Source organism: Hemiscyllium ocellatum, chromosome 17, assembly GCF_020745735.1.
Source record: "Hemiscyllium ocellatum isolate sHemOce1 chromosome 17, sHemOce1.pat.X.cur, whole genome shotgun sequence".
NCBI classification, from domain to species: domain Eukaryota; kingdom Metazoa; phylum Chordata; class Chondrichthyes; order Orectolobiformes; family Hemiscylliidae; genus Hemiscyllium; species Hemiscyllium ocellatum.
In genome coordinates this window covers 30,076,736-30,191,851 of record NC_083417.1, presented here as the reverse complement: position 1 = coordinate 30,191,851, position 115,116 = coordinate 30,076,736, and the positions used below count along the sequence as shown (strand labels likewise).

Below are 115,116 nucleotides of genomic sequence, written 5' to 3'. Positions count from 1 at the left end.
AACCTCATCAGTGACCCTCCAGATGAAGCACTAGTAGCATGGCCTGCTTTCTATTTATGCATTTAGGTTTGCTTGGGTTGGTTTCCTCTTTTTCTCGGGTGGTAAATTGGATCCAATGTGTTTGTTGATAGCATTCATGTTGGAATGCCATGCTTTTAGGAATTCTCGTGCGTGTCTCTGTTTGGCTCGTCCTAGGATGGATGTATTGTCCCAGTTGAAGTGGTGTCCTTCCTCATCTGTGTGTAAGGATACAAGCGAGAGTGGGTTATGTATTTTTTGTATCTAGTTGATGTTCATGTATCCTGGTGGCTTGCAAGGTATTTTGTAAATGACATCAGTTTTGTTTGTTGTCTGCATAGGGTCTTTCAAGTTCATTAGCTGCTGTTTTAGTGTGTTTGGTGAGTTTGCGGGCTACCGTGATGCCAAGAGGTCGGAATGGTCTGGCAATCATTTCCGAGATGTCTTTGTAGGGGAGACGTCCTGAAACCTTAGCCAGTGTTTTGTCTGCTTATTAGGTTTGTTGCTGAGAATGTACCCATTCTTTTTGAATATACTGTACAGGTCATTTTCCATGACTGCGTGATTCCTCAGTGTTGCAGTGTGTGGTAGCTCATTGAAATGATGTTCTAATGCAGCTTTGTTTGTGGGTGTTGGGATGATTGTTGCTATCGCTCAGTATTTGGTCAGTATATGTTGTTTTCCCGTAGATGCTGGTTTGAAGTTCCCCATTGGCAGTTCGCTCTACTGTTGTTGTTGTTGTTGTCCTCTTTAGTGAATTTTATCCCAGTAAGGGTATTATTGATAATCTTGAAGGTTTCCTCTAATTTGTTTCGTTTAGTGATAACAAAGGTATCATCCACTTAACGGACCCAAAGTTTGCCCACAGAGGGCAGTTAAGAGTCAATGATATTGATGTGGGTCTGGAATTACATATAAGCCAGACCAAGCAACGATGTCAGATTTCCTTCCTGAAAGGGCATTAGTGTATCATTTTGTTTTTCCCCAACAATTGTCAATGATTGTATAATCACCTGGATCTAATTCCAGATTTTTTTTTTTCATTTTAAATTCAAATTCTATCATGTTATTACAGGATTTGAGCTCAAATCTTCAACTGTATCTACATTTCTGGATTAATAGTACAGCAATAATATCAGCAGCCCATCACCCCCGAGTCTCTTAGTCACAAACACTGATGAAGGTTTTCACAACAGGTATGATGACCGCACTGATGAGGAAGGTGAGTTTGTAGTGGAAATAGGTGGTTTTGGTGATGGAAAGATATAAGCATCTAAGCCCTGTTCTACATTTAGATTATTTGGAAAATTCATCCAAGCTCCAATATCAAAAGATTGATTTAGAAACTGATTTGTAAATGGAAAGAAGCATTTTTATTTAAATATTTGACACTGAGATGTCAAATACTCTTTTACAACAACAATATAGGTACAAATTTAACAATTGAAAATGGAGAACATAACTTATCAGTCTTTTTTTCAACTTCCATTGCCTTTGTTGTTAAGTCTTTTTTACAATCATCTTCAGCAATTTCTCTCAGGTTGGGTGAGTGTGTAATATTGAATGTGACTTAGTTGCAATAGAAGATTGTTCCAAGTAAATTAAAGGCAAAAATGCCAGACCATTATTAAAGCTTCCTTGTAACTATACTGAAATAAACTTAACAGAGTATTAGATAGCAAATGAATCACTTCAAGTTTTTTAAGATTAGTAAGCATCTGACAAATACATCATAGCTAAAGGGTAGGCAATCTCTCGAGTTTCAGTCCTTTTCGGTGCAACAGACAATAGGTGCAGGAGTAGGCCATTCTGCCCTTCGAGCTTGCACCACCATTCATTATGATCATGGCTGATCATCCTCAATCAGTATCCTGTTCCTGCCTTATCTCCATAACCCTTGATTCCACTATCCTTGAGAGCTCTATCCAACTCTTTCTTAAACGAATCCAAAGACTGGGCCTCCACTGCCTTCTGGGGCAGAGCATTCCACACAGCCACCACTCTCTGGATGAAGAAGTTTCTCCTCATCTCTGTCCTAAATGGCCTACCCCTTATTTCAAAGCTGTGTCCTCTGGTTCAGGACTCACCCATCAGCGGAAACATGTTTCCTGCCTCCAGAGTGTCCAATCCTTTAATAATTTTATACGTCTCAATCAGGTCCCCTCTCAGTCTTCTAAACTCAAGGGTATACAAGCCCAGTCGCTCCAATCCTTCAACATAAGATAGTCCTGCCATTCCAGGAATTGACCTCGTGAACCTACGCTACACTCCCTCAATAGCCAGAATGTCTTTCCTCAAATTTGGAGACCAGAACTGCACACAATATTCCAGGTGCGGTCTCACCAGGGCCCTGTACAGCTGCAGAAGAATCTCTTTACTCCTATACTCAATCCCTCTTGTTATGAAGGCCAGCATGCTATTAGCTTTCTTCACTACCTGCTGTACCTGCATGCTTGCCTTCATTGACTGGTGTACAAGAACAACCAGATCTCTTTGTACTGCCCCTTTACCTAACTTGACTCCATTTAAGTAGTAATCTGCCTTCCTGTTCTTGCCACCAAAGTGGATAACCATACATTTATTCACATTAAACTGCATCTGCAATGCATTTGTCCATTCACCTAACCTGTCCAGGTCACCCTTTAATCTCCTAACATCCTCCTCACATTTCACCCTGCCACCCAGCTTTGTATCATCAGCAAATTTGCTAATGTTACTATTAATACCATCTTCTATATCATTAATATATATTGTAAAAAGCTGCGGTCCCAGCACTGATCCCTGCGGTACCCGACTGGTCACCGCCTGCCATTCCGAAAGGGAGCCGTTTATCACTACTCTTTGTTTCCTGTCAGGCAACCAATTTTCAATCCAAGTCAGTACTTTGCCCCCAATACCATGCGCCTTAATTTTGCTCACTAACCTCCTATGTGGGACTTTATCAAAGGCTTTCTGAAAGTCCAGGTACACTACATCCACTGGATCTCCCTTGTCCATCTTCAGCGTTACATCCTCAAAAAATTCCAGAAGATTAGTCAAGCATGATTTCTCCTTCATAAATCCATGCTGACTCTGACCTATCCTGTTACTGCAATCCAAATGTGTCGTACTTTCATCCTTTATAATTGACTCCAGTATCTTTCCCATCACTGAGGTCAGGCTAACTGGTCTATAATTTCCTGCTTTCTCTCTCGCTCCTTTCTTAAAAGTGGTACAACATTAGCCACCCTCCAATCCGCAGGAACTGATCCTGAATCTATCGAACTCTGGAAAATAATCACCAACGCATCCACGATTTCTCGAGCCACCTCCTTCGGTACCCTGGGATGTGGACCATCAGGCCCCGGGGACTTAACAGCCTTCACACCTAACAGTCTCTCCAACACCAATTCCTGGCAAATATAAATTCCCTTCAGTTTAGGTCCTTCAGCCACTGTTACCTCTGAGAGATTGCTTGTGTCTTCTCCAGTGAACACAGATCTGAAGTACCAATTCAATTCTTCTGCCATTTCTTTGTTCCCTGTAATATTCCCTGTTCCCAATTTTAGTCTTAACCATTTTTTTTCCCTTTCACATACCTAAAATAGCTCTTATTATCCTCCTTTATATTTTTGGCCAGTTTACCTTCGTATCTCATCTCATGTTTTCTCTGCGTATTTCCTTCTTAGTAATCCTCTGTTGTTCTTTAAAAGCTTCCCATTCCTCCATTTTCCCACTCATCTTTGCTATGTTATACTTTTTCTCTTTTGACTTTATATGTTTCTTAACTTCCCTCATCAGCCACCCACCCATGCCTCCTCATAGGATCTTTCTTCCTTTTTGGAATGAACTGATCCTGCATCTTCTGCATTATACCCAGAAATATCCACCATTGTTCCTCCACTGTCATCCCTGCTAAGGTATTGCACCATTGAACTTTGGCCAGCTCCTCCCTCAATATTCTATAGTTCCCTTTATTCAACTGAAATATTGTCACTAGCAATTGTACCCTCTCCCTTTCAAATTGCAGATTGAAGCTTATTGTATTATGGTCACTACCTCCTAATGGCTCCTTCACTTCGAGGTCCCTGACCAATTCTGGTTCGTTGCACAATACCAGATCCAGAATTGCCTTCTCCCTGGTAGGCTCCAGCACCAGCTGTTCTAAGAATCCATCTCGGAGGCACTCCACAAAGTCTCTTTCTTGAGGTCCAATACCTTCCTGATTCTCCCAGTCTACCTTCATGTTGAAATCCCCCATAACAACTGTAGTAACATCTTTGCGACAGGCCAACTTCAGCTCCTTATTCAACTTACACCCTACATCCATACTACTGTTTGGGAGCCTGTAGTTAACTCCCAAGAGTGTCTTTCTACCCTTGGAATTTCTCAGCTCTATCCATACTAACTCTACATCCCCTGATTCTAGCCCCCCCCCACGCAAGGGACTGAATATCATCCCTTACCAACAGGACCAACTCACCCCCTCAGCCCGTCAGTCTGTCCTTACGATAGCACGTGTAGCCTTGAATATTCATTTCCCAGGCCCTGTCCACTTGAAGCCACATCTCAGTTATCCCCACAATATCGTAGTTGCCAATCTCCAAAAGAGCCTCAAGCTCATCCATCTTATTTCTAATAATTCGTGCATTCATATATAGTATTTTTAATTTGTTACTGCCCTCACCCTTCCTATCAACCCCTATTTCACTCAACCTTACAGCATGATCCCGTTTTGAGTTTTCTGCCTCATTGATACAGTTGTCTTTCTTGACTTCCCTTGTTCTAACTTTCCCTTCAATTTCCTTCTTAAACATCCAGTTTGTACCCACCCCCGGTATTTAATTTAAACGCGGTATTACAAATGGATGACAGATTTTCCTAATCTACTCAGTCCAGGCCCCTTTTGCTTTTGAATACCTCTCCAAAGAGAACCGTCGGGACTTTTCCAAACCAACTTGTTAAACTGGATTCCTCATCCCTGGAATCATTGTCTTGTGAATATTTCCTGCAATTTTTCTCATGTATTCGTGTCTTCACTGAAATAAATACTTAAGACTAACTGAAGTGTTTTACTCAGATTTAACTTGTATGCTGTGCCCTTCTCAGTAAAGCCTGGGATACAGCTTGCTTTGTCAACCACCTTGTCTTTGTTCTCCAATCTGCTCCTTTCAGTAGTTCACTTACACCTTCAGCTGGGATTGCAATGAGCCGGAACACAGTGGCAGGAGCACGTTGTTCCACCCGGACCGAGTGGATTGCGGGACACGGAGAGGGCGGGGGGACCTTATTGGATGATGCCGATGTTACTGTGACTTCCGATGTCGAAGAGAGAAACTTCGCAGAAGGGAGGATAGAGAGGAGAGGGTGCCTCCTCCTGGCCGTGCACTGTACTAAAGCTGATAGCCGGGGCCCCCCAGGCCATGGCGCTCGCCCTCAGGCTGCAGCTGAGCGGCTGCCAGCGGCTCTTGGGCCGGGCCCGGGCTCGGGCTCTGTGTCTGTGGCCGGCTCGACGTGCCTCCTGCTACCGGGTGAGATGTGGGAGACCTGGCGGGGTGTGCTCTCCGAGTCTGTGTCCCAAAGGCGCTTCAATAGAATCATTTAAACCGTTTTATCACGGGGGAGCAGGGGTCACCCAACTTTTTTAAAGACGCACATTGACCTTGGCACCGGCTGGGGGTTTGCTGCTGATCAATTTCAGGAGTTGCGGGATGATTTAAAGCAGAGGAAAATCAGACATAAAAGATTTATTTTAGAGTTATTGCAGATGGTTAATGTGCCACATGCTGGTGACTCTTAGACTGGACTCCCCTAAAACTGTTTCACTGAGACTCAGGCTGAGTATTCCATGAGCTGTTTTAGAAATACAGAACAAAATGTGTCCTTAAAGGCAACACAGTGCGCCGTAGACCTAGTCTCTCCAACAAGGGGGAGCATCCACCGGATGGATAGTGCAACTGGGCGAGCACAGTTGCATCAGAAGGGGAGGCGTTGGAATCGGTGTCAATAATGTTGAAATCTCCAGAAAGGACAAAACAAAAGGGAGGCAAGACAGAAGTTCAGTTGGTGTAGTTTATATGGCTTTAGCAAAGCTTTTGACAAGGTCCCATGTGGGAGACTGATTGAGAAAGTACACAGAATTGAGGGAATCCTGGCAAGTTGAAAACTGACTTGGTAATAGGATACATAGGCGAATGTTTGACTGGACACTGGTATACCTCAAGGATCGATATCAGGATCATTATTGTTTGTTATATACATTACTGATGAAAATATGGATGAATGTTAAACAATTTTGCTGACGATGCCAAGATTTGTAGAATAGTTAATAGCAAAGAAGATGGTTGTAGGTTACAGGAAGATCGAGGTGGGTTGGTAGATAGGCAGACCAGAGGCAGATGGTATTTAACCCTGGAGTATGCAAGGTGATCTATTTTGGAAGAAGAAAACAGATGAGGGTGTATGTAATGAATGACAGGACACTGGGTAGCTTAGAGGAACAGTGGGATCTAGGGGTAATTGTTCACAGATTCCTGAAGTCAGCAGAGCATGTGAGTAGTACGGTTAAGAACCCATATGGGGCATTTTCATCAGTCATGGCCTAGAGTATAAGAGCAAGGAATTAATGTAAGAATTGTACAGAGCATTAGCTAAGCACAGCTGGAGTAATGTATGCAATTCTAGTCGCCTCACTACAGAAAAGATGTGATAGCACTAGAGGGGACACGGGGATGTTCATCAGGATGTTGCCTGAAATGGAAAAATTAACTTATAAGGAGAGACTAGAAAGACTTGGATTGTTTTCTGTGAAGCAGAGAAGTCAGGAGGACATGGTTGAGGTGTAAAAGATTGATGCGTATGCACTGGGTGAATAGAGAGCAGCTATTGCCCTTGGTTGAGGGATTAATCACAAGAGGACATAGTTTTAGGGTAAGGCGCAGGAGATTCAGAGGGGATTTGTGAAAACCTTTTTTCACTCAGGGTGATGAGAAACTGAAAATACACTGCCTGGGAAGGTAGTGGAGGCCAGAAACACTATAACCTTTCAAAAAAAAATGAATGAGCTCTTCAACTGTTACAGTATTCTAGGATATTGGACAAGTGCAAGGGATATGGATTAGTGCACTATTGGAGTAGTTTGAAGGGCTGAAGGGCCTTTTCTGCACTGAATGAATCTAAGAACCTAAACCTTGGTCAAAGGTTGGTATTAAGGGAGAAAGAAAGGTAGAGAAATGAAAAGATTTAGGAAGGAAATTCCAGAAGTTGGAATTTGGGTTATGGCAGCTACTATCGTGGCTACCAGAATTAAAATCTGGGCTGAGCTAGAGACCAGAATTAGAGGAATGGAGTGCAGACATAAGTTTCTGGAATAGGAAAAATTACAGGAATAGGACCAAGGTGGGATTAGCAATCAAGGAAGATTGTTTTAAGGTCAACGTTTTGCTGGACTGCAATCCACTGGAGAGAGTTCAGGGGCGAAATGGCCTACTCCAGTACTGATAAGTGGAGAAGGATTTGGCAAAAGTTAGTAAGATTTTGGATGAATTTCGAGTTTACCAATGGGTAAAGATGAAAGGCTAAACCAGAGAACAGTGGAACAACCTACAATTAATAAAGGCATTGATAATAAAGGAGGTAGAGTAGGGCATTGTGACAGATCAAGAAGCAGTGACCCCAACGATGGAGAGTTCAGTGACTTGAAGGCTCCGCTCAACATCAAATGAAATGACAGAGGTCTGTGTAGTCTAATGTTGCCTCAGATAGTGGCAAGGTAAACATTTGAGACGGTGCCTAAATACAGTGGCTGTAGTCTTCTGGAAATCTAGTTGGACTACTGAATCTCAGACAAAGCAGCATGACAAATCAGAAGCAGTGAGAACTTATTAAGGGACAACACAGGTATGTGATAGAAAGGGTGCAAGAATAATTAATTTGGACAGTGCAGAGGCAGTGATTTTGGGAATATGATAAGCCAGTTGCATGTGATCTTCTCCAGAAGTGAGCATATGATTTAGGAACTGGAGTAGACCATTTGGCATCTCAAGCCTGCTCTGCTAGTTGATAAGTTCATGACTGATCTGATTTCTGGATTCAGCTTCAATTTCCCCTCTAACCTCTTACCTCCCTTGTCAAGAGTCCATCCAACTCTGTCTTGAAGATATTCAACGAGCTTTCCTCCACTGGGTTGCACAGAACGATGGCCCTCTGAGGAAAAAGAATTTCCATATCTCTATCATAAATTGGAGACCACTTCTTTTTAAACTACAGTACTCTGTAGTCCTAGTCTCCCCAACAAGGGGAATATCATTGGATGGATAGTGAAACTGGTTGAGTTCAGTTGGTGGACAGTGGCATGGCAATCATGTCAATCTGTAGAAAGACTAAAAATAAGAAGAGAGGGTTTACTATGTGGTTGAGGTGGGAACCTGATTGAAGGGTATCAGAAATAGTTTTGGCAAAGTGAACATTGACATCTTAATAGAGAACTTTTATATCGTAGTAGATTGCCAGGACAGAGTTGTTGTTTTAGCGAGGGTACTAGTTACAGTAAATTTGAAGAATAGGGGACAGTGCCTTATGAGAGGGTACCATTCTCAATAACAGCTAATGTGGGAACCAGGAAAGCGTGGTCAGCAGTTTGATGGGAACAGATTAAAGAAGTAGAGATACGTTCCTGGGTATTACGAACTGAAGGGGACTTAGGGGATGACAATGAAAATTTTAACAGATCATTTTAAACTTGCCTGTTAGCTATGATTATACTGGAAAATGTGTTTGAAGTCTTAATAGTTTGTGAAATTTATTATCAATGGACTGTTAATCCAGGGATTTAGGTAACGTTCTAGAACAGCACAGTGGCTAGCACTGCTGCCTTACAGTGCCAGGGTCTTGGTTTAATTCCAGCCTTGAGTAACTGTCTGTGTGGAGTTTGCATTTTCTTCCCTTGTCTACATGCATTCCTTTGAGGTGTTCAGATTTTCTCCCACAGTTCACACGTACAGTTTAGGTGGATTAGTGTCCATGGATGTACTGATTAGGTGGGCTAACCATGGTTTAAAAAAACCCAGAAACACATTGCTATATCTCTGCTGACAATGAAAATTTGTTGTGTACAAGTTAGCTGCTGTATTTTCCACCTTGCAATGGTGACTTTGCCATTTTGATGGTTGTAAAGTTGTTTGGGTCATCCAGCAATCATACTGGGTATTTATATAAATGCAAATTCTTGATTTATTTTTCAGACCCAATCTGCATTTGGGTACAGGATGTCTTCTGTAAGACTGAAGCTTAATAGATACAAGTTGCTATGAATTGTGGTTGATTTTACTGGAACTGAATCTTTTTCTATTTGAATAAAACTAGAAAATATGAGCAGGATTAGGCCCTTCAGCGTTTCAAGCCTGTTCTGCCATACAATGTGATCAAGTCTGATCATCTGCCTCAGTGGTCTGTCTCTGCTTTCCCCCATACCCTTTGATCCTTTTAGCTCTATCTAACTCTTTTTTTTGCTTTGAGCATTATTTTTTTACCATTATCTCTCAAAAAGCTAACGATGGAGTACAAATGAAATATGGTTTGTTGAAATATTGTCACAAGTTATAGTTTTATTCTAAAATAGTTTCAAGTTTTGCTTCAATTGAAGCAAGTTTTGGGATAGTACAGTGTCTTAGTGGTTAACATTGCTGCCTCACAGCGCCAGGGACCCAGGTTTGATTCTAGCCTTGAGTGAATGTGTGGAGTTTGCACATTGTATGCGTGGGTTCCTCTGGCTGCTCTGTTTTCCACCCATAATGTAAACATGTGCAGGTTAGGTGGATTGGCAATGCTAATCCACCCATACTGTCCAGGAATGCGCAGGCTAGGTAGATTAGCCATGGCAAATACAGGGTTACAGGGATGAGGTAGGTCTGGATGGGATGCTCTTTGGAGGGTTGGTGTTGACTCAATGGGTCAAATGGCCTGCTTCTATACTATAGGAATTCTATGATAGTAAATAACTTTGCTAGAAAACTACCATATTTTGATGTTAGTGCTGAGAAGTCTCAGTCCTGGGTTTAATTGCTTTTGTCTTTAGCCCCAGTATATCAGAAGATGTATTGACAGAAGTTCAGGACACCAGGAAAATATGTTGGCTTTTAGATTGCACACTTCGAAAGAACCAACAGGTAATGTAAAATAATCCATTCTTATTTATACCATAGCCAAACTGGTAATTTACAACAGTTATTTTTTTAATCCCTGCATTTAGTTTCTTTATTTCAGAGCAAATTTGGCAGCTTTACAGTCTAATCTAATGTGGGGCGGCACAGTGGCTCAGTAGTTAGCACTGCTGCCTCACAGGGACCCAGGTTCAATTTCAGCCTTGGGCTGTGTGGAATTTGCACATTCTCCCCGTATCTGTACTGGTTTCCTTCAGGTGCTCTGGTTTTCTCCCACAGTCCAAAGATGTACAGGTTAGGTCGATTGGATATGGTAAACTGCCCACACAGGTAGTTCTGCTATTATACAGTAGTTTTCTTCTTTGTGACCCCATGCTGTACAAAATCCGCGCAATATAAAAACATTTTAAATGTTGACAATGTAATCACATTATAGCCAACACACTCTTTAAAAGTTTGCGTTTTAGGGAAAATGTTCCCTATTCATCCAATCACGTTACAACGAATTTGTATTAACAATTTATGTATTATAGCAGAATTACCTGTGGTGGCCAGGTTAGGTAGATTAGGTATGGGAAATGCAGGGTTATAGGGATAGGCTAGGGGGGGATGAGTCTGGGTGGGGTGCTCTTTGGAGGGCTATGTGGACTTATTGGGCCAAATGGCCTGCTTCCACATTGTAGGGATTCTCTGATTCTGTAGGAGAAAGTGAGCATTGCAGATGCTGGAGACCAGAGTTGAAAAGTATGATGCTGGAAAAGCGCAGCAGGCCAGGCAGCATCCGAAGAGCAGGAAAATCGATGTTTCAGGCATAAGCCCTTCTTCAGAATGAGGCTGGTGTGCCAAGCGGGCTGAGATAAAATGTGGTGGTGTGGGAGAGGATTTGGGGGAGGGGCGCTGGGAATACGATAGGTGGAAGGAAGTGAGAGTGAGGGTGATAGGCCGGAGAGGTCAGGAAGAAGATTGCAGGTCAAGGGGGCGGTGCTGAATCCAGGGGTTGGGACTGATATAAGGTGGGGGGGTGGGGAAATGAGGAAGCTGGAGAAATCTACATTCATCCCGTGTGGTTGGAGGGTACCTAGGCAGAAGATGAGGCACTCTTCCTCAGGTGTCATGTGGCCAAGGTCTGGCGATGGAGGAGGCCAAGGACCTGCATGTCCTTGGTGGAGTGGGAGTGGGAGCGGGAGTTAAAGTGTTCAGCCGCGGGGCGGTTGGGTTGGTTGGTGCGGATGTCCCAGAGGTGTTCCCTGAAACGTTCCACAAGTAGGCGGCCTGTCTTCCCCACATCGAGGAGACCACATCCGTTGCAGCGGATACAGTAAATGATGTGTGTGGAGGTGCAGGTGAATTTGCAACGGAGATGAAAGGATCTACTGGGGCCTTGGAGGGAGGTGAGGGGGGAGGTGTGGGTGCAAGTTTTGCTACTTCTTGTACGGGAAGGTGCTGGGAGTGGAGGTTGGGTTGGTGGGGGGTGTGGACCTGACGAGGGAGTTGCGGAGGGAGTGGTCTCTCCAGAACGCTGATAGGGGTGGGGAGGGAAATATATCCCTGGTGGTGGGGTCTGTTTGGAGGTGGCAGAAATGATGGAGGATGATGCGATATATCCGGAGGTTGGTGGGGTGGAAGGTGAGGACCAATGGGGTTCTGTCCAGGTGGCATTCCGGGGCGGGGTTCAAGGGCGGAGGTGCGGGAAATGGAGAAGATACGGTGGAGAGCATCATCAACCATGTTGGAGGGGAAATTTGTGGTCTTTGAAGAAGGAAGCCATTTGGGCTGTTCGGTAGTGGAATGAGTCCACCAGGGAGTCTGAGACGATCCAGTTAAATTTGAGGTCGGGGTGGAAGCTGTTAGTAAAGTGGATGAACTGTTCAACCTCCTCGTGGGAGCACACGATAGCGCCAATACAGTCATCGATGTCGTGGAGGAAAAGGTGGGGGGGAGTGCCAGTGTAGCTGCAGAAGATGGACTGTTCCACATATCCGACGAAGAGGCAGGCATAGCTGGGGCCCATGCGGGTGCCCATGGCAACTCCTTTGGTCTGGAGGATGTGGGAGGATTGGAAGGAGAAGTTGTTAAGAGTGAGGACCAGTTCAGTCAGTCGAAGGAGGGTGTCATTGGAAGGGTACTGGTTGTGTCGGCGGGAGAGGAAGAAGCGGAGGGCTTGGAGGCCTTCGTGATGTTAGGGCTTACACTGCTGAAGCTAGATGCCAACTCGCGGACACCTCCTCCTACTGCCCCCTTGACCATGACCCCACCTCCCACTACCAAACCGTCGTCATCTAGACCATCCATAACCTCATCACCTCAGGGGATCTCCCATCCACCGCCTCTAACCTCATAGTCCCACAACCCCGCACCGCCCGTTTCTAACTCCTGTCCAAAATCCACAAACCTGACTGCCCCGGCCAACCCATTGTCTCAGCCTGCTTCTGCCCTACCGAACTCATCTCTGCATACCTTGATACTGTCCTGTTCCCCCTTAGTCCAAGAACTCCCCACCTACGTTCGGGACACCACCCACGCCCTCCGCCTCCTCCATGATTTTCGCTTCCCCGGCCCCCAACGCCTTATTTTTACGATGGACATCCAGTCCCTATACACTTCCATCTGCCATCACGAAGGCCTCCAAGCCCTCCGCTTCTTCCTCTCCCGCTGACCCAACCAGTACCCTTCTACTGACACCTTCCTTCGACTGACTGAACTGGTCCTCGCTCTTAACAAGTAAAAAGTGAGGTCTGCAGATGCTGGAGATCAGAGCTGAAAATGTGTTGCTGGTTAAAGCACAGCAGGTTAGGCAGCATCCAAGGAACAGGACCAATTCCACTACTGAACAGCCCAAATGGCCTCCTCCTTCAAAGACCGCAATTTGCCCTCCAACGTGATCGACGATGCTCTCCACCGCATCTCCTCCACTTCCCGCACCTCTGCCCTTGAACCCCACCCCTCCAATCGTCACCAGGACAGAACCCTACTGGTCCTCACCATCCACCCCACAACCTCCGGATACATCGTATCATCCTCCGTCATTTCCGCCACCTCCAAACAGACCCCACCACCAGGAATATATTTCCCTCCCCTCCGTATCAGCGTTCCGAAAAGACCACTCCCTCCGTGACTCCCTCGTCTGGTCCACAACCTCCATCAACCCAACCTCCACTCCTGGCACCTTCCCCTGCAACCGCAAGAAGTGCAAAACTTGCGCCCTCACCTCTCTCCAAGGCCCCAATAGACCCTTCCATCTCCATCGCAAATTCACCTGTACTTCCACACACATCATTTACTGTGTCAGCTGCATCCGATGTGGTCTCCTCTACATTGGGGAGACAGGCCGCCTATTTGCGGAACGTTTTAGGGAGTACCTCTGGGACACCCGCACCAACCAACTCAACTGCCCCGTGGCTGCACACTTTAACTCCCGCTCCCACTCCGCCAAGGACACGCAGGTCCTTGGCCTCCTCCATCGCCCGACCCTGGGATGAATATAGATTTCTCCAGCTTCCTCATTTCCCCTCCCCCCACCTTATCCCAGTCCCAACCCCCAGATTCAGCACCGCCCTCTTGACCTGCAATCTTCTTCCCGATTTCTCTGCCCCCACCCCCTCTCCGGCCTATCACCCTCACCCTCACCTCCTTCCACCTATCGTATTCCCAGCGCCCCCCCCCCCCCAAATTCCCACCACCCCACCTTTTATCTCAGCCCACTTGGCACACCAGCCTCATTCCTGAAGAAGGGCTTATGCCTGAAACGTCGATTCTCCTGCTCCTCGGATGCTGCCTGACCTGCTGCGATTTTCCAGCAACACACTTCTCTGATTCTGTGTCATATTTTCTGTAAAATTAATGACAACAATAGAATTGCAGCAGATTGCTGCTTCCTTCCCTATCAGGTAAGGGAATTTGACCAACCTACAAATGCCCAAAATATTCCCATGAAACTTACTGTGCTGGTTAAGACGTTATGTAAAATGGCAAACAAAGAATTGCATCTGAATATTTTGAGTATTCATTTGCTGATTTTTTTTACGCCATGCTGTTTTAACATCAAAATTAATTACAAAAGGTCAGTCTATTAACTTTCTTAGAATATTAATGGTTGAAGATTCTACAGATATCCAAAGAAACTTATCAATTTACTCTCTTGTGGAGTTGGTGTGCAGTGTCAAATGTAACAATGGCATTAACATTGAACTATAGAAATTGGACCAGATTGTAAACATGTGACATCCTATTAATACCTTTGCCATTGCTCTGAATCCTACATGATCTTTTTCTTCAGCATGTAAGTTGTTTTATTTTATCTTGCTAGGTATTTGAAATTATTTCAGTAATTAATATCTTCAGAGATAATGAAGAGATGTCATTTCAATTTATTTAATTCTTCCTTCAGGATTTGAGAAGTATTTTCCCAAAAATAAAACTGCAACGGGACCAAAAGCCAGTGACATTAAAGGTAAAGCACTCTTTAACCTCTGAAATTAATTTCTTGATTGAATAAATCACCTCCCTGTATTTGTGCCTGTAACATCTGTACTGTTACGTTACTGTTATTTGTAATTTTTTTTTAAACGCGTTACTTTTAAGTTTCATTCTGCGGTGTAGTTCTAGCTGTACTCATAGTTGCCTTCTTGGGATATCTAAGATGGACAAAGTGGATTGTTAAGCTCTCGAGGACAGTTTAGTGCCAAATACATTGGTGAAAACCAGCATCGTGTATGTGTCAGACTGGAAAAAGCAATAGATTTTCTTTGCTAAATGATGCTAATAACCAATTAGGTTTTTTTTATATGAGAGCTGCAGAGCTTTGTAATGACTCTTACTGATACCAGTTTTTAAAAAAAAATTGTATTTGTTTTTAATTACCATGAAATCATGTCCTCTGGATTACTAATTTAAAAATATAGCATTCCTAATTATGCTAGTATTACTTAATTGGTGTTAGTTTGTCTGGCTATGAGCTGCCCTCCCCCTTAGATATTACTTTTACCCATAGTGTTACATCATTTTGATGATGTTTTGTGTGGGTAACTATGACCTGTACCATCTGGAAGGAAAAGAGCAGGCATCTGGGAACATCTCTGCCTGCAAGTACCACTTTGTCATTCATCATTCTGACTTGGAGGTATAAAGCTGATCTTTCATCATCACTGCATTAATACTCTGGCACTCCCTGCCTAACAGAATCATAGGAGAACATTTGCCACATGGACTGCAGTGTTTCAAGGTCACCTTCTCATTGGCAGTTTGGGATAGGTAATAAATTGTGGGTGTTAGCAATGCCTATATCCAATGAATAAATATAGATATAAATGCCTCTGAATAAAAGATCAAAAGATATCTCAATATTGTGGTACCTTTGTCTGCAGCAAAGCCAAAGGAGTCTGGAGGAGGTAAAGGAGGTGAACCAAGAGGCAGTGGTAAGAAAAGTGGGAAGAAAGAGGAATCTGCTTGGTGGAATCGGTTACAAAAGGTTTGTTTTTGGTAAAGTTCATTCACCTCTTGCTGGTGAATAGACGCAGTTAATTAGATCAAACTAATACTTTATGTTTAAGTTATTGATTATGTGAAAGTAAATCTTATCCAGTATTCTGTAATTGAAACAAATACCAGAAGTGTAGAGAAAAAAATCTACTAAACTAGATCTATATATATGTAGAAAATTAAGTTACTATTGAAGGATTTGATACTATTTAATATTTCTAAATTAAACAGTTGTTTTAATTAACAGTCCTAAAGTTCCATTGTGAACCTGACTCAAATATTACTTTTAGCTTTGAATCTGAATTTTTAGCATTTGAATACATGAATAGTTCTAAGATAATTGTGAGAGTAGGTTTTTTTTTAATAAGCATGACAAACTTGTTACGCTGCTAATACATGGCGGTTGATTCTCAAGGGATTCTTTGAGGAACAATTATACACAATGTTATAACTTCATTAGTTGAATACGTATGTGGGTTTCAGTGTAACCTGATATTTATCTAGGAATTCAAACTTTTTTCCAACTAATAGTTTTAATAATGTCACAACTGTGAAACTTCACACTAGAAAATTGATTTGTGATTTGATTATCAGTTGTTTCCATGCCTAATCATTTTTAGAAACTCCATGGTTGATGAAAGCACTTTTATGTGATGTCTTCTGTGTCCTTTTCATTAATTTTAGGGAGACTTTCCATGGGATGATAAGGAATTTCGATATTTGGTTGTGGGAGTAACTGGACTTCTCTCTGGATTCATGTATTTTTACTACCGAAATCCTGGCAGGGAAATTACTTGGAAAGATTTTGTAAATTATTATCTTGCACGTGGTGTGGTAAGTCATTTTAAAATGTGCCTCCCTTTGGATGAAGCATTGAGTCATACAGCATGGAAGCAGACTGTTCAGTCCAACTCATCCATGCCGAACAAGTTTCCCTACTTGCCTGCACTTGGCCCATGTCCCACTAAACCTTTCCTATTTATGTACCTATCCAGTTGTCTTTTAAATGTTGTAAGTGTACCTGCATCTACCATTTTATCTGGAAGTTCATTCCACATGTGAACTCCCCTCTGCGTGAATGTGACAGTTTGGAAGTAAATGTGTGGCATACCGTCAGAGTCCATTATTAACCATGCGGTAAGGCATTCATCTATACTGGGGAGGAAAACCCTCAATTCAAACCTTTGTTGCAGACAAGTTGGATGATTTCACTTCACGTGATTCCTGCTCCTACTTATTGCCAGAAAGTAGAAATTAGGTAAGCTTGTCTTTACTGGTCAGTGCATTGAATATAGGAAGTGGGATGTCATGTTGCGGCTGTACAGACATTGATTAAGCCACTTTTAGAATAATGCATTCAGTTCTGTTCTCCTTGTTATTGGAAGGATGTTGTGAAACTTGAAAGGATTCAGAAAAGATTTACATGGATGTTGGCAGGGCTGAAGGTTCGAGCTGTAGGAAGAGGCTGAATAAGCTGGTGGTATTTTCTCTGGAGCATTGGAGGCTGAGGGTTGACTTTATAGAGGGTTAATAAAATTGTGAAATAGTATGGATAGAGAGAATAATCAATGTCTTTTCCCCAGGGGTGGGGGAGTTAGGTTTACGGTGAGAGGGGAAGGATTTAAAAGGGACCTAAAGAGCAACTTTTTCATCCAGAGGGTGGTGCACGTTTGGAATGAGCTGCCAGAGCAAGTGGTGGAAGCTTGTACAATGACAACATTTAAAAGGCATCTGAATGGCTATATGAATAGGAAGAGTTTAGAGGGATATAGGCCAAATGCTGGCAAATGGGACTAGATTAATTTAGGATATTTGGTCAGCATGGACAAGTTGGGCCGAAGGTTCTGTTTCCATGCTGTACGGCTCTATGACTCTATGATTATAAGGCTCACGTGTGATATTTATCATTGTACTGAAAGCTGATACTTGCATTTAGCTATTTTTGGTACTTGAGGCTCCACTTTGAGTTGTGGTGCACTTTGTCTCTGCCAATTTGCTTAAGTTGAACTTGATGGCACTTTACACAAATCAGGTTCTGGCTCACATCAGAAAATTTAAAATGAATGTCTACTTTGTAGAGTTGCTAAAGTAAACTCTTGCCCCACCAACTAGCAATACCTTTTAAAATGTAGTGAATTTTCAATTAAAGCAGTCCCTGGTGCTCGTCAGTTGTAGAGGAAGTGAAATAGCACTTTATTCTAACCAAGCATCAGTCACTTGTTCCACACTTCTGCAGGCAGCCTATTGGTTGATACTGCTGATAATCTGTGTGCTAGACTGGATGGTGGAAACAAAAGATTTGACTGTGCTGGTAATCGTACCCGCCATTGATGTGCTGTCCCTATGGTGCAGGTTGGGTGCCAGCGTTCTTGCAGCAGATGGAGCAGATCTGCAAGCAGCTGATGCGGAGCCAGCTCACTGCATTCGTTGACAGGTAGGTGTGCCAGGCCAGTGGAAAACAGTGACACATCAAGTTTTTAGAGCACAGAAGGAGGCAATTCAATTTATTTCACCTGTATTCTCTCCGAAAGAACTATCTGTCCCATTATCCTCCCTTTCTTTGTACCATTGTAAATAGAATCATGAAACTTTTGGTTTTGGCTGGTAACAAGGTGGACGCAGCTAGACCTGTCCTGATACTCTCTCATCTCTTTGGCATGTCTTCTTACATCAAGTGGCACTTGGAAATATTATGACTGGAATGCTTTCAAAGTATCCCTGGCATTAGTGTGAGAATAATGTGTTATAAAGGTTTGTTCCAATTGGATGCAATATTGCATCTTCAGTGAAATAAGTTTTATATTATGGCTGATGCTTAACAGAGCCCATTAAGAAGCACTGTGTTTTTCAGGATTCTGGAAGGTGTTACAATACAGCAAGTTTCTTAATAATATTGAAAATGATCCTGCTGCTCTGTTTAGATAAATCCTTTTATTGACCTGGTTCAGAAAAGTGGGAGATGAGACTTGCTTGAAAAAAATCACATTCAAAATGTTATACCTATTGAAATAAAAATACACCAAAGATTAACTGAAAAATACTTTCATACAATCAAAGTTGGCCCAAAAATACAAAATGTATAATTAAAATAAATAACAAACTTATTTCTTTCTGTTCCTTTAAATAAGTTTTCTTAGACATCTTGTTAAAAGTGGGACTGAACTCCTGTTCCATGCATCACTACATTACATACTTCATTGGGCTTCCTAAAGACCTCCATTGAAACGTGGGATGCTTAAATAATTAGCTCAAAGTGCAAAATAAGTGGAATTAAATATTTTGATTGTGTTTCTCCAACGTGGAACTAGGCCAGGGCATGCACACTGGATCAATGCAGAAAAGAAACAAACATTTTACAAATGCCACAAGTTAATATTACTTAAACAAGGAGCAAATAAATGTGTCTCAAAGATACTTGTCAATTTCTTCTCAATATTTTATATGATGTTCTGCATTTAGGGGACATAGCTTTAAATTAGGGGACATAGCTTTAAATTAAGGGGTGGTAGGTATAGGACAGATGTTAGGGGTAGATTCTTCATACAGCGGGTTGTGAGTTCATGGAATGCCCTGCCCGTATCAGTGGTGAACTCTCCTTCTTTATGGTCATTTAAGCGGGCATTGGATAGGCATTTGGAAGTTATTGGGCTAGTATAGGTTAGGTAGGATTCGGTCGGCGCAACATCGAGGGCCGAAGGGCCTGTACTGCGCTGTATCCTTCTATGTTCTATGTTCTATGTCTATTTTCCATGTATGAATGGAACCTTTCCTCCTCACTCCACACACGTAAAATGTCAAATCAGTTGTTGCTAAAACCAAGATAGAGTGACTACATCACATGAAGTGAAATATGACGCATGGATAGTTGCTTCTTTTTGCATATTGGCTGATTCTGCAGATTATTGTCATTGTGAGTGCTGCCATTGAATTTACTATATTCATTTATCCCTTTTGGTGTATTTTTAAAAAGATCAACATAATATTTCATTATTACTATTGTTTATTACATCCCAATATTGTTTATCTTGTAACTGCTGTATTCATTTTTCATGAACTCTATGTGAGAAATTAGTTAATTGATGTATGATGCAGAGAATTCATAGTGCAACTGAGTGTTCTGTTAAAATTTGTTTTCATTCACTTTTTGGATATCCTCATCCCATGCAATGTCTGCACTTATTGCTCATCCTTAAAACTTTAGCACTTTTCCAGCAACACATTTTTAGCTTACTAAACTGTCAGCTTCCGTTCCATTTAACCGAACTTCAGCTCTATGATTTTAGTCAGGACTGACTGAAGGGAAGAAGTTATTACCACCTTTGTGCTTCAGCAATATAACATCATTTTTGAAGATATTTCTTTGTTGAAGATGACATTTGCTGAGTTTCGTTTCTGATGGTTCATAGAAACTTAGGGATTTGCATTTTTAAATTTGAAAGCTACAAACTGGTCATTGTTGTATAAGGAAAACTTACAAAATTATAACAGCTCTCTGGAATGTTATAATGTCATTTCATAACTATTGACAAAATGCATCTTTCACTGTTCCTGACATAGGAGTCTCTTCACTATTTACTTGTCATTTCAGGTTGATCGCCTAGAGGTTGTCAACAAGCAGTTTGTGCGGGTGATTTTCACTCCAGGAACTACAACTGATGTTGTAAGTAGGAAGGAACCTACACGGTTCATTTTTGATGCTTGAATCTTTGCCAGAATCATAAACATGAAACATTAATTCTTCTTTTCTCAACAGATGTAGCTTGACTATTGGGAATTTTGTGTTTTCATTTAACTTTAATAATGAGGGTAGCCAGCAGAGGGCACTTATGTCCAACATTCAATCTGCTCAGCAGCAGTCCTAATTGAGGTTGTAACAATCTGGGTTAAAGTCTCATTTTTGCAGCGATTGCTATGCAATGTAGTTATAAAGTGCGAAAACATTTTGCAATTCTTCAGAAGAATGCAATGAATGAAGTTTCATTTGGACTTGTAATGTTTTTGAAGCCTCATTAAATGAGATGTATGTATTTTCAAGCAGTCGATATTTTTTTCCGAAATGCCATGACTATTGCATTCTGAATTTCCAGGAGATCATCTGATGATTGCCTCCTTTTGATCCCCCACCCTAAAACTTACTATTTGCTGCTCCAAGCAAGCAGCTGGGGAAGCATGCTGAGCTTTAAAATTGTTTCTTATTTAAATTCTGTCAATCAAGGTGTAGAATACTACTACAAAGGAAGGCTTTGAGTACTGAATGTCTTGTATTTCTGGTAGAACATTTCGCTATTGCATGCCTTAAAGCAAGAGTGAAAAAGTTTGTTTTCCCCCATTTTCGTAGCTTCTGAAATAAGCAGAGTGCGCTCAGTCATTCGCTGCAGTGTATTGTCTTTTAGGAATTATGTTGATGATGTCTGATCAGATTTCATACAAAACAATGCTTGTGAACTTAGGTCTCAGGTCAAAGGACAATATGTAAAAAATAATTCCATTTGTATCCCAAACTCCCATGTCTGTTTAACTGTTGAATTTTTCTAGAATAAAACATTGATGTGTATTTCAACATGCAAATATTTATTGAGTTTACTTAGAGGAAAAAAAATTGCTCTATTGTCACACATTGTCATATGCATTTTCATAAGATTGTCAAAAATAGGAGCAGAAGTAGACCATTGGGCCCTGTTGAGTCTGCTCTGAGGTCATGGCTGATTTGATGCTCCTCAACTCTATTTTCTTGCTTTTCCCCACAACCTTTCATTCCCTTATTGATCAAAAATCTGTCTGTTTCGATCTGGAATATACTTAACAACCCAGCCTCTACAGCCCTCTGCAGTAAAGAATTACACAGATTCACTAATATTTTGAGAGAACTAAATCCTCCTTGTCTCTGTCCTAACTGGGTGATCTTTTGCTCTGAGACTGTCCTTTGTTTTGTCTTGGTTATAGTTTAGAACCAAACTCTCCATGTCCCCTCTAAAGCCTCATCCGAATCAAATATATTTCCATAAGGTCACAATATCAATGAGTACAAGCCCAACCTACTCCATGTCACCTTTTTAGGAAATCCCTGCATAACTGGGATCAATTTAGTGAACCTGTGCCTCCAGTGTCAATATATATTTCCATAGTTTGGAGGAACCAAAGCTGTTCACAGTATTCTAGGTGTGGTGATTTCCCTATTTTGATATTTTATTCCCTTTGAAATATAGGCCAACATTCCATTTGCCTTCCTAATTAAACGTTGGGCCTGTTTGCAAACTTTTTGCGATTTATGTATGAGGACTTCTAAATCCCTCTCATATTTAAAGAATATTTAGCACCTTTATTCCTCCTGCCAAAGTGCATAACTTCATATTGCCCCACATTATATTCCAAGTGCCAAGTAAGTACCCACTCACTTCATCTGACTATATCCCTTTGTAAACTCCTCACTGCTTGCCTTCCTATCTATTTTTGTGTTTTCCGTAAACTTTGCAATAGTGCATTCACTTCTGTTGTCCATGTAATTCATGCATATGGTAAATAATTGTTGCCTTAGCACTGATCCTTGTGGCACTCCACTAGTGTCCCTATGGAGGAATAATCTGTTTATTTAAACAATTTGTGCAAACTTAATAAGAATTTAGAATTAAATTTTCAATTTAGTTTATTGTTGTCCCAGAGAAAAAAATACTAATTTTATCAAATTTGTGACTCAATGATATGAACTAACTATATGAATACAGCATACTGGATAGATTACTAATTTGGGTATTCTATCCTTTGCCCACTTAGAGCTATGTATGGTTTAATATTGGAAGTGTGGATACATTTGAGCGTAATTTGGAAAATGTGCAACAAGAGATGGGGATTGAACCAGCAAATCGTGCAGCTGTAGTGTACAATACTGAGAGTGATGGGTAAGTAAGAAGCCAAATATGTCGTTGTTTATTTCAAAATAAAAATATGCACTATGAATTTTGGTTTATGTAAATGTGTATATATAGTGTCTTAACATCCCTGTGCTGGGTGTTTGCATTGAGGTTATAGGAACAGTGCTGTCTTATAGGAATTGCTAATCTTACTGACACCAAATCTTGATTGCCACTGCAAGAGGTGGTTATTAAAATATGTACGGCAGTAAGGTCTCTCTGATTGCATGTTATTTATTCTTTTCAAAGCAAAATGGTGGACGGGAAAGGATCGTGGCTGAGAGAGATCGTGGCTCTTGGTTTTGAGGTCTTTTCCAGCGCTCAGCTGGGTTTAGTCACTTCCTTGAGGCGGTACTTGCTGCTTTGTTTTACATGTTGTTACATTGTTTTTGGAACTTTGTACAATAGATCACAAATAAAGATCCCTTAAAAGGGAGGAAGGAGAGTGAGTTTCGGGAGAATGACAACGTGGTAAGGTTGGAGTCTGAGAAATTGCATAAATATCAGAGATCCGTTTTTATGAAGCAGCGAACAGTGTAGTTTCACAGCTGTCAGACTGAGAAATTGCATAAGAGCTCTGGAGATGGGATTTCACTAAAACATGCAGTGAAGTTTCACGGCTGATATGGGAAGTCTAATAGCCAGCTTTCCTGGATTGTTGCAGAGGTTTCATTGATGTAGAAAAAGAAAATCATGGCTTGAAATCGCAGAAGAGGACAACCTTTGGTTTTTGAGCCTACTTTGGAAATAGAACCATTAGATTCCAGGTTGGAATACAGACAGTCTCTAACCACACACCTTCAAAACATTGAGCTGAGATGCCACTTTTTTTTATAAAACCTTTAGTTATCTCGGGACTGTCACTTGAAAGAAGTTCTGGGATTAACAAACTAATGAATCGAAACCCGCAACCCATTTTAAGCAATTAAGATTTAACAGCAATTTAGGTTTGTTCAATGCATCGTATCAGTTGTATGACACTTTGATCTTTTACTCTAAATTCTGTGTCCTATGCTACAAGCTATCTGATGATGGATTAGCGCTCTGAAAGCTTGTACTTCCAAAAAAATCCTGTTGGACTATAACCTGGTGTTGTGTGATTTTTAAACCCTTAGGTAAAGGGTGAGTTGATGACGGGACACTGACTTCTGTGCAGTTATTTCAGGTACTAAAATAGATTAGGTACAAAAATAGAGAAATAAAGACAAAAGCTAATATTTCTACATCACAGAGCTTCATAGTAAAACTTAGGAAGATATAGAAATAAAGTTAAAAGATAAACACTACAGTCCTTCTATGGTCTGCAGTCTCTGCACACTGTGGGCATTCCACATGTGGTCTTATTTCTCCCTGCACTATTGAGCTCAAGATCTGTGACCGGCTGACCACACCAGACCCCAGTCCGACACGGCTGGACATCACACTCAGTGCTAACCACAGGCAGTCTTGCCCATTGCAGCCCTGTGACTACCAGCTGTCCTTCTGGCTCCAGCCCTGTGACCGCCGGCCGTCCTGTCGGCTCCAGCCCTGTGACTGCCGGACATCCTGCAGGCTCCAGCCCTGTGACCGCCGGCCGTCCTGCCGGCTCCAGCCCTGTGACTGCCGGACATCCTGCTGGCTCCAGCCCTGTGACTACCAGCCGTCCTGCCGGCCCCAGCCCTGTGACCGCCTGCCGGCTCCGGCCCTGTGACCGCCGGCCGCCCTGCCGGCTCCGGCCCTGTGACCGCCGGCCGCCCTGCCGGCTCCGGCCCTGTGACCGCCGGCCGCCCTGCCGGCTCCGGCCCTGTGACTGCCTCATTCCAACTTGACTGCTGGCCCTCCTGCTCGACTCCGCACCGTCCCTGCGACTGCTGGGTAAGGAACCGTAATAAATGGAAACATTAAGAAAACGTAGAAAGAAAGACCAGCAAAGCAGACGAATTAGACAAGCTCTGGGCTCCTGGGCTGAGGAGCCTGCACATTGCACTGCTACTCTGTCACCATCTTGAAAAGTTTAAATTTAACACTTGACCACGCCAGGCTTTCATTTTTTGCATATTTCCAATTATATGCATTTCCCCAGGCCTTTAACATCCTTAACTGTTTGCAAGTTTTCTTTTCTTTAATAACCTTGATTTTTCATTGCATTTTATTCATTTTCCTGTCCACTTCTCAATTTTAATTTCAGAGAAAGGAGTTTGCAGCCGAAATGCTGCCTTGTTTTTTCCTTCGGTCTTGTTGTATGTTTCCAGAAATTTTTTTGTGTATTGGCAGGTTTGTACGGTAGCAAGGCTTGATGTAATCATTTTAACTAAAATCTTTTTGATTGTTAAACTGTTTTTAATTTTCATGCAGTTCGTTCATGCTAAGCATATTCCCCACGCTGTTACTCATCGGCTTTTTGCTCTATACACTGCGACGAGGTTCGATGGCAGCAGGCCGTGGGGGGCGAGGTGGTGGACTCTTCAGTGTGGGAGAAACAACAGCAAAAATGCTGAAAGATGAGATTGATGTCAAATTCAAGGATGTTGCAGGATGTGAAGAAGCTAAATTAGAAATCATGGAATTTGTTAACTTTCTGAAAAACCCGAAGCAATATCAGGATTTGGGGGCCAAGATCCCAAAGGTATGGAAACTATGTTGATAATCTGAAGAATGTTTGAAGCAACAGAAAAAAAGTGTAACATCTTAATTGCAGGAATGTTCAAATTATGGTGCTTTGCATGAGGAAGGTCACAAAATCGTAAACAAATAGTGCTGGCAAACCTTTCTGTTTCAACATACGAATCAATGGTTGTCTGACAATAACTGTGCCTTGGAGGATGTCATTAGAATATCTCTGCCTTTGAGATGGACAATGCAACACTTCCGAAGTATTTAATTGATTCTGAAACACTTTGGAATGTCCTAAGGTCCATGAGAACTGCAATCTAAAAACCAAGTTTGTTTGATTGTTACATTATAAATTTTGTGTTTTTGAAAGGTCATTGTCATGCAGGGCATTAATTCATAAAGGAAATCAATTTAATCATTCTGTTTAGTTGCTATGTTTTTACTTGCAGGTTATTGAAACAGTGCTGTGTACAAATATAAATTAAACCATTTCAAACTATAAGCAAGTTAGAAAATAGATGGTATCCATGTCCAATTTATATTGCAACATCTGCAAAGGAAGATAAAGCATTACATCTCTTATTTTTATGCAGCAGAGTTTGAAACAATGTTGTATTGTCGATTCTCAATGTGCCTAATATTTGTAGTAATGATCCCTCAATGCTTACAGGGTGCTATTCTGTCTGGACCACCAGGAACTGGAAAAACCCTGTTGGCTAAAGCAACAGCTGGGGAAGCTAATGTTCCTTTTATAACTGTGAATGGATCTGAATTCCTGGAGATGTTTGTTGGTGTTGGACCAGCCAGGGTAAGAAAGGAAATTGCTATATGCCACCGAATTGAGTGTTATTTTTAAGCATTATCATCTTCCACTTTGGTAATCAACTCTGGACCAGCAATGGTAGTGGACCTCATAATGGGGCATTTGATTTAACTGTTAAAAATATTGAACAATTCTTACTTTGCAATTTGAATAATTTACTTGATGCAATTTTTTGTAGAACTGTGTTTTTTTAAAATTCCTAATTCTGCACTTTTGTTCATTCCCAAAACAATCAAGTAAGATATAATTTTTTTAAAGATGTAAAATGACTGTCATTGTCTTGTCACAGTTCTGAAGTCTTTATATTTGACACTAGCAAAAAAAGAAAAGGTTGCGAATACACTATCATTTTACAGATATTCTAAAGGAAGTGAATTTTATCTGCGGCACCCATTTTCTCATAGTGTGTTTCTGTCTGACTTGATTTTCTTGTTCAAGTGATTCTTTTTCAGCTCAACAATCATTTTGTTTTGCATATGTTCTATACAGTATCCTTCCTCAAATATGAGATGAGCAACCTCTGTTTACTAAGACTTTTAATTGCATTGTAATGTCAGTAGGAGAAGAATTTCTGATGTAGCTTAGTTCATTATTCACATGTGACCCTAGGGAAAAGCTGACCAAAAAAATCATGCTGGGATGCCTTTGCTTGATCTGCACCTGAACTATGCTGGATTCTACATTGATTCATTGTGTTTTCGTCGTCTTGGGCCTGAAAAAAAACACAAGCTGAATCAGATTATTTAAATAGAATGGTCCGTAGCAGAGCGGCCCTGGCAGAGCTCAAACTGTGCAGGTTATTGCAAAGCAAGTGCATGATCGGACTCTTGACAATCCATTCCATAACATGATAAGCAAGAGTAGTCTGATGGCGTGGTAATTGACCAGGTTGGATTTGCCCTTTTATTTTGTGTACATATAATACTGGGCAACTTTCACATTGTCAGGTAGATGTCAGTGTAATAGTATATTGTAACAGCTTGACTAGGGATGTGGCAAGTTTTGGAGCACAGGTCTTGGTACTATTGCTAGAACATTGTCAGGGCCCATAGCCTTTGCAGTATTCATTGCCTTCAGTCATTTCTTGATATCATGTGGAGTAAATGGAATTTTCTGTATTGCTGGAGACTTTGTAGAAGAGTCTACTCATAGTGGTCAGTGCAGGTTGGAATTGAACTACACCATGCTGTCTTGACTGTTTGTTTAGAAGTTCCTGACAGATAGCCATCAAGCAGCATTTACAGCCGACGTTTGTTCTCTACAGCAGACTTAGAATGCAAAGTTAGTTCTTGTAATTAGCTGGTTCCTTGGCATCGCATTCTTCTGCCCCTTCTCCTGATTGTTGTAAAGAAACACTCTGTTCAGATCTCTGTTATGAATGTGAGATGTCCATTTCAAACTGGAATTAGCTGGGTTGTGGTTGAATGCCTTGATATTTTCTGGTGGTGAGATGGCCACATCAACGGCAGGACAAGTCCTTCAGACTCAACAGTTACTAGTTCTGTTGTAACCCCACCTATGACCTTTGCCTCTATCGGATGGGGTGGGGGTGCAGTTATTTGTGGATTGACAGTGGCCTGTCCTTGTCTGCTTCCTGTTTTGGTGCATGTGTGTCTCACACGAACAAAGATACTGTGTTAGTGTGTGCAAATGAGGTGTATGTCCATCAGGGTAGAAGAGTATGGATGACTTATGAAAGGTAACGCTGGTGTAAGGAAGTAATTGTGAGGCCAGTAGTTAATGCAGGAAATGAAGTGCATAGCAGTGATTTTAAAGGATTGATTGAAATGGTTCTTTGGGAGCAGGTTTTCTGTGTATAATCTTTAAGGAGAACGTGATCAAAGTAAGAACTGGAATCTTGTTTTAGAAGCCCTTATCTGCACAATGAGTTTCTTTCTTTGAACTCAAGACCTGGCTGTGATAATGATGCTTGCATTAACCCACTATTTTGTTCCCATTCTGAAGAATAGTGCATTGATGACTGCATTGGAACCACTTCGTGCTCCCGCGAGGAGGTTGAGCAATTCATCAACTTCACCAACACATTCCACCCTGACCTTAAATTTACCTGGACCATCTCTGACACCTCCCTCCCCTTCCTGGACCTCTCCATCTCCATTAATGACGACCGACTCCCACAGCTACCTGGATTACACCTCTTCCCACCCTATTTCTTGCAAAAATGCCATCCAGATTAGATTAGATTAGATTACTTACAGTGTGGAAACAGGCCCTTCGGCTCAACAAGTCCACACCGACCCGCCGAAGCGCAACCCACCCAGACCTATACCCCTACATTTACCTCTACCCCTAACACTACGGGAAATTTTATCATGGCCAATTCACCTAACCAGTATTCCCAATTGCTCCGCCTCCACCGTATCTGCTCCCAGGAGGGCTAGTTTCACCATAGAACACACCAGATGGCCTCCTTCTTTAGAGACCGCAAATTCCCTTCCCACGTGGTTAAAGATGCCCCCCAATGCATCTCGTCCACATCATGCACCTCCGCCCTCAGACCCCACCCCTCCAACCGTAACAAGGACAGAACTCCCCTGGTACTCACCTTCCACCCTACAAACCTTCGCATAAACCAAATCATCCGCCGACATTTCAGCCACCTCCAAGAAGACCCCACCACCAGCGGTATATTTCCCTCCCCACCCCTTTCTGCCTTCTGCAAAGACCGTTCCTTCCGTGACTACCTGGTCAGATCCACGCCCCCCCTACAACCCATCCTCCCATCCTGGCTTTCCCCTGCCACCGCAGGAACTGTAAAACCTGTGCCCACACCTCCTCCCTCATCTCTCTCCAAGGTCCTAAAGGAGCCTTCCACATCGATCAAAGTTTTACCTGCACATCCACTACTATCATTTATTGTATCTGTTGCTCCCGATGCGGTCTCCTCTACATTGGGGAGACTGGGCGCCTCCTAGCAGAACGCTTTAGGGAACATCTCCGAGACACCCGCACCAATCAACCACACCGCCCCGTAGCCCAACACTTGAACACCCCCTCCCACTCTGCCGAGGACATGGAGATCCTGGGCCTCCTTCACCGCCGCTCCCTCACCACCAGACGCCTGGAGGAAGAATGCCTCATCTTCCGCCTCGGAACACTTCAACCCCAGGGCATCAATGTGGACTTCAACAGCTTCCTCATTTCCCCTTCCCCCCCCCACCTCACCTGAGTTCCAAACTTCCAGCTCAGCACTGTCCACATGACTTGTCCGACCTGCCTAGCTCCTTTTCCACCTCTCCACTCCACCCTCTCCTCCCTGACCTATCACCATCATCCCCTTCCCCACTCACCTATTGTACTCTAATCTACTTTCTCCCCACCCCTACCCTCCTCTAGCTTATCTCTCCATGCTTCAGGCTCACTGCCTTTATTCCTGATGAAGGGCTTTTGCCTGAAACGTCGATTTCGCTGCTCGTTGGATGCTGCCTGAACTGCTGTGCTCTTCCAGCACCACTAATCCAGAATCTGGTTTCCAGCATCTGCAGTCATTGTTTTTACCATATTAGACATTGTATTTACCAGCACAGGTGCTGTTAAACCTGAGTTTTTCCAAGACCTTTTATTTTATTTCAGATCCCTGGCATCTACAGTTCTTTTGTTTTTATTTCTGCTAATAATCTCCCATCTGACCGCCAGAGGAGTGCTAAACTTTTAGGTGTTTATTCCTGCATTATCCTGGCCTTGCTTGGAATTTAGTCAAAATGCAATTCCTGTTTAATAAGTGCGGTCTGCTTTCAGTGCTGCTGGGGACTCCTAACTTTTTGTCTTCTACTCCATCCCACACAATAGGAGAGCTGCTAATAAACAGTGAGACACTAGCAGCTTACCAATTTTAGTTACATGAGGTATGAATGCAGTATGGTCCCTGCCTTGTGTGTATGGAATTAACCATGTGAAGCAATAAGGCTGCAAATTTCCCAGCTAAATACTACCAGTTTTGTAACCATAAAGTTTTAGCTATGCACCTTTCATGTGAAGTATTCTTAAATTCATATCACCTAACAAAGCTATAATATTACATCCTGGTAACTCAACATGTAAGACTGTAGACTGTCTTAAGCTGAAACACTTTACATTGTTTTGAATATCAGTGAGTACTCAATTTGTAACGGTTTTCTCCCACCTGTCTCATACACAACCTCTTGCTTTCAGGTTTTGCAGTTTAAGGCCACCTACATTTTGATTCCTGTCTTCATTTCTAGTGTATATTATGCTGTTATCTGAGTAGCTCTGAGATAGGCTTTGTTGGATATTAAAGAGTTAATGTTTCTATTTTAAACAGAGCATATTACGAAAACAAGAATTGGAACTCCTGCTAATAGTTGAGTGGTTATTTCCTGTTTCAGGTGAGGGACATGTTTGCCATGGCACGGAAAAATGCTCCATGCATTCTTTTCATTGATGAGATTGATGCTGTTGGAAGGAAGCGGGGTAGGGGAAACTTTGGTGGACAGAGTGAGCAGGAGAACACCCTAAATCAGCTACTGGTCGAGATGGATGGTATGTGATGAGGATAAGTGTTGACATGACTGCTACTTGGATAGCACAAAAATTCGTTTGACTTTAACTAAGAATTTAATACCAAGCATGCATATTCTGCCTATAAAAGGATTTTATGTAAAATGCACTGACTTCCTATAATACTTTTCTGTACAGTTAAATACACTCTTCTCTCCTACCCCTGGCACCACAGTCCTTAGATAAATGAAGGACATGAAGCTAGTTTTTATTGATAAACTTACTTTGTACTGAACTTGCCCAAAATGTTCACAAGTGCAATCACCAATTGCAGTATCAAACAAGTAAAGTACTGAATTAATTTGTGGGATGAAGGGAAAGTCCAAACCTCCTATGACTAAAACCCAAGACTCCAGTGCTACAAGCTACCTAATTTCAACCTAGATTATGAGAGTAAAATTTCTGGGACTGCACAAACTGACCATTAAAGCTTCTATAAATATGTGAAGAGAAAAAGATTGGTAAAGACAAATATAGGACACTTACAGTTGGAGGTTGGGGAATTATAATGGAGAACAAAGAAATAGCAAAATATTTGAATGCATACTTTTGGTCCTATCTTCACAAAAGAGGGCACAAATGCCACCCAGAAATGTTAAGAAACAATGGGCCAAGGGCAATTGCACAATTGAACAAAAAAATAGTGATGGGGAGAATAATGGGGTTAAAGTCTGACAAATCCCCAGGTCCTAATAATCTACAACCCAGAGTACTAAAGGAAGTGGCCCTGGAATTATTAGATACATTGGTGGTCATCTTCCAGAATTCTATAGGTTCTAGAGCAGTTTCTACAAATTGCAAGGTGGTAGATCCAACCCCCCTGTATAAAATAAGAGGGAAAAAGAACACAAAGATTTACAGACTAGTTAGCCTGTTATGGAGTCTCTTATGAAATATGTGAAAAACAGAGCATTTGGAAAGCATTAATGTGATTGGACAAAACCAGTATAGGTTATGTAAGGCAAATCACACTTAACAAATCTAGTAAATTTTTTTGAGTATGCAGCTAAGGAAATAGTTAAGAGAGGACCAATGGATGTGTATTTGGATTTTCAGAAGATTTTTAATAAGGCCCCTCTGAAGAGGTTGGTGAGCAAAATTAAAGCATGCGATGCGGGTAATATATTGACATGAATTGAGAATCAGTTGGCAAACTGGACAGATTGTGGGAGTAAATAGGCCTTTCTTTCCAAAGAGCAGGCAGTGACTCATTATGTACAGCAAGGATTGGTGCCTGGACCCCAGGTATTCATGACATATAAATTACAAGGATGAGGGAATCAGTTGCAACATTTCCAACATTTGCTGATTATATCAAACTAGACAGAATTGTGAGGAGGAGGCTTCAAAGTGACTCAACAGGTTGAGTGGGCAAGCAATACATAGTGGTTAAATGGGAAATTACACACTTCAGTATGAAAAACAGACAGTATTGTTTAAATAATGGTGCATTAGGATATACATAGGTATCTTGTTGTCTTTGTACACAAGTCAATGAAAATAGGCAGCAAGCAATTAATTAAAAGAGGATTTGTATTCTGAATATTGCGTACAGTTTTGGTGATCTTCCAAAGAAAGGATGGAGGGAGTGCAGCAGATACCACGCGGTGCTGGGAACAATGTATGAGGAAAGATTGATTTGACTGAGCGATTACTTACTAGAGTTTAGAAGGATGAGAGGAAATCTGAGTGCATTGTTTAAAATTCTAACAGAGCCAGTCAGGATAAATGCAGGGAGGATGTTTTCCCTGATTGGAGAGTCTAGAACCAGAGGTCACAATCTCAGGATACAGGGTAGGGCCTTTAGCATTGAAATGGGGACACCAGTTTTTCACTCAGGGTGGTCAGCCTGTCAAATTCTCTATCACTGATCACTGTGGAGGCCACGTTGCTGAATACGTTACAAAATACAAAGAGAAATAAAAACCAAACAAAAATAAAGAAAATTACAGTACAGGAACAGGCCCTTCTGCCCTCCAATCCTGCACTGATCCAGATCCTTCCCCTAAACCTGTTGCCAATTTTCTAAAGAAGTTGCCTGTTTTCTGAAGAAAGATACAGAGTAAATTTTTAGATTTTAAAGACATCAAAGGATTGGTGGAGAAAGTGGAAAGATGGGATTGAGATAGATGATTAGCTATGATCGTGTTGAAAGACAGAGCTAAATGGCCTATTCCTGCACCTTGTTTCCTTGATTCCAACCTACTACATAATGCTTATTATCTCATCTCATAACCTTTAAAAATGTATGGTCAATTAGGTACATAGCGAACATAATAAATCAAAACAGGTTATAGTTTTCAGCATTGAATGTATCTTCAAATTAGCTATAAAAAAATCGAAAATGCTGTCTTTGGGCCAAGGGTAGAACTTCAGTTTCAAATGATTGTGGATCCCAATTTAAAAATTGAAGCATATAATGTGGGCTGATACTTCAATCCCAGTATTGAAGCAGTGCTGAATTATCAGAGCTGCTCACTTTCAGGTGAGATATTATAGTCAGGCCTTACCTATTTAGGTGAATGCAAAAGAACCCACAGTACTATTTGGAAAAGAGCTGGTGGCTTCATTCCAGTGCCATGATCAACATTTAACTATCAACCAATATTTGAAAATAGTAAATGTAATCTGGTCATTTCATTCTTATTGTTGTGAAAACCAGTCCAAATTGACTTCTGCATTTCCTATGCTACAACAGTGACAACACTTCAAAAGTATTTTATTGGCTACAAACCACTTTAAGGTGTCCTGAGGTTGTGAAAAGAGCTATATTAATGAATTTTCTTCAGTTTTAATATATTTTTACCTATTTGTTATAAATTTGATACCATCTGATGTGGATTTCCCATCACATTTTTTGTAACGCCCTCCCCCCTTTTTAATTTGCAGCAAGCCGTGCAGAAGGAAAATGGCAATGTGATTTGATTTTTTTTTAAAGAGTTGCTTTTAAATCCCGTAATTAAAAGAAACACCACTAATACAGTGCACTGCATAATCTCTTTGTTGCTTAACAAACAGAATATCCTTGAATTCACTCTTCACTGTGCTATGAAATCCCATGAATGTATTTGTATTATGTGTGACCTTACAATTGCTGTTGCATTTCTATTTGTAAATTTTGGAGAGTGTTTAATACTGTTAAAAGCCAATAATTTTTAATCTTCATGATCATTTTCATTAACAGAATGTCAGTAACCTTGCATAGCTACAAATCATTAGCCATGGCAATCGAATTTAATAAGATCAGTCAGACTGAAGTAAACCTATCCATGTAAAAATAAATAAAATTAATTCATAAATTCAGGATATTCACACATGCACTGTCTTTACAATACATTAGCCACATGTCATTAGTTTAGAATTAGGATTGACGAGTTGCATTAATAGCTAGTAAATTCAACTAAGTAATGGACATGTGATTCCAATATAGTACATGCATGTATGTTTTAATTATTATGCGCATTTGTTTCTAAATTCTGGAAAATAGAAACAGACTGCTAGTGTGTTTCATCAATTTTTGTACTTGTATTTCTTTGACACCTATTGGTCATTGTGAGGATAGTGTCTAACATTGACATCAAGGTAGCATCTGCAAAACAATCTGAAAGAAGAGTTATCATTGTGGCCATCTACCTATCAAATTACTTCTGTAGACCAGCAATACAGAGCAAATCCAAGCAATAGTGAATATCAGAGCAACAGGCAAGAAAAGTTCAATCACATCCTGGATAGAGGGCAGGATGGTGTGGACCCACCTTGAAAATAAATAGAACTATCACAAGAAAACGTGATTGTAGATGGTTTCTGTGAATAGTTCATTTATAGAGTTGGCTGCAGCAGTGGAGACTCTGATGAAAGGCATTTGAAAATGGGCAAAAGTTGGCTTTCATAATGAATGGGCAAATTCATTTTACCTTTGTGGAGAATTAAAATAAGCCACTTTGCCTCTTGTATACAAAGTTGACAACTGAGAATAATTTTGAGGAAACGTTTTGAGCCTGTGCACTCTAGATTTAACAGTAAATTTCCAAACAAATTGCATGGTTATGTTACTTATTTTCTCTATCGATATTAACACCATGTTTTATATTTACACTTACTTGATCATGCTTTTACCTAACATCTTAATTTTTATTCTTGTTTTAGGATTCAACACAAGCACCAATGTTGTTGTTCTGGCAGGAACAAATCGACCTGATATCCTTGATCCAGCATTGATGAGACCAGGTCGATTTGATAGACAAATTTATATTGGTAGGTTGACAGCTAATGATTTAGGCAGCTGACAAAGTACATTACTTACTATGCCAGCTCTTAGCATATGGATAAGATCAAATTATTGGTGGTAGGCTTTCTTGCTACAGAAGCTGAGTAGCTGAGCTGATTTGAAATTCCTAATTTGGCATGATTTAAACAGCATTTGAACCATCATGGTACTGTTAAGAAAGCACTGCTCCTTTGCTGCAAACCACTTACTGTTTGTATGTATACTTTAAACAGGTGCAGTTTCAATATATAATGTAGTGTTTCTGTATCCAGATTTCAATGTAATTAGCCAAATTTGTGCAAAAGAATTGTAAAACTGCATTACATCCAAAAGCAATGCATTTGTACTTTCTGTGATCTTCTACTCTGGTTCAAGATTCAATTTGCTGGAATCTGGCCCTTCCCAAAAAAATGGCGATTTTCAGGTTAAAATTGCAAGCATTTTCTGTTTCCAGTAGGCTCTTCAGATTTTATCTTATTAAAAATCTTTTCATGTTGAAACAGTCTTGTTTTATTAAGAAATTGGCTAGTGCACACCAAATAGGCTATTAAATGTTGTGGAGTTTTCTCAGTCATTGTTGTTCATAGGGGAATTCAAATTAAAAATGCTTACTTTTGGATTAACTCGTTTTTATTTATATTAACAAAACTGTACAAATTTACCATTTAAATATAGCAATGAGTATCTTGGAGAAAAAAAAAACCATCATAGAAGGTTTTGTTTATGATTATTTGAGCAATTTCCCAATTCTGTTCAAAACATAATCATTACCCCACAATGTTCAGTATTGTTCATCTAATTTTTTAAAAAACAAATTGCTTCCATGTGCAACACAATTGATTTTATATTTGCAGTTTGAGTTTTTAAACTAATGGGGTAGGTCAGTGTTGCCAGTTATTAGCCTATGGTACAAGAAAGGAATTAGGAAACCCAAAATATGAACTAAGTGTCTATAACAAAGTATTATACGGCATCAAGAGATCTTCCATAAATTAAGACTGATGTTGGTTTTTATGTCCCAGGACTATTAAAAAGAAGTGTTTTATTTTAAATTGCTCAGTGTTGCCTTGTTTGGAATAAACCAGATGTCAGTAGATAGTTTACGAACATCTTAAGTTCTGAAATAATGATAAATTCCAAAGAAGAGTGATGCTGGATTCAAAACCTTAATTCTGTTTGTTTCTTCTCAGGCATGCTGAGTTATTCAAGCACTTCAGTATTATTTCAGTTTCCAACTTCCACAGTATTTTGCTTTTAATCTTGGTTCTGTTTTTCCACATCAAGAATATAATTTTCCCTTGGTGTTTTCAAATAGATGTAGTTGTCGAACGTTGCATAGCTGTTTCACAGCAGCTATAATGTAAAAGAAATGATGATGTGATTATTTCAGTATTACTGCAGATGAAGTGGATAGCATTCATGCCATAAATAGTTTCATTTAAATTTGTATCACAGTTAGGATCCTTGCCATAGCCTCTTTTAAATTAAACAATTGAAGTTATTATAACTAAAATGCATATTTTTGTCCATTCCAAAAATAACAATGTTTTACCGGACCTAATCAGTGTTTTGAATATATTAGAATATAATTAATCACTGGGAACTCAGCCAGTTTTGTAATTTGTCTAAAGTTTGCTGGATTTGTTTTGACTTGCAGGTCCACCTGATATCAAAGGACGAGCATCAATTTTCAAAGTTCATCTTAGCCCGTTGAAGATGAACTCTAGTATCAGTAAGGAAACATTGGCACGTAAACTAGCTGCACTTACTCCTGGGTTCACTGGTGAGTCTTCAAAAAGGAGAGAGTACTTAATTATACTGTCAGTCTTCTGTGGTTTAGAACTTGTTACCAAATTTATAACCAAGCCTTATGTATTTATTCCCCAGATATTCATGAGATGAAAGAAAAGGTTGAATGAGTATTGCAGTTCAGACCAGTGCAACAGTTTGAAAGCGAACTTTGTCACAGTAAAGATATTGACTCATACCATTATATAGACAGACTTAGTGATTTGTGGGTTTGCATGTTGTAACGTAATTCAGGTTGTTGGGTTTAAATCCATGTCAGAATGATACAATGCAAATCTCCCATGTGGATAGCTATCGGATACATGTGTAGTTGACAGTTATGTAGTTCTGTGGGTTGATTGGTTTCCTTCTGGGTTGTATTGACTCCGTAACACGGATATGAAGCTGTGTTTTGCAAGGAGAGATCTCACATTAAGATTGGACCTTTGCAGAACTAGTTTTAGTGTGCATTTCATTCTTGGTCGACCTATGGTTAGGGAGTTTAATACTGAAGATTGGTAGAAAAAGGCAATTTTACTCCCTAATGTTGAAACCCACAGCATGCACAAAAATCGAGACTTTATAACTCATATTCAACACATACAACATACTTTTTTTTCCAGGTGCTGATATTGCCAATGTCTGTAATGAAGCTGCTCTGATTGCTGCTCGTCATTTAAGTGAATCAATCCATGTGAAGCACTTTGAACAGGCAATAGAACGTGTGATTGGAGGTGAGATTGACTTGGAATGTGCCTGCTGTACATTTAGCCCACAGTCCAAAGATGTGCTGGTTAGGTGGATTGGCCATGCTAAATTGCCCATTGTATCCAGGGATATGCAGGCTAGATGGATTAGCCATGGGAAATGCAAGGTTACAGGGATCGAGTAAGAGGATGGATCTGAGTGTCATGCTGTTCAGAGAGTCGGTGTGGACTTGATGGGTCGAATGGCATGCTTCCATGCTGTAGGGACACTATGATGATTTTCCTACCTTTTTATCTTTGACATCAAATGGTAAATGCATCATTGAGATGGTCACTGGTGATGGCTGCTTCACTAGTTACAGGTTTAAGTGAGCTATGTTCTTTGAAAGGCTACTAAGAGCCACCACTGCTGGTGAAAACGTTCTGTTTATTCCATATTTGTGTAACTTTTGGTAAAACTACAAATAGATCTTTTAAATTCTTGATTCTCTGCTGCTCTCAACTCTTTTGGTGCTTGTGAGAAATCAGCCAAACTTAAATCTTTGCAAAAGTAGTCATCTTTTTTTTAAACCCATAGGAAAATATGAGGGTAAGAACAAAGTGTGCTTTTAGGAAAATTTGAAAACTAACCACAATAATTAGGAAAGCCAGTCTTGCATTTCTTTGTGTCTGTTTCACTCGTACAGTGATTGCTGAACAGAAAGTATTTCCTCCAAATAAGCTTGGTTAGGTTTGGTAGATTGGCATCAAAATGTACAGTACGGAAATTGTCCACCCAGTCTCTGCAAGTATTTATTCTTCAGACAAGTGTATTCTCATTAATTCAATTTCCCTTTGTTCAGCCTTTAAATATATCTATTGTAGAATGATCACTTAAATTGATCTTTTTTGACATATGCAGAACATTCAATCATGTCAGCAATTAACATTATAATATGATGGACAAAATGATTTAGTATCTTCTATCAAAGCCAAAGTTTGTTCGTTCTTAATGTTGCAGCTTGGGGATATCAGATGGTGAGAGTTTACAGTTGTTATGTTGAGTGTTAAATGCACCTGAACAGATTGCTATCTTTAATACATGTAACATTTGCCTTCCTTAAAGAATTGCAGAATAGCATGTTTCTTTCTTTTGAATCTAATTATGGTTTTAAGTTATTGTTTTCAGAGGTTCTGTTTACCTTCTATCTGCATGATGCAAGTGTTTCCTTTATATTGTAGGTTCAGTGTCCTCAGTGAACAACCTTAATTCAGCTGCAAAATCAGAAATAGAGAGCAATGATTATAATTAGCAATGCGAGAGTTTGTAATACAATGCAATATTATATTCCAGCAATGTCGACAAGTACTATCTATCTGTCCCAAACCTCTGAATATGACAAAATGAAACTGGCAAAGGCCATGTTCTTCACTATAAGCGATGCCATGGAATGGTGGTTTGCAAGCAAACCTGTTGTAATCTTACAAATTCCTATGATTGTTGTGGTTCTGTTCGCCGAGCTGGGAATTTGTATTGCAGATGTTTCGTCCCCTGTCTAGGTGACATCCTCAGTGTTTGGGAGCCTCCTGTGAAGCACTTCTGTGATGTTTCCTCCGGCATTTATAGTGGTTTGTCTCTACTGCTTCCAGTTGTCAGTTCCAGCTGTCCGCTGCAGTGGCCGGTATATTGGGTCCAGGTCGATGTGTTAGTTGATAGAATCTGTGGATAAGTGCCATGTCTCTACGAATTCCCTGGCTGTTCTCTGTTTGGTTTGTCCTATAATAGTAGTGTTGTCCCAGTCGAACTCATGTTGCTTGTCATCTCCGTGTGTGGCTACTAAGGATAGCTGGTCGTGTCGTTTCGTGGCTAGTTGGTGAACACCAACGACACGACCAGCTATCCTTTGTAGCCACACACGGAGATGACAAGCAACATGAGTTCGACTGGGACAACACTACTATTATAGGACAAGCCAAACAGAGAACAGCCAGGGAATTCATAGAATCTGTGGATAAGTGCCATGCCTCTATCAACAAACACATCAACTTGGACCCAATATACTGGCCACTGCAGTGGACAGCTGGAACTGATAACTGGAAGCAGCAGAGACAAACCACTATAAATGCCGAAGGAAACATCACAGAAGCGCTTCACAGGAGGCTCCCAAGCACTGAGGATGTCACCTAGACAGGGGACGAAACGTCTGCAACACAAATTCCTAGCTCGTCGAACAGGACCACAACAATGAGCACCCGAGCTACAAATCTTCTCACAAACTTTGAATTCCTATGATTGCTTCCATTTTATTGTGCTTAATGTAACTTTAATTTTGCCTCTCTTCTGAGGCTTAATGAGGAGTTTAGTCCTGGTAATCTTTATATTGTCTCACTGTTTCATGTACTTAAATAGCAGGCACGGTGTTTGCAATAATATCTCCCAATTATGTCGTAATGTGGAGGTGCCAGTTTAGGACTAGGGTGGACAAAGTCAGAATCACACAACACCAGAAATGATAAGCTTTTGGAGCACCTCTTCAGGTGAAGTGTAAAAGAGAGCATGTTTCTATCCAAGTTCAAAGGTAGCAGCAGATTAAATCTGAGAAGCCAGTGTGTGCAGAAGTACAGCCCTGAACCTCAGTCGATAACAGTAGCTGGAGGATGTCGGTAATAGTAGGTTAAAATTACTTACCTTAAAAATGATGCAGTTAGATGCAAAGTCATGTGACAGTAATCAGTGCATATTCTAATCCAGTGTGCAGGGTAATCCCAATGACGGGATGTTGCAGTCAAGTGCAGGCAGATTTCCATCTGTGGAAAAGCGTACTGCTCAAACCCAAATCAAGTTAGGTCATATGATAGGCAATGTGCTGTGCAAAGACAGCTTTAAATATTTGAATGGAATTTGTATACTGCATTAAAATTATTGAGGAACGGGATTTTAAGCAGTAAAAGAGATGATATTGGCAGGGTGGAGGATAGGTGCTGATGGGTACTTAGTGTTAGAATTAAATAACATAGTCAGTTTATGACGTATATTGTCCCTTTGTAGTTAGAAAAGTTTTCTGAATTGTGATTTTTATCCTTTTATACTTCTGTATATATGATGAATGTATCATTCTAATTGAACAATTTCAATCTGTATGTCAACAACTTGTATTTGTATAATTTAATCACCTATTCTGTTTTACTCTAACTGTCTCTTAAAACCAAGGCCATTCACTGATCACGTCATTGTATACCATAGCAGTCAGAGTGACATAGAGTCATAGAGCTTACAGCATGGAAACATACCCTTTGGTGCAATGCGTCCATATATCCTAAATTAATCTAGTCCCATTTGCCAGCATTAGACCTTATAGCCCTCTAAACCCTTCCTGTTCATATATCCATAAAGCTGGTATGTTGAAATAAATCTGTCTTTTCTTGAATGTCAGAGATTTGAAACTTTAATAGCTTAAAATTTTATCATTCTGTGATTAATTAAATATCCAGTTCATTCATCATTACACAGTATTTGAAAATTGCAGTAGAGCAGTAGGGGAGAGGGTACACTAAGCATCTAAACTGTGACGGTACTATGACTTTAAGAGGTATATTTGACCTTTTTTTTTAAAAAGCAAAGAAAGTTTAAGACAGAGATGCTGAGCATTCTGCTCAAAGCCAATAGAGTAAGCAGCTTCTGAGGCCTTGGGTGTTTTTTAAAACTTGGAAGAATAGAAGCAGCTAGGGTGGGGTCAAGCACCCACAGAACCAGGATTTTCAGTTTTAGCTTTCAGCATTTGCTGGGTTCTTAAAGCTCTGTGTACAGCTAAAAACTGGGGTTTATTCCCCTCTGTGTACAGCTAAAAACTGGGGTTCTCTTCCTGCTGCTAGAATTGCATATAAGACAGTCTATTTTACTGAGTTTGCCAAGGGTGTATTTATCAGAAGTTACTACATTGGAACGGTTAATTTTTAGTAGTTAATATACCTAGTATTTAGTTAAGCATTTCGTTAGAGTTACAGTTAAGCTAATTCTTTTATTTTTATTTTGTGTTTTAAATGTAGTATGAAAATAAAGTGTGTTTTGCTTAAAGTCGATAGTTTGACCAATTGAATATCATCTAGAATGCAATGCCTTACACTTACCTTTAACTTAAGAAAACATTAGAGTGTGGACTGTCGTCTTAATATATTTTGAGGGGGTTTGGTCTGGTCCATAACAAAACTAAAATTTCCCTGAACAATCTATCCATTTAAAACTGCAGCTTTCTTTTGTTGATCACTTTTTGTTCTTTGTTCCATTTTAGGATTAGAGAAAAAAACACAGGTCTTGCAACCTGATGAGAAGAAGGTTGTTGCTTACCATGAGGCAGGACATGCTGTCGTTGGATGGTTCTTGGAACATGCAGACCCTCTACTTAAAGTAAAAAAAATCACTGTTTCTGTTTTGAAGAAAAGTATGAATGAATATTTTGACATCAAGTAGGATATAAGAACTCAGTATCACAGGACAGTCGAGTGATAATTTGTGCGAATGAATGGAAGTTTTCTGGTTTTACACTTTGATTCTTCGAATCTAAAAGTTGTTACTCCCAATTCGGTTGCTTAATGAACATATTAAACGAGAAGCAAAAAACAGAGAACTGCAAATCTGAACCAAAAACAGAAAGTGCTGAAGAAACTCAGCAGGTCTGGCAGCATCTCTGAAGAAAGGTTTTGAAGAAGGGTCTCTGGACCTGAAATTGACTGTTTTCTCTCCACAGATGCTACCAGACCAGCTGAGTTTCTTCAGCAGTTTGTGTTTTTTAACTAAATGGGAAAGCTCGGTTCTTTCAAAGAAGGTGAAAGAATTTGTGGAGCAAGATATTATAAAAACAAGTGATGATTTGAGTGGGAATTCAATGGTACTGTTTTTGCTATATGTTTATTAAATATGAGCACATGAATTAAGAGCAGGAGTGGGCTATTCAGCCCCTCAAGCCTGCTGTGCTGTTCATTAAGATTATAGCTAACCTGACAAACTTCAGTCCACATTCTTGCCTACCCCTGAAAAGCTTTTACCCTTTTGGTGAACAAGAATCTGTTTATCTCTGCCTTTAAGCTACTCAGGGACACTGCTTCTATCACCCTTTAAAGAAGAGAGTTCTGAAAGAAAATGTTCCACCTAATCTCTGTTTAAGTAGGCTACCTCTCATTTGTAACCAGTGACCTATTTAGTAGAAGCTAAATCGCTATCTTGTATCACAACAACCCAAAAAGATGACAAAAGGGTAGTTGTATGATTTTTCATTTGTAGGAAGAGATTTACCATTATCTTAATGGCAAAATAAAAATGTATGGACTCATAAGATTATCAAGGAATAACATCCATTGCAATGTATATTAAAAACCATTAAACAGTTTAATTTCTGAATTATATGATCTTCTCATTCTATCAAATTCAGATTGTGATTGCACCAACCTTATTTCTAATTACCAAGTTAGAAAAATAGAGAACAATTTATTTCATTTATTTTTGATGGGTTTTTTTTTTATTACCAATAAAATTTTCAAATATATACAGCTCAAGTTTTAATTGTGAAGCTAAAGATATGGAAACCTTCTAAATGAAAAGCATTTGGAAGTAGATCATTCCTGCATGTATTGAAAGTTTGTGATCACTCTGCATGACATAATTGTAGGTCAGATTTAAAGAAGTATTATTTTATCTTGAAAATTTTCAATCCTTTAAGATCTAATGCTTAATTTATTTCTGCAGGTTTCTATTATACCTCGTGGGAAAGGTCTTGGCTATGCACAATACTTGCCTAAAGAGCAGTACCTTTACACAAAAGAACAGCTTTTTGATCGCATGTGCATGATGCTTGGTGGCCGAGTGGCTGAGCAGATATTTTTTGAACGCATCACAACAGGTGCTCAGGACGATCTGAAAAAAATCACACAGAGTGCTTATGCCCAGGTAAACCTCCTTTCATACCTCATTATCATCTCAATTGTTTTGATTCCCTGTTTGACCTGTGATTCATTTTGGGGCTCGACAAATAGAGTTTCTTCGGTTTCAAATAAGCCACTTGGAAAAGGAGGGTGCCCTCCTTGTATTTTTATTCCTGGGAGAAGCAAAGTTGTGCGTTGTTCATTTACATTACATTCTTTCATCCTAGTGGAATGGGGCCAATTGCAAAATTTTTTGGAGACCTATTATCACTAATAATGCTTTAATATGTGTTTGTTATTTTTGTAACATTATTTTCATCACTGAACTTAGCCATGGTTATAGATGTTAGATGTTACAGTTAAAGAGTATTTTTAATGCAGTGGCAAATGCTATCCAACTTGCCTTCCTTGGTGATGGAATTAGTGTTTTTATTCTTCCATAGGATGCGGCTGTCACTGGCAACTATCTTGTCAAACTCCTCCGATTTGCTCATTCTAGACTCACCTCTGGTGACAAATTCACTGAGCTCATAGCTTTCTTCAGCTCCAAGAAAGTGATCATGCAGCAACCTGCTTTGGCTTTCCCTTTACACCTAAGTTAGTCCTTCCTGTCTTCCATTCTCTGTAATTCTTTGAACGTTTGCCTTTTTCCTCATTTCTCCTCTTTGTCTTGCATTCTCTTTCACTACTCTACACACGCATGCCCCTTTCACACTGATATCCTAATTGCCCAATATCCTTTCTTGTATTGCTACTATTGCTAATTATTGTAAGAGGTCCTCTTTCTTTAGATACAGTCTCATACTTTTAAAAATAAGGTTCAGCAATTCAGAGATCTTGGTCCTCACTAACACCTCTCCCATTTCATAGAAACAAATAAAATAGTAGCAGGAGTAGGCCATTTGACCCATTGAGCTTCTCCACGATTCAACATGATAATGGCTGGTCCTTCCTCTCAATGTCATGTTCCTGCTCTCTCCCCATAACCATTGACACTTTATAACCTCTGGAAATCTAACTCCACTTGTCACCACCTTCCACCACAAAACTTATTGATTCAGTCCTAGTCTCTTCTTTTCAGTCTGCTAATTAATTCTTAGTCCATGCTAATATATTGCCAACAGTCCCGTGTGCATTGATTTTGCTCATTAAGTTCTTGGGTGGGACTTTATTAAAAGCTTTACTATTTAAAAAAAATCTAAATCACCACATCCACCAGGCATCCCTCATTTATTCTGCTAGTTACATCCAGCAGTAAGTTTCTCAAACAGATTTTCACTGTTGTGAATCCATTCTCACTTTGCATAATTCCATTCATATTTTCTAAGTGTCCTGTTATCGCAACCTTTATGATAGACTTGAACATATTCCCTATCATTGATGTCAGGATTAATTGATCTGTAATAGACAATAGGTGCAGGAGTAGGCCATTCTGCCCTTCAAGCCTGTACCACCATTCATTATGATCATGGCTGATCATCCTCAATCAGTATCCTGTTCCTGCCTTATCCCCATAACCCTTGATTCCACTATCCTTGAGAGCTCTATCCAACTCTGCCTTCTGGGGCAGAGCGTTCCACACAGCCACCACTCTCTGGGTGAAGAAGTTTCTCCTCATCTCTGTCCTAAATGGCCTACCCCTTATTTTTGAGCTGTGTCCTCTGGTTCGGGACTCACCCATCAGCAGAAACATGTTGCCTCCAGAGTGTCCAATCCTTTAATAATTTTATACGTCTCAATCAGATCCCCTAAACTCAAGGGTATACAAAGCCCAATCGCTCCAATCCTTCAACATAAATAAGTCCCGCCATTCCAGGAATTGACCTCGTGAGCCTACGCTGCACTCCCTCAATAGCTAGAATGTCTTTCCTCAAATTTGGAGACCAGAACTGCACACAGTACTCCAGGTGTGGTCTCACCAGGGCCCTGTACAGCTGCAGAAGAACCCCTTTACTCCTAAACTCAATCCCTCCTGTTATGAAGGCCAGCATGCTATTTTTTCTTCACTGCTTGCTGTACCTGCATGCTTACCTTCATTGGCTGGTGTACAAGAACACCCAGATCTCTTTGTACTGCCCCTTTGCCTAACTTGACTCCATTTAGGTAGTAATCTCCTTCCTGTTCTTGCCACCAAAGTGGATAACCATACATTTATCCACATTAAACAGCATCTGCCATGCATCTGTCCACTCACCTAACCTGTCCAGGTCACCCTGTAATCTCCTAACATCCTCCTCACATTTCACCCTACCACCCAGCTTTGTATCATCAGCAAATTTGCTAATGTTACTATTAATACCATCTTCTATATCATTAATATACATTGTAAAAAGCTGCAGTCGCAGCACTGATCCCTGCGGTACCCCACTGGTCACCGCCTGCCATTCCGAAAGGGAGTCGTTTATCACTGCTCTTTGTTTCCTGTCAGGCAACTAATTTTCAATCCAAGTCAGTACTTTGCCCCCAGTACCATGCGCCCTAATTTTGCTCACTAACCTCCTATGTGGGACTTTATCAAAGGCTTGTCTATCTTCAGAGTTACATCCTCAAAAAATTCCAGAAGATTAGTCAAGCATGATTTCCCCTTCATAAATCCATGCTGACTCTGATCTATCCAGTTACTGCTATCCAGATGTATTGTAATTTCATCCTTTATAATTGACTCCAGCATTGTTCCCACCACTGAGGTCAGACTAACCGGCCTATAATTTCCTACTTTCTCTCTCGCTCCTTTCTTAAAAAGTGGTAAAAAATGGTAAACCCTTGCTTCCTACACCAGTTCCCCAACCACACGTTCAAGTCCATTATCTCCCTGTTTCTGGCCTCACCAGCCCGAGGAACTGGAAGCAAACCGGAGATAACCACCCTGGACGTCCTGCTTTTCAGCCGCCTTCCTAGTTCTCTGAAGTCCCGCTGTAGTATGTTCCTCCTCTTCTTCCTGACGTCATTCGTGCCAACATGTATCACCACCTCTGGCTCTTCACCTTTGCCCTTGAGGATTTCCTGCACTCTGTCAGCGATGTCCTTAACCCTGGCACAAGGAAGGCAACACACCATCCTTAAATCCTGCCTGTTGCCACAGAAACCCCGTTCAGTTCCTCTCACTATGGAGTCCCCTATCACCACGGCTCTGTGCGATGTCTGCCTCCACGCCACCTTTTGATTGACAGACCTGGCCGCCTCGCAGACTGGCAGTGTCATCTGCCTGTACTGTGTTTCCAAAAGATTCAACTTGTCCCTGACAGGTACTTCCCCCGGGGTCTCTTGCACCTGTCTCCTCTCTGCCTTCCTCATCGTCTTCTCTCTATTGCTCTCTTCTGGTATGGTCGATGTAATCACCTCGCTGAAGGTCCTGTCCAGAAAGATCTCGTTCTCTCGGATGAGCCTAAGGTCCTCGACTTCTTTCTTCAGTGCTGTGATATGCTCTGTCAGTAGCTGAGCGTGCACCTACTTTCCACAGATATACGAGCCAGATACACCAGAGTCGTTGACCTCCCGCATAATGCACGTAGCACACTGAACCAGCTGGGCAGTCATGTCTTCACCCTCTTCAACTGTGCCGTAGTCACTTCAATCAACCTCCTTGTCGAAGACTCCTGAGCTAAAGACTCTTTCTTCTCTCAACGGGAACTTCCCTGGACTCTCTTTTTGGGGCAAGTCTGTGGACTTTAAAGTTAGGTTAGAGGAGGCCCTACTTTGTAGGACCGGGGGTCTAGAACACACCCACTCAATAACATATCCACTTTTTCCTCTTTTTTTAAATATTGAAGTTACATTTGCCACCCTCCAATCTCCCAAGACTATTCCAGATCTGCAAAACTTTAGAAGATGATAGCCAATGCATCCTCAATTTCCATGGCTACCTCTTGTCATCTCCTGGGATATGACTGATCAGACACAAAGATATTATCAGCTTTCATTGAATCATAGAGTCATACAGCAAAGAAACAGACCCTTTAGTCTAGCCAGTTGATACCGAACGTAATCTCAACTAAACTATTCTCACCTGCCTGGTCCTTGCCCTCATCCCTCCTAACCTTTCCCATTCATGTATCTATCAAAATTTCTTTTAAACATTGTAATTGTACCCACATCCACACTTTCTCAGAAAGTTCATTTCACATGCAAACCGCTTCTGTGTAAAAATATTTGCCCCCTTGTAGTTTTTTAAATCTCTCTCCTCTCACCTCAAAAATATGCCCGCGGGAGATTCAATATGGCAGCAGTCTGAACAGTCTGCTGTGTTGGGCTCTGTGCCATACCCCAAGCAAGGTGGGCTCCTACCCACCCGCGCCAAAACCCCATGAAAAAAATCGAGGGAGCACCGGAACCAATTACTGCCATGCTGACAAAGCATGAGCAGGATACCCGGGCATTGGATCAGTGTGTAGAAGTGGTGGAACAGGAGGTCATGCCCTCTGAGGCCACGAAGGAGAGATCTGAGGGGCGGATCCAAACCTTGGGAGGCCAGGTTCAGGCCCTGCAGGAACAAGTGGATGACTTCGAAAATCTATGTCGGAAAAAAAAATCTCGGGATCTTGGGCTTACTGGGGCGTGAAGATTTTCTTGAGAGGTGGCTTCCGGAGTTGCTGGGGCCGGAGATTGAGTCGAGCCAGGTGAATGTGGAGTGAGCCCACTGCATTGCGATGAGCAGGTCAGGGCTGCCCCAGCGCCCCACCTGGTCCTAGTGCGACTCCAGCGTTACAAGAGAAAGCAATTAGTAATAGAAACAGCCAGAAGATTGGGAGGAGATCCACAAGCTTTGGCTTATTAAGGTTCAAAGATAATGTTTTTTTCATGGCTTTAATGGGGCCATAATTAAGAAAAGGAAGACTTTTGATGATGTAAAGAAAAAATTAAGAGATTTAAACATTCAATATTCTCTGAGGTACCCAGCAATGCTACATTTCAATTACAACTTCGACTCAGCAGAAAAAGTAAAAGAATTTTTGAACTTGCTGAAATGATAGACTTTGGCCGAGGTGGAAGGAGGAAAAGATGCGTGTGGACAATGGTATAATATAACCTTCTCGCTTTGTTCTTTTCCCTTTTGGGGTCTGGGGCCTAATAGGCTTGGTATTGTGTAAAATCCGGTATGTTTGATGTTATATCTGTTTGGTGGTTATTAGTTATTCTATTGTTCTGTTTTGCTGGGTGAGAAGTGGTTACTACTTTGATGTAAAGATGTGTCAGGTTGAGATGTGGGGGTGGGGGTGGGGTGGGCGTGGGTGTCCATTCTTAACTTGCAGGTGTGTAAATAATGTTTTTTTTTCATTCCTTGGGTTTGGAGTGTGATTTGAACTGAAAGGTGTGAGGAAGGTTGTGAGGTTGGCAGTGAATGTCCCCACTGAGCAAGGTGGGAGATCGCTGGAGATTTGCGTTTTTTGTGTTTATTTGTTCAAGTTAGGAGTAGAGGTTAGTTTTTTTAGTTTTAGTAGTTTTGGTAGTGTTTATAGGAATAGTCTTCAGATTTGATAAAGTCTGCTTTTTCCCCACTCATCACACATTGAATGGGCTTCTTCCTCTCGGGGGACCGCGGGCTGTAGTGTACGGTCATGGCTAATGATCTGTTCAGGTGGTGCACCCCATTAAAAGGAAAATGGTGCTTTCAAATCTGAGGAAGGAAAGAATTGACATCACGCTGTTGCAAGAGACACATTTGACTGATGGGGACCATCTGAAGTTACAGCAGGGGAGGGATACGATAGGTTATTCTTTTCCTCTTTTAACTCCAGAAGCAGAGGAGTGGCCATAGCGGTACAACGGAACCTCCCATTTCAGGTGACCGATCAAATCAAGAATTAGTATGGACGGTTTGTCATTCTCAAGGCGCTGATACACTGAGAAGACTATGGCATCCTGAACATTTACTGTTCCCTGGCACATCCTCTCAAATTTTTAGTTGATGCCTCCATCCAAATGGGAGGGACTTTACCTTTTATTCCAACTCACACAAGTGCCAGACAAGAATTTATGTTCTTTGTTCCGTCAGTTTGTTTGAACTTGGCATTGGTCTGCAGGATTGGGAGCATAACTTTCGGACCATGCAGCAGTATATTTGGTTGTTAAGATCAAAGGTAGTGGAGTGGGCATGCGGCACTAGCGCATGGATCCGTTTCGAAGGATGACAACTTTGTACAGTAAATCACAAGAGAGTCCAGGGCTTTTTGGGACATAATCAGGGTATGGCCAGTAAATCCATCAGTGCTCTGGGACACCACCAAAGCATTCTTAAGGGGTATGATTATTTCATACTCAACAATGAGAAGGAGACAGAGGGGAGAGCAGCAGCGGATGCTTGAGGCCCGGCTGAAAGCAGCTGAATCGGTATATTATACCAGATCAACAATGGTCAAATTGCAATGGGTCATGGCTCTCCGGGCTGCTCTGGACTCAGTGTCAACCCAAATGGCTAAGAGAGGGTCTCCTTTGCAAATTAAAGGCTGTTTGAATATGGGATAAGCCAGGTTGATACCTAGCTTACCTGACTAGGAGAAAAAGTGCTCCACAGTCCATTGTGTCTACTGGGGAGAGAACTGGCAATGTCACTCGTGAACTGAGGAAGATCAATGTCAGATTCCGGGAGCTCTATGCAGAATTATACCGGGCGGAGTGCTGTGTGGATGGAAAGCGAGAATGCAATCCTTTGTTCAAAACTTAGACATCCCTGGTATAAACGCAGATGGAGGCCTCTCTTTTAAAGGCATGTCTGACAGTACAGGAGGCACAAGAGGTGGTAAGGCAGCTCCAGGGTAGCAAGGCACCCGGTCCACACAGGTTCCCATGTGAATTTTGCAAGAAGTTTGTGCACATGTTAGCTGAAGATGTATAGTCATTCCCATAGCCAGGACTGCCTTCCGCCCTCTCTTAGGGAGGCTAATATCTCCCTTATTTTGAAGAAAGGGAAAGACCCTGAGGGTTGCTCATCGTATAGACCCATCTTGTTGTTGAATATGGATTTTAAAATTCTATCAAAGGTGTTGTTGGCTCTGAGGTTGGAGAAGTGCTGCCCATTATTATAAAAGAGGACCAGGCTGGTTTATCAAGGACCGGACCTCCTCCAACAATATCAGGTGGGTACTGAACATAGTGCAAATATGTCAGCAGAGACTGGGTTTGGTGGTCTCCCTGGATTCAGAAAAGGCTTTTGAAGAAGTGAAATGGTCATATCTCTTTGCTGTTTTAGATCATTTTGGTCTGGGAGGGGCCTTTGCCAGGTGGGTGACAGTATTACATAAAGACACCAAGGTGGCGATTATCACGAATGGGGTTAAAGCGAGCAATTTTGGTGTGGGGAGGGGCAACCTGCAGGGATGTCCCCTGTCACCGCTACTGTTTACCTTGGTACTTGAACCACTGGCGGAGGCCATCCGAAAGGGCCCTGAAATAATTGCACCACAGGTGGGAGTTGAAGAACACAGAATTCTCTCTGTGCGGATGATGTCCTTCTGTTTTTGGCTAACCCCAAAAAATCCATACCCCCACTAATACAAAAAATGATACTATTGGTAGCTTTTTGGGATATGGGATAAATTTCACAAAATTGAAAATCATGCCCTTGGGGGGGATTGATGAAAGTACCAAAGCTGGAGGACCTTTTAGATGGTCATAGACAGGTTTTCTCTATTTCAGACTTTTTATTACCCCTTACTTGCAGCAGCTGTGTGGAGCTAACTTTGTGCAGCTGTTTGAGAGAATAAAGCAGGACTTGCAGCAATGGGAGGGACTACCCATATCACGGATAGGCAATATAGCCTTGATTAAAATGAATGGTTCTTCCTCGGTTGTTATATCCTATGAGGGTGCTCCTGTTGTTAATACCCAAACAGGTGCTGCACAGGTTTGCGGGATAGCTTGGATGATTTATTTGGTGCCATAGGCGCCCCCCCTAATTAAATTTACCAAGTTGCAACTTCCACAGGATATAGGGGGCGAACCTCTCAGATCTGAAGAGATGCCAAATAGGCACCCTGTTATCATATGTAAGCGGATGGGTGTGCAATGACTCTGTCGATACAGCTTGATGTAGAGGCCTCGCAGGCAAGATGTCCCCTCATAAATTTACTGTTCATGGATGAGATGAGATCTGTTCAACACCTGTGAGAGTTTGATTATCATAAATATGGTAAAAGCATGGGGGATGATACAGCAGGGTGAGGGTAACTTGCTTAAGACTTTGCAGTTCACCCCGTTAGTGGGAGCCCCAGGATTTAGACCAGGGTCAATGGACTTTGGCTTCACAGCATGGGAGGGTAAAGGAATCTCCTGTGCGGGAGATTTATTTCGAGGGAGAGATCTTGATGTCTTTCAGTGAATTAGGTCAGAAATACGGAATCCCTAATAGAGACTTTTTCAGATATTTCCAGATTAGGAATTATGTACAGAAGAAGACCATGCTCTTGACCCAGTCCAACAAATCGGATTTAGAATGAAGAGTGCTCTGATGTGGGGGTGCTCTCTGATAGTACCAAGGCAGAGAGGGAATGCCTTGGGCAATATGGAATCAGGAGTTAGGGGAAGAAATCTCATCAGAAACGTGAGGATATATGGGGGAATGTAAAGAAAATTTTTATATGTAAAAGGTACAAGTGATGCAGTTGAAGATCCTCCATAGAACCCATATGGTGCCAGAGTAAAGTCTAAGAAAGAATCTTATCCAAAATGTGCCAAATGTAAAAACCATAATGGCAACTGTACACATTGCTTTTGGTCCTGTTACAAGATCCGTGGATACTGGGTGGAGAGGGAGGGGGCATGCATAGTGAATGACCTAAAGAGGATCCTGGGAATGGAAGTTACAGAGGATCCGGTGTCCCTCCTTTTGGGACTACCGAATCTTCCCTCTTTGGGTGAGCACAGAAGAGGTTATTCAGTATTCTTATACACTGTACAAGGAAGAACATCTTAATGCATTCAATATCTAAAAAGCCTCCAGGTCTTGACAGACAGACTTGTGATGGAGCACGTCCCTCAAGATTACCTGATAAGGACCGAAGGGTCTGTTTCCATGCTGTACATCTCTATGACTCTAAGTATGGTGCACCATGGAACAGAGCAATTTTTAAAGACGTGATGGCCCTTTCTAAATTGCACGGACTGAGTGATACTGAGTAGGGCTTTTATATATGGTGGTTTGGGTCCGCCGGGGGTGGGGTCTGGAAAATACGGGTATTATAACTGTTGCTCCTGTGGACAGGAGCCTTGATGGAGTTGTGGTGAGTGGAGTAATGGAATATAGTACAATGTAGTGTAATTTACTGGATTGTAATTTAATTTAATGTTATTTAATTTGAGTTTATGCGAATTTGGTTTAAGTAAACATGAGGTAGCTGTACCTTGAAGAATAGTCGGCAGTTCATTGTCAATGTTACTGTAGTGTAATATAATACGATATTATTTCTACTTTTCTGTACTTTTGTACTTTATAAAAGAAACCAAAAAAGCTAAAAAAGAGTGAAACATGTTTTCAATAAATATATACATTAAAAATGCCCCCAGTCGTGAAATCCCCCATCCTAGGGGAAAAGCTAACTACAATTAACTACCATTAATTTCTCCAGCACTATTTGATTTTTGATGATTTCCTTCAATTCCTCTTTCAGAACTTTCTCCAATATTTTCATGAAATGTATTTTTCTTTCCGCCTTGTATCAGTTTTGTCTCTCAAAGTGGCATAGAGTCATAGAGATGTACAGCATGGAAACAGACCCTTCGGTCCAACCCATCCATGCTGACCAAATATCCCAACCTAAACTAGTCCCACCTGCGAGCACCTGGCCCATATCCCTCCAAACCTTTCCTATTCATATACCAATCCAGATGCCTTTTAAATGTTGCAATTGTGCTAGCCTCCACCACTTCCTCTGGCAGCTCATTCCATACATGTACCACCCTCTCTGTGCTGTTTGAAAAAGTTGCCCCGTAGGTCCCTTTTGTATCTTTCCTCTGTCAGGCTAAACCTATGCTCTCTAGTTCTGGACTCCCCCACCACAGGGTAAAGACTTTGTCTATTTATCCTATCCTCATGATTTTATAAATCACTATAAGGTCACCCCCTCAGCCTCCGATGCTCCAGGGAAAAGAGCCCCAGTGTATTCAACCTCTCCCTATCGCTCAAATCCTCCAACCCTGTCCACATTCTTGTAAATCTTTTCTGAACCCTTTCAAGTTTCACAACATCTTACCGATGGGAAGGAGACCAGAACTGCAATGACTTTTTTGGTTGAATCTTCTGAATTAGTTATGACCACTTACACATTACAGATTTAGCCCTGAAAAAAGTTTTGCATTTTATGTGGCAATAATCCTTTACTTCCTTTATTCCCCACGACCTGTGCAGTCAACCATATAATCCTCCCCTAAAATCTTTCTTCTATTATCAGCTTCTTGAGACTTCTCTTGTTTGAATTCCAGTTAGACAAAGCATTTCCGAAATGGCATTTTTGGCCAACTAACACAGCCACTGCAAGGATCTTCTATGTCAACTCTTCACTATTGAGCTGGAACCAGTAACAATGGAAATTTATCTTTCTGTACCTGTATCTTTACCTTTCAGTAATCTTATCTGCATGCATGACTGCATATTCCTCATTTGAGCTTATAGTACTCAGTTGGCCTCTTTGCAAGATGCTTGACCCAAATGAAATCTTGTGTTATCTACAATATTAAGAAGATCAAAACTACATATTCACACCCCATACCTTCAAACTTTGCTCCATCATCTGCTTTCCTAAAACTGAGATCATTGTATATCAGTCTGTGTTTTGTTATGTATCCATTGGTATGGATGTTTAAATTAAATACTTTTGAAGGAGTAGGAGTTCTTGAATCTTCAAACAGTTTAGTTATCTCAGGAGGCTATCATCAAGTGATCAATGCTGATGCACAATGATACAAAAAAACAAGAAAGTCCTTCCCTAACGTGTGTATGCTTAGCTTTAGCAGTTATGCTATTAATTATTTGAAGAATGTGTAACTTGTTAAACAATCCAGTAAGTGATGAATTTTTACTGTGGAATTTACTCTTCATAATTATGCGTTATCATCAAGTTTCATGACGCTGTTGTCAGAGCTCTGCACCTAATCAGCTGGTTCAGCAAAAGTTGAAAATTAAGCTTTGTCACATCTGCTCCACCTGACTCAGCAACTTATTTGGTACTGTTCCTATCTGGGAGCTCTGATCTATTTATGAATCTTTTTTTCCCTTCCAGATTGTTCAATTTGGTATGAGTACAAAACTCGGGCAAGTGTCCTTTGACCTTCCACGACAAGGTGATACAGTTGTTGAAAAGCCGTACAGTGAGAACACAGCACAGATTATTGATGAAGAGGTTCGGGCTCTTATTGGTACAGCAAACCAGAGAACCTTGGAATTATTGAAGGAGAAGCAACTGGAAGTTGAAAAGGTAATCGTTTGCATTGTTACTAGAGCAGGAATTATGTACTATCAAATTTTCTTCCTCCACACTATTATTCGTCATGTTTCAGTTTCCTTTATTCACCAGCTGGCAATCCATTCTGGTTTCTCTTGAGATGTTACTGTATTCCAAAAAATTCTATAGGAATAGCATCCTGCCATTTCCTGACTAATTCTACTAAGGCCCCCTCAGTCAGCAGAGGGAAAGCTCTCTACTGATCAAAGTCATACTGGAAGTCAATCCAAGATGCTTTGTAGAAGTTGATCAGTGTCATATCTTGGTCCAGCCATCTTTAGCTGCTATGTCAATGACCTTCCTTCCATCATAAGATCAAAAGTGGGGATGGTTGCTGATGAATGCACAAGGTTCAGCATCATTCAGACTCCTCAGATATTGAAATGATCCATGTCTAGGCAGGCTTTGGCAAAAAACTGGTAGTAACCTTCATGCATACAAGTGTCAGGAATTAGCCGTCTCCTTCAAGAGAGATCTAGCCATCATCCCTTGACAGTAAATGGCATTAGCATAACTGAATCCTCCATTGTCATCATCCTGGGCTCTACTATAAAAACTGAACTGGATTAGCCAGAAAGATACTGTGGCCATACGAGCAGGTCAGTAGCATAGTAAATTATCTCTTGACTCCCCAAAGCCTGTCCGTCATCTGCAAGTGGCAAGTTGTGGAATATTCACTTGTCTAGATGACAACAAGATGATAACAGCATCCTTGAAGTTTGACACCATCCAGGGCAATGCAGCCTGCTTGATTGGCACCATATTCATAAACAGTCTAATACCAACAGGCAGCAGTGACAGTGTGGACCATCTGTAAAATACATGGCAGAAATCCACCAAGTCACCTTAGGGCAATTCCTTTTGAATGGGAACACATTCAGGTGAAATTTCCTGTCCAAGCTATACTGCTGTTCTTCCAGTGTTATGGTATCAAAGTCCAGGTATTTCCTCCCTAACACTATTGTGGATGTGCTAACAGCAAATAAACTGCAAAAATTCAAAAGGTAGCTGACCACCATAAGATCGACTAGGATTGGGCAATAAATGCTATCCAATCCATAGCTCACATCCCATTATAAATAAGCAAGTATACTCTGTGCTTAACCTGTAAAATCTTCACAGTCGGTTCTATTACACCTTTCAAGATTTCTAATATTTTTCATTCCTGCACTCGTTACTAATGGTTATGTTTTCATATTTCAGTACTAATTTATGTTCATCTATAAAAAAATCAGACTTTATATATTTAAGCTGGCAGCAGCTACTGAGAAGGGCCTCTGATTGAGGCCAATTTAATGGATTGATGCTGTAATTTTCTAGATTCCAATATAATTTTTCCTTGTGATTTGTAACCTTTGTTAGAGAACTGAACAGAGGAGTGAATTTAATGCTCAAAAGAAAGTCCTTGCATTTTTCAATGTTCAATTCTTCAGTTTGTAGTCTGAATTGTCAAGTTCAAAATGCACAGAACCATAATTCCCTCTTGCACATAAGATCTTGAAGATATTTTTTAATCATGTTTGTTGTTTTCCCCTACAGGGGGATATCTGTCTTCAAATAAACCATTCACAGGGTATCGGGAGAACTACAGAACATGAACATATTTTCTGACACTAAATTTTATAAACTTGCAGAATTCCCAGAGTTCTGAAGCAACAAAACAAATCCAAGTTTTGCAAAATAATGGGCTTTATTGACAATACCAGCTGATGGCAACAAAACAGCAATTTGGAATCAGAAGCTTTTCTGCAAATATTCTTGCCTTCCAGGTGTGAAACATTACTTTTAATCTCACTAATTTGAGATCTCTAATTATCTTGTTTGTCTCTTTCTTTTATCAGGTAGCTGAACGATTACTAGAGAAGGAAGTGCTTGATAAAAGTGACATGATTGATCTTTTGGGTCCTCGGCCATTTTCAGAAAAATCCACTTATGAAGAATTTGTTGAAGGCACTGGCAGCTTTGAAGAGGACACCACTTTACCTGAAGGTCTGAAGGACTGGAACCAGGAGAGGGAGGAGAGTAATGAGGAACTGCCATGCAAACAGCTAGCATGAAATGTGTTAAGTAACTTGTATTTTATGTCAACTGGAGAGCTTAGTGGTAACCAAATTGAAAGGTTTGCTTTGCTAGGATAAAATTTAAAATGCCTGCACTGTAATTTGGAACAGTTCTCCCATAAGGTGGTCCTTGATAACTGTAGGCAATTGAAACAGCTCATAAAATCATACCTTTCATTAACCCAGGTGATGGTCACATTTTGTGGCTGAATTGAAAACAGTTTGGACTGAGCCTGCAGGAATTCAGAAACTGGGCTGACTCTGGTAAATGCATTGTCTCCTTGGCTGGAAGAAGCATTCAGTCTATTTATTGGCACATGATGGAACAAAAATAAATCTAAATAAGAGTTCAAAGGTTCCTTTAATAAATGAACCAAATTTATAACATGGTTATTTCAAGAAGACTTGAATTTCATGCAAATATATGACAATACTTGGATATGCGTGTGCACATTTGTCATTAGTATTGTGATTATTGATCTTTGTAACTTTTGATTTTCCTCATTTTTACTATCTACAGCAATTAGTTTTGCTGCTTGAAAATCTAAACCTGAAACGTGAACCCATTTCATTTTTAATTATATGCACAGACCTAAACTAGTGTAGAATGACAATATATTTGAAAAAAATCACCAACCCCACAAAATGTATTTCTATCCCCTGAAAGTCCATTTCAAACTACCAAGTCTTACTGAGGTCTTTTATGCAGTTATTAAATAGATGTAATATTTAAACACTCAAGAATAATACTGTGTCTGCTGGATCGTTAACTTCTTCACACTGATCATGTTTCATAAATTATTGATCTCTTTGAATCATGAATACTAATGTATTAAACATCTAAATTAGGAATTCTGTGATGCATTGTAGCTGGTCACTCCCATAAACAATCAGTGTGTTGTGCTTCAGACACACATATACTGTGCAATATTTATCATATTGTTGTCATTTACATCCAATTGTGACCTGAACTGGGTATTGTGCTTTCACACTTGCCTTATTTTTTCCTTGAACTTTTCAATGCTTAATTGGGAAACACTTAATGAAACAAGGCCATATTTGAATTGTTAGTTGCTTTATTTAATGGGCAGCAAGTGAACATACAGATAACAAGTACCATGTATTATTTCCTAGCTACTTCTCTCCCCAAAAAGTAGGAGGAATAGCAAACAATATTGTTGATTGTTTTCTTCTTTCATTACTTTTCCTTCAAGGCAACCTCTCCTGCAAACAACAATGATCTTTTGCAGCTGCTGGCCCTGGGCTTACAGCTTGCATTTTTTTGTCTCCTTTTTTTTATCCTGGCTAGCCATATAAATTTCATGTCTCCAGAGGGGTGGTGAGGAGGAGGAGCAGGTGTAGGTTGGTGGCGAAGACGAGAGATGTACAGCTGAGTTTCTCGTCATGGTAGGCCTGTGAATTAAATTAACTGTTACTTTGTGTTTTGAGCTTTGCGGCTTCTGCTATTTTTAAGAACAGGAAGGCTTTCCTGGAATTGCCTGGGACCAAGCAACTAGCTGTAAATGTTGGTGAACTTTGCACAGCAGCTCATCTAGCTTCCAAGCCTGCAGCATTTGACTTCCTTTAAACCTGTTTAATTGTTTTGTTTCAAAATGCAACTTTTAAACATAGCACAATCATAAAATTCCTTCAAGTAAGAAGCAATGGGAAAAAGACTTGAAAGATGCTTTGTTAACCTGACTGATCTCTAATGCAGAATGCTTTTGATAAAGATTTAAATCATCTCTAAGTATTAGATTACAAGTTCCTACTTAAGTGTGATTGATTCTATTTTATAATATGCGCTAATAAAGTTAATCTTTTCTCTATTCAATAGTCTCTTCCAAATTTCTGGAAAATTTCTTGATATCCAAAGCTTTCAGTAATTGATTTTTTGTTTATTTCTTCAGTAAGGTCTAGTATTGTCACTAACCTTAGAGTAATAATATTATCTTGAGATGAAGTTCATTGTTCTTTAGCTTCATTATTTCTTCAATCTCTGTCAACTCTTCTGGATGGGGTTGGTCATTTCAGACATTCATTGAATTCTATTTGCATTGCTGCAGATGTCGGATAACATTTATGATGGATTTTCCCATAGCCTATGTCACTTTAATTTCACAACAAGATCAAGGTGAAAAGTAGATATGTGGGGAAGAGAAATAGCTATTGCGTGTCACTGTATTTCTGAAGTGTCCTTATAATCTTGCAAAATTGTTTCGAAACAGGAAAATTTGAACATTACCACGCCTAAATTTCAATTTGTAGTGTCATGTCTTTCACTTACTAAGTCCACGAGCAGTAAACTGTTCATCTTGTGTTGGTTACATTATCACCGCTCTGAATTTGTCTTTTCGAAGTCCACCTTAGGTTTTCCTTGCCTGTTAGGTTACGTACACCAGTTAAGGTTTGGAAAAAAATCGAAAGAGCTGCAGATGCTGTAAGTCAGAAACAAAAGCAGAAATTTCTGGAAAAGGTCAGCAAGTCTAGCAGCATCTGTGGAGAGAAATCGAAGTTACTGTTTTGTTTCGAGTGAGCCTTCCTCAGTTCCGAGGAAGGATCACTCAACCCGAAACCTGAGGTTTCCCAGAAATTTCTATGTTTAAGTTAGTTAAAGCTTGAATATTGCTGTTCACTTGAGACACTCCTGACACATGGTGATTAGGAGTATTCTGTATAGTTTAACATTTTTATCATTTAAATTAATTGCAGAATCATGCTGTCAGAATGTAATTGGTTTGGTCATACTGAATTCAATGATTATAATTACTGTGTGTTGTCATTTGACATTATTTGGTGAATATAACTATATACTGCTCATCATATTGCCACAGCAAGAGGTTTAACTAGTCATATCTTTTGTATAGAGAGAATTTATTCTGAACAATCATTTTAAATTCTGTATATTCATATGTATTTTTCACAATTTGACTTTTTACGCTTATATTTCAGCGCTGTATTTAATTGCTGGATATGGATTTTTGTAATTATTATGCCTTATCAAATGTTACATTGGCCACAATATTTCCTGTTTTTAGCAATGAAATATTTTGTGGCTGATGTGTTCAAGTATTTACGTAGTAACTTATCTGTAGTAAATCTTTAATAAATTCTAACATCTGAGAGTTTAAAATTGGAAAATCAATAACAAGATGTATTATTCAAAACTAAAACTCTGAAGTATTGCCCTGATAAGTGAATGTCTACATTACAGTCATATGTCTTGAAAGTTAATATAGTTTTATGAAGAAGGTAGTCTCCACACGTCACAACTGATGAATCTTTCCTTCAAGCAAGATTTTGTGCAATTAGTAACAAACATGTCTGTATCAATTTTTGTTATACAGGGTGCCAAGATGTGGCTGATGCTTGCAGTATGTTCAGCATCACTATTGTACTGATATTGCAAAAGGAGTGGCTTGGCACTGCTCCTTCATGACCTGATACTTGCCCGTACATTTGTCCATGCTTCTGCACTGAATAAATGATAACATCTCCAGCGGAAAATGCTCAGGAAAATAAACTGACCAATTTCTTTTTGCTTACCTTTTTATTTTTCTACAGGGTAATCTAGTAAATCCAACTGTCCATGATGTGACTGGTTCAGAAAAAAAATAATGTATGTTAAGATATGCCAGTGTTCAGTGTCACCGCCCATGGGCTATGTTTTGATTATCTGTAAACTGCTTCACTGGTAGCGTTGGAGTGAGTACCAAAGCTGATAAAGGGAATAAGGTCTGAAGTAAAAGCAAAAAATATAGTTTGGAACATTATTGATTCCCAAAGCAGTTTTTTTAAAAAAAAGCACAAGTACAGCATCAATATTACAAGTATCTTCACATGAGTTTTACCAAACACACTGTTTAAATTGAGGCATGTAAGGATACAAGAAAAGATTGGTCACAGAGATGGGTTTTAAAGAGTGTTATACTAGAGGATCAAAGGGGAGAAGAGAATTCAGGCTTCATGGCCCAGGAAGCTGAAAGCACAGTCACAAGCGAACAGATTAAATGTGCAAGGAAGAATTGAAGAAGCACAGGATGTTCAATGCAAAGGGTATGGATTGATTCAGTTAAATGAAAACATAATTTTTCATTCAATTCATAAATTTAAGCCTTTAAAAAAATATACCCAGTAGGATGTTCCAGAAGGATATGAAAACTGACAGTTGCAGTGAAATTACAGATTCACAAATCTCTAACTAATTAATATATAGTTAGTTACATATTAAATACAGCAGGCATAAAGATGTTTGGGAAAGAGACTAATTTATTAAAATAGCTTGTCTAAATTTTCCTGTTAAGTGCCTGTGCACATGTTCACAACACATACTGCCCATGAAAAGTTTCTAAGCTGTAATTGTACATTCCTTATAAAGAGGTGATGGTAACATTACTGGTAAGGTTTGTAATTAATGTTTACCTAGACAGGTTCTATTAAAAATGCGGGCATTGAAATTTATACTGCAAAGATAAAAGTACAGAATGTAAAACTTTAAAATGAGGAGTGAACTATACACCAGTGTGCCTTGTCCAATTGCCATTAGTTTTAAAACTGCTGCCCCTGAAGGCTCCCATGCACAGTGCCCTGGGCAATCAACTGTAACAGGAAATTACTCATTAAGAAAAGGTTTTATAAATAATTCAGGATTTCAACATCATCAGGGAAGCAGAAAGTGCTAACTCAGAATGGCTAATTGGAATTGGCAAGTGTCTGACTCACCGTGCTCGTGACTCATTGCAATTCCATTACTTACCTTGTGAAAGTAGCTGTAATTTGCCCATACAAATCAGGGAAGCAAGTCTTGATTGTGCTTGGTTAACCTCTTGGTAAAATTTGAACTGGCAACAACACGTATGTATTATCTATAAATAAATACACATAATGTAATTAACTTATTTTAAATGCAGCTTGTTCTTCCCTCGTGACTCAACCAGTATAGAGCAGTCATCAAGGTATGGAGAAAATGAGGGCTGAAGATGCTGGAGATCAGAGACGAAAAATTTGACATTGGAAAAGCACAGGTCAGGCAGCATCTGAGAAACAGGAGAATACACGTTTTGGGCATCAGCCTTCATCAGGAATATAGGGGGCAAGTGTGCTGCGAGATAAATAGGAGAGGGGTGGTGGAGGGGGGTGGGTAAGGTAGCTGGGAAGGCGAGAGATAGATGCAGGTGGGGGGTGATAGTGATAGGTACAGCAGAGGGTAAACGGATAGATGGGAAGGAAGATGGACAGGTTGGACAGTTCAAGAGGGTAATGCTGAGTTGGATCTGGGATGGGAAAGCATTGTCTTTGGAACTTTTAACAGGTACTGATGATGTTGATCCTGAATGCCTGGCCATTTAGAGTACTGGTTGATATATTTTAAAGATTGACTAGTTGTCTACATATTAATGTATCCCTGTTGAATTGGTGCCCTGTTACCTGATCCAGTTTTTCTAGTGGAAATTGGTCGATTTAATGGTAGCACTGGGAATTTAGCTTTTCCCTTCTGTTTGGAAAATGTGTTTGACAAATTTTATTAATTACCCAATTATACCTATGTGGTTGTTATTTTTATACAATAAACTTAATTAGTAGTAAAATAAAAGTGAGGATTTTTGACAACTAAACATTCTGGTTATCAGCATGTTCATTCTAGTCATGTTCAATTTCTTCTTGAGAATCATAACTCACTGCACCAACCAGCTTAAGTCTACCTTTCCTAGAATTTTAAGCAATGAAACTTTGCCTCTTGTCACCTTTTCATTAGTCATTTAAACTGAGAACATGGCATCAGCTGATCATTATTTCAGAATCTATTCTATTTTTTCAACACTATATCTTCTCCATGTATCTTGGTCCTTACTCATTAGTTTCTTGATAAACAAAGAAGTTTAAGTTATAACAGCTGATTGTTAGCTGATAGCAGTATTTAAACCTTGTTCCATGTTTTGATTATTTTTGCATTTTAATTATTGTCACGTGGGAGACAATATAATGAACAAACCATGTATGGAGCATACTAACTCTACATACATTATCTGGTTATAAATGTGGTAAGTTAGGAATATTGGTGCTTTTATATGTGAAGGTTACCAGGCAAAGTAACATGAATAATGAAATGACACATTTTAAACAAGAAACCTTCCATTTTATTTTTTTACATTCACTTGTTGAATGGTAAATATTTTAAACTGATATGCTACGTAATAGTAACATTTTAAAGAATCTAACAAAATGATTAGTACTTGAGGCTTATTTGTGAATCTGAAGAAAGTAATTTAATATTTGCAAATAAAAATGTTTAGAGTTTCCTTAACTAAGGCAGTTCACCAGATAGCAAATCTGTTCATGACATATTTACTGAGTGCTATTGTATACCTTAGACTAAAATAATCTACTTCATTTGATACGCCACCTAAATCTAACTATAAGATTTAAATTATATCTTCTATGTGAAGGGGAAACTAGTATCCTTTTAGAGTATGTAAGAGCTACTTTTTTATTTTAAATCCTAATTAGGATAACTTGAAGTTGGCATCCATCTTATTCAGTTTAGTTGCTAGTTTCGAGTAGTGCAATGTTTTGGTTTGCAGGTAATGACTATTGTACAACAGAAATGAAAACTTGCAAAATGAATTTCTTTGTTCAAACATGTGAATCACATGGAATCCAAGCTTGTCATTTAGCTTAACTCAACCTTTTTCTCTTTGAGTATGTTGTTTTTGCAAATCCAGACTTGGAGCACAATTCATTGAAAACTATAAATATTTCATAATAAATTCAGTGTGGAAAAGGAAAACCAACAATGTTATTTATGGTGGTTTTATGTTATATAACAATCATAATTTCAGTGCTAATAAAACTTCAGTAGGACTTATCGGGATCCACTTTGTTTGGTTCGGAAATTCTGCTCAAAGATGTTCCCTGGAAAATATACAGAATATCTCTTTTTTTTTTCTTGGTGTTTTATTCCAAGCATAACAGACATTCATCGGTACTTTCCTTTTAGTGGAAGCCTTCTTTCAATATTGTCATGGGCAAGACATTCCATACTTATTTACATTTTTACTGGTATAATTTTCCTGTTGTGCATTCATTACCTATACACACACACACACATTAATTTTGCTGTGAAGAGCATATAGCAGTCTGTCAACATTTTTTTTATCTAAGCCTGAAATGAAGTGAAATGGACAATTTATCAGATTTTTATCACTATAGTAGCTAATTAAAAACAAATGCTCCTAGTTAGACAAGGATTGAATGCTACTGCCTGCAAATCTATAAAACCACACTAATTCTTTTCTGTTGCAAGGTGGATTTTCTCAGAACTTATAAATCTGTCTGACTGAATTACTTGAAATAAAAAGGTTACAGCAATGGCCCATGCATGGTACCAAAAGCATAAAAACGGGCAATGGTTGATACTTTAATCTTCAACGCTTTGGTGACTTGGAGTAAAAATCCTTTACTGACACCTTAGATATCATGTAATTCACTGCAGGTACAATTGGTGTAAATCTACTTAATTTAGCGACAAACTGAAGAATGTTTGAGGAGGAGAAGAGTAATGATGCAGCAGAACTATTCAGCACTGCACATTTTGCTGAAGCAAGGTCCATTCTAGTCCTTAGTGTTTTTTGTGTGTTTCAATTGTGTGAAAATGATCTGACATCTCCAATGGAACATCTGGATCACTTGGGTGCTTCCTGTCCTTGCTCTGCTCACTCTTGGCTCTTGTCCATGAAGGAGATTTTAAATGTGTTCCACATGAGATGATTGGATACATCAATGGTTGGCTCAGTTCTGCAAAATAACATGTTAACATTTAGAGGATGCATCTACAGCGACATGAGCATCCCCAAGATGTAAGATTTATCTTGATACCTTGCTCACATGAGACTATTCTATTTCCTGATTTTCCTACCTTTTTAAAATACATGTGCTTAAGTATTTGTCGTGTTTTTGGATACATACAAAAGTTCATCAAGGCTCCTTAGAGTGCACCTTCCAAACCCTCAGCCACTTCCATTGAGAAGGGCAAGAGCAGCAGATACATGAGAACCACATCACCTGCAAGTTCTCCTCCAAACCAACTGCTTGCCTGACTTGGAAATACATAACCATTCCTTCAATATTGCTGGGTTAATATTCTAGAGCTGCCTCCTTACCAACATGGTGGGTGTATCCACATATAATGGATTGCAATGGTTCAAAAAGGCAGCTCATTACCACCCCATCAAGGGCCACTGTGAGCAGACCTGGGCATTTCCCTTAGATGCAGTACAATGTAGATTTACAATAATAAATTTCCCCTGAAACCCAGTTATCAGGAGAGATTATGTACATTAGGCCTGCTGTCTCCAGAATTTAGAGGATTAAAGGGTGTTTTAATCAAAGTCTTCAAGATATTAACAAGGAAATGCAGAGTAGATGAAGATATGCTATTTTAATTGGCTGTAGATTGTAGAACTAGAGGACCTAATTGGAGAATTAAGGCCAGACCATTCAGGAGTGATGTTAAGAAGCATTTCTATAGACAAAGAATTGTAGGTTTTGGAACTCTTCCATAAAAGGCAATGGATACAGGATCTGACATAGATAAACTTTTGTTAAGCAAAGGTTTTAAGGGATATGGTTCAAAGGAAGGTATTTGGAGTCCATTCACAGATCAGCCATAGTCTCACTAAATAGTGGACTAGGCTAGAGGGGATGAATTGCCTACTCCTGCTTCTGTGTAACCTGTCTACCTTTGTAAGTATTTTGCAGGTTTCAATGAGATCAGGTCTCATATTTATATATGCCCAGTTTGCTCAATCTCTAGTCTTAGCACAGTCCCACCATCCCAGAAACAAGACAGGTGAAAATGACTTACACTTTCAAAAAAAATTATTTTGCTATTGGTTGCGAAAAATGGTGAATTTTCAGATCTGGCTTCGAATTCAGAGAAGAAACAGTTTGACAAAGTTTCAAAATTGGAACTCTTATGTGTTTCAAACTATTTCATGATAAACACCGAGGAGACTGCTTTCAGCTCCAGGCACTGACTCTTATCAACCAATAAAGTCAACACCACATCCTTGCATGCTTCTTCAGCAGGTGGCCACAGCCTCTCGGTTTGTACTGAAAAGAAAGTTGACCCATTATCTCAGTCTAGGGGCTATTGCTGAGTGACTGCAGCATCAATCCAGTTAGGCTTTTCAAGTCTGTTTGCTCAACAATTAAAACATTTAAATTCTACCCTTGTATATCTCTCAAATGATTCTGCCTACTTATTTTTGTAGACAGCAAATAAACCTTTGTAATGTTCAGCTGCCCATTTTTCAATTTTCAAAATCCAAATATATATGCATATTAATTAATCCAACAATTAGCTACTTTTAAAGTATATATATTTTCGTTAAATCCTCACTAAAAACCCATACCATGTGTAACTTATCAGCAACTTGAATTTGTAGGAGTACTGTAGGCTGTTCAGCCCAGTGAGCTATATTATCATGACTCATAATTCCATGTCTTTATATCCCCATATCCCTCAACATCTTTGGAATAATCTCTACAATGACATGGCTTTCAGAGCCCTATTTGGCAGAGAATTTCAAAGTTTCTGAAGCCACTAAGTAAAAACATTTCTCCTAATCTTGGTCCTGTGTGGTGACTCCTTGTTTTGAAATGGAAGTGGGGAACATGATTACCTGCATGTACTTGTCTATTCCTTTAAGTGTTATGTAATTTTCAATGATTCTAGCTCTCAGTCTTCAAAACTCTAGAGAACACAGGCCCTGTTTGCCCAATCTGTCCTCACAGGACTATCCATTCAGGCCAGGAACAAGACTGGTAAAATGTTCAATAATATCCTTAATTCAGGAAAGGCTCCAAAGCTATATGAAATGCCTAAGAAGTGGTCTAACCAAGATTCTATGCAAGAGAAGCAAGACTTCACTACTCAAATCATCTTGCTAACGTTCCATTATCCTTAAGTGCTTGCTGCATTGCACATTAGTCTTCAGTAACTTATTAACAAGGTCATCCAATTCCCTTTATAATGTACTCTTTCTAATTTCTTATCATTTAAGAAACACACTATACATCTGTTCCTTCTACCAAAATGGAAAACATCACACTTTTCCACATTTTATTCCACCGGATGTGTCATTTCACATGAATGCTTGGACTGTCTTGAATGGTTTGAATTAGGCAAAGTGAGGACTGTAGATGCTGAAAACCAGAGTTTAGATTACAGAGGTGCTGGAAAAGCACAGGAGGTCAGGATGAAGGACTTTTGCCCGAAACGTCGATTTTCCTGTTCCTCAGATACTGCCTGACCTGCTGTGCTTTTCCAGCACCACTCTGATCTAAACCCCTTGAATGGTTTGAAGCTGGCTCCATCTTTCTAATTTCTTACAGCATCTATGGGATTTGACACACTTAATATTTGAATTTCAAACAGCCTGCACAGACACAACTGTCTGAATGAAGTTCTTCTGTATAGTAGCCAATCTATGGGAACTCTGCCACTAGTATGGTAGAGGCCAAAAACAATCAATGATTTCCAGGATTGGCATTCAAAAGGAAATTGGCAGGACTCTGGGGATCGAGTGAGGGAATGGAACCCACTGGATTTCTTCCTGGGAACTATTTGGACTGAATGGGCATAGTTCTTAGTACTGTAAATGACGCTGTGACTCCATGGGAAGGGAAGTTGGCCAGCAGAGTTTTGGTCTAGATAACTGTGATCGCAACAAAAATATGAACAAAGGTTTCAGCCACAGGAATAGAACAAAGATCATTACATACTGGTATATAATCTTGCTATTACCTTATTTTTCTTCCATTTTGAGGTCCAACCTTACACAACTGAATAAATGTTGAAAATGAAACTTCTGCTTAGCTAATGATGAACTACACAGAGGGAAGTAATGCAATAAGGCAGCGTGTGAGATGAGGTACTGGAATGGAACTAGATTAGGTTAAGCACAAGAGTAGCCTGGCCAAGTGGTTTAATTCTGTGCTGTTGCTTCTCCAGAATATTTCCTTCAAATATTTTAATTTCTGACATGTTTCTGAAGGTATGGATCAGAGACTAGGTTATTCAAATTCTTAAAAGAAGCTTCATTTAAATTTTAATCTCACCTATGTATCTCAAATTATTGCCTTTGTGTTTTAGTGTTCACATAAATGTAGTTCTAATTTTAGTTCCATCAAGGAATGGAATAATGCTGGGTGGGGCTAGATAGCTTGGCCTGTGCTCACTGACACTGACCTGTAGATGAATCACGTGATGGATTCTCGTCATCAGAATCGGCAAACACCTCTGCAAGTTCCTGATCAGACATGTCTGTGAGTTCAGTCAGATCCATGAGGTCAAAGTGTACCTCGAGAGACGAGACGCTGTTGAGAGGCTCTGTGAATATACAAAATTATAACTGTATGGAAATATGCAAAGAATGTAATTTGTTATGCAAGGAGGACCTCCTAAATTACTGATGCCTAATCTACAAGACATTGTAATATAAAACAGATGAGTTCTGTGCAGATTGAAAAGATGTCATAAAACCACGATTTATAACAGACATTGCCCATTTTTGTCATTATCTTGTGTGTTCCATTCGCTTGTTAGTGGTGTGTGCTGCACTTCTCTGTGGTGGGAGACAGGAGGTGAAATCTACCTTATCACAACTAAATTGTATTAGCCTATGTGCCACAGGACAGAGATGTGATCTACAGTGGTAGTTCCACGTGTGCAGGATAATTGCAGTATCTCAGGCTAATTCCCAAAATGATTCATGGACGAAGTGCATGCAACTGTTTCCCTTCCAGTTTGCAGCTCCTCTCGCTGTCATTCATAATGAAGTGCCACTGAAATACAGTATGCTCAATGATTGATAGTGAAGTGGCTCTACTCTCTCCACTCTACTGCATGACAGTTGTCAGGATCTGCTCCTACACTTTTCTCATTTCTCCTTTATCTCGTCATGTATTATTCCTAGCCTTTATACTTTAGACATTGCCTCTTGATTTGAAGGCAGACATGGTACAAAAGGTGCAGATGTATTCATGGGATTTTATTTGTGAAAGTGCAATGCCAGGAATATTGGCTACATCAATGTTTATATTGAGTTGATGAGTACTGGACAAAGATTTAAATTGAATGTAGCAGTATCTGTGTTGCCAGGTTCTAAATAATATCTCTCAACTCTTGGAAGAGGATAATGTGACCCTGACAGAGGAACTAGACAGTTTGATGATGCTTTCTTATGCCATTACCAGAAACCATTTCTGGTGAATGCACATTATTCTGTCAGATTGGAAAGGGGATCAGCAACTCTTCCCTTCACATTAGACAGGACTACTTAACAAATACTTTCTTCCAGTGTTTATTAAAGAAGAGGAGACTGCAGTAGAGGGGAAGATAATAGAGATGAAATATCAGGTGAAAATTGATAGGAAGTATGTTCTTGGACAGCTCTCAACACTTAAAACTGGTTAGAGTGCCTGGTTTAAGTGATGATTTGGAGATGCCGGTGTTGGACTGGAATGTACGAAGTTAAAAATCACACAACACCAGGTTATAGTCCAACAGGTTTAATTGCAAGCAAACTAGCTTTCGGAGCCAGTCAAAACCACCTGATGAAGGAGTGGCGCTCCGAAAGCTAGTGTGCTTGCAATTAAACCTGTTGGACTATAACCTGGTGTTGTGTAATTTTTAACTTGGTTTAAGTGATTTCACCCAGGTTGCTGAAGAAATGCCTGTGGGAACTAAGGAAGAGTTTGAATTATCTTCAAATCTTCTCCAAACATAAGACAGCACCCAGTTGAGAGTGTGGTGCTGAAAAAGCACAGCAGGTCAGGCAGCATCTTTCCTGCCCTTGGATGCTGCCTGACCGGCTGTGCTTTTCCAGCACCACACTCTCGACTCTGATCTCCAGCATCTGCAGTCCTCACTTTCTCCCATTAGATAGCACCCAGAGCATCAGAGTGGCATGTAAGACACCCTTATTCAAGAAAGGTCAGAGGGTCATGCTTAGTAACTACAAGCAAATCAGTTTTATATTAGTAAGATTTTCGAGACAATAACTAGGGGAAAAGACAACATGCACTTGGAGGGAATGAGTTAATTAAATTGAGGCAGCATGGATTTGAGAAAAAGAAATCCTGCTCAACTGACCTAACTTTTTTTTGTGTATTGACAGAGAACTTGAAAAAATGGAATGCAGTGAATATTATATATTTTAATCTTAAGAAAATGTTTGATAAAGTAATACATATTGCTAACCAAATTAAAGGCTGATTAACAATAGCGAGACCTCATCAAATGGGAGGCTGCATGAAAGAATTAGCTTATGGACAGAAAATATATCATCGTAAACAATAACTTCTAAAAGTGACAGATACTTATGTTCCATAAGGCTGTGATCAATACTTTTTGACATTATTATGGTTATTGGAATAGAGTAAATTTCAAACTTTGCCAGTGATACCAAACTTTGAGGTGTAACAAATGGAAAAAATGATGAAATTCAAAAGCAAAAAGGCACAAATAAACTAGGATAATGGGCAGATAACTGGAAATGGAATTTAACACTGAATGTGAGGTGATGCATTTTCCAGACAAGATAGGAACAGGAATAAACTTAATGGCACAATTCTAAAGAGTGCAGAGGGACATCAAGATCTGGGGGTTCATGTGCGCATATCTAAGAAGGTGCAGAACATAGAATGATATGGGATCTTGGGCTTCATAAATGAAGGTATGGAATAGAAAGACTGTATAAAACTCCAGTCAGGCCAAAGAAAGTATCATTTCTGGTCACTGCATTGTTGGAAGGTTATGAAAGTCCTTGAGATGATCAAGCAAAAATTAACAAGAATAGTTCCAAAGGTGGGGGCTATTAACTCCAGTGAAGTTGAAGAAATTAAAATTTCTCTCATTTAAAAAAAAAGACATTGCAGGTATATTTGATAGAGCTGTGCAAGACTTTTACAGGTCTTGATAAAGTAGACAAAGTAAAGCTGTTCCCAAAGCTGATACACAGATTAAAGTGTTTGTGCAACAGATGCAGTGGAGAATGGTAGTATGACTTTTTATTTCTGCAGTGATTATTAATGAGCTCAATATTAATGAGGGTGGTGAAAGTGGAGACATTCAACATTACAAACAAAATTGTAATAAATAAAAAGAAATAAACTTGCAGGGCTATGAGGATAGAGCAGAGGAATCAGACTGACTGCACTGCTGTACAGAGAGCCAGACATCAGCCAACTTAACTCATTCCATGCCACGACCATACTATGATTTAAATTTCTGTTTTAAATTGAGCTAAAAGATAGATACTAGTTGAAAATTGGGAAATTATTACCAAAATAGACAAATTATAAGGGACATAATAGCAAGAATAAAGGAGACAATAGCAGCACTGATGGGTAAGTAATATTAAAGACAGAAACTGTGAATAATTGTTTTTAAAACTAGAGGAAGTTACATGGTATCCCAATAGTTGGTGTTAGGACTCTTACTCTTCTTGATATATATTAAGTTCCTAGGTTTGGGTGGATGACACAGCATTTGAAAGTATTGTGAGTTGTGAAAAGGATAGTAATAGACTTCCAGAGTACACAGACCGGCTGATGATGTGACAGGGAAATGATAGATGAAACTTAATGCAGAGAACAGCACATTTTGCTAGAAAGAATGGGGAAGTGCAATATAAATTAAAGGATACAATTCTAAATCAAATGCAGGAGCAAAGGAATGTGGGGAAATTATATAAATCATTGGAGGCAAGACAGATTGAGAAAGCTATTAATAAGGCTAAAAGAATTCTGGGCTTTATAATTAACGATGTAGGCCCAGATTTTTGACATGACAACAAGCGTCTCCCCTGTAGCAATGACAGAAGATGTTTGGAATCCTAAATTACACACTCAACTCAGATATTGCTCATCAGGAGATGGGATGGGATTAGGGTGATCCATAGCTCTTTTGTGAAGCAGAGAGCCCAGTTAAGAACAGGTCTGTTCTCCATGGATAGGGAAGGTAGACCTTTGGAAAACTGAGATATCCCTGCAAAGGGATCACCTCGGAGAAGCGGTCAGGTATTGTCACATACCCTTTGTGTGTAAAAGGTGCACAAACCCCTTGGTCCATCTGACCTGTCAAGATCTGTCAAAATGTTTTTATGAATGAAAGTGCTTTTCTCAACACAATGTAATCTGTAATAAAGAATGTTCAGCAATTCTTTCTGTGTGCTTGTTTACTTGGGGATTCTGAGTGAGCTTGGATAGGTGAAGGGGGAAAGGGTATCAGATGATAGTTGGCATAGGAATAAGGGGATTTGTGGTGAGAGGTAGAGGTCATTAGGGGGTATGGTTTGGTACGGATGTGAGGGTGAGGGGATTGAGAGAGGTATAGGACTGCAGGAATGTTTTATTTTGTATTATTTTAATTGCTGGACAAAAAGCCAGGGCCCCCAGGCAGATTTTCCTTCTTGGGAACTGGCAGCCTCCTCAGCCTTTTCCAGGTCACCTGGCCCAATTCCCAATCCAGTTTGCAGCCCTTCCTGACAATGCTGGGGAAAACCAGTAAAAATACAGTAACAGTTTGAAATTAATATATCACTCGTATTGGAGCACTGTATTGAGGAATTTAAAGCAAGTTAGAATGTAGAATAAAAACTGAAAGAACTGTGAATGCTGTAAATCAGAACAAAAACAGAAGTTGCTGGAAAACCTCAACGTCTGTGCAGAGAAATCAAAGTTAAAACTCACAGCAGGATATAGTCCAACAGGTTTATTTGGAAGCACTAGCTTTCGGAGTGCTGCTCCTTTATCGAGTGAAGGAACTAGCGTTCCGAAAGCTAGAGATTAGATTAGATTCCCTACAGTGTGGAAACAGGCCCTTCAGCCCAACAAGTCCACACCGACCCTCTGAAGAGTAACCCCCCCCCCAGACCCATTTCCCTCTGACTAATGTACCTAACACTATGGGCAATTTAGCGCTTCCAAATAAACCTGTTGGACTATAACCTGGTGTTGTGTGATTTTTAACTTTGTACACCCCAGTCTAACACTGGCACCTTCAAATCAAGAGAAATCAAAGTTGACATTTCAGGTCCGGTGACCCTTCCATGGAGCTGATGGTAGCTAGGAAAATATCACTTTTTATGTAGAATAGAAATCCCATCAGAGAGAGAAGCAGAATTTCTTCAGCGCCACAACTCTTCTAGGCATGCCCACCTCGGAGACGTTCAGCTCCTCTCTGTCAGGGATGCAGGGATCCACATCATCCAACGCTATGGCACTGAATGACATAGCGTCGGATGATGTGGAGTCTGTGTGGGTGGAATTGAGGAACCACAAAGGCAATAAAAACCATAATGGGAGTTATGTACAGACCTCCTAACAGTGGTCAGGACCAGGGACACAACATGTACCGGGAAATAGAGAAGGTATGTCAGAAAGGCAAGGTCATGGTGATCATGGGAGTCTTCAATATGCAGGTGGACTGGGTAAATAATGTTGCCAGTGGATCCAAAGAAAGGGAATTCATGGAATGCTTACAGGATGGCTTTTTGGAACAGCTTGTCATGGAGCCCACAAGGGAGCAGGCTATTCTGGACCTAGTGTTATGTAATGAACCAGACTTTATAAAAAATTTTAAAGTAACGGAACACTTAGGAAGCAGCGATCATAATATGGTAGAGTTCAATCTGCAGTTTGAAAGAGAGAAGGCAAAATCGGATGTAATGGTGTTACAGTTAAATAAAGGTAATTATGAGGGCATGAGAGAGGAACTGATGAAAATAGACTGGAAGCAGAGCCTAGCGGGGAAGACAGTAGAGCAAAACTGGCAGGAGTTTGTGGGTATAATTGAGGACACTGTACAGAGGTTCATCCCCAGGAAAAGAAATATTATCCGGGGAGGGATTAGACAGCCATGGCTGACAAAGGAAGTCAGGAAATGTATTAAAGAAAAAGAGAGATCCTATAAAGTGGCCAAGAGCAGTGGGAAATCAGAAGATTGGGAAGGCTACAAAAACAAACAGAGGATAACAAAGAGAGAAATAAGGAAGGAGAGGATCAAATATGAAGGTAGGCTAGCCAGTAATATTAGAAATGATAGTAAAAGTTTCTTTCAATACATAAGAAACAAACGACAGGCAAAGGTAGACACTGGGCCACTTCAAACTGATGCTGGAAGCCAAGTGATAGGAGATAAGGAATTAGCAGGAGAACTTAACAAGTACTTTGCATCAGTCTTCACAGCGGAAAACATGAGTAATATCCCAACAATTCAAAGGAGTCAGGGGACTGAGTTGAGTATAGTTGCCAATACAAAAGAGAAAGTGCTAGAAAAGCTAAAAAGTCTTAAAATTGATAAATCTCCTGGTCCCGATGGGATACATCCTAAAGTTCTGAGGGGGGTGGCTGAGGAAATAGTGGAGGCGTTGGTTGAGATCTTTCAAAAGTCACTGGAGTCAGGGAAAGTCCCGGATGATTGGAAGATTGCTGTTGTAACCCCCCTTGTTCAAGAAAGGATCTAAACAAAAGATGGAAAATTATCGGCCAATTAGCCTAACCTCGGTTGTTGGTAAAATTCTAGAATCCATCATTAAGGATGAGTTTTCTAAATTCTTGGAAGAGCAGAGTCGGATTAGAACAAGTCAACATGGATTTAGTAAGGGGAGGTCGTGTCTGACAAACCTGTTGGAATTCTTTGAAGACGTAACAAGTAGGAAAACCCAGTGGATGTGGTCTATCTAGACTTCCAAAAGGCCTTTGATAAGGTGCCACATGGGAGGCTGCTGAGCAAGGTGAGGGTCCATGGTGTTCGAGGTGAGCTACTGGTATGGATTGAGGATTGGCTGTCTGACAGAAGGCAGAGAGTTGGGATAAAACGTTCTTTTTTGGAATGGCAGCCGGTGACAAGCGGTGTCCCACAGGGTTCAGTGTTGGGGCCGCAGCTGTTCATGTTATATATTAATGATCTGGATGAAGGGACTGGGGGCATTCTAGCGAAGTTTGCCGATGATACAAAGTTAGGTGGACAGGCAGGTAGTACTGAGGAAGTGGGGAGGCTGCAGAAGGATCTAGACAGTTTGGGAGAGTGGTCCAGGAAATGGCTGATGGAATTCAACGTGAGCAAATGCGAGGTCTTGCACTTTGGAAAAAAGAATAAAAACATAGACTACTTTCTAAACAGTGAGAAAATTCGTAAAGCCAAAGTATAAAGGGATCTGGGAGTGCTAGTCGAGGATTCTCTAAGGCTTTACATGCAGGTTGAGTCCGTGATTAAGAAAGCAAAAGCAATGTTGTCACTTACCTCAAGAGGGTTGGAATATAAAAGCACCGTTGTGCTACTGAGACTTTATAAAGCTCTGGTTAGGCCCCATTTGGAGTACTGTGTCCAGTTTGGTCCCCATACCTCAGGAAGGACATACTGGCACTGAAGCGTGTCCAGCGGAGATTCACACGGATGATCCCTGGAATGGTAGGTCTAACATACGAGGAACGGCTGAGGATCCTGGGATTGTATTCATTGGAATTTAGAAGATTAAGGGGAGATCTAATAGAAATTTATAAGATAATACATGGCTTGGAAAGGGTGGACGCTAGGATAATGTTTCCGTTAGGCGAGGAGACTAGGACCCTTGGACACAGCCTGAGAATTAGAGGGAGTCAATTCAGAACAGAAATGCGGAGACATTTCTTCAGCCAGAGAATGGTGGGCCTGTGGAATTCATTGCCGCAGAGTGCAGTGGAGGCCGGGATGCTAAATGTCTTCAAGGCAGAGATTGATAAATTCTTGATGTCACAAGGAATTAAGGGCTACGGGGAGAATGCAGTTAAGTGGAGTTGAAATACCCATCAGCCATGATTGAATGGTGGAGTGGACTCGATGGGCCGAATGGCCTTACTTCCACTCCTAGGTCTTATGTTCTTATGGATTTCCATTCTGCACATAAACTGACATTTTCCTAGCTACCATCAGTTCTGAGGAAGGGTCACTTGACCCGAAATGTTAACTTAGATTTCTCTGGGAAAGCAAATCTTAGCAGGACTTATACACTTAATGGTAAGGTCCGAGGGAGTGTTGCTGAACAAAGAGACCTTGGAGTGCAGGTTCATACTCCTTGAAAGTGGAGTCACAGGTAGATAGGATAGTGAAGAAGGCGTTTGGTAAGCTTTCCTTTGTCGGTCAGAGTATTGAGTACAGGGGTTGGGAGGTTCATGTTGCGGATGTACAGGACATTGGTTAGACCACTGTTGGAATATTGCGTGCAATCTGGTCTCCTTCCTATCGGAAAGAAACTTGAAAGGGTTCAGAAAAGATTTACAAGGATGTTGCCAGGGTTGGAGGATTTGAGTTATAGGGAGAGGCTGAAAAGGCTGGGGCTGTTTTCCCTGGAGCGTTGGAGGCTGAGGGGTGATCTTATAGAGGTTTACAAAGTTATGAGGGGCATGGATAGGATAAATAGGCAAAGTCTTTTCCCTGGGGTGGGGGAGTCCAGAACTAGAGGGCATAGGTTTAGAGTGAGAGGGGAAAGATATAAAAGAGACCTAAGGGGCAACTTGTTCACACAGAGGGTGGTACATGTATGAAATGAACTGCCAGAGGAAGTGGTGGAGGCTAGTATAATTGCAACATTTAAAAGGCATTTGGATGGGTATATGAATAGGAAGGGTTTAGAAGGATATGGGCCAAGTGCTGGCAGGAGGGACTAGATTGGATTGGAATATCTGGTCGGCATGGATGGGTTGGACCAAAGGGTCTGTTTCCATGCTGTCCATCTCTATAACTCTATGCTGCCAAACCTGTAAGCTTTTCCAATAACTTCTGTTTAAGTCAGAATTCAGCATAACTTCACAAGTTTTACTGTTTTTTCCTTCTGGGTGTGAAGTGTAGGCAGATAATTTTAAAGTTTGCATTTATAAAGCTGGGATTCATTTGACTCATGCACCCAATCAGGAACTTGGGTCAGAGTGAGTAAAAACTGGAAGATAATGGTATAATGACATAAAATACTGGATCTTTCTTTCTTGGAGTTCTGTGCTGACTTTTGGGCATCACATTTTCAGAAAAATGCAAAATCATTATAAAGGGTGGGGAACAGATTCACAGGATTGGTTCTTGGGATGGGAAATTTCAGTTATTAGATTAGTTTGCAGAAGTTAAGCTCTTCTCCTCGGAGAAGAGGAGATTTGACAGAGGTGTTCACCGTGATGAGAGACATGGAGGAGCAGTTCCCACTGGCAGAATGATCCTGACTCAGCACGTAATGACTTAAGGTTATTCCTGGCAGAAGTAGTAATGGTGACATGAGGAAAATCTATTGTTACTCAGCAAGTGTTTAGAACCTGGAATACATTGCCTGAGGGTATGGAGGAGGCTTAAGCCCTTCACATTAGAACTGGCAAGTTATTCAAAGGGAAAATAAAATTGCAGGGGTATGGAAAACGACACGGCAATGAGCTGAAATGGACTGGTGTGCAGACAGCCAGCACACACACCACAGGCCAAATGGTCTTCTTTTCCTCTCTAAATGATTCTAATCTGAACATTATTTGTTGGAGAACATTGCACTAGTTTTCCAAAAAGTAAGGTTTATCTGAGCTACCAAAAAAGCCAAAATCTTTAGCTGGAATATTCTTCAGAAGCCTGTTAAGGATTTAGGGTTCGAATGGTTTTAACAGAAGATTGTCACCTTGACATTATTCAAGTATGTGGATAGAGCAGAAAAGCTAGGCTTGTTCTCTCCACAGCAACAAAGGCTGATTTGATAGAGGGGTTCAAAACTGTCAATAGTTTCAACTTGGTTTTGAAATAAAGTGAAACTTTCCAATGGGACAAGGATAAGTAACCAGAGCACACCTGGTAAGTAACCAAGTAATTTAAGGTGATGGACAAAAGAAGCAAAGCCGCTATTAGATAATTTCACACAGTCAGCTTCTTTGATCTGGAATGCACTGCCTGAAAGGATAGTGGAGATGAGCTACTTGCTGCAGTATTCTTAGCCTCTGACCTGCTCTTGTAGCCACTGTATTTAAATTAGGGCAGTTCATACTTACGCCTTCTCTCTACCACCTGCAGTAGCCCTGATGTGGAAATTGGGATTCCGTCTTCCTCCTCAGCAGCAACAATGTGAGATTCAGAATGAGCTGACTCTTCTTGACCCTTTGGTTTCTTTGGGCTGTGTTTGCCTTTGTCAAACTCTCCTAGTTTGGGAATTGAGGGAAAGAAGAAAATATATTACTTTAAAAATGCAATAAAATTTCATCCATTAATCCCTCCTTCATTGCTCTAAAATGGTTTTTGGTTCACCAAACCATCTTTTAAAATCCCTCCATGTCAGTCCCTCTGGCCACACCAATTATGAAGTCTGTCTCATGCATTCTGTATATGCATGTGTTCCGTAGAACTGAAGGCATTTACTTGTTGGATGTCAGAAAGTGACTGAGAACACGGAGATATTTGATTGCGTCTGGCTTCTCTGTGGAGAGAATTTGTAAAACATCGCATGATTCTGGTCAGCATATAATAGACTGGATTTATTGAAAGTGTGTACACATACAGAATAAATTCAGTTGTAGAGTGAGTGTGTCTATATGTGTATTGGGTTTTGTGTGTTTATAGATAATGAGCTTGTGTGGAGGGGCCTTTTTAATTCAGAAATGTGCGCTGTGTTTCTGTATATACACTGTGTGGAAACAGCATGTGTATATGTATTTGTGCATGCTTGCATGAATATTGAGTGTCCATATTGGAGAAACCTCAGTGTACAAATCATTTATGTAAAGCAATTTCTGTCGGACTTGCCTCCATCTGGTAAGGGTGGTAACTAATTAATTTCTCAGCTCGTAACTCATTAAATATTGACAGCTGCTTTGGCAGCAAGAACACAATGGTGTGTTGCCAATATATAACTGCACTACATGGCATGAAGGAAAAAAATCAAATATAATCCTCTCACATTTCAATGATGGTGCATTCTACAGTACAAAGAAACCACAGTAACAAAGATTCAATATATTAAAGTCCAAAAGAGAAACAAACAAAACCACGCAGAGTAGGATGATAAAAGCAGCTGTACACAAGACCAAATATTTCTGTACTGTTGATAAGGTTACTAGGAAGAAAAATTAATAATTTAATATTCATTTACCTCAGTCAAAAATTATCTATAAAACTTACTAAACACAAAAATCTCTCTGCTTTTGACAGAATGTTAAGATAAGCGATAAATGTGCTGCAGTGTTTAATGGCCCTATTATTAGTAAAATCATAATCCTTTAAGAACACCTTCTCTGAAGCATTAGCAGGTATTTATTAATTAAATATATAAAGGTATAGCAGTGTATTGGCTTTTTTTTAAAAAAATGATTATGCTAATATTGTGAAATGCTGAAAACACATAGGTTTGCCAGCATCTGTGTAGAGAAAATTCAGGTATATATTTAGGTCTTTAGTAGTTTATATTTTTGTTAATAAGTGTCTGAGATATAGAAAAACCCAACAGCACACAAAATAGTCTCCAAACTCCAGGTTACTGAGAAATATGCATAGGTAGAATTCTGTTCATCTGATATAGAACAAATATGTTCTCTCAGAAAGACATATTTACTTACTGAAACCCACATGTTGGCAAAGTGGAGAATGCTGGAATTGAATTGTGGGAAGATTCCTAATCTCCAGTGGTTAGATTTAGCTCTCCAGGTCTCAGTAATGGCTGGTCATCATCAAACAGCATCATGGAGAACTGCAATTCACGGTCAAGGTACCAGATTTTCACACTTACCACTCAAGGTTACATGTTCTTATATTTCCACACCCAGATCTGTTATTTGAAGACTTTTTGACCCCCCAAAAACTTCCTAAATTCAATCTTTCTCGAAGAAGGACAAGAAGGTGTTTGTTGCTTATTAAATAACTTGGAAGCATGACCTTTTGCTATATGACAGGGGAGGTGCAGAAGGCATTGGCCTGGTGGTATTATTCATTGTCTATTAATCCAGCGATGCAGTAATATTCTAGGGATCTGGTGGATGGTTGAGTTTAAATTCAGTTGAAAAACCTGAAATTAAAAGTCTGATGATGTCTATGAAACCATTGCCGATTGTCAGAAAACCCCATCTGGTTCACTCATGTCCTTAAGTGAAGGAAACTGCTAACTGCTAATCTGACCTAATGTGGCCTGAATGACTTCAAACCAACAGCAATGTGGTTGACTCTTAATTGCCCTCTGAGCAATTAGGAATGGGCAGTAAGTATTGACCAGCCAGAATTGCCCACATCCTATGAATGAATTTTGTTTTAAATCAGGTAGCAGAATTCCATACGAATACACAGTGAGCAGTACAGCTCACCATAAAAAGTGAAGGATTTACTACCATCCTTTGTCCACAGCATGGATGTGCATTGTACTGTGAAATACCAGCAGCAGTTGCTTGACTGTTTGCAACTTAACAGCAATAATCATCACCTCTGGTGCTGACAAATGGGTCTATGCCCAAAATGTTAACTTATAGAAATGGATCCTATTAAGCCCAGCTAGTGTCTGACTGCATTTGTCCTCCAGATCAACATGTAATCCCAATCATATTTACCTGGATTGCTCCCATTTGTCTTCATCAAGCCATGCAATTTAATCTTTAATGCTGACTTGCTGGAAGCGAATTTCAGTTTCACAACTCTCTAAAGGTATCTCTGTGTTCTAAATCTGTTACAATTAATCTTGTATCAGTAGCTAGTTCTAGATCACTAGATTACTGAAAAAAATTCTGTGTACTACAAATTCTCCAATTATAACTTAAAAACATTTCTGATATTATCTGATAGTAATTCTGATAGTAATCCACATTATTTTAACAAAATATTCCCATTTTTAAGTTGATAATCGAATTTCTATTTCCTCATAGCAAGCAACATCCAAGAGGATCTGCACTGTATTCTCACTAAGGACTCAATGTCATTGCTAGGTAATGAAGATTCCAATACTACATACCAGTCTTATTAAAATTATACATATTTTTATAGTTATTTTTACCCTTATGTTCTGTAGCTCTAGTGTTAAAGATTTTTATTGGATAGTTTACTGTCTCATCAACCTGATTTTTCAGTGTTAATACCATGTGAACCTGTATCTCCAAATCCCAATGCTCTTCCACAGCACCATGACTGGGTAATGTTTGCCTTCCCTCTTTCACCAAAATATATCACCTCACATCTGCTGACATTGATACTGAATTCCACCTAAAGTTTTTTTTAGGGTTTTTTTCTCATGTTGTCAATATCCCTTTACAGCTTCCTTTGATCTACAAAAGAGCTGTATTTTATATTTTGGTTGCCTCTGTTGTCACTTTTCTTAGGACTCCAAATTGTTAACATTCACAAATACAGACAATCAGAGAAATCTTGCTATTTTAATCTAATGATTCCAGAAACCCTGGCCTGCCCCAGGAGAAACTGTGTGGATAGGCTGGGGTACCTATAGACCTCAGGTATTCTGTAGGCTTCTAGTTCAGCAGCTAAGCTGCTTCCACAAAGCCAATATAAATATACAGTTTAGGATTCAATTGTACAAGGAGGTCCTGACTATAACTTTAACTCCAACTTGGATATGGAAGCCATTTCTTGTTGCTTGCTTGACTGAACCAAATTAGAAGAGGACCCAGACATAAAGAGAGTGAGGAAAAATATGTCTTTCTTTGTGGAGATAGAGGATTCCCACAAGGGAAGATTAGGTCTTTCCAAACTATTGGCCCCTTTTTTCCAGGAATTAACATCGAACCCTTATTCTCTACTTGCTTGCTTCTCACTAACTTTTACTTCAGTTTGCTGGCCTGCCTGTACTTTATCTACATTACTTTATCTCTTGTATTTCTCCATGTGATACCTTGTCAAAACTTTTTCTAAAGGCATACACAACATTTTCCTCACTTAACTTTATCATTACCCACAAACAAGGAATTGTATGAGGCTTAGCAAGCATGATTGCCCATCTTGACACCTGCTCTGGCTACTTCTGTTCTTCATACAAATGTTGATGGACTACTGTGAGTTCCCAACATTTACTGGTTTTATCTTGATGTGACAGCGAGTTGTTCATTCTGTGTTCCACAGTTATTACATATTTATTTTCTGCAGCATCAATTGAGGAAGCAGTCAATTGTAATGTAATGATAGTCTACATCAAAGATGAAAAGCAAGACTTTCCTAAATTACATAAAGGAATTGATAATTCTGCATGAAAGGATATTTTAAATTTTAACTTATATTAATTTGTTACTTACCGCATTGATTTTGACCTTGTGTCAACTGTAGCCCAGTGGGTAGCACTCTTGCCTCTGAACCACAAGATTCTGGATTCAAGTCCCACTCTAGGGGTGAACACATAAAATGAAGGCTGACACTCTAATGCAGTACTCAGGGAGCTCTGCATTTTTTTTTAGATAGTATATTACATTGAGGTCTCATTTGCCTGCTTTTATTCCTATTATTTTATGGTGTACGGATGTCACTGGCAAAGCCAACATTTGTTGCCCTTGAGTTAATTGGCTCTCTCGGCCATGACGGAGGGTAATTAAGAGTCAACCATGTTGCTGTAGATCTGGAACCACATGTCAGTCAGGACAATTAGGGAGCCAGATTTCCTTCCTGTTATGATACAGGGATAGAAAGCCAAACTAAATCAGCCTATCTATCACTGGACTCACAATACAGGGAAATTAAAATATCAAATAAACCTGAAAACTGGTCAATTGTTCCTAACCAGAGTTTATGAATAATGGATCTTGGACACCAAGTTTATATCTTAAACAAAAGTTAACAATTTATTGTTACAAAGATAATTTTAGCAAAACATAGATAAACTACAAGGCAAACTAATTAATATCTATGATCTAAGCCCAATCTTCTTTGAATATAAACACCATCGCACACACAGACGGACAGACCCAGTTAGGTATACATTTTTCTAAAGATAAAAGAATTATAATTTGCCAGTTGAATACTACTTCAACAATGAATACCAATCTTTCATAAAATCCTCTGAAGATTGTTTGTGTTAAATACATGTAGGACTGTGTATCCTGATTGAATTCCAAAATCAACAATTTCTGCAGACTGCTGGAGACTTCAACTTATTTCTTACAATCTGGGGTTTTTTTCTCTGAACTTCAATACGTTAAAAACTGGGGGATAACTAGAGATAAGCAAAACCAAAAAAACTGCTTCCCAGTCCAGTAGTTTCTAAAGCAAAACTGCCTCCTACCTAAAATCCCAGACAGCAGCAGTTCACATGTTTCTTTCTAGATTAGATTAGACTTACAGTGTGGAAACAGGCCCTTCGGCCCAACAAGTCCACACCGACCCGCCGAAGCGCAACCCACCCATACCCCTACATTTACCCCTTAACTAACACTACGGGCAATTTAGCTTGGCCAATTCACCTGACCCGCACATCTTTGGACTGTGGGAGGAAACCGGAGTACCCGGAGGAAACCCACGCAGACACGGGGAGAACGTGCAAACTCCACACAGTCAGTCGCCTGAGTCGGGAATTGAACCCGGGTCTACAGGCGCTGTGAGGCAGCAGTGCTAACCACTGTGCCACCGTGCCGCCCGCTCTGTGTTAACATTTTCCCTCGATTGACCAATTCAACATCTAACCAGCTGCCAATCCTGAGCATGACAACATCTCTGTGCTGAATTGTTTACAATGTCCTTGGAACCAACATAAAGCATGATCTTTCCAGGCCAGTTCCCAACAGCAAACACCACTCTTTTGTTCTCTCTTTCAGATCAAGCTGCTGTTCAAAGTTCAATTCTCAATTAACTCACAATTCTAAACCAAAAATGAGAAAAAATAGTGATGGTCTCAACATTTCCTAAAGGACATTAGTAAACCAGATGGGCTTTTATAACAATGAACAATGGTCGCATTAGACCTTTTTTAGAGTCATAGAGATGTACAGCATGGAAACAGACCCTTTGGTCCAACCCGTCCATGCCAACCAGATATCCCAACCCAATCTAGTTCCACCTGCCAGCACCCGGCCCATATCGCTCCAAACCCTTCCTATTCATATACCCATCCAAATGCCTCTTAAATGTTGCAATTGTACCAGCCTCCACCACTTCCTCTGGCAGCTCATTCCATACCCGTACCACCCTCTGTGTGAAAAAGTTGTTCCTTAGGTCTCTTTTATATCTTTCCCCTCTCACCCAAAACCTATGCCCTCTAGTTCTGGACTCCCCCACCCCAGGGAAAAGACTTTGTCTATTTATCCTATCCATTCCCCTCATAATTTTGTAAATCTCTATAAAGTCATCCCTCAGCCTCCGACGCTCCAGGGAAAACAGTCCCAGCCTGTTCAGCCTCTCCCTGTAGTTCAAATCCTCCAACCCTGCCAACATCCTTGTAAATCTTTTCTGACCCTTTCAAATTTCATATTATATTGAATTCCAATTTTACCATCTGGCATACTGTAATGTCAATCTTTCACCCAGAATATTAGCCTCTGAGACTCTGGATTACTAGTCCAGCCACATTACCACTCCCTTACTGCCTCCTTCAAAAGGTTAATTCCTTTGCACCAAAAGGAGGATAACTACCCTTTGTGTCATGGTCATTACTATTTCCAGTCAACATCACAAAAACAGATTATCTGTTCATTATCATATTAACCACATTCACAAATGTCTGTGGAATATAAATGTTAGTCTGTGATGTTGACTACACCAACATCGCATCTTTGTGGCCTTATACCTGGAGAACAGGATTGTATGAATCACAGCCTTCTCAGTAGTTATCAATGTTCTTTGATAGTTGTCAGAAGACAGGAGGATTCATTTTGTTTAATGGACAGGTTAATTGTCTCTCCACCTCTCCCTGATTCTGCTACAAGCCAAAAAGCATCATGTCTATAAAGAATTTATTTAGTCACTAATAAAGAACCCCGTAATTTAATCTATGAATTCTTTAGTACATCACTTACTTAGCCTTTGTTCATAACAAAATATTATCTGCTCCCAAATGATTATGCATTTATATTTCTTGCACATAATCTTGCTAATGCTATATATCTATGTATCTACCAACTGGGAAATTAAAGTCATGTTGATGATTTTCTGGCACAATAACTGTACAGCAGAGAAGGAACAGTTTAGATCGTGGTCTCTGTTAATTTAGCCAGTTATTTCCACACCCATCTTCACATCCAGTCTCTAAATTCAGTAACTCTTTGAAAAGGGGAAACAAGGATCACAACTCATGTTTCAACTGTGCTTGTTTATTCTGATACAGGCAACATGCAAACTACATGCTGTCTGCCCATTTAAACAAAAAGAACATACAGTGAGTACTAAGTAGATTGTTGTCAACATGCCAATGAGAGCAGGAAGTATTCAATCATGAGGATGCTAGCACAAATTCAAGACCACCTGCTGTCCTAAAAGCTAGCCTGCACCTCTGACTGGAGCAAGTGCTGGTGCATTTTAAAGCAAGCTTGCAGAATAGAAATGAAACATTACCTCAAATAAAGCATTGGTTAAATTGAGCTGTGGTATAACGAACAAGGCAGGCTTAAGAATTTCCCATGAAATGGGATTTTTGGCTATAAAAGTTTGAAAAATGCTCTGAAAGGTTATTAAAGATGCAGCTACTTTTCAATTTTCACACAGAAAGTGAACAGACTGGAAGCTCAGATCAGAAAAATAAGGAAAAAGAATAAACTGGGCTTTAGTCAGCAAAGGATTGGCATTGCTGATTAGGAAGTACAATATAGGTTAATTATTAATGAGAATCAATCCTGGGCAAGGTAGATCAGGCCTGCTAAAGGAAGGCAAATGGGGGAGAAAATCAGTGCAGTGAGTGCATTTGTGTTTATATGTGCTCTATTCTGCTGAGCCTGCTTCCCCTTTCAACTTGCTTCCATCAATATGCCAAGATGGCCCAACTGCAAAGGCACTGGACCATATAGTGGCAAATTCCAGGCATCTAGCTCTTAGGATATGGATGCACTACCACAAGAACTTCAAGGTTTGGTCTGCATCACTGAATGAATCTTCAAATTCCAGATCCCAGTAATTGTGCAGCTTTCCTTGCATGTTGCTCAATACACCACACTTCCACCTTTCCTTGTTAAATAGCTTGTCCTACTCTACATGCCTCTCTACTCAGTCTCCTTGTCAGATGTAGTCCAAGGGAATTGCAAACTACTGTACCCATGTCTGCAAGCATGTGACCTGTGCAGAAATCTTGAGATCTGGTCAAAATCCTTCAGCATGTGCCAGGCTAGTCCCTGTTGATTTCAGCAAAATTAAATAACTCTGTGGTGTAATGAATAACTTAGTAAAAAGAGACAACTGCATTGAGTTTGGCGTTTAGAAAGATTATCTTAATATATTCTAACAAATGGCAAACAGATTAGATTCCCTACAGTATGGAAACAGGCCCTTCGGCCTAACCAGTCCACACCGACCCTCTGAAGAATAACCCACTCAGACCTATTTCCTGCTGACTAATGTACCTAACTCTATGGACAATTTAGCATGGCCAATTCACCTGACCTGCACATCTTTGGACTGTGGGAGGAAACCGGAGCACCTAGAGGAAACCCACGCAGACATGGGGAGAATGTACAAACTCCACACAGACAGTTGCCCAAGGCTGGAATTGAACCTGGGACCCTGGTGCGGTGAGGCAGCAGTGCTAGCCACTGAGCTATCGTGCTGCCCCCTTATTAAAAACAAATTAACTTTTTGCCGAATATAATCCCGAATGAAACTTGTCCCACTTCCCTGATCCAGACAGAGTAGATGAAAGCATGGCTTAGAAGCTAGTGTTACGGGAGAAGGATTCATACTGTTGGATCATTGGAAGGTGTTTTGGGGTAGAAGTGACCCATACAAGAAGGACGGATTGCACCTGAATTGGAAGGGGTCTAATATACTGGCAGGGAACTTTGCTAGAGCTGCTTGGGAAGATTTAAACTAGTAAGGTGGTGGTGGGGTGGGGTGCTGGAGGGGGTGGGAGCCAGGGGGAGAGTGAGGAAAGAGTTCAATCTGAGACTGGTACAGTTGAGAACAAAGGAGAGTCAAAATCAGGGCAGGCGGGGCAAAGCAGATAACAAGGTAGGACTGATAAATTAAACTATTTACTTCAATGCAAGAGGCCTAACAGGGAAGGCAGATGAACTCAGGACATGGTTAGGAACATGGGACTGGCATATCATAGCAATTACAGAAACATGGCTCAGGGATCGACAGGGATCCATTCCTGATGAAGGGCTCTAGCTCAAAACGTCGAATTTCCTGTTCCTTGGATGCTGCCTGACCTGCTGTGCTTTAACCAGCAACACATTTTCAGCTCTGATCTCCAGCATCTGCAGACCTCATTTTTACTCAGGGATCGACAGGACTGGCAGCTGCATGTTCCAGGATACAAATGCTACAGGAAGGATAGAAAGGGAGGCATGAGAGGAGGGGGAGTGGTGTTTTTGATAAGGGATAGCATTACAGCTGTGCTGAGGGAGTATATTCTCGGAAATACATCCAGGGAAGTTACTTGGGTGGAACTGAGAGATAAGAAAGGGATGATCACCTTATTGGGATTATATTATAGACTCCCTAATAGTCAGAGGGAAATTGAGAAACAAATTTGTAAGGAGATCTCAGTTATCTGTAAGAATAATAGGGTGGTTATGATAAGAGATTTTAACTTTCCAAACATAGACTGGGACTGCCATAGTGTTAAGGGTTTAGATGGAGAGGAATTTGTTAAGTGTGTACAAGAAATTTTCTGATTCAGTATGTGGATGTATTTAATAGAGAAGGTGCAAAACTTGACCTACTTTTGGGAAATGAGGCAGGGCAGGTGACTGAGGTGTCAGTGGGGGAGCACTTTGGGGCCAGCAACCATAATTCTACTCATTTTAAAGTAGTGATGGAAAAGGATAGACCAGATTTAAAAATTCAAGTTCTAAATTAAAGAAAGGCCAATATTGACGGTGTTAGGCAAGAACTTTCAAAGGCTGACTGGGGCAGATGTTCGCAGGTAAAGGTACTGGTGGAAAATGCGAAGCCTTCAGAAATGAGACAACGAGAATCCAGAGAAAGTATATTCCTGTTAGGGTGAAAGGAATGGCTGGTAGATGTAGGGAATGCTGGATGACTAAAGAAATTGAGGGTTTGGTTAAGGAAAAGAAGGAAGCATTTGTCAGGTATGGACAAGATAGATTGAATGAATGCTCAAAAGAGTGTAAAGGCAGTAGGAGTATACTTAAGAGGAAAATCAGGAGGGCAAAAAGGGGACATGAGATAGCTTTGGCAAATAGAGCTAAGGAGAATCCAAAGGGTTTTTAAAAATACATTAAGGACAAAAGGGTAACAGGGGAGAGAATAGGGCCTCTCAAAGATCAGCAAGGTGGCCTTTGTGTGCAGTCGCAGGAGATGGGGCAGATACTAAATGAGTATTTTGCATCAATGTTTACTGTGAAAAAGGACATGGAAGATATAGAATGTAGGGAAATACATGATGACATTTTGAAAAATGTCTGTATAACAGAGGAGCAAGTGCTGGATGTCTTTAAATACATAAAAGTGGATAAATCTCCAGGACCTGATCAGGTGTACCCTGAAACTCAGTGGGAAGCTGCAGAAGTGATTGCCGGGCTTCTTACTGAGATATTTGTATCATCGATAGTCACAGGTGAGGTGCCGGAAGACTGAAGATTAGCTAAGGTGGTGCCACTGTTTATGAAAGGTGGTAAGGTCAAGCCAGGGAACTATAGACCAGTGAGCCTGAAGTCAGTGGTGGGCAAGTTGTTGGAGGGAATCCTGAGGGACAGGATGTACATTTATTTGGAAAGGCAAGGACTGATTAGGAATAGTCAACATGGCTTTATGCGAGGGAAATCATGTCACTCAAACTTGATTGAGTTTTTTGAAGAAGTAACAAAGAGGATTGATGAGGGCACAGTGGTAGATATGATCTATATGGACTTCAGTAAAGCATTCGACAAGATTCAGATGGGAGACTGATTAGCAAGGTTAGATGTCATGGAATACAGGGCAAACTCGCCATTTGGATACAGACCAAAAGTAGAAGACAGAGGGTGATGGTGGAGGGTTGTTTTTCAGAGGCTTGTGACCAGTAGAGTGCTGCAAGGATTGGTGATGGGGAGTCCGCTACTTTTCATCATTTATATAAATGATTTGGATGTGAGCAAAGGAGGTATGGTTAGGAAGTTGCTGATGACACCAAAATTGGCAGTGTAGTGGACAGCGAAGAAGGTTATCTCAGATTACAACAAAATCTTGTTCAGATGGGCCAAAGGGCTGAGAAGAGGCAGATGGAGTTTAATTTAGATAAATGGGCGGTGCTGCATTTTGGGAAAGCAAATCTTAGCAAGACTTATACACTTAACAGCAAGGTCCTTGGGAGTGTTGCTGAACAATGAGACCTTGGAGTGCAGATTCATAGCTCCTTGAAATGGAGTCGCAGGGAGATAGGATAGTGAAGAAGGCATTTGGTATGTTTTCCTTTACTGGTCAGAGTATTGAGTACAGGGGTTGGGAGGTCATGTTGCGGCTGTCCAGGACATTGGTTAGGCCACTGTTGGAATATTGCGTGCAACTCTGGTCTCCTTCCTATCGGAAAGATATTGTGAAACTTGAAAGGGTTCAGAAAAGATTTACAAGGATGTTACCAGGATTGGAGGATTTGAGCTATAAGGAGAGGCTGAACAGGCTATGGCTGTTGGAGGCAGAGGGTTGACCTTATAGAGGTTTATAAAATTATAAGAGGCATGGATAGGATAAATAGACAAAGTCTTTTTCCCTGGGGTGGGGTAGTCCAGAACTAGAGGGCATAGGTTTTGGGTGAGAGGGGAAAGATATAAAAGAGACCTAAGGAGCAACTTTTTCACACAGAGGATGGTACGTGTATGGAATGAGCTGCCAGAGGAAGTGGTGAAGGCTGGTACAATTGCAACATTTGGATGGGTATATGAATAGGAAGGGTTTGGAGGGATATGGGCCAGGCACTGGCAGGTGGGACTAGGTTGGTTTGGTATATCTGGCCGAGATGGGCGAGTTGGACCGAAGGGTCTGTTTCCATGCTGTAGACCTCTATGATTCTATGTTACTGGTCAAGTTCAATTTCTGGACAATGGCAATCCCTACCAATGGCAATGTTGATGATAAGAATTCATTGATGGTAAATGTTGTTGAATATCAATGACAGTTAGAACCTCTCTTATTAAAGTTAGTCATTGCCTGCCACTTGTATGCTATAACTGCTACTTGTTACACCAGGGTCCTGCGTAGGTGGCCATGGACTGTTTCAGTATATGAAGAGTTGCAAAGGGTGCTGAATGTTTTTCAATCATCCACTTCTGATTTTATGATTGAGGATATATGCCTGACAAAGGAGCTAGGCTGACAGAATCTAGGAAGAAATCTAGAGAAACTCTTGCAGTGATGTTCTGAGTGATAAATATATGGATAATGCTTTCACTGACAGATAGCAGAGATAGGGGGTGGAGACAGGCAATGATTAAAGTTGACAATAGTGAGTCTTTGTGGGAAAGGCTTGAGGAAACTCATGGTCAATTTGGAATTACATCAATCTGATTCGGTCTGACACAGTGGCCTGAGACAATGGCTAGAATTGTTGTGAATGTATAGAATTTGTGTCCATTACTGAATACAATGGCTTCACTCTTTTTAATATTTAACTGGAGGGAATCACAACTTCTTGAAGACTGCAAGACTGATCACGGCACGAGCTGGGAAGCGGCTGACTACTCTATAAATGCATGAACAGAGGGGAACTTACATGGATAAACAGCATTATGTCTCTTGTGGTGTTCACTTAGACAAGCAAAGGTTTATGTTTGTAACACAGTTATGGTGCATTCTCTGATCTATCTTTTACATGTACTTTTACATATCAGGAATATCCATTGTTCTACTTTGGACAGGAGGAAATGTAGTTCATATTTCTGTTCCCAACAGTTTTGCCTTTTATACAAATTAAATACCATTTGTGTAAGGCTTTGTTGAAGTGCTGTATATTTATCACTCAGAACATCACTGCAAGAGTTTCTCTAGGTTTCTTCCTAGATTCTGTCAGCCTAGCTCCTTTGTCAGGAATCTATCCTCAATCATAAAATCAGAAGTGGGATGCTCCATGTCTCCACTAATTTTTCTCCTCTAACACTTGTGATCCAGGAGTATATTTCCAGACAACCAGATGCCCCAGTCAGGCAGCAGAGATGAGTATTCACGAATTACTCCTCATTGCGATGCCAATGGGATAGTGCAATGCAGTCACCGTTAAACCCAGTCTTTTCCTCACTCTGTTTCCAACCTCCATATGCGAATGTTCTAGCAGGGACCACAGGTCAGCTGTTGGTAACAGAAGTATGAACTAATTTTCCTCCAGTCCAAAGTAGGACAATGGATATTACTGATGTATAAAAGTACAGCGCAGTCAGTTACAATCAGTTTCTACCATCTTGGGTTGTAAAAGGAGAAAATCAGCCAATTTTTCCCCCTTTTGCATCTTAAACAGCTGGTTGAGAATGGGATTTGGTTCAGCTGTGGTGGTCCACGTGGTTAAATAGTTTGTCATTGCTCAAGTCAAAGTTCAGGTGAATAACGGCAGAGTGCTAGAGATCACTAGTGGCACCAATAAAACCAACCTCAACAAGAAATCAGTACTTTAAGCAAAGAATATATTGATCTGGATAACACATTGACTTCCCTCACTTCACACACAGACACCTCGGCACCCAACCATAGTGTTCTAATCCATTTCCTCTGTCTCGTTACTGTAACCAACATTTTAAAATATGCGTTAAATGAAACATTTTTTAAAATAAGAAAGAAAATCCTTAGAGTTCAAGTTACAGCAGCCCCAAAATATAGACATACTCTTCAGGGACTGTGTAGTTTTCAAATTGTTAGAAATCCCTGAATTAACTGTCTTGAATGAATAGTTTATTTTGAATTAAATCTGCAGAAGACCAATTCTTACTGTCGATATTAAAAAGCGGCTACATGAAATGTCAATAAAATTTAAACAAGCTTTTGACCGTTATTGAGCTCAATATTAGATTAGGAGTTCATTGAGGAATATGTTTACAGGGTAGTTGTTTTGTAATAAGTGAACATTAAAAAAAAGATATGAATGTAAATGCTTAGGGGCACAACCCTTTCATTTTGGACTCGCGCTGAAGAGATGAGTAAACTGTTTCTTTCCAGTTTGTATGTCACAAATATTCTTGACTTGACAATGAATCCACAAACCATATTTTAATGAGTATGACTTCTATACATAACGTGTGGTGAAACGCATATTCACCTCTGCAGGTTACAAAGAACTTCCAGATCGATATAAAGGGTTAATTCTGTTTTTGAGTAAGAAGCTCCTTACCCTGAGCTACTGCCCCTCCTTGTTTCTCCATCCAGACAGTCTGACTCGATCCCACCTTCCTGCAAGCACCATCAGAGGGAAAGAGAAGAGAGAAAAAAAGGCGAGTCCGTAAGAATACCGCTGTAGTGCCAAAGATCAACGCCAGCCGGATCTCAAAGCAAGCATGTCATTTTCAAAAAAACCTGAGCATTGCACCAGCACACACACAAAAAACAATGCAATGGAAGCATATCAGATTGCAAATTGGGAGATTACAGTGCAAAGTAAGCATTGCATTGCAAATGAGGGGGGGGGGGGGGGGGAACTGCAGACTGTCTCTGGCAACCAGCCCAGAGAAATTGTGACTGGGGTGTACCATTCAAAACGATATCTCACTCATGAATCACGTAATTCCTGACTAGTATTGCGGCCAAACTCTGAATGAATTTAGTTACACATCGTGGTATCATGCAGACGTAGAAAAAAATTGAAGCTTTTCAACGTTAAACTACCAATCATTCATATGGACTACACCATCTTTTGTTACATTGTCCCACAGGGATATTTTTTAACATCGTCTGTGGTGGAGCTTTTTCTGATAGTTTTCCCTGGTAAAAATGTGATTTATTAAGCATCATGTCTGGTCAGGGGTCAGTTTATTTCCCAATTAGCTGGAAGTCACACGCACTATAGTTTGAATTCCAAGCACTCCAATAAAAAATATTTTTCAGGGCCAGTGCTATAATGTAAATAGGTGGGAAAATAACTTAAAATGCAGCACCATTCCACAAACACTGTTTTGACTGATTAGGTGAACTCTTAAATTACATGAAGACAATAGATTGGTCTTGTGGAGAGAAAAAGAGTTTGAAAAATAATCTAATTTTACTGCAGAGAGTCGACAGGGGATAAATTGTTTGGAAGAAAATATGAAGTCAATAACAAAGTTAACGTTAGAGTTCCTTAAATGTTGCCTCGCAAAACTCGTGCATCCAATGGCCCAAGCAATCTATCTTGACATGAAATATTTCACTACACGTTATGTTCTTGCTTTCTCGTCACAGTTTATCCTAAAAACAATTTACTGTAAATACTTTTCACCTTATAACACTGATGTTTACTGGGATGGTTAAGGTTAATGAGACAAATGCTGCCAACACATAATGCATCAATGAAATGCTGTTTTGTTTACTCATTAATGAGATATGGATATTGCTGGCAAGAACAGCATTTAATGCCCATTCATTAGTGCCCTAGATAGGATGGTGGTAAACCATCTTCTTGGACTGCGACTGTGCCTGATGGGAAAGTACTCTCATATATGCAGTAGCGCCTCGACTTAAGAACTTAATCCGTTCCGGGACCCGGTTCGCGAACTGAATCAATTTTTCCCATTGTTCGGATAGCATAAGAATGCTTAGATGTAGCAACGAACGCTGTTCACAGCGCACACGCCAAAGACGAACTGAATGAGATCATGCGGGGCCCGAGAGCTTTTGTGTTCAACAAGAGCGTGGCAAAGTAGAACAATGAAACCACATGGTCGCACACGGGCTTTTTGCATTCGTACCTTCATTCGTACCTTGAATTTCATACGTACATTGGAGCAAAATTTTACGTACAATCCTGTTCATAAACCGATTTGTTCGTGAACGGGGTCGTTCATATGTTGAGGCGCTACTGCATAGGTGATATACCTGTTTTTCCACATCAGCACTGTGTGTGACATGAAGGTGTTCCCGCGAATTGCTGCACTTGTCCTTTTACTAGGTGCAGGTTGAAGGTTGGAAAAGCAAGGTAAGTTGCTGGATTGAATTTTGCACTTTGTAGCCATTTTGCACCTCAGATGAATAGGGTGACTGTTTTAATAAGTGGATGCAATGTCAATCAAACAGGCACTTTAACCTAGGTGGTGTTGGACTTCTGAATGTTGCTGGAGCTTTACTCATGAAGGCAAGTGAACAGTATTCCATCACGTTCCTAACTTAAGATTTGTAGATGGGAAGTTGGGGTCCAAAATCAATTCTGGGGGCTTATAAGGTACTGGGTGCCATTGGGTGCCACTGTGCATCCGACTGGTGGAATAAGACATAACAGGAGATGATGATGGCAAAATATCAGAGAATCATAGAAATTTACAGCATTGAATGGGATCATTTATCCCATTCAAATCTGCTGTGCCAGAGAGAAAAGGACCATAACCAAGTTTTAGTTCTTGGTGTGTATGTTACATTACTTCAGTCTGTGCAGAGTTGTTTCAGTCTGTATGTTACTGTTAATTTAGTATTTCAATTGTACATCTAAATATTTTTATGTGCAGTGAGCGTCTCTGCCTCTAACACTCTGTCAGATCCCCTCAGCCATACCTATGACACTGAACTCAATGCTAAGTAATTCAACCTATCCTCACAGCTAACGCTTTGCAGTTTTGGCACCTTGTTATTAATCTCTCCAGTATCTTCTTTAGTGCAGTCACATCCTCCTTGTTAGGCTAAAGCCATAAAAATATTTAGTGGCCTATCCTAAGTATGTTTTATACAGTTCCAGCATAAACTACATCATTTTTGATGCCTTAACTCATGAAGGAGAAAATCCAATATATTTTTTCAAGGACCTTACCAGGTCAGGGATTAGTGGACATCTATTCCAGGTCCTTTGATCCTTTCCAATGCTTAGTTTCCTACTATTTCTTGTGTATTCCTTTACCTTATTTGTCTTTCCTAAATCTATTATTTAACACTCCTTTGAATTGAACTCCATTTGCCATTTTTCCGGCTACCTTACCAATCCACTCATATGTTTCTACAGAACGCATTTTTCTTTCTCGCTTTCAACAAAATGGTCAACTTCTGTATCATCTGCAAACTTGTTTTCGACCTTTAAGTCCACATTGTTGCCATATACAATGGAAAACAGGGAACCCAGTATCGAAGTCTGCAGAACCCCACTGACCCTGGGTTATTGACTGGAAAATATGGTTCCTTGAGTATAGTTATATCATTTCATTGCTGATTGGCATATTAAAGATGTTCTTTTAGCAATCAAATTTACGGTAAGAAAAATCTGTCTTTGCTAACACCAGGGCATACTGTTTGAAGTGTTTATATCTATGCCATAAGTTTGTATTTCAATCCCCAGGCTTTTTTTCTAGGATGTAATATTTGCTGATTATTTATTTTTGTGCCGCCAGTTGCCTCCAGCTTTGAATATTTGAATGGAAACATTTTTATCTAAAATTTCCAAACATAAAGTGGTATTCTCACTACAGTTGCAGGTAGAAAGATGAATCATTATAACAACAATTTGGAACAGTCTAAGCTGTTACCCTTGGTAACAACACTTTCTGGAATGTGACAGAATGCAAATCTGTTGGAATCAAGAACCTTATTTGTGAAGTATTTGCCCCAGTGCTGTTACTGCTGTCAGACAGTGTGTCAACATTTAAATTCTTCAGAAATAAGAATGCATGTGAGAAGATGGTGAGGAGTTTTTTTTAACTTTCACTTAGTCACAGTCTAAAGATATAACTAAGCCCAAAGGCACTGTCTGATTTTCTGATTTTCCAATTTACACAAAGATACATTCTGAGTTTCTTTAAAGCAAGGAAATAAAAAATAAAATATTAAAAGCAAGGACAAAAACAGTTATGAGAGTGGTAAAGTGAAAACTTAAATTTGAGAATGTATCTATGGGGTGATAAATGTTTTATGCAATATTTGGTACCTTGTGCAATAAAGTAGAAAAACATCAAACTGGTACCATGAGTTTCTGCCTGGTTGGCAGGTTTTTTAGGATAGGTGAAAAACGAAGAATGAGGCTGACAGAACAGCAGCTCAATGTAACGGAGGTGTAACAACAGCATCACTGCTGTGGTGATGACTGACTACATCTCTATAGTAACAATTAAAGAAAGATGAGTCATTTAGAAACACTCAAGCATCAAGCTGCTATCATCAATATTGTACTTAATAATTTTAAAATTAATGCTACATTTCTATTTAGTTTCTTTTCTTGGTTTTACAAAAGCCAACAGCAAGAGCAGAAATGTATACTTCTCAGAACCCTCAGAATATTCAGTAATATTTATTTTCTATCGCCTTGCTATTCATGATCAATGAAATACTCATCAATCTGTTTGCCAAATTATCCTATGTAATTGTTTTGGAAACAGCAGTGCACAGTTCTTGGTGAAAATTCAACTGACACTGAGATTGATGAACTAAAATCGCATAAATTGTAATCAGTAAGCAAAGCGCAGCTGCTCTTGTGAGGTCAAGGCCTACACCATTTACCAGCCATTAATTTCAACGTGAATCCTGAATTGGCTGTGCTGACTTCCAAGTACAAATTCTGGATTTGGATCTCTTCCACCTTAAACTCTGCATTAGGTACACTCATCTGTATAAACAAAATCAATGATGTGAAGGTTACTCATATTTTAGACTTATTAATGAGATAATCTCACACATCCAACCTTTTTATCTACAGCAAATTAATTTGGAAGATGGCTTCTGTATTTCTTTGTCTGTTTCATAGGTTTGCTTGTTTTGTATTTTTGGATCCAGAACCATTTTCTCCCAAACCATTCAATGACTGTGTCATAATTGGGTTCAATCATTCAATCAGGTATGCAAATGAAACAATCTAATTAAAATTTAAAATGCTATTCTTCAGCCACTATGAATTAAAGAACAGCGTTCTACAATAGATGACGGTGTTATGAATATGGATGTGAGTTTATACACGTTTATTTTCTGCATAAATGTCATATATAAAAACAAAATGTATAAAAATCCAATTGATACAGTTAAAACTCTGAATGGTTTAGACAACACTGCAATATTTTATGAATAATGCGGTCATTATCATTGGGCACACAGCCTCTTTTGCACATAAAAGACCTACATTAATTGGGTTTAGTATAGGAGTCCAACTTGCCTTAATGTTAGTGCTCATGCTTTTGGGCTAGAAGTTTCAGGCCTCTGTGCAGGCAATTTCTGGATGGGATCTTTGATACAATTATAAGGATGTGGCAGTTTTCAAGTCGAATGTTAACCAGCTAATTTCTGCCCCTCAGGGCAGTGGGACAGAGAGCCTTCTTCTTTGATGTACAATTATGTGATAATAACAATGGCTGTTAAAATTGTTATTCACTAATTATTAAGTGATGCAGACTATTCTCATAAACATCCCACATTCCTGCCTTCTCTTCTGAATGGATAAATTAAAAGCAAGAAATGGTAGTTAAAATTGAAATTGAATGTACATTTAATGAAGACTATGAGTCCTACATGTTCAGTCAGCATTATATTCATGTGCATATTAAAGTAAATGTGTTAGCAATAGTTACAACATCCAGGCTTGAGAGCTGATTGTGATTACATATGAGCAAAGAAATATGATCAGATTAATTACACAATGGCATAATAAATAATTTATTTTTCACTTGTAAAATATGTTATTCCCCAACACCCATCACAGACTATATTCAAAATCAGCAAGGCTTATGTTAATCCTCCCATCCTTATTTGAACCTGTTTCTAAGCAGCTGGTCCTTTTCCAGTTTGAGTGATTGACAGATATATTTAATAGCACATACATTATAAAGTAAGAAGAGGTTACATACATTAAAACCATTTTAGGTTCTAAAATTAACTCAGAATGATTGAAAATATTACATGATTTAAAATATTCTCTAACAGGATTTGTTATTGGCTTTAATTAGAAACCTTATTTAATTGAAACCTTTGTTGCCTGCTCATGGGATGTGTATTGCAGCTGCCCTAGAATCGGAATTGCATGCTGATAATTAAGCTGTCTGCTGGCACAGGCAGCTGATGTCCCAGATCTGTCTACAAAAGAAAGGAAATGCTGCACAACTGTCTCTGTTCCTACCATGTAGATCCTTAAAGAAGTGGAAGCTAAGGATTTCCATTCTGCAGGACACCACCTATGTATTTACTACAAAAAGAATGGCTGTATTCTTAGTGTGTTAATTAAGAATGGAAATCAAGTTGTGATCATTTTGTAATTTGTTTCTGATAGTATCTCAACTTAAAAACAACTTTTACTTTATAATGGCATTACAATCAATGTAAGAGAATTGTTGATTAATTTTTAAAGAAAAGAAAGGAACACACTGGTGAAATGACTGCAGGCATGGTGAGGAGGAGAGGAAAGTGCTATTTTCTTTTTCTTTCTCCTCATCCTTCAGCCACAAGGTGATCAGGAATTCAAAAGGAGTACATCACAGGAAAACCATAAGTTCATCAAATGGGATTGGGAGACAGTGTGAGAGGAGCAGTGACCTTGGTAAGTTCAATTGGCTGATATTGTTACTGTCTAGTCTTTAAAGGAAAAAAATGGCCTTTATGTTAACTACTGTGTACTTAAGGTAAGGTCACTAATATATATTTAATGCTTTAATTCCTGGTATATATTGAATTTTTTCTTCAATTTACTGGAGGAATGATAAAATTCCTATAGTGCAGAAGCAGGCCATTGAGTCCACACCAATCACCCAAAGAGCACTCCAACCAACTCCACCCACCACCCCATCCCTGTAACCCTACACTTCTCATGACTAATCCACCTAACCTAATCTTTGGACTGTGGGAGGAAACCCGAACACCCAGAAGAGACTCACACAACATGGGGAGAATGCACAAACTTCTCACAGTCACCCAAGGATGGAATTGAACCCATGTCCCTGGCACTGTGAGGCGGCAGTGCTAACCACTGAGCCAACATGCCACCTGAAAGTAAATGAAATGGAGTACTTTAAGGGTAAATCATGGCAGGGCAGCCTGTTGTCATGGATTGCCCCTTCTGTATAATTTGAGATGTCAGGGACACTTTCATTGTCCAGGGTGACACATTTAATCAACCTGTTCAGACATCTTATGAGACATAGTATGGTTAGGTGGGACTTGAATGCAGGATTCCTGATCCAGAGGAATGGACAATACCTCTGAAACAAAAGAGCTCCAATGTCCAGTGTGGCCATGTGTACAGGAACAGTCTCCAGCTGCAACTATTTGAAATCTCTATTTTGTATCTGGAGTAGCGGATGGAGTCACTGTGGAACATCCATAAGGCTGAGACCATTGCGGAATGCACATACAATGAGGTGATCATACCACAGATAAATAGTGCACAGGCAGAAAGGGAATGAGGTACCACCAGACAATTATGAGGCAAGTAATGTAGGAGTCATCTGGGTTCATGTCCCTCTCACAGATTCTTTGTTCTGGATAGTGCTGGAGGAGATGGTGTCTCAGGGGAATGTAGTGGGAAGCAATTCTGTCACACCAGGAGTGGCTGAGCTGGACAGGGAGGAGAAAAAAATGAGTAGGAGAGCAAGAGTGATATGAGATTCTATCACAAAGGGAAGAGGTAGCCACGGACATGATACAAGGATGGCATGTTGCCTCTTTGGTGCCAGGGTCAAAGAAGTCACTGAATGACTGCAGGACATTGATAAGGGGAATGATAAACAGCCAGCGATCATAGTCCTCATCAGTACCATCAATATAGACAATAAGCAAAGATCAGAGTGTTCGGAAATAAATTAAAAAGCATGACCTTAAAGGTAGTAATCTCAGGATTATTCCAAGTGCCATGTGCTCGCGAAATCCAAAAAAGGAAAATGGATCAGATGAATGTGTGGATGGAGGGATGATGTAGGAGTGGGAAATTTAGGACTGGGACTTATTCTGGGCTAGTTGGAACCTATTCAAGCTGAATGGTTGCACTCCAATGGGAAAGGGACTAGTCTCTTCACCTGGGCAGTTACTAGTCTTGCGAAGGAGGTTAGGAACCTGAATGTGAAGACAAAGAAGAGAAGGGAGAAATAGAAATTAAAGATAGAAAACTTGAAAAATGGAAAGCAGAAGTGGAATGTAGAGGGAATAGGGTGAAAAAATAGGAAAAATGTAAAAATTAAAAGACCAATCAAAATCTATTGTATCTAATTGGACAGAACTTTTGCAACTAACAATACAAATATTTGTAAAGAAGCACTGTATGTTTGGAATTATAGAGACATGGCTGGAGGATGAGCACGCTGGGAACTGAATATCGAAGGGTATTTAATATTTTGGAAGGACAGAAAAAAAGAAAAGGGTGACAAAATCATTGCAATACTGAAAATTATATTTCCAAATAATCTAAACGTGGCATCAGTATGGTGGAACTAAGAAGTGACAAGAGACAGAAAACATCAGTGGGAGTGACAATAAATAGTGATGGTAAGGTAGAGAACAGCGTTAAAAAGTAAATTAGAGATTCATGTGACAAGGGAGCTACAGTAACATGGGTGGCATGAAGCAACATATAAGTTGGGGGCAAACCACATTAGTAATAAAACTGTGCTGCATGAAATCCTGAGTGTATACAAGTTTTTTTTGACCAGTACATTAGAGAACCTGCCATGGAACAGGTTATCCTAGATCTGGTACTGTGCAATAAGATGTGGTAATTAACAACTTTGTCATGCAATGTCTTTTGGGGAAGTGACCATAACATGATAGGATTCTTCACTGGGATGGTCCAATTCAGAGCTAGAGTCCTAAATAGAACTAAGAAGAAATTAGGAATAAATTAGCTATGATAGATTGTGTAACTTCATTAAAAGATGTGACAGTGGATTAGTTATGGCCAATGTTGAAGGAATGAATGTATGCATTGCAATGCTTATACATACCTTTCTCATGCAAAAGCACAACAGAAAAAAATCGTCCAAACATGACTAACTAAAGAAATTAAAAGTTAACGTTTTGAGTCTGGTGATTCTTCATCAGAAAAATTACCTCTGTTTTCTTCCAATGTTTGCTGCCAGACCTGCTGAATTTTGCCAGCAATTTCTGTTTTTGTTTCAGATCTTCAGGATCTGCAGTTCTTTGTTTTATTTTATGAAATAAATTAAGATTAGTATTAGATTCAAAGGGGAGTCATTTACATTTGCGAGAAAAAGTTAGAAGCCTGAGGATTGAGAACAGTTTAGAATTTAGCAAAGGAGGACCAAGCAGCTGAGGGAGGAAAACGAGAACAAATTTGCAAGGAGCAGAATAACAGACTTTAAAATGAACTTTTATAGATATGCAAAAAGAGTTTTGAGGGCAAATGTAGGTCCAATGGAATTAATTTATTTTGGAATAATTAACCATTTTGACTTGATTAAGAAAGTGAGTAGTTACATCATATTCTGTTTGAGTGTGGTCAGTTAAACAGTCTATGTAAGAAGGAAGCTATTTGGCCTAAAACAGTGGAAAGGTTTATAGTTTTGGAGTTTTATGTCTCTGGCTAATGTAAACTTTTACAGTGAGTGCAGCCTTTACTTAAATAAATAATTTATTTTAAATGATTTAGTTAATAACAAATTATCCAGCAGGTCTTTGAACATATATCTATGTATGTATGTGTGCATATATAAATATATATAATATTTAAATAGCATTTTAGAATTGAATTCAATAGTGAGTTTTGTCATCTTGTAGTTGTTTTGATATTTTGGATATATTATTTGGAACATTTGGGTGATAGTTAATCACTGGAAAATGAGAGTGTATGCACTAAACAGATACACTAAACAGATACACAAATTCCCGCACTGGTGCCACTTAATCTTGGTTGAAATTGGGGAATAGGTAAATTATGAAGAACAAGCTGTTAATAAGTGTTAATCTTATGTGATTGACATATCAAAAGAAAATAATCGAAAGACAATGGAATGTAACATGCCTGAGATGACCATAACTTTTAAAGAAATCAAACAGAAACCAAATGATTCCTGATGAAGGGCTTATGCCCGAAACATCAACTCTCCTGCTCCTGGGATGCTGCCTGACCTGCTGTGCTTTTCCAGCGCCACACTCTCGACGCTGATCTCTAACATCTGCAATCCTCATTCTCTACAAATAGAAACTGGTTATATAGTGCTCTCATGCACAATTGAATGTTTTTATCCTATTAGCAAAACACACCGTGTTATTTTCCGCCTTTATCCCCTACCACTAAATCACCTGTATTTTCAATTAATGCCCAGTTTACATTCAGAACCCATCAATGGCAATCCATGTTCAAATGTAATTGATCTGGACAATATCCAGGCTTTTGCTGACAAAAGTAACAATCATACCATACAAATGCCAGGCAATAACCATCTCCAGTAAGAGACAACCATTGACGTTCAATGGCGTTACCATCACTGAATCCCCCACTATCAACATCCTGAGGGATAAACACACGGGCTACAACAGCAAGTCAGAGGTTAGAAATATTATAGCAATTAATTCGCCTCCTGATTCCCCAAAGCCTGTCCACCATCTCTAAGGCACAAATGATGGAATACTCCACACTTGCCTGGATGCTGCAGCTTCAACAACACTCAAGAAGCTTCACACTATCCAGGACAAAGCAGCCTGTTTAATTGGCACCACGTCCACCAACATCCACCCCCTTCTAACAATGATACTCAGTAGTAGTATCTACAATATACACTGCAGAAATTCACCAAAGATCGTTGGACAGCACCTTCTAAACCTATGACTATTTCCATCTAGAAAGACAAAGGCAGCAGATAGACGGGAACACCACCACTTTCAAGTTCTCCAAGCCACTCACCATCCGGACATGGAAATCTATCATCATTCCTTCACCATCACTGTGTTAAAATTCTGGATTCCCAAGGATATTGTTGGTCTACCTACAGCAGATGGACTGCAGCGGTTCAAGAATGCAGTTGTCACCATCTTCTCAAGGATAACCAGGGACAGGCAAAAAGTGCTGGCCAGCTAGAAATGCCCATGTTTGACAAATGAATATAAAATAAAGCATTGCAATTATACCAAAGTTGAGGGAAAAGTAGGAGTAGAGGGAAGAGACTAAATCAAAATAGAGTTGGTGGGAGATAAGTATTCCAGCCAATGCAATGCTCTCTGTAAAGGCATCAAGAGTATTGGTGATACCTTGTCCTCCCTTTCCAAGGACACCTGGGCATAAGTGTAACCTTCAAAGAGGGGCAGACACTCTGGAGCTGTGGCCCTCTTTATGGTCCGTTGTGTGGACTTGTTATTGGCACATTGGCCAGAACCATGAACTATTCAAGCACTATAAATGCCTCACCCAGCCAATGAGTATCCAATAATTTAATACTTGGACCAATCAGGGTTCAAAGATATTACTGATCAGGCCACGGGTAAAGGGTATAGGAACTGAGAAGAGCAGACTTCTTCACTCAGGCAGTGGTGAACCTGTGGACTTCTCAACCATGTAAGGCTGTGGAAGCAAATTTACTTAAATGTAATTGGCAGAGTCAGTCTGACTCAAGATTGGGATATAGACAGACTCTAACCTCACACCTTTAATGCATTGTCTGAGCTGAGATATCATTTTTTTAAAATTAAAACCTTAAGTTATCTTGAGGATGTGACTTAAAAGAAATTCTGGGATTTACATATTAATGAACTGAAACATGCAATCCATTTTAAAAGATGAAAGACTTAACAGGGATCTCGGTTTGTTAATATATAATTTCAGTTTCAAAACACTGTAATCTTTTGCTATAAATTCTGTGTATTACGATCCTGATCCACAGCTACCTGATTAAGGACCAGCTCTCCAAAAAGTTGTACTTCCAAACAAACGTGTTGGACTATAACCTGGTGTTGTGTGATTTTTAACTTTGTCCACCTCAGTCCAAGACCGGCTCCTCCACATCATTAATTGGTAGAGCAGACTTGATGGACTGAATGATGTTTCTACTTTCCTATGTTTGTGTAGTGATTGTGAACACTGGCTCTATGGTGCCCTCTTCTGTAATCTTGCTGCTGCAGAGGCTGTTGGGATCATTGGAACCATTCCTGTAATCATTTGAAACCAGAGTAAGGGAGAGGAGCATCTAGAGACAGTCAAGAATCATCTTTCCTGAAGTAGACTAATTAACAGCACAAATTGTGGTAATCACATCCAGTGTGATTGCAATATTCGACATCTTGCAGGGCGAATAGAGCTGGGAACTAAATAGTCAAGAGTGTTCAACATTTAGGAAAAAACAGGCAATAAGGAAAGGGAGTTGAGGTAGTGTTGTTAGTAAAACATTAATCATTCTGGATGAAGCTAAAAAGCAACAATGAGTGGAAACATTGGGTGGATGGTGTTGTCTATTGGTCTCCAAACAATGGAAGCAAGGCAGGATGGGAATGAGGGACTATGACCTAACTCTGAGTGCCTATTCCTTTGGAGACGGGTTGATGCCAAGAAGGATCCACAGAGAGGAGGAGCCTTACACTTGACCCCTAGAAGTTTCCTCTCAGAACAGAGAGGAGCCCAGCCCCTTCACCTCACATGGCATGTGATGCCAAAGCCTGAATAAGTTCCAGCTGGGATGGTGAGCCTGCAACTAGGCAAAACACTTTTAATTAACTTGAGCTCTATTGGTACAAATCTCACTGGTGTCAAGTGCCCACATCTTCTGGCCAACTGCTCTAAAGCAGGCTTCCTCCAGCCTAGCTGTGGATATTAGAACTGCACTTATACATGGTGAGAAAGAGAGAGAGAGAAATAAAGAAAAACTTACTGATGTTACATCACTGACTTGGGTGACATAATCTTGCACTTTTGCAAATATATTCACTTGCACTCTTAAAACGCTTGGCTCTAGCATCTTCGTCATTGTCAGACCTGATGAGGCCATTTGAGAGATGACCAGTTTCTTGAGACAACCCAAGATTAAAATAAGTCTTAATGATCAAGCATTGATGATTACTCACAAGCAACTGACTCTTTGACTGCAGATAGCATCAAACAAAAGGGATCTTTAAACACAGGGGTGAAGCACAATGTGCAGGTGTAGTGTCAGAGACTGGACAGAAGACATCATTTCAAACTACACCTACCTTGTGATTAGGAGTATGTAATCAGTGATATCTACATAAATATCTGTTGAGGGAAAGACTCATTCTAGGTTCCAGGTTTTCAAGGGAGAGTATTTCAAGGGAAGGCTGGAAGTTGTACAATTGACTAGTCCATTCTCTCTGATTGGCCTGCTGTGAAAGGTTCCATAAAGCACTGACTCTTACACATTCAACAGTATCCTAAAGCTGCTGAAATATTTCAGGGCAACTTAGTTGTTGTCCAGCATTCTGAAATGTTGAAGTCTAACCAATGATGGAAGGTTGAAAAAGTGATGCCTCAGGATTCCTCTTAAGCTGCTGCCCATCATTGAGAGATGTCACTGCACAACACTGGATATTAAACACTGACTGAAGCCATAAGAGTTACCTAGCTTTTAACTCCATGTGATGTTCCTACATAGTCTCACTGACTGATGCTTCTTTTTCTTACACACAGTAGGGTGTGTAATGTGTAGACACTCAAGCAAGTCCTCCTCCAGGCAATGACACAGTTCAGTGAGGATGGCTGAAAGATATCAAGCATTCCAAGATGGATAACAAATAATTTTATCATTAACAAAAAAGGTCAAAGACTGTCATAGTAACAAAGTCCAACTGTGCTTGACATGAAGCAACACCTGCCTGCCATATAACTGACAAGAATGTTAAACAATGTCCAAGCTCAGCTCATTCAACCTCTTGTCAAATTTTGTAAAGATGTTTAAGGGTGTGAGAAATGAAGCTCACTGCCAAATAATTTTAGTCCAAGTCAAATTCCAAAGCAGTCTTTATTCTTATGTTCTTCCAAGACCGGGTGACAAACAAACGTAGGCACACTCCTGAATAATATTAGTGCACATTTATACAGTTTCCATGAGCCTCTCTGTACTTCCCCTTTTACCTCATAAGTGACAGTTGTATTGCTCTGTGCAGCTGCTAATCTAATTGGTTTAGCACATCTGTCTGTGGCCTGTTGTTAGCGTGCAACCCCCCTTGATAGCTGAGTCTCATTACTTCTGCTGACGCAACACTGAGTCTTATCACTTCTGCACACAGAGTCTTTATGAATTCTGAATAGGTGACTTCAGCAGAAGCAACACTTACACACATTTTCCACAATTCCCCCTTTTCTTTTAGGCTAATAATTGTTGTCTTCTGCACATAACTCATAGGCCACCTCCAAATTCGCCAGCAGCATCCCTGAGACCTCATCAATCTTGGAAATTTCTTCAAGATCATTCATCCCCACATTGTTCAACAGGTAGAGTACCTCTTGCTGACTTCCTGTTAGGGGCATTCATTTAGTCAGGGCTGTTTCAATCAGCTGCTGGGTTAGTCCCCGTGCACAAGGTATGATGCAATATCCTATAGCTATCAGTACTCCAGCAACCACTATCAAGGAGGCGAGTATGGACACCCTATACCTTTCCATTTCTCAAACCATGAATCCAGCCACCGAGTAAGCGATGTGTCTACCCTTGAATTCTCAGCCAGCTCCTCTGCTAAGGTAGTCAACCCCTGCAGAGCTCGAATGATTGACCCATCGGGTACTGTGTTATTTGGAATAAAGGTGCAGCTGATCCCCCCTAACATCACGCACACGCCCCCTTTCTCAGCTAGGATCATGTCCAAGGCCATTCTGTTCTTCCAAGCCATTCTGCTGGTTGTATCGAGCTGCTCTGCTATACCTTTGACTGCATCCCTAGTGTAGTTAATGAACTTCTGCTGATTATAGAAAATATAGTTCATCCAATCCACAGTCTTGTTATCTGTTACCCATCAGAAGAGAGCTGACTCAAAGCCTGCTGCAATCTGGTTGCGAGCCTTGAACTCATTCGGTACCCCCCGAGGAACTCCTATAGAGTCTAGATATATCCAATCATCAAAAGAAGTATCCAATAATGATCTTTTACTCTGACTTCCTTTTGTGACAATCTTTTCCTATTCAAATGCCAAGGTGAATGGGATTGTCAACTGCACATATGCCTCTCCAATCTGGAGGAAGGGTGGGTCTCAGTATTCTCCCTCCACAGTACCACCACAGATCTGTTCGGGGAACCTGCAGCGCTGAGTAGTTCCCTCCCTTGTACGTTCTGGTCACATTTTCAATATCGATACACGATTTCAGCTCCCCCAGGTCTCTGAACTGATTTAGACCTTGTCTGCTAACACGCAATGTATGATTTCCGACTGCAGCCAAAAACGTGGGAGTCTTTTTAAATCTTTCTTCTCAAGGGAGGGAACATTAGTGATAGGGAAGTACAATTCCCATTATTCCATGCAGTCTTATCCTGTTACAGGGCTATCATTCACTTCATGCCCTTCCTGTCTTGCTGCCACCCGAGTGGAAAGGGTACTACCTGGGCCACTGGCCTACTGAAGGCACATGCATAGCAATTGTTTTTGTTCAGACTTTTCACAGTGTACTTTACCCAATCAAGCCAGGCATTTGTATCCCTGTAACCAGTTTCTATTTCGATGGTCTGTTTTAAGTCCTTCACTCTAAGGGGCGAAAGGATATACCTATGGCATCTGAGTGCTCTTTTCATTTACTTCGACTGGCCACTTCCTTTTGCCCATCTATATGCGGAAACAACAGCCTGAGAAATCCTTCCCGTTTGCTTTCATCTCTATCCCAAATGTTTCATTTAACTGGACCTAATAGGTGTCTCCTCCCAAAACCGCTTCGTGCCATGTGGTTTTCTTCATCGTTAAATATATTGGGTTACACTTTTTGTCGGGACACTCAAGAGCTGGCTAGAAGGAGCCCCGGTGTACTGTGACGAGTGGATTAATCCAAGTACCACCCCCAAGGCTATCCCCGTAGGACTTAAGATGTATCTCTGAGTAGCTGTACTGCCGCTAATTTTCTACATTTCCACAATCAACTAGGCTGCAGGCATCGGTATCTATTACTTGCGGATTAGCACTCTCAGGGACCGTTACTACCAAGTAAGAGGACCACATCAAGGTTTGATGAAATCCTAAGACTAGGAGAGCTAAGATCATATACCTAAGTATTCACCTCATTCCAAAAATAGTGCTGAAGCACTGAGAGACTTAATATACAATCTTATAGAAATTATCCCGCGCTCGCTTTGCCACTGTATAATCAGTCACTCAAAGTCTTTTTAGCCTGAGTTTCAACGGTTCTTTCGTTGATTCAGCTGTCCAGATTTCTTTCTCAACTGGATACTCCACTGGTCCCTTAGTTCTAGTGTAGTGAGTCCAACCTTTCTCCACCGTCCTTATCGCCGTTTTGGTAGTCAAAAGAGCCTGGTACTCTTTGTCCGTGACTTCACAAGGACCCAATCTCCTGGCCAGATTGGATGAACGGCAAAATCGAGAGGTGGAGTCTGTGCAAGTAAACCCTGTCTCCTGAGAAAAGACAAAGAGGAGGACAGGCCCAGTATATGCTTTCTTAAGAACAAGTCCTTAGTCCCGGGGATTGGCAGTCCTCCTGAAGTTCCCAAGTATGGCAGCCCAAACAATATTTCATAAGGGGACAGACCCAAATCTTTCCTTGGAGCCATTCGCATTCGTAGGAGTGCTATCGGCAAACATCGGGTCCAGGGGAGTCTGGTCTCTAATACTAATTTGGACAACTGTCTTTTAAGAGTTTGATTCATCCACTCGACCCTCCCTGTAGGTGGGCCGGGGGGGTGTGAAAATCCCAGGAGATTTTGCATTATTCCCTGGAGCACCTTAGAGGTGAAGTGGCTTCCCTGGTCTGAGTCTATACACTCCACGATCCCATACCGGGGAACTATCTGCTCAAGAATTATCTTAGACACCCCACTTGCTGTTGCTGCAGCCAGGGGGTATGCTTCCACCCAACCGGATAAATGGTCTACTATAACCAACATGTATTTTAGCCTTCGTACCGGGGACAATTCAGTGTAATCCACCTGTATGCTCTGAAATGGTCTTAGCCCAGGGTCTCTCCCACTTGGGACCTGTTTCCTTTGTACCTTCTTGTTTATCTTCTTACATGTTACACAGCCTTCATATATCTGTTTGGCAATCGTGTATATCCCTTTACATCCATATTTCCTAAGAACCAAATCACACATTGCCTGCACTCCCCAATGTCTCCCCTGATGTAGGACAGCCATGATTTCTCGCATCAGCATCTTAGATAACATTTCCCGGCCATCGGGTACCACCCATTTCCCTTCTACCAGTTTTGTAGCCCCTAGTTTCTTCAAATCCTTTACACTAGCACTAAATAGTGGTCTCCCCACAGGTTCCTGTATTGTCGGGACCAAGGAAAATATCGGGCTGACCTGTGGGTTCACAGCTGTCTCCTTAGCGGCTTCATCCACCAACCTATTTCCCCTTGTTTCGGGATCATCTCCCCTCTGATGACCATTCATGTGGACTATGGCTTTCTCCTTTGGCAGCAAAAAGGGATTCCAATACTTGCTGAACTAATGCCTCATGGGCCAGTTCTTTACCTCCACTGTTTACCACTCCTCTTTAATGTCGTATTTTCCCAAATGTGTGTGCCACCCCAAAGGCATACCTAGAATCTGTGTAGACAGTTCCTTCCTTCCCCTCTAGGACCTTAAGAGCGCGTTCTAGCGCATAGAGTTCGCAAGTCTGTGCCGACCAGTCATTGTGCAGCCTACTAGCCTCGACTACGCTCCCCTCTGTTCCGTCCACTACCACAGATCTGTTGTGTCTTTTGCCTTCAATTACTCTGGAGGACCCATCAACGAACAGTCTGGCCCCTGTGTGGAGAGGGATGTCCCTGAGGTCCATTCTTACTTTAGTCTGATATTCTATGATGTCAAGGCAGTCCTGTTCTGGTTCCGAGGGAGCTACGTCCTCGAGACCCTCAATCCCTGTTGTCCAGAAAATTTAGCAATTGGTTAGTTGTTTCTGCTATTCCCTTCTCATCTTCTCCCATGACCAGTAGGTCATCTACATATTGCAGCAAATTTGTGCCTTGGGGACTTATAAACTTTTCCAAAAATTTGTTCTAAAACCTGGCCAAACAAGTTTGGGGACTCAGTGAACCCTTGAAGAAACACTGTCCATCTATGTTGCTGTTTCCGCCCCGTTCTTGGGTCTTTCCACTCAAAGGTGAACATGTTTCTGCTTTCCTCTGCCAGGGGCATGACCAAAAGACATCCTATAGGTCCACCACACTGAACCACTTGTGGTCATGCGGGATTTTACTCAAGAGAGTATAAGGATTAGGGACAACCTGGTGTCGAGTCTGTACTATCCTATTAAGCGCCCTTAAGTCTTGTACCAGACGATAGGTACCATCTGTTTTCTTTACTGGCAAAATGGGGGTATTATAGAGGGACATGTAGGGTTCCAGCAGGCCGTCCCTAATTAACCCCTCAATCACAGGTTGTAACCCCCTTCTTCATTCGGTCGAAATTGGGTATTGTCTCTCACATACCGTCTCCCCCACCTGTTTCAAGCTGATCTTGAGAGGGGGAATCTGCAATCCCCCCTTGATTGTCTTCCTGTGCCCATACTGTGGAGTCTATTTGTTTTTCCTGTTCCTCGGTCAAAAGGGCCATTTTTACTACTAGTTGTCGGTCGCTCATCCCAATCCCTAGTCCTAATAGTATAATAAAGTCTCTTCCTAACAAACTACTTCCTATGTCTGGAATGTATGACAATTGTCTCTCAATTTTCCCTTCATTCCTTTCGATCATCATAGGTTCAAATACAGGGATTGTAAGTCCTTCCCCTTTCACACCGAACACCATTATCTGTTGTTTTGTAAATTGTACTCCTTTGGGTATAAAATTTAAAGATGATCGTGCTGCCCCATATCTACTAAGAAAACTGTATGCTCTTCACTAGGTCCCACCTTTAAAGTTATCAAGGGTTGCCGGTGGGTCCCCGAGGGCAGGAACGCCTGACGCCCCTATTCTTCATCAAAGTTCATAAGCGGTATTGCCCTCTCTTCCCTTTTCAGATCTGGACACTCCCGCTTAAAGTGACCTGTCTTTCCACAGTAGTAACATCCCTCCCGTGGAAATTTCCACCTCGATCCTTGTCCCTGTCGACAGGACCCCCTAACGGGTCCTCCTCGTTCCCTTCCCCTACCTCTATTTTCAACATGTTGTCAGCCACCACTCCGGTTGCTTACAATTGGTTCCACTCTTTTCTTGACTACCTCAGCGGCACGGTGGCACAGTGGTTAGCACTGCTGCCTCACAGCGCCTGTAGACCCGGGTTCAATTCCTGACTCAGGCGACTGACTGTGTGGAGTTTGCACGTTCTCCCCGTGTCTGCGTGGGTTTCCTCCGGGTGCTCCGGTTTCCTCCCACAGTCACAAAGATGTGCGGGTCAGGTGAATTGGCCATGCTAAATTGCCCATAGTGTTAGGTAAGGGGTAATGTAGGGGTATGGGTGGGTTGCGCTTCGGCGGGTCGGTGTGGACTTGTTGGGCCGAAGGGCCTGTTTCCACACTGTAAGTCTAATCTAATCTCACCAACCATCATTTTCGCCTTCTGTTTTTGCTTCTCATCCTCTCTCTTTACAAACACTGTCTGTCCCTCTCTTAATAATTCATCGAATGATTTCTCACTCCATCCCTCTATTTTCTGAATTTTTTTGGGATATTCGGCCAGGCTTTAATCTCAAAATGTACTTTGAGGAGGCGCTGTGCTCTGGAGCCTTAGGATACGTACCCGAATATTTTCTCATTGAATCCCGTAATCTCTGTAAAAATGCTGAGGGAGTCTCATCTTTCTCTTGTTGGACCTCAAATGCCTGTGTTAAATTCTGAGATTTACGGACTACTTCTCTAATTCCTTTTATTATTAAGTCTTTGAGGTCCTTCAGGTGACGTGCCGGAAGACTGGAGGTTGTCAAACGTGGTGCCACTGTTTAAGAAGAGCGGTAAAGACAAGCCAGGGAACTATAGACCGGTGAGCCTGACCTCGGTGGTGGGCAAGTTGTTGGAGGGAATCCTGAGGCTCAGAATGTACATGTATTTGGAAAGGCAAGGATTGATTAGGGATAGTCAACATGGCTTTGTGCATGGGAAATCATGTCTCACAAACTTGATTTAGTTTTTTGAAGAAGTAACAAAGATGATTGATGAGGGAAGAGCAGTAGATGTGATCTATATGGACTTCAGTAAGGCGTTCGACAAGGTTTCCCATGGAAGACTGATTAGCAAGGTAAGATCTCACGGAATACAGGGAGAACTAGCCACTTGGATACAGAACTGGCTCAAAGGCAGAAGACAGAGGGTTGTTTTTCAGACTGGAAGCCTGTGACCAGTGGAGTGCCACAAGGATCGGTGCTGGGTCCTCTACTTTTTGTCATTTATATAAATGATTTGGATGCGAGCATAAGAGGTATAGTTAGTAAGTTTGCAGATGACACCAAAATTGGAGGTGTAATGGAAGTGAAGAGGGTTATCTCAGATTACAACAGGATCAGATGGGCCAGTGGGCTGAGAAGTGGCAGATGGAGTTTAATTCAGCTAAATGCGAGGTGCTGCAGTTTGGGAAAGCAAATCTTAGCAGGACTTATACACTTAATGGTAAGGTCCTAGGGTATGCTGCTGAACAAAGAGACCTTGCAGTGCAGGTTCATAGCTCCTTGAAAGTGGAGTTGCAGGTAGATAGGATAGTGAAGAAGGCATTTGGTATGCTTTCCTTTATTAGTCAGAGTACTGAGTACAGGAGTTGGGAAGTCATGTTGCGGCAATACAGGACATTGTTTAGGCCACTGTTGGAATATTCGTCCAATTCTGGAAAGGTGTTGTGAAACTTGAAAGGGTTCAGAAAAGATTTACAAGGATGTTGCCAGGGTTGGAGGATTTGAGCTATAGGGAGAGGCTGAACAGGCTGGGGCTGTTTTCCCTGGAGTGTCGGAGGCTGAGGGGTGACCTTATAGAGGTTTACAAAATTACGAGGGGCATGGAAAGGATAAATAGACAAAGACTTTTCTCTGGGATCGGGGAGTCCAGAACTAGAGGTCATAGGTTTAGGGTGAGAGGGGAAAGATATAAAAGAGACCTAAGGGGCAACTTTTTCACGCAGAGGATGGTACGCGTATGGAATGAGCTGCCAGACGATGTGGTAGAGGCTGGTACAATTGCAACATTTAAGAGGCATTTGGATGGGTATATGAATGGGAAGGGTTTGGAGGGATATGGGCTGAGTGCTGGCAGGTGGGACTAGATTGGGTTGGGATAGCTGGTTGGCATGGACAGGTTAGACCGAAGGGTCTGTTTCCATGCTATACATCTCTATGACGCTATGACTCTATCTGCATTGGTGATCTAGATTTTTGTTCCCCCATCCTGGATCTGTGTTGGGAAACTTCTGTTCGGCCAGTATGACTCCCACCCTGAGGGGGTGTTCTCGTTCCCACAACCGCATAGCTGCCCCTCTAATGTCTATTCAAAATAGACATCAATTCCATCCAAGTATATTAACTGGGACCTAGGAATTGATCTACTTGTTCAGAAAGACCAACAGGATCTTTAAGAAGGGATTTCATTTCCTTCTTAAAGGTCCGAACCACTCCGCTTGTTAGAGGGGCACTAATGAAGCCAATTACTATGGGCGGCACGGTGGCACAGTGGTTAGCACTGCTGCCTCACAGACCTGGGTTCAATTCCCGCCTCAGGCAACTGTCTGTGTGGATATTGCACATTCTCCCCATGTCTGCGTGGGTTTCCTCCAGGTGCTCCAGTTTCTTCCCACAGTCCAAAAATGTGCAGGTTTGGTGAATTGGCCATGCTAAATTGCCTGTAATGTTAGGTGAAGGGGTAAATGTAGAGGCATGGGTCTGGGTGGGTTGCGCTTTGGAGAGTCGGTGTGGACTTGTTGGGCTGAAGGGCCTGTTTTCACACTGTAAGTAAACTTCCCTGAGAGGGTATTGATTTGTCTCAGGGCGTCGTTCCTTGGATTTCAAGAACGGATATTTCTCAATATCCTTTTCTAATTCCTTCGTCAGTCCTGCTCACAACATTCACCCGTTCCTCATCTTCCTCCCCCGTAGTTTTCATCCTATATAAACGTGTGTCTCGACTGCCCTGTCAGCAGGAGGCATAGTCAGACTCCTCTTTACAGAAAGGTTGCTTTTCATTAACATATAACTTCAACGATTGACAGACCCAATCCTCGTTCGACCCATATTTCAGCCAAAAGACCGATGGTGGTCCAAACAAAACAATATTTTATCATGGTTTTCTGATCCTTCTCCCTTGTACAAGAATTATGTTTCCAATTCCTCAACATCCTTCCCAACGGACTTTCCCAGGTGCCTTATTCTTACTTCCTTTACATCCCAGTGTTCAACCCATCAGTCCATTAATTTGACAGGTATCACACTTCCAGTCACCAAGGCAATGCTTAAAAATCTCTTCTTACCTTGGTCCGTGCACGGAGTTTGCCTGACTGCAGCTGTGCCTACTGTTCCACGCCTGCCTTATTTTCCTGCCCTGGTTTGGAATGATTCCCCTAGGATTCTCGTCATTTGACAAGATGGGGCACCCATCGACGAAAGACACAGGACCAATCTAAAAGGAATGGGATGCGTCTTCCCAGTCGTCAACGGTGTCCACTCGGCCGGTGATGACAGTAGTCCCGGACGAGGCCCCCAATTGTGAGAAACGAAGCTCCCGGCCAAATAATTTTAGTTCAAGTCAAATTCCGAAGCAGTCTTTATTCTTACGTTCTTGCAAGACCAGGTGACAAGCAAAAGTAGGCACACCCCTGAATAATATTAGTGCACATTTATCCAGTTTCTATGAGCCTCTCTGTACTTCCCCTTTTACCTCATACGTGACAGTTGTATTGCTCTGTGCAGCTGCTAATTTAATCTGTGGCCTGTTGTTAGCGTGCAACCTCCCTTGATAGCTGAGTCTCATTACTTCTGCTGACGCAACATTGAGTCTTATCACTTCTGCACAGAGTCTTGATGACTTCTGAGTAGGTGACTTCTGCAGAAGCAACACTTACACACATTTTACACCAGGGGTAGCCCTTATGTCCCAACAGCCATCCAGGTATGGCCCAAGGATTTAGGAAGGAAGCAGGAAGTTTTCTAATGTATAATAATCATGGAAGTTTCCAGGATTCTTGTGCAAATCTCCAAAATCCAGTATATTTGAACATTGATGGAATGGATGCCTTTTCTATGAATAAACTCAGCAGATTCATAAGCATTGCAAA

At 40.5% G+C, this 115,116-nt stretch overlaps 2 protein-coding genes across 2 annotated transcripts; one reads left to right on the top strand and one right to left on the bottom strand.

Moving 5' to 3' along the window:
• The first annotated feature begins 5,271 nt into the window (after positions 1 to 5,271).
• On the top strand, positions 5,272 to 59,631 carry LOC132823918 (AFG3-like protein 2). Its single transcript, XM_060838035.1, has 17 exons — positions 5,272 to 5,528; positions 10,073 to 10,163; positions 14,545 to 14,607; positions 15,521 to 15,624; positions 16,320 to 16,469; positions 20,224 to 20,295; positions 22,407 to 22,531; positions 24,878 to 25,148; positions 25,806 to 25,943; positions 30,326 to 30,479; positions 34,644 to 34,751; positions 36,422 to 36,547; positions 37,176 to 37,286; positions 41,528 to 41,643; positions 42,979 to 43,179; positions 54,365 to 54,559; positions 56,428 to 59,631. Exons 1-17 carry the CDS (start codon positions 5,421 to 5,423, stop codon positions 56,641 to 56,643), a joined length of 2,349 nt encoding a protein of 782 aa, XP_060694018.1. The 5' UTR covers positions 5,272 to 5,420; the 3' UTR covers positions 56,644 to 59,631.
• Positions 59,632 to 64,264: 4,633 nt separating this feature from the next.
• On the bottom strand, positions 64,265 to 110,487 carry dbndd1 (dysbindin domain containing 1). The gene is made up of 6 exons (XM_060838332.1): positions 110,364 to 110,487; positions 109,473 to 109,794; positions 92,076 to 92,134; positions 77,704 to 77,850; positions 67,898 to 68,038; positions 64,265 to 64,440 (listed from the first exon to the last, which is right to left on the bottom strand). The coding sequence occupies exons 1-6, from the start codon at positions 110,485 to 110,487 to the stop codon at positions 64,265 to 64,267; spliced, it is 969 nt and encodes a 322-aa protein (XP_060694315.1).
• Between the last annotated feature and the right edge of the window lie 4,629 nt (positions 110,488 to 115,116).

Coding starts and splice junctions, on each gene's coding strand:
- LOC132823918 (XM_060838035.1), top strand. CDS start 5,421: ATGGCGCTCGCCCTCAGGCTGCAGCTGAGCGGCTGCCAGCGGCTCTTG. Junction 5,529..10,072: donor GACGTGCCTCCTGCTACCGG/GTGAGATGTGGG, acceptor TTTTGTCTTTAG/CCCCAGTATATCAGAAGATG. Junction 22,532..24,877: donor TACAATACTGAGAGTGATGG/GTAAGTAAGAAG, acceptor ATTTTCATGCAG/TTCGTTCATGCTAAGCATAT.
- dbndd1 (XM_060838332.1), bottom strand. CDS start 110,487: ATGGCCCTTTTGACCGAGGAACAGGAAAAACAAATAGACTCCACAGTA. Junction 92,135..109,472: donor ACTGTCTACACAGATTCTAG/GTATGCCTTTGG, acceptor TGGTGCTTGCAG/GAAGGTGGGATCGAGTCAGA. Junction 64,441..67,897: donor ATCACGTGATTCATCTACAG/GTCAGTGTCAGT, acceptor GTTATTTTGCAG/AACTGAGCCAACCATTGATG.